The sequence below is a fragment of the Perissodus microlepis genome, chromosome 4 (genome assembly GCF_051167445.1).
Source record: "Perissodus microlepis isolate ML-2025 ecotype Zambia chromosome 4, ASM5116744v1, whole genome shotgun sequence".
Lineage (NCBI taxonomy): Eukaryota > Metazoa > Chordata > Actinopteri > Cichliformes > Cichlidae > Perissodus > Perissodus microlepis.
The window spans coordinates 24112196-24255884 of NC_140464.1; the positions used below are offsets into that span (position 1 = coordinate 24112196).

Genomic DNA, 143689 nt, shown 5'->3' on the forward strand with positions numbered 1-143689 from the left:
ACAATCTGTGATTAGGTATTGAAACAGCTGTTTACTCCCCAGATGTTTGTGTCCTAAAAGAAATTCCATTTTGATTTATGTGAATGTATTGTGCAGGTACTTTCTCTGCTTCGCCCTCATTGCTTGCTTTATCTGAGAACATAATCTGCCTTCTTTTAGCTTGGGGTAGGCCTCACTTTATGTTTTAAATTAAAACGCTTGAAGACAAAGTGAACTCTGGACAAGCGTGCGGCCTACCTGAAGCCCAGGTGGGCTTGTTGATAATCACATTTTCACACTCATCTCGGGGCACATCCCTGGTGTTCTGGTGCCAGCCTGTCCCCTCTGTTTTTGTGGGGGTTTTCCCCACATACAAAAATGGCCGCTTCTGCCTGGAGGGAGCTTTTTATTTTTGCTTTGCAGCTGCACAGGATCTGTATAGAAGTTTTAAACATTTCTATTTTAGGCAATTTTATAATATTTTAGACGACAGCACATAAAACACTGTTTGCTTGGATGTGTGTGTGTGTGTGTTTGTGTGTAAAAACTGAGATGTTCAGAGGTCTTGCTTCATGGCATTGAGCAGCCCACACAAAACAGGTTCTTTATGTTTTAATTTAAGTGCTGATGTAAACCACAATGTTCAGCAAACATCTATCAGGTCATTGGACTGTATTTTTTTAAAGCTTAAGTATGCGCACATGGGATGTATTAAAAAATGACAAGCCGTTTGAACACATGATGTGAAATCACTTAATTAACCTGCTGGATTTGCCAAAAGTTAAAATATTTATACTACTTTGGCACATTACTCTTAACTTCTTAAGTGGCTATTAGTGAGGGTCATGATAATCAATTCAATTGAGCAGAAGTGACATTCTTACTTCGATTCGTCCAAATTCATGTGAGTTTCAGTCTGTTCAGCCTGTTTCTGTGTATCACCATGCAGTAGACCTAAACCTGGATGTGCTTCTGGGTTCTGCCTCTAATGAAAACGGACGAGTGTAAAATGCAACCATTGTTTGTAGTTTGCTGCCACCTACTGAGTGAAAAAAGAACTGAAGCTGTAAAAAGCAAACAGACGTTACAACAAAGTCAGTATTCCTAATGATAGGCTTCGTTTTGTGGTCAGTTTCAGTTCACTATACAGCTCATCAGACTGTTTTGCCTTTACGTTTTGATATAATAGCTTTTTAGTACTACTGAGACACATATTGTTAATTAATTACTGCCTCTTTCTTCCGTTAGAGTAATATTTTCTTGAGCTGTGTAACTGGATTTGTTCAAACATAGAGGTAGTTTGGATTCACTGACACAGGAGCCATACGCCCTTTCTGCAGTTTCTATGCTTCCTTAGCTCGTTTATGTCGCCATTGTTAATCCTGTCCTGTGCAAACAAAAGCCCAAGCTACACTTGTCTGACTGACAGAAGGTTCAAGAGAAGGACATTTGCTCTCAACTCTTTCCCTGTTGAAATGTTATTCCAAGGAAGTGAGTTTCCTACAGGGTACGGAGGGTTAGCATGTGTTAATGATTTCAGTGTCATGCAGGGGAAAGTAGCATTCAGTGGAAGCTTCTCGGTGATTGTTTTAAATCCAAATATGACCCTTATTTGTGGCGCATGTTAACATACAGTCAGCTCAGGAGTTAGTATCAGTGATGTGGTTGTAAAATTAGTAAATACAACCTCAGATTATCACATATTGCACAACATCTAAGTTTATTTAGCAAAAGTTGAGTCACAATGCAGAGGCAGTATGTGAAAATCTATACTCTTACTGTTTCCATGGGAATTAAAAGGGTAAGAAGCAGACATTTGCTGCTAATAATTTAATGCAAATTTGCAAATGTTAATGCAAGATTTTTTTTAGGTTAATTAGAAAAATCTAAATTGCCCATAGGTGTGAGTGCGAATGGTTGTCTGTCTCTGTGTTAGCCCTGCAACAGACTGGCGACCTGTCCAGGGTGTACCCCTCGCCCTATGACAGCTGGGATAGGCTCCAGCACCCGCCGCGACCCTGAAAAGGATAAGCAGAAGTGAATGGATGAATACGATGTTGGGTGAGACTGGGTGGATTTCTGTTTGCTGTTTTGAGAATATGAGGCATAGTTTGAAGAAATGTGTTTAAGCAATCGAGACAAACTGTAAAACACTAAAATCTCATTTGTGTTATGATGAAAGTCTTTAATCAAACAGAATTCAAATATCAGAAACATTTCATATGTGGAGTTAAAAATGAACCATTGTTTCAACAATATATTTGTTTTCATAAACAGACAAGAAGACAACAACAATCTGCTCCTCGCATTCAACACATGTCAGTCCATATCCCAGCAAACTAAATCATCTCCATTTACACACATCAAATAGAAACATGAACCACTTGTAATGATTAGAAACTTGATGAATTTCAAATCTGGTTTGGGGAGTCATTCAGTGAGAAGCAGTGAAATGATTTTCAATGTGAAAAGGTGGAGAGCAGGAACAATGAGAACTAAAAAAGAAACAAAGGGCTTTGGAACCAAGAGGCAGCAGCAGGACAGCTGCAGTTTAACAGCTTCAACTCACTGACAGGAAACAACATGAGAAATATAATCATCCACTGACACCTTCAACGGCAACACCTTCACATCATCCCCAGTTTGGATAAATGGAAACATCCTGTGAGCGAAAGTGTGTGTGAAGGTGTGTATGTGTGTGTTAGTATTGGGCCCAGAGAACGACAGCTTTCCTCTGTTCCAGTCCAGATTCACTCTGATCCTCTGGAGCTTCTTCTGAACTGAGAGAGCAGTGAATCCAGCTGATGGTGAGCGTGTTGAGTATTTACCTAAACAGACCACTACTCCCCAAAGCCCAGACTCTATGTTTCCCTTCCTGTTGATAGACTCTTCTACCACACCAAGCATCCAGCTTGTACTGTCTCCAACCTCAACATCCCAGCTGTGAGTCCCTGAGTTAAAGCCCTCAGAGCTCATGACAGAATAGAACCAATCAAACCTCTCTGGATTATCAGGAAGCCGCTGCCTTGCTCCTTCTCTCACTGTTCAGATCTTCAGACAGGATGAGGTCTGGATGAGCAGTGTTTGGGTCCAGAATGAGAGGAGTGTAGGAGACCATGTCCTTCATGTTGTTCCAGATGTTGAAGGTCAGGTTGCCCAGGTGTTTGGCTCAGTCTATCAGAGCTCCTGAGGGCAGCTGTGGATCATCCAGCAGGGGGCAGCGCTGGACTTTTTCCACTGCAGCCTTGTAGTTGTGCAGAAATGAGCCGCCTTCAGCTCTCAGCTCCTCTTCTGTGGCTCTGTGTCTGAACGAGCTGCTATCTCTCTGCCCAGAGCCTCCATCTTCTCCTTCATCATCCCTCTCTTCTGCTCCTCTTCCTCCCTCAGTGCGGCCAGCCTGGCCTCCTCTTCCTCTGCTAGAAACTGGTGAAGCTTCTTAAACTGCTTCTTAATCTGCTTCTCTGTGTGCCGGGCCTGGACCTTAATGTGTTCTGCTGTTTGATCAAACTTCACTTGAACTTCTTCACAAACCTTTAACTTCTTCTTTAAGGCCTCCAGAGTTTCCTTAAATTCCTTCTTGTGTTGTTGTGCAGCTTCATCGATGGGTCTGAATCTGTGCTTGGTGTGTTTTTCTGAGTCTCTGCAGACGAGACACGCTGGCTGCTGATGGTCCAGACAGAACAGTTTGAGTTTCTCAGACTGCAGACAGCCTCTGAAGCTCTCTGATCTTTCTCCTGTAAGAACAACTCACACAGGTTTTCTTAAGGCCAGGTTTAAAGGTGGTTCATACACTGATATTTCCTTACAAACTGGACAGTAGTGTTGTTCTCTCTCTCTCCACCATCTCTTTAGACAGTCTTTACAGAAGCTGTGGCTACATGACAGAAGAACAGGATCTCTGAAGACCTCCTGACAGGCCGGACAGCAGAGATCCTCCTCTGATCTGGAAGCCATTGAGTCTGTAGTGAAGCTGAAAACAGCAGACAGGAAGTACAGTCAGTCCTGGCTCCCCTCCCTCCTCTGCTACCTTCACTGAGTCGTGTTTTTGCTCAAACTCACATTCAGTGTGTGGAGCCTCAGCAGCTTGAAGCAGCAGTGTTGGAGTTTTCCACTTTTCTCTCCTGTAGCTGACTCACAGGAAGAAGCTAGTTTGTTCTGAACTCAGTCTGATCGTCTGTGCGTCTGTCTTTGATAAAGAAGTGGAACAGCCTGATTCCTCGTTCTTCTCAGAAGTGTGACATGAGGGCGTGGAGCTTCATTCAACTTCCACTTATTTCACTCAAGTGCGCCCACATCCTCATTTTAGTTTTGACAGTATTTTTAGTAGACAGAGGTGAATGGCTTAGACATAAATTGAGTTGCGATTTGGGGAAAGCCTCGGAGAGGACTGGCGCCTGCTCCTGGGCCTGGCAGATCCCCATTTACTTATGAGAGGTGAAGAAGTGAAAAGACTGAAGGGGGGGCAGGAAAACGACAACAAACAGCTTGTAGAACTGAGGGATCATATACATAGATAAGAACTGGAAAGGGCATGTTTGGAGGCGTGCGCCTGCTCCTGAAATTAAAATATTTTATCTCCAAAAATGATTGGATCCTCATGTGATCAGGGGCTGCACTGACGCTGATGTTGCTACGCAGTGTTTTAATAATCATTGTTTGGAGATATTAAATCTGGTGGCACCTTTAAAAACTGTCATTGCTGCCCCAAAAAGAGCTCATCCGTGGATAAACAATGCTTGACATACAGATTTTTCTATTCCCGGCAGTGGCTGTTCTATCTTATAAGAATACTCTATTTATAGATATTCCAGCATTATTAGTATGTTTCGATCGAGGAGCAAGTAATCATTAATATTAATATTAATATTGCTACTATTGTTAATATTGGTTAAGATTGATGTCAATATTGATTAATGTTAAGACCTTGTTTTTTGAGGCTAGCAGATGTTAATGTTAATATTAAACTATAAGGACACGCACTACTATATTATTGTTTATTTCTTTTTTCTTTTTTTTCTTTGTTTGTCGGTTTTTTGTATGGTAAATGGTAAATGGACTGGTTCTTATATAGCGCTTTTCTACTCTTCTGAGCACTCAAAGCGCTTTACACAACTTGTGCATTCACCCATTCACACCCATTCGCACAAGTACATTGATCTAAGTGCTTTCTAAGTAACATTCACACATTCATACTCCGATGGATGCATCGGAGAGCAATTTGGGGTTAATATCTTGCCCAAGGATATTTGGCATACAGACTAGGGGAAGCCAGGAATCAAACCACCAACCTTCCGATCAGTAGAAGACCTGCTCCACCGCCTGAGCTACAGCCACCCCATATGGGTCAATTCATTTTCTTTGTAACATATTCATTTTTTACATTATTAAAAAAGAAGAGAGGAAAAAAAATAAAAACGAAAACATTTTCTATAAAAGTGTTTCACACTCCATTTATTTTTCCTACATAATGAATGTGAATAAAACCTACTCGACAAAGCATTATAGGCCTATCTCTAAGCTCCCATTACTGTCAAAAATTCTGGAAAAAGCAGTTGCAGATCAACTTACTGCTTTTATGAAAAAAGGGGAAATTTATGACAAATTTCAGTCTGGTTTCCGTAAGTGTCACTCAACAGAAACCACATTAATTAAGGTCTCTAGTGTTTGCAAGAGGGTCTGCAGAGGAGAAACACTGCATGGTGAAACAACCTTAACCTCTTAAGCCCCAAGCCTAACTGATCTCCTGCCTTTTGCCCCCGTATCAGGGGGCGTTGGGGCTTAAGTGGTTAAACTTCTTTCTTTGTCTCTATAAAATGCTAGTGTACAAGCATCTGATTGTGTATTAGAGAAACATTTGGCTCAAAGACACTCAGTAATCTCCCATTACAGCTACGCTAGGAAATCACACACTAACCGGCAGGTCCGGGTGATGGCGAGGGCAAACAGAAAAACTGGGACTGGGACAATCGCCCAACAACCGTGTGAGATTGAACCTCCACCTCTTCTGACTTCAAGGTTTGGGGATGAAGGAACGCAGCTGTTTGGACTGAGTGTGCTGAAACAAACAATAAATGATGTACAGACAGGGATGTCATACATGCATCTTACATGCAGTGTATAATGAATAACGCTATAATGAATAATGAAGTTACATGTAAAATTATTAGACTGATAGAAAAGTATTATACAAAGATTTTCCATGACTGAATTGTTTTGAAAAAAGAAACAAACAAAACAAATCATCATCCTTGATGATTTGTTTGAGAGGAAGATCATGCATCTAGGCCAGACAATGTGGTACACATGTACATATTTTAATAAATAACCATCAGATCCTAAAACATAAAAATATTTGCATATGTGAGAAAGAGATGCCAGAAAATCTTTTTTTTTTCCCATGCCATGACACTGACCGTGGATTCTGGCAAAGCTCTTAATGATGATGGCGCGTCCTTCCAGGTGTCGCGGCTCTTGGGCAGCGTGCTCTCTGCTGGATCCCTCTCCATAGTTCTCGTCACCAACTACCACCCAGCTCGCTCCGTTAGCCTGTAACGTAAAAGGAATATCTGAGGAACATTTTTAACTGCATCTGCTCTTAAAGCCCTGAGCCGAAAAATTTAATCAATCTTAACCTGACGCGGTCTCGCATCACATTTACCTTGTAGTAGCGAGCCACATCTGGCACCCCACCATACTCTCCCGTCAGCTGGTTCTTGATCTTGTTGACGGCGGCGTTCTCAATGTTGACCGCACCGATCAGCAGATTGTTGGAGATGTTGTTCAGGTGGCCGTGAAATTTCAGCTAGGGCCTGTCGGCACTGATGTGGTCAGTGGTGCAGTTTCCCTTCACCTACAGCATTTCAGCAGAAGAGAGAAAGAAGAGATGGAGGGGAAATTAGTGTGAGTCAATAAAAATATTTAACAGTTATAAAAACCCATTAACAATTCCCTTCTCCATTATTAATTCTTAAAACAACAGATGTGTTTTAAACTCATTTTCAATGTCTCTGCCCTCTTTCTTGGGCTCAAGTTCAAGTTCAGGATTTACATCTACCTGAACATTATCAAATAAGGGAGAGAAATAAAGGCTCTATGTATTTACAAAATATAGTGAGTCAAACAGGATTTGTCAAATCTTCGTAGACTGGGTTCTGTATCTGAAAAGAGCTGCTCTCAGCAGGGGGGTGCTGGTAGGTGTCCTGGTCTGGGTCAAAGTCTCTGGGGGAGCGCTAGTGGGGGGCTCCAGCTTGAACTTCTCCCCATTGGAGCAGTCAGGTAGTCATTTTCAGTGTTGAAGCTGAGGGTCCCGGCGAGGGCCAGGGCAGTGACTATCTACATAAAGTAACACAATGGGTCGACAGGTATAAGTGACATTTTTTAAGGTCACAAATATTCAGAGAAAGCCCGTGTGTGGTCCCTGTAACTTCTTTCCTCGGGAGAAGTGACAAAAGTATTAGTGGCTGGGTTAGCATCGTTCCTGGCAGTGAGGTTCCTGTTGAAAGTTAATACAGTATTTTGTTACATTTCATTCTACACTGACTGGCCACTTTGTAAGGTGCACTTGTCTAACTCTTATTATTATTATTTAATGATGTATTTGTCATGGTCCGGGGTCATTTTGAGCCAGCGTTTTGTGTTAATTCTGATTTTGTATTTGTTTTTAGGGTTGGTTTGGGTGTTTAGTGTTTTATCATCCCTACCTGTGTCTTTCCTCTGTGCTCTGTTCGTGTCCCCGGGTTTTGTGTTGTAAAACAGTCTGTGAGTTTCCTGTTTTACTTTGTAGGTCTGTGTCTCGTTATGACCTGAGCCTGGTTCTGTCGGAGGTTTCTTCCTGTTAAAAGGGAATTTTTCCTTCCCACTGTCATCAAAGTGCTTGCTCATAGGGGGTCATGTGATTGTTGGGTTTTTCTCTGTATGTATTATTGTAGGGTCTGCCTTACAATATAAAGTGCCTTGATTTGACACTGTATTAATAAAATTGAATTGAATTGAACTTTTACGTTTTTCTCAATCACTTTGGCACACTCCTCACAGCAGAAAAGTCAATCTCACCACACAGATTCACTTGTGCAAAAGACACAACAACAATCAAAGCCTTTTTCACATTTGGCAAAACATGAGTAGTCAGTCAATGATTCAATTCTGTGATGAATGAATAGAAACTTTTCAGCACCCTTTAAAGACTCATTGAGTCATCGAAATATTTAGTGTTTTTCTCAAAAACTTACTGACTTGGGAAAGAGTTCCTGAAAAAACGAAGACCTGATGTAGAGTAAAAAGTGTTCAGACACAAAAATGAAATGTAAAGTATCATTTTGGAAACAAAATACAAAACAAAATTACCTTAATGGAGAAAGCAAAATGATACCTGTGAAACTATACGTGTCAGAAAACAGACAAAGAAAATGCATACAGTCTGAGACCATAGCACCATCTACTGTATAGTTCGGTATAGTCACGCTGTACAGTCAGCACCTATTTTATTAGGCACAGCCTGTTCCACTGCTCGCTACAGTAATGCAAATATTAAATTAGCCAATCATGAGTCAGAAACTCAAAGCATTACAGGATGCAGACATTGTCAAAAATAATAAACCTCTGACAGCATGTTACTGTATTTACTCTTTTGTCCGTATTTGAAAAAAGTTTGAAGTAATTTGATTTAAAACACAAATGCAATGCTGGACACTATTCAGCAAGGTGGGTGGTTAAGAGTGAAAACAGAAGGTAGCACCCCCCAATATCTGAGGGTGCGGGCACAGCTGCTACTTCATACATCAGTTTTATGGTGTCAACAATCCAGAGAGGATGCTGTTGTTTGGAGAGCGTTTCCCTTGTTCTACCCAAGGAGCTGCTCTGTGCGCCTGAAGCTCTGTATTGCCGTTATGTGCAGCCGCAGTGATCCGACCGGCAAATGAGCCCTTTTGTCCCACTCTGATTGAAATGGATGCTCTATGGGCTCATTTCCTGACAAGGCCTTGGGAAAACAACTTTTGTCCGCATACGGCTGACAAAGACGATACACAGCTCATTCACCAGCTTATTATCCATAACTGCTAAAAGAAAAGCACTATGCTTGGACCTCTCTCTCTGGGGCATTCCTGTTCTGGTCTCAAAGGGTGACTTTTCTAAGGCTTGCTAAACCAATGGGAGGCCACATGTTGCAGCACGCCTCACCCTGAGCCTCATACAATCTGTGTCACCAAGAAATGTGCATTGACTAACTTGTCATCAGTTTGGTAATAATATACAAATACAGCTATCACATGAACCTTTAGTGTTGAAGTTGCTCGGCTGGCCTCAACAGGGTTCCCTCAAATGCCACAGTCTGTCATGCGAAGGGGAAGAGACTTTCCCTGTACCATGAAGAGAATCAAACTCAACACCTCTGATTCAGCATCCTTGCTCAAGTCCTTGCATTTTACAGGGTATTAAAATCAGTCAGTAACAGCTGTGATACTTTTCCAGCCAGCTAGTACAAAAAGTCCATTCTTCTCTGGGTCTCCATTCAGCAGACAGAGAAGAGTCGAAAACCAGATCACTGACTGCCACTTGGCAGTAAGAGGACCCTGTGATCTGACTGTCTTAGAGGGCCATTTGTTGTGGATTCTGAACTGAGAAAGTTTACATGGGCATACTGATCCCCGAACGTCGTGCAGCCCCCACAGAACTAGCTGCTACAGTGTGCGGCTCTCAGGTAGGTAAACAAAGGACAGGCTCAAGTCTAGAACCTCTGGGCTTCTCTAAAAGACCCGATTGACCTGGTCCTGGAGTTTAAAAAGGCTTGCTAAATGTGCTCAAACCAGCACAGAACATACCAGATGGCATCAAAGTGGTTCAGAAGAAGAGAACATGAAATGCTACACATATAAAGGCTAATTTACATCATGGAGACCTCCTCTCAAAAACTGGCACCGATGTAGCCACTGACATGTCATGTAGCCGGTTGGTTGTGGGTAATAGACTTACACTGTATGAAGTTCATTGTGTGGAGGAGTCCTCCACACAATGAACCACCTGTCTCAGACACGCTGTCCTCCACACAGTCTTTCATGTCCTCTTTAATGAAGCAGGTTGAGATTTCTTTAGACTAGGACAAATGTAACATATGCCAATCTTTATTACTGGATAACTGAGAACTGACACGGGAGGCATAAAGCAATAAAATCTGGAGTACACAATTGTCAAATATTTGGTATTATTTTTTGTATTTTGCTGTGTGCACAGAACGGAAGCCACACGTGTGCTGTGTGGGACTCCTCCCCCCACCCCACCCAAAAAACAAAAACAAAAAAACAAGAAAGAAGAAAGAAAGAAGAAAGATTATAACTGTAATAGACAAAAAAAAAGCTTAGATCCCTATTCTTCGTTTTTTTTAAATGTTTATGCAAAATTAGAACATTTTAAATGACGCAAACAGTCACGGTCTGTCTGCTGGTATGCGTAAATCACACTATCACTGTCTTTTTAACTCTCGTTTCTCCTTAAGTTTCCTTTTCTTTCTTCTTCTAAAAAAGATCCGTTGCTGCGCCTTCTCATGGGTCAAAGCATGTGTGACTCACGTGGTTTGCCCAATGAGAAGACCGAGCGAGGACGAAGAGGCGGAGCGTGACGCAGATCAAGGCTTGGAAAAGCACACGCAGCAGCGTTCAAGATTTAGTTGTTTCGTTTCCCACCTGGTGAGCTGACCGAGGGCCGCTGATCAGGCAGACAAACATCGATAAAGGTATTGATCCATTGGTTTGGGAGATGATTTCGCAGCGAACGTTTCTGCCACGCTGTAATCTATTTGAAATCAAAAAGACTACTAAACCTTTTAAACGCAATACTGGCTGCTTAATGCGCGATTAACGGATTAAATAGAGTGAAATAGTAGAAACTAACACAGCAGCACAGAAAACGTTTGTATTGTATTTTTAAATGCGCATAATCTGCCAGGCCTGCTCGGAGTGGTGAGGGAATTCTGCTTTTTGCACTTTACAGACTTTCACCGTGTGTTCAGTTCAACGATCCGCTGATCATCATCATCATGGCTCTTGATGGATGTGGCTTGCTCTGCAAATATATCCTCATCATTTTCAACATCATCTTCGCGGTAAGTCCGGCTCGATTTTAATACTGCGTGGTTAATTACGGGAGGGTAAAGGGAAAGGCCAAGCATGGCTTTCGTTTTCTTTCGCCTGTTTTGTGATCAATTCTTGAGATAAACGGGCAGAAAAAATGCGCTTTTTTTTTACATGAAGGATTAAAAGTTGTCATTTTGCGATGAAACTGGGGTGTTGTGCCAAAAAGTGGTTTCTGGTATTTGCCAAACAATTTGAACTTCTATTAATGAACTGTTGGACTCTAATCTGTAAAACATATTTCAAGTTGCAATAAATATAACAATAGTTCTCCAAAGATATTATTGGTGGTCTGGACTGGAATGGTTACAATGTGGGTACAATAAAAGAGTCTTACAGATACTTACAAAACAGGTCATTTATTTGATTTATAATACCATAAATCTCATTGGCTACAGTTAGTTTACCGATATAAGCAAAGACATATTACACGTACGCTGTTTTGCACACGATCACTTTTTGGAACAACACCAGGTTTCCTTGTGGTTTCGTTTCTTAGGATACCAAGAGAGGTTACTTTCATTTTCAGGAATCACCGTTACCATCAGTGTAAACTGTGTGCTTGGCACATCTATAAGCTGATAGGAACCCAACAGTATTTAATTTTTGAAATATATATGTGTGTGTGTGTGTGTGTGTGTGTGTGTGTGTGTGTATATATATATATAAATAGTCACAAAAATAACAAAATAGGAGTTGTATGGGATGGGATCAAATTAAGACCCACCAATTCATTTTTGTTCTTAGCTATTTAGTGGGATTTCAGAAATGTGAGGTTAAATTGTACAGACTCTTTAAAATAAGGCAGTATCTCCGATGAGTGGAAGAAGAATAAAATTGTCTGGAAAGAAGTGAGAACTTTCTTAAACAGCATGAACAAGGCTGCCACGGATAGATGATTACCCTTCACACCTCGGTGTTTTGTACAGCAGCTGAGAAACCAAATGCCACCACGTCAGAGTCTTAGCTTACACTATACTTCAAAGTCCATAATAGACTTTGAATCATGTAGTCCCCGCTAAGGCTCCTCAAAAGCTGGTATGTCCTCAATCTCAGCTTTCACCTGTTTCTTTCTGACCCTCCTCCACCTCATCTGACACCACTTCCTGTCAGCCTCATTTATCCATCACATCGTTCTGTGACTGAAACATGTTTCTATGAAACATGATACGTAAATTATATGTAATAAATGTAAATATTTAAAAATAAAATCTTTTGAGTGCCGGACAAAAAGACTGATACAACATGGTATCATTGCGACATTTTCAACTTCTTTAATTCTATAAACTCTGTCTTATTGCAACATTTGTAGCAGGTTTCAGTGCCAGTGTTGGTATGCTTGACAATCAAAAAAACAAAGTGAGAGAACTTTATGGTATTGGATAAAATACTAAATGGTTTAACTTTTCTATTCTAACTGTTCTTCTTGGTTCTGTATGACATCAACGAGAGCAAAATCCTTAATGTGGTCATCACAGCATCAGTCCCGCCCACTTCCTGTGTAAACGTTATGCTTGCGAGGGACAGCCAATCAGAAGAAAGCTGTCTTAAATGCCTGAAATGCCAATTTCTGTTGTTTGTCCCCTCTGCCAGCTGTTCTGCACAGTGTGAAAAACACTCATCTGTCACACGTGACACAGCATGGTTTATAAATATAGACCCTAAAAACCTATATTTCAGTAACCAGAGGATGTGAAAGTAACCAGGAATGTTGTTCGTTACACTTTTGTCCTGGTTTTATTTCCTCATGTGACAGGTGGTGGGGTTTGCCTTCCTTGGACTTGGATTGTGGTTGAGGTTCAGCGACAACACAAGAGCGATCTTCCATGTGGAGGAATTAAGCTCCAGCGCATTTGTTATGGGTCGGTGCATTTATTAGGTCGAAGAATCATGATGGAACATTTGGCTTCGATGTATATTTAACAGACAAACGGCCCCGTTTCCCGCTCCGTTTTATTAACAGGTGTGACTGTGCTGATCGCTCTCGGGGCAGTGATGCTGTTTGTGGTGATGTTTGGAGACTACGGTGCCTGCAGCGAGAAGAGATGCGCTCTGCAAGTGGTGAGTTGTTTTGATGGGTAATGCATGTTGGCTTACAGTCTCACTTTTCCGTAAAGATGGGTGTCAGACCAGTTGTTTCCTGTGCTGTGAACACAAAACCCTGTCTCGCACAGTGGTTACACCTTTTAACTCACTCAGTATTAAGGGAAAGTTTTAGGTTGCTTTTTAGTTTTAGTCAGAGAAACCAAAACAAAAATGTGTTAGTAACGTTTAGTATACCTCTAGTAATCCCATTTGGTGTCGTTTCTTAGGAGTCATTAAAAAAACAAACCGCCCTGAACAAGAAGTGCCCTGCAAGGACATGTTCAGAACAAGCTTAAATACCGCGCTGCTTCCTGGAGGACTCCTTTGTTCATTAACTTTATGGCAAATTTTAACGTTACTGTTCAGGCTTTTATCTGTGTTTAACAGGAAGACGGTGAAACATTTTAAAACCACCCCAGTGCCAGCATCAGAGGTTAAGGTGAATGCTGGAAATGGCGCTTAAATGTTAGAGCACATGGATCACCTACATGCTGGTGCAAATGGTAAAATCTGTGTAAAGTCGTTATTCAGATCAGATCCTTGATTCTAATGTGTACATCAAGTTCAACAAGTTGTTACAACATAATTTCTGTTGAACCACAGAGACAAGTCAACAGAGTGCCAGAGGAAAGTAATTAATAAGCTGCTCTCCGAGTACTCAGTCTTCTCCATTCATCGATGACACAATGAAACAGGAAGGAAGGAAGGACGGCTATTTACAGACCTTCTGCTCCCCCCCATGAGTCAAATAGTCTAAGATGATATGAGATACAAGGCAGGTTAATATCATGCGGCATACTAAGTGTTAAAATGTGACTTTGTTTAAAGTCAAACAAAAGCCGAGCGATGCATTGTGGTAAAAACCAAAAGTCAAGTTATTATGCCGCGTTAATGTTGCGTATCAGCATTGCAACATGAATAGACTGCATCTGTGTGTGTGTGTCACACCTGTGAGTACTTTGCATAGCACAGGCGATACCCGCAGGGAAAAACATTTTGCATGCGTATTGAATGTTTATTAGATTAGACATTAAAATCATGCACCGGAATTATTTGTGACCTGTTCAAACAATTATTTCCAATTTTATTGATGCTACTGCCATTATTGGTTCTGTTTATATAGTTGGTTCCCTATTGATTCCCCTTATTGCTGCCAGATCAGTAAGCCTACTAAGGTTTTTAGCATCAGTGCAAGTATTTTATCCCATCTGAGTCTAAACACAGTGTAGAAACGGAGTGCAGAAAGGTTGGCGTGTGTCTCTGGTCTGCAGGAGCTGCACGGCTACAAGTTTAGAGATTTGCAATGCAAAACTGTCCCAACCCCACCAATCAGACAAGGTCTTCACACAGCTGCATTGAATTGTGCAATTCCATCCACGGATCATGCACTAGAATATCATGACTTTAAATATTAAGAGGTTTATAATTGTTAGCCTCAATGACCAAAGTTAGGAACTTCAAGAAAGCTAGCTAATTGCTTTCTTTTAAAGACAGAAGGCCAACATATGGATACGAAATTTTGGCCAGCTGGATAAAAGAACAATCTGGTCGTTTATTTCTTTTAACCACCCAAAAGACCACACTGACTCACTGCTCCATATTTTGGTTTAGATTGGTATTACATCAAAAGTACAGCACAGCTCTAGCTCAACCTAAGTTGATGTCTCTTCAACACAACATGCAGATGTTTTGCACATAAAGTTGCAGAATTTGTTTCTTCACATCTTGCTGAAAGCTGTAGTTACTTTTGGGAGGTCTGAAACACAGAAACGCAGGACTGTGCAAGCACCTTTTGAGTATCTTATATGATGCAGAGGTTTTTGAACCACTTAAACATTTGGCTTTTTGATTCAGACCTTTATCCAGGTTCAGATACACAGAACATTTGATTGCATCGTGTGAAGTGTATTGCCCAGTTGGCCTTGACAGAGGATATTTTGTAACTTTGTGTAATCACGCTGACGAAACAGGCAACTGGCAATAATCACACAGTGACCTCTCAGTTTTCTTGGCTGTTTTTTTCCCCTTTGCTGTGCAAATGTACAGTGTCCTAACTGTAAATTACATCCTCGGGTCAAGCCCTCTTGGTTTTTAAGGATGTTAAAGTTAAAGGAAATTAATGGATGTCCAGTACCAGTTAAATGTTTTGCTCTGAAATCTTCAGGCTGTATCAAAACTGCAGGAAGAATCCCAGATGCAAGGAAGGGATGGGGAATTTGAACATTTAGTCAAGCTCGAAACAGGTCCTTGTTAGAATTTACTGCAATGTTAAGCCTCGTCTTCTCTTGATGCACCCACATAAAACTGGAAAAGCTGTTTCACTTCCTGTTCCTGTGTGTTTAAAAGTGTTTAAGTTAACAGAGTTCTTCCTGTCCCTTCAGTTCTCCGCCCTTCTGGCCATACTGGCTACACTGGTAGTTGTTGTTGGAGTGCTTGCCAACATTAAAAGGGATGAGGTGAGAGAAAATACTGATAAAAGGGATGAAAATCAATTAATGTATGTAATGTATGTCCTGACCATAAGACTGTGTTTTGATCTCTCATGTTAAAGGTTGGACTCAGGTTTGCCGAGTTCTATGCTAGCTTGTATGCTCTCTATGTGCACAATCAAGACCCAGGAATTGCTGTCACACTCACCTTCATCCACAACACTGTACGTATATAAGCTGCTGTTTTTCATTTTTACCTAATACTAAATTTTAACTCTTACTTCCTGTATACTCAAGTCTTTTCTGCTTTATGCATACAAGTTATATGGCTGATACACACAGAAGACGTCACTGTCAGCTGTTTCCATCAATTCCTGTGGAAGCAGTAAGGGTGTTTAGTTTCTCCACAGGGCTGCGCAGGGTAGTGTTTAAGACTTGTTTTTTGCCTCCCTTCACCTCTTCCTTCATCTGCCTGCTTTGCAGCTTCACTGCTGTGGAGCGACTGGTGTCTCCATACTAGAGCTCGTTAAGCAGACCTGCCCCGAACCAGATGGGTTTCTTGAAAGCTTAAAGATGGCTGTAAGTTGGTGCCAATAAATGAAGCAGTTTACAGTGGTCCTGCCACCACTGCAAACTGCACTGCTTTACCTCTTTCACTCAGCTGTACTGTACTAGATGCTCACAGTTTGTTCGGTCTTCCTGCAGAGCTGTCCTGGCGTCATTGCAGAGGTCTTTAACAGTAAAGCACCAATGATGATGGGCATCTTCGTTGGAACTGGAGTGCTCCTGGTAGGCAAATAATGCGTGTTTACTTTGCAACAAGTAAAGCTTCAAATGAGTTGGCAAATGCTACAAATAGTAGGGAAGATAGCACAGTCTGTTGTTCCTGTTACTATTAGTCTATACACAGTACTAAAGGTTCTATATTGTTGTTCATGTCAATGGCCATACATTAATCACTTTGCACTCCTCTCTCTTATATACTTCTTTCCCCTCCCTTTTTGAACTTTTTCTTCTCATTTTATTTCCCCAATCATTCCAAAGTTCATCGCTCTGATTTGCAGCATTACCCTCAGCAGAAAGATTGTTTCTGCCTCAACACCTCAGTACATTATCCTGACTCAGACCACTTCTACTCAGGCTAACTTTCAGCCAGCTCAGCATGAAGTAGTCACCAGCACACGTGCTGACCAGGAGCCGGTCTTTTTCACTCCTCTCAGCGCAGCCAACATCCCTGTGGCTTATGCTTAGTGCACTCTTCATTCTCACTGCGCTTTTCTCGCCATTTTGATTTTACTCCGCATTGCTTTAGTGTGAACTACACATACTCCATCTGCTGCTCTCAGCATTGTCTCAATTTTATCATTAGCAGTCGTTATAGGAGAAATCCAACCTAACACACACGACTCAGCTTACAGTTGACAGGTTTGACAGCAGATCACAGCATTTAGTAAATGAGTTTTCACATTTTTAAATCACCAAAGTTGCTTCATCTGCAGTAGGATTGACATTTGCTGGCAAAACAGTATAAGAAACCCTCTGGCGCTCTGAATATTCCCTCCACCACTAGTCAACTCTTCAATCTTTACTTTAGTGCCTTTAAACACACACGGCCAGTACATCAACAGGGTTGGATTTGTCCTGTTTGTTTCGACTTCTCTCTCACACTTTCTCAAACACTTCTGTAGCTGCGTGCTATCTGATTGCTGTGGCTGGAAGGTCTAGCCTCCTTCACACTCTTTCACCTGTTGCTGGTTCAGTTCTCGGGATGATGTAGTGGGTTGGTCATTGCATAGCTCTTTATCCCATCCCTGCTCTTTACTTGCCCTCCTCCTTTGTCTGCACAACAGATGACGGCCATGATCTGCGCCATAGTTCTCCTGAACCAGCTCAAGAATGCCCATCGGGAGAGGACAGTGTACTATTCAAATGTGTACTAAGAGGCGGATTAGGGTTTTACACCCTTAACCACCTCCTGTCAACAAAGGCCACTGCTTTACATACAAGCAGCACAGTGTTTACATATTTTCCTTTAGCTATGATTACATTACTTCAGAACCATATTTTGATTAAAAGGCATTTTTTTAGACATTTAGCTTAATAAATCCTGTAACATGTCGTGCACTAACCTGACAGGCCTCTAGATTATTGTGGCCAAACCCAGCCATGAGAACACATTAACAAATTCAGCTGGTAAAACATGAAAATTTTTTTTTTTTTTTTTAAACATTTTTTCTCCTAAAAAGTTATGCTGTTTATTTACGAATGAGTATTAGGGCCACGTTAAAGGGGGAAGAGAAACAACGTGGCCATGAGCATACAGACGCTGAAGGTGCAGAAAGATGCATCTGGTTAAAATGAAATAGCTGGAGATGGACCGATGCAAGGACATTTATGGTCACACTTATGCAGTACAGATGTTGTACCAAAAAACAAGTTTCATCAGCTTAACTCCATGAGGCAGTCTATAGAATAAAAATGACAAAATCTCCACATTTTCATTATTATTCATTTTGAGAATAGTTCCCCCTTCATGTGACCCTAATACTAATAGTTTGTCTGTTGCACACAGTAAAAGTTTAGTCACTGGATATGGTCAGTTATGACTGTTAAAAGGGAGTCAGTGTATCATCTTTGTTACAGTAGAGGTCCAATTACAGCAAGGTGTAGCATGTTGGGTGTCATCGCTCTAATGTGAGCTTCAATTTCACATTACTTTTAGTGGCTGTATAGTAGAGTATTGTTAAGAAGTGCATTCCTTTTAGATTTCTGGTAGAGGTTGCAGAAGGCCAAAGAGCAGGATAAAAAACAAAAAAGACAGCCAGGTACCCGAGAGAGGTTCAGTTTTAGGTCAAACTGTTTAAACATTCCAGACTTCAGAAGACTTGTTTCTGTAAAAGCTTAAAAGCTTTCATCCTGAGAAAAGGGAAAAAAAAATAAGCTCACATTTCATTCCTTTGTGTTTTGCTTGTTAACTTTTTTTTTTTTTTTTTATAATGACACAATGTTAACTGTCTTGCTGATTAAAAATAAATAAATACATTTCAAAGGCTAAATGCCTCCAGTTGTTTGTCACTTGTTTTCTTACCCTGTACTACTTATTTGTACTATTTAGTTATAGAAGCAAAACCTTCAGAGACACTCATTTCCACTAAGCGACAAAAATCAAGTTGGGCTTGTGTAATAATCTTTATTTCGTTGCTTACACACCAGTGTTTGGACCTGTGGAGAAAAAAAAAAAAAAAGTTAATGTAGTCATTTCACGTAATAAATGACAAACACTGAGCACTTTATTAGGAACACTGGGTAGCTGTGTGAAACCTGACCAGGTGGTTTCTGTGAATGGAAACTCCAGTAATACGAGCTCCAAGGATAATTGATGTAGCTACATTACTCATCACACCATGCTTTACAACTTTGAGGAAGTTTATCGCAGAATGACAGCGAAGCAGGAAATCATGCCACCCTCCACTTTTTGTATTTAACCTCTTTAAAAAAAAAAAAAAAAAAAAAAAAAAAAGAACTGGTAAGGCTTGTGGCTTTGGTGTAATGTCTCAGAATTGTTCTTTTGGCTCGTTTAACCACCAAATAACCAGCGCAACGACCCATCTGGGTATTGTTACTGCATGTGGTTTGCAACAACAGTGGCAGCAAGGTCACAAACCCCTCACGGATCAAACAGAAAACTTTGCAATGTGTTAGAACAGGAAGTACATAATGTGCAAGTCTGCATCATTGTGATTTCAGCAGACTAGAATCTGAAAGCATTTCCCATCCTTTTAGTTTTTTTGGATATTAACTAAGGGTTTGAGAAAAATATTACATTTAAAATGACAGATTTCTGCCATTTCCCCCCCACTTTGTTATGTTTTCACAGAGTGAAAAATGATTTGATACACAAACTTAGGCAACATCAGTAATCGGCTGTAAACCCTCTGGCGTCAACGACTGCTGAAGCTCAAGGAAACTGGCAAAAAAAACAAAACAAAAAAAAAAACAACAAACCAAAAAAAACTTAAGAATTTTTACATTTGGCTTCAGATGCTTTCAGGTCCTGTTTGTTTTTGAAACTTTCTGCCTCAGGTAGTGAAAAGTGTTGAGACCAACTTCCCCGTTTAGGCACATTCTTTTATTTACCGGGTTCACGTGTTTAGTTATCGCCCATCAGTACCCAGCGGTGCCTTGGCCTTTGTAGTTTAAGAAGTGCCGTTCAGGTTGAGCATTAGACTGAATCTCAATGGAACATAGAGTTCCTTTAGCGCCACATATACACAGTCATGCTACAACACGGCCTCCACCATACTGAACAAGTGATTCTTTAGAGCTCGTTCTTTGCTTCAAGTTCATCATTCTTTCCAAAGAAGGCGTTTATTTAGATGCGATGAGCTAAGTCTCACCTGGCACCTCTGTTTTTGACTATTACCACATTACGCAACGTAAATGTCAACTTGCGCCATCATGTTCTGAGGTTTTCCTGCACATCTGTTAGCAAATTTTCAACCACTGAATCCTTATTGCTTCATCGCCAGTCTACTTGGGTGACATATAGAATGAAAAGTTAGAAAACTTTGTTTATCTAGAAGTCTGCAGATATCAGATTTTATTAACGAGTGTTTAAATTAAAACAATTTTCAGTCAGGAATCAAAACTTTTCAAAATTGGAACAAGTATTTTTATACTTTTAAATGAACAAGCTGCCCAGTGTTTCATTTCTCTTTATGGTCTTACCTTCGAGGCATCTTAGGGTGCAGTCATCAGAGCACAATTCTGTCAGGCACAAGAAGTGGATCTGAGTGAGGAGGGAAAGACAAACCAAAAACAATAGCATTACTACCCGAGTTCACTTATCTGCACTGGGCCTGAACATGAATGTAACTTCTACACAAACAGCTGTTTACTTGTGTGCATCTTAGGTGGGAAATACCTCTGGGTCTTCTCGGAGGGAGCCCCCTTTAGTCATGTGCGGTGGAAGAGAGAGGAAGCTGTAAATTGCGATCTTCCGGACCTGCAAGTCCGAGGTCGGAAGCATCTGCAAAACCCCCAGGCTGCTGCAGCTGAACGACATAACAGTGACATGCCTTTACAACCAAAGACTGACCAACAACTGGCATTAAAGAAGCCCCCTTCTTTAATGTTGGAGATTTGTGGCTGCAAGGTTGCCTTCACACAGTGTCAGCAGTAATTTTGGCAAGACAACGCAAATCTTCATTAAAAAGATCATGACGGCTTTAAAATCAAAGCAGTACAAACATCCACACACTGTGTTACTAAGTAATGCCCACCTGACTGAGTTTGAATTGTGGAAAGTGGAATTTGTGAGACGAGTCTTTAGTAAAAATCCACCAATCATTTCCTCCAAGATGGTTTAGATTTTTGTTTTGTTTTTTCTTTGCACATTTTGCAGGTTTCACGCAGCTTTCAGGAACAGGTTTTAACCTCATACTCATCTACTTGCAGAGGCATGACTGGCATCTATTAGTGCACTAATTGATTAGCAAGCTTTGCAAAGTCAATGGCATTTCTTAAATTGCTGGCACAGCTATCAAATTTACAATTCAAATGGCTGTTTATACTGTTAAACACATGTCCTTTAACATGAACAACCACAGAGAAACTGTTTTGCAATTAACTAGAAAATTAGTACTTACTAATACAACTACAGTTTCATGCAGTGTGTCCATATCCCCGAGCACACTAAACCACTGATCATGTTAAATGGTCACTGGGGCAGCCAGCAATATGAACAACAACAAGACCATTTGTGAGGACGTCATTTTCCTCCTTGTATAAACATACCCATCATAAACAAGCATCCCACTGGGATATGGAGCGTCAGTGTAAGCCAGGCAGGAGTGAACCAGCAGCACAAGCGTGGACTCTGAGGGGTCCTTCAGGCTAACCTCCACATAAACTGTTCTGCCCTGCAAGAGGCTGAGAGGGAGGTGAGCCTCAGGGTGGTAGCTGGTGAAAGACTCATCTGCAGGGAAAAAGAAAAACACTTTAATAAAGTGTTTAAGAATACTCGGCCTACTGGCTCCACGCTATGATCTGGTCCTTGAACAGAACACAGATGTTAAAGAAAAATTACCTTCGGCAATTCTCAGTTGCACAGTGACAGCGGCTGGTGTTGGCTGTGAGAGGGGAAGAGGAAGCTGTTCATCCATCACATGAAACTTCACTTCACCTGGAGAATCTGCTGAGGAACTACATCCCACCATAAACCTGTGGAGGGAAGGAGACGGACACAATTTTTTTTTTTGAAACAATACATATTTGAAAAGCAGCTGTTGATCAAAGCACTGCTTAAAGAACAAAAACAAAATGAAAGAGAACATAATGGAAACAAGAACAAGCTGAGGATGAAGCCTTGATGGCGCACTTGTGAGATTAGAAAGCCTTTTACAAGATCCTGGTATCTTATTTACCTAAAGGCAGCTGGTTTGGTGCCAAACTGTGCTCCACACAAGAAGCAAGTGACTATGTAAATACAGAAGCTGTGGAAAAACATTTACCACCACAAAGAAAATACAGAATGGCCACTGCGCGGTGGGCCAGGCACATAATTCAGTTGTGAAGATCTAATATTTATGAGATTTTGATGAGTGTCATAACAGCTGGAGGAGGCATCTTTTCTGAGCAGCTGAGACTAAGTCATTTTCATCTTTCACTTCCTATTGAACCCATCGACAGCTGAGAGTTTTAAATAGGGATGAGAAATGATATAAAACGAGGTACTTCTCTTTCATGTTGCAGTTTGTCATTAAAGGAAATATAGTTAAAAAAAAAATATCAATGTGTTGGAATCAGCACCCTCCATCTGTCAGCTGAAAGTGAACAGTTTAAAGATTGGACGATGGTCATGGCATCAAAAATGGTGGACATGGATTAAAGCTGAAAACACTTTGCCTCCATGTTGGGAACCTGTGGACAAATAGCAAGTACTTTTTTTTTTTTTTTTTTTTTTTAAAATTGCCCCACAAAACACTGGTTGCGAAAGATTGAGCAGATTTGCTCAAACTGTTGACAAACCACAGAACAATGACTTCGACAGGAATCACTTTGCTTTTCCTCGTTTCCCGTTATAAATCATCACCAAAAAGTAAAAAATATTTCCCAAACAAAAAGGTAAACTTTCATACAAGTAGGATGACACATAAAATTCAGTGTCTCAAAACTTTTGGATTCATTTCAATAATTGTAGCTCATGAAAGTCAAAGTCCAGTTAGAATCCAGTATAGCATTATCAGGGTATTTCTTTCAAGTTCAAGTTACTATTCAAACAGTTTAAATACTGTATCCTTGTCCAAGCACACAAGCAGGGTCATGTTGAGGTCAAATCAGAAGTCTGACAACCTTCCGACAAACGGGAGTATAAACCACAGAAGGATTTTGCAGAAACGGCTGTTCATGAAGCGCAAGTGATTCATGTTGACTGGAAGGGAAACATTTAGTAAGAAAAGTTGCTGACATAAGACGACCTACTCACGCGAAGGAGAACCGTCAACGGTCCAAAGTTGCCTTTTAGAAAAAAAAAAATAGATTTTGGATTTAATTTGGACATCGAGGTCGGGACTCTGCAGTCTGATGATTTGTGGTGTCAAGTCAATGAAGGGATTTACCAGATTTTGGAGCACTTGATGACAACCTTGCTCATGACAACAAGCATGGAGAAGAATAACTGTGCATAACTCAGCACCTGCCCACATGGGGCAAAACCTACAAATATTTTGCCAAGCATGCATGGCCAGCTCTCTCGCCTGACCTGAACTGCACACAGAATCTGAGGTCTGAAGAGGAGAGACCAGACCCAAAAATAGAAACAAACTACATGCTCCCATCAAAGCAACCTGAGCTTCATCAGGAACATCTCAGCAGCATCATGAGCTGATAATTTGTGATAAAGGAGCCGCACGCTAGTTCTGCATTCAAAGTTTAAAAGACTTCTAAAACTAAAAATATGGATGTTTATGAAGACAAATGGAGGAGATATCGCAAGTGTGGTCATCTCAGACACGCACAGCCTCATCCACCTGCTGTGCAAGCCTCCTAGTTGAGACGGGCAGTTGGAGGAAAGAAAGACTGTTTCAGGATGAACTGAGTGGTAGCACGGATAATTAAGGATCAATTTGAAATTAGATTTGTGAATCATAAGAATCTACGCTTTAAGTCAAAAAATACAAATGTGGAGCTGGAAATGAGTATAACAGGTGGCTGTTATACTCGTCAGCCAAAACAAAGCAGATGGACAATGTTTTAAGAGAAAACAATCTTTCCTGCTACGGCTGAATGCTTAAAGCTAAGTACTACAAGGCTGCTGGCAATGGTTACAAAAGCAAGTTTCCTGTAAACAGCAGTGACATACCTGAAAGGAGAACTCTCATGTGCAGAATCGCCGTTTTGGTAAGGATGTAAACCTCGAACTTCCAAAAGATGAACCACCGTCTTGCCAAGCATCTATCAAATATATTTTTTAAAAAAAGCTTTAATTTATCCTGCCACAGTGGCGTGTGTTTGTCCATTTTTCCTTCTTTTTGGGGGTTGGGGGGGGGGGGGGGGGTCTACATGATGTGATAACATAGGAATGTGCCTTACATGTTTGTTTACTCCGCAGCCATCCAGAGGTACAATGTAGACGTCAAGATCAGGGGTCAACCTCTGCAGCGTGCAGGAAGCATTAATGTCCTCAGGGGAATGAGCCAGAGGAGCAACTGTGGGCTGTACTACAGAGTCAGGCACCGCAAAGATGCAGTACTGCCCCACTGTACAGCCTGCCGACACACATACAGAGTGGGAAATAATTATTGGATCCCATGCTAACTACAAGAAACATTGTGCCGGTGTGCTTGCAAACAAGGATCTCACCACCAAGCACCAAGTCATGTTTTGCTTGGGGATCAAATACTTATTTAAGGCTTCAAGCCTGAGAGTTGTTGCATTAGTCATTTGCTTTCCCCTTTTACAGTCGTCATCCTTTTAAACAAGTGTTTACAAGCTTTGTATTGTGCGAGACTCACCCTTCACAGTGTTTGAACAGCAGCCTAAAGAGTTACTGCAATCAGTATCTGACACAGGTCCAAGGCCGCAGGGTGAGGCGGAGGGCGTGTACGTGTGGGCCTCGAGGTAATCTGAGAGGAAAGCAAACAAAGCAAGAAGAACTTGTTATGGATGACTCAGCAGCATGAGATGGAAAATATGCAATACAGGTGTGTAATTACAGCCACAACATTAGGCTGAGGGTTTCCTGCCCCCTTGTGGTGGTGATCTGAAGTCAAAACACTGCATTTCTGATTAAGCACAACATTTCAGTGCAGTCAAACTAAAACTGTAAGACCAAACATTTAAACTGCAAGGCATTCAAGATTGATAAACCCTTAAATGTGATCATTTACCTCTCACTTTGTCTAGATTCTCTTTCGCATCTTCATCAGGTTTCTCAGATTGCTCATTATGGTGCTGCTGAGTAATATAATGTGAATATAAACTATGGAAAGGATTGTGCAGTGGCAGAGGGATGTTAAAATATCCTGCCATCATGCCATAGTCAAAGTCTGAGGGAAGCTGAGATTTAGCAGATTTGTTTTCAGAGTTTATGCTGCCTGTAGGATGGAGCTTGTCTTCGGGCACTTTAGATGGGTAGTATAGGTAATAGAAAGGACTATGCATCCAGTTATGAAAACCATACACTGATTGTGCAGGTGGAGTCAGATGTTGAGCTGGAGCAGAAGGTGCTTGAAGAAGATGGGGTGAAGCTGGAGAAACTTGGTTTCCAGGTCTGTAATACATCTGAGAGTAATGATAATAAGGGTGGTAGTAGTACTGGTAAGGATTCAGTTGATTGATGAATGATTGAGTGTGAGGAGGGTGTTGTTGAGGCTCAAGTCTATGATGGGGACCTTGTGGGACTGGAGGCAGCACTGCAGGAGACACAGATGCAGAGCGACTTGCATCATTGTGCTCCAAATGTACTTTAGCAGACAAATTAGGATGTTTGATCTGCTCTGTGCTATATTTTTCAAAGTTCTTGTGTGCTTTTATGTAGGCATTCACGTTGTGCTCATTTACTGGAAGAATTTGTGAAAGAGGACGTGGGGAGGAATTCGACAAGTTTGTTTCTCCAGGCATGTCGGGATGTGATGGAACCGGTCTTTCAGCCTCACCCCTTGAAATATGTGGAAAGTAATAGTAATAGTAGTAAAGATATGGGTTTAGAAGGTGAGGAGCATGAGTTTCAAGGGTTTTGTCAACCAATTTAGCATTTTCCGGTTGGGCGTAGGGATAAAAGGTAGTCTCTGACACAGGTGGAGGGAACTGGTCTGAGGTGACTTTCCTGATGCTCTTAGACTGTTGAACGTTGGGGGCCAAAGCTGAAAATTCATTACGCAAGTGAGCTGAAGAGATTTCGTGAGAAACATCCAGACCTGAATCAGTGTTTTGAGGTTTGCCAGAAAGGGGGATTTTGGGGTGATGGTAGTAGTGGTAGTATGGATTGAAATCATGTCTCAGAGGCTGGAAATGCGGCGCTTCGAGCTGAGCTGGAAAGCCTGTAGGTGTGACACTGTGCTTTTCAGAGAACGCCAAAAAAGGAGTTTCTTGATTTTTTCTTCGTTCTGGGTTTTCCCGACGTAAATCTTCCATTTCTTCAACGAGTGACGGAGGACTGTCATACGGCTCCCAGAAAGGCATCTGGTAGACGTAGTAGGGTTGATAATCTGGCTGGAAATCAACAGGAGGGTGAAGCTGAGAGCTAGAAGTCGGCTCAGGAGTCAAAGATGCTGGAGTAGGAGAATCATATGAAGCATGTACTTTAGGACTGGCATAATTATGGTGATATGTAGGGTGAGGATAGTACGGTGGAGCCAGGTAGAAAGGAGGGGCCCATGGAAAAGGCTCCTGAGCCCCTAACATAGGTTCTTCTGCCCCTCCGGCTAGATAAGCTGGGCTGTTGACCAGAGGCTGAGTGTTAATGGAGAGCTCTTCAGGAGAAGACATAGGGCAGGCAAGTGTGAAGATTTCCTTGCCTATCTGGAGAGGAAGTATATATTCTCCATCCTGGAGGAGGAAAAAAAACAAAACAACATTTAAAGGCCACAGGAAATGACAATGTGCACATGTAGTAACCATCAGATACGATGATTATGCTGGAGAACCAGATGGGCTAAAGAAATAAAAACAACTAGTCTGTCTTATGTATAGCATGCTCTGAAGTTCACCTTTTCTGTGATGCCACATGTAATAAACGGAGCAGCAATTACAGTATCTGCATCTTGCTTAGCCAAAGTGTAGCCACACTGCTCAGCCAACAGAGCTAGAGGGGTCCAATCTCCTCTCACTGCAGACAGAAGAGAAATAAAAGTTCATATTTGATTCAACATATGAGGGCAAAAGGCTAAACTATTATCTAAATTAAGTTTGATGCCAATAGAAAGAAAGGGGAGCCTACCATTTACTCTCTGCTTCTCCAAAGGAGTCGATTCGTGTACTTTGACAGTCATCCCATGTGAAGAGCAGCAGAGGGAGGATAGTCCCACAGTGTGAGGGCTGATCTGAGAGACTGGACAGGACATCTTGACCGGGATTCCCCTCCATAGCAGGGGCAGCACATAACTGTCATCCTGAATAAAAGCAGAGAGCATTTACACCACCCTCAGCTAAAAACACCCCACCTTAGACCATACATGCTCAGGATTTTAAAAGAAACGTTTGCCAGATTCAAAGATTATTTAGCGTGAATGTACAACTCCTCTGATCAGTCACAAAAGGAGGAAGGTTTTACAAAAACCTCAGTTTTTTTTCCTAAATAAGAACAATTAGCCCAGTTTTGGACATTTTTCATATAATCTGACACTTAAAACCGTATCAATGCAGCCAAAAACAAACACACTGTACTTTATTTTTTGTAGTTTTGGCTGTTTTGCCTCTCTGGCTTTAAAAGGGGAAAATGAAGAAAAAAACAACAACATGTGATTGAAGTGTAAACTTTACTGAAGAATTGCATTAACTCTTTAGGAATAACAGTCATTTTTATACACAGTCCAACATTTTTCAGAGGTTCCACATAAACTGCTTAGACTTGGGGACAGCAGAAACTTTACAAGTGGCCAAATCAATAATCTGGTGCAGTGTTAAAAAGAATTACTGCATTGACTGGCTCAGCTGCAGCAACGGGCCTGGAAGACCACAGAAGACAACTAAAGTGCATGATGACAGAATTATTTCCATGGTTAAGAAAACCAACTGCACAACATCTAAGAAACTCAAGGACACTGGAGGAAGCAGACGGGTCATTATCAAAGTCTAAAACAAAGAGAAAAGTTTATGACAAGACAAAACCTAGTAATACAAACACAACAACATGGCCACATTAGGCTTTGTCATAAGACATCTAAAGAGCCTGCACAGTTATGCAAAAAACAACCTTTAGACCCATCAAACCAAGAACTCGTACCAGAATGATGGGAAGAGGAAAAATGGCTTATGATCTGAAGCACACCACATCATCTGTCAAACACGGTGGAGATAATGTGGCACAAATTTTGTTCAGACAGAAAAAAGAACAAACAAAAAAACCCAACTACCAGGAAATATTTACAGCTTCTTTTGAGAAAAGCAAATATTAATTTAAATTTTTTTTTCAAATCTGGATGCGTGTACCACTGTGCATGCAGCAAAACTGTGGAAGAGTTTGAATGCAGAGTTGAAGCAATGCCAGAACAAAGAAGTTCAAAAAGGAGTTATAAAAATATGATTTTCATGAGAAACAGATGTTGTATTTAAGTGAATGTCTGTTTAGTACGTTTGTTAGTCGTACTTATTCCGATTTTCCTACCAACATTCCAAAACTGGAGGTATTTTGCTTAGATGCGTGAAAGTAAATTTATAGTTTCATAAAGAAAATGTAAACGATCATTTAAATTTCACATATTTTAATAACAGAATATGTACTCTATGTTTAAATCACTTTCTGTGTAATTTTTGAGTTATACTGCTAAACTGATTGGACAGCTCACAGCGCACAACACAGACATCACATCTAGATCGTGTAACTTAATTTACTGTGGTGGTGTCTGAAGGCAAAATTACAAAAACTGTTTCAAATTTTTTTTTAAAAAAATGTAAAAAATTAAAATCTAAGTGTAGCACACAGACACACGCACCTTTTGAATGACATGACAAGCGTAATATGGAGCCATCAAACGGAGGTCTCTCCATGTGGTCTGAAGAGTGTAACCACACTGTGGTGGTAGCTGGGACAGAGGCACCGATGATTCATTCGCTGGGACACAAAATCTTAATTTTACTAATATTAAGAAACTGTTTGGGTTTCCCAAGAGAAACCTTAAAAAAAAAAGAAGAAAAAAAAAGAGAAACACTGCAATATAGTGCAAGTATAAAATCCAGGCTATTGGAGCGCATAGACATGCAGAAGGTGTAGCATCACCTCGGTCCAGCAAGAGCTGTGCAGCTCGTCTCCTCCTGACAGTGAGGGTCATGCTGTCCTTCTCACACTCCACCACAGGCAGCAGCCTCTGCCAGCTCTCCACTGTGCTGCTGACCCGGTGACCCCTGAGCCTTGTCTGGCTTCCCAGAGACCGGACTGGTAAACAAAAACAAACCACCTCTGAGAATATGGTGTTAGTGTCAGGATTATACAGAATGTAAAGTGTGTGTGCGTGAGTGAAAGAGGGGGAAATTGGGAGTTTCATGTAGCAAACTAATGGATAAGGAAACTGGACACAAAATGCCTCTTATAGTGAAAAGATTAGTTTTAGTGGTAGAATAGTGTCTAATCATCATGAGGGATTAAAATGTACCAACTACTTTATAAAAATGACTAAAATTATCAAACTGGTTTCGTTAGGGGAGTATTAAAGTAGCAAAGTAAAACGCAAGCACAGTGAGGAGGAGCCTGGGGTCAGGTGAGTTCAGGACAGTAGCTTACCTGAAGCAGAGGAATCTGATTGGTAGTGGAGAGTTGGGACGTTTGGCTCCAGCTGGCCAGCGACGACAAACTTGCCGTAAACTACGTGCTTAATTTTCCCCTCTCTGCAGTCTCCATATGAATAAACCGGCTCCTCCTCGGCTTGCCTGGGGTTGTGGCGGTCACCGACACCTGTAGGACCCGAAGAAGACGCCATTCTGGGTCTTAGTCTCTTCTCAGGCTTTTCTTCGGGGCTGCTGCTGGGTTTCTCTTTCCTGCTGTGGAGGTCGTCAGAGTTTAGGAGGTCTTCTGCGCGCCTTGAGCCGAGGTCCAGCCGCTCTCCGACGTCAGGGCTGGAGGAATGACTGCTGCTGCTTTCCGTAGTTAAATGACCTTTGCTGTCATCAGGAGGAGAATTCGACTGGAAGGAGGACGCAGTAGGCTCGCACCGGCTTACTAGAGGCAAAGCGATTGTTGTGATGGTGTAAATAAGCACAACACCGAAGTATCCTTTATGTTTGAAATGCATTGCCAATACGCGTTATTGTCTTTGCACCAAAACACTGGGACGGAATGAAGGGCGGCAGTGTTTTTGTAGACTTTCTGTCAGCGCACCTGGTCACTTAATTAGCCTTAATTGGCAAAGAGGCACGCGCTCTTACCCGTTACTGTCCCAAGTGTTTATGTTGGCGCTGTTAGCATCCAGCTGCTAATCTAATCTTACCTTTTCCGTCTAGTCATATAGCGTATGGGATATTAACAACTTAGCATACTACTAGTTAGTCTTATTTATATACTTCACTAAACACACACAAGATATTTCGTGTTTGTTTTGAGGTTTTTTTTAGTCACACACTGTGTATAGACATGACTGAGTGATGTCTCGGAATAATCTGGGCCTTATTGCCAAAATTAAAATAGCATTGTGTCGCTTCAGCGATCCTAGTTTTGACTGTCACAAATCTTAAACATGTATTTACGTCTCTGTCCACTAGAGGGCAGCACTGCATTGCACAAAGTCACCGAAGATTTGAAGAGCATTATTTTATGAACCCTACTGAAATCATGTAGACTTACTAATCTGTAAGTCTGGCTAACTGTATATATTTCATCTTCTAATACAGTTGAGTAGCTGATTTTTTTTTATTAAAACATCTGGACATGCATTTGCTCAGCTACACATGTGGCTCTGTCTTTCTGATAGATGCCATTTAGTCCCTGAAATTCAGATCATTTGACCCCTACCCTCTTTTTTTGTAAGTCATTTATTTTTGTGATCAGCTGACAGAAAAATTAGTCAGAGGCTAAAAGTAACTCACACTGGAAGAATATTTCCCCACATAACTCCTGCTTTTACTTGCAATGACTCCACTTCCTTTCATTCATTTGCATTTTGCATTTTTTTTTTCCCAAACTGCGTTCATTTTTAATAACTTGCTGATAAACTCCCTTTGGAGAGACCTGCTCGTGGAAAAGACTGTTTAATGGCTTTGTCAGCAGAGAAAAACTGAACCGATCAACTGAGAAAGATGGTCAGCGATAGTTTGCCACCAACTCCATTCGACAGGCAGTGAGTGTGGAGCTGATATCAGTCATGCCATCAGATTGTGGTTCAGATCAACTGACGCCAGAGAGGGGCTGCGTCCTTACAGCATTATCATCAGTGCTGTGTTTCCGCAGCTACCATGAAGGTTAGAAGAGACTGCAGAGATAATGTTAACAGCTACGCTTCTTAAAGAGGACCCAGAGCTCTGTGTGTGTGTGTGTGTGTGTGTGTGTGTGTGTGTGTGTGTGTGTGTGTGTGTGTGGTGGCGGTGGGGGGGTGTTGATCAGTTGATGGGCGCGGCAGTGGGATGACTCATATTTGGAGTTGCCTAGCTACAGGCACGAGTTGTTTTCTTTAAAGTCAGAGCATGAGTACAGTGTGCATGTCTGGCTTTCATTGAGATCGCAGGGCTTTGTGTGGGAGGCATAAACGCAGGGGTGACACCGAGCAGGAAGCGGGAGGAGCAGACATCGTCCCAAAGAGAAGAAGAAACCACGCGGGGACAAACTGGAGTTAAATGTAGTAATAAGAGCAAAGGGAAAGAAGGGGGAGGGCTACGAAAGAGCGCCCTGGGTGAGGAAGTGAATCAAGAATGAAAACCCCTAGCCAGTAACCATGGAGACAGTTTGGCTCAGCTAAATATGAGGCATTATCTTTTTTTTCCTTCTTTTTTATTAAATGTAAACGGTGGCTAGGGCACCACAGTCGACACACAAAACGTTCACCGCACACAAAGTTGTTCTGCAGCCTTCAAAAGTGAAGTGGCTCACATCCACTGTAGAAAACCTCGGCTGTGTCGAGTTCATAATAGACTCCCGAAGCTGCTCCTGTCTCACTTTTCTATTCAAACCACTGGCAGGCAGCCAGCGGGGCACAAGCAAATGCTCAGAGATAAATTCTCTTAGCTGTGTGTTTAGCCGATTCTTTGATGTCTTAATTTGATTTTGATGGCCCTTCACACAGTGTTTACCTCTGTTCTCAGCTTCTCTTCTCCTGCTTCAATAGGTATTGCAGTGTTTGCTCAAATATACAGTGTATGTTGTAAATAAGACAGTAAATGAATAAATAAACAGAACAATATGTTGTAAAGCACCTACAAGTATATGTTTAAAAGGAAATTGTACAAATAAGCATTAGACGTCAGTTTAAAGTATTTAAAATTGTTCATATCAGCCACTAATAGTGCGTACAGCTGTATGTTCAAAACCACACAATTAAAAGTGAGATGAAATCATTGAAATTAGATTTTTTTTTTTGTAATGTGGAAATTTTGAAATAGATTCAACTGTTTGAATCAGAAACTAAAAACATGTGTGCTTCATGATGTAGTATTTAAAATGTAGTTAAAAATATGCATGAATGAATATGCAATGTAAATAATTAGCATCATCAGGCACCAACAATCTGAAATTATGTTTTCAGAATAAAGATTAGGTTGAACTCAGGATTGTTTTTAAAGAAATGAGGTTATTTTTCAGGTGTATCTTTTCAGCTGCTCGTTAATAGAAATAGCTAATCAGCTGATCTCATGGCAGCAGGTCACTGCATGTAGACATGGAGAAGTTCAAACTGAGCATCAGAATGAAGAATGAAGGTGATTTAAGTGAATGTGGCATGGTTGCTGGTACCAAATGGGCTGGTCTGAGTGAATCAGGAGCTGTTGATCTACTGGGAAAATGTCCAGAAAGCAGCAGTCCTCCGGGTAGAAATGTCAGTGTTCGGTCAGACGACTGGGCACACTCCTTTGACCTGTGGCATTCAGATAGTAGGGTCTGAATTTGGCGTGAACAACATGAAAGCATGGATCCATTCTGTCTTGTACCAGCGGTTTAGGCTGGTTGCGATATGTAACGATGTGAAGGATATTTTCATGCCACATTTCTGGCCCCTTAGGACCAACTGTGCATCATTTAAACACCACAGCCTGCTTGATTATTGCAGCCCACCATGTCCATCTCTTTATAACCACACCGTGCTTATCTTCTGCTGGATGCTTCCGACAGGACAACACACCGTAACGGTGGGTTCACTGTAGTCAAATGGCCTCCACAGTCACCAGGGCTCTCTGTGTGGTTTAACAGGAGATTCACATCATGGATGTGCAGCAGCTGTGTGACGCTGTCATGTCAACATGGATCAAAATCTCTGAGGAACGTTTCCAGCACTTCATTGAATCTATGCCACGAAGAATTAAAGCAGGTATGAAGGCAAACGTGGGGTCCAACCTGGTACTAGTAAGGTAGCAAGCTAAGGTTTGGTATGATTTGTATATAAAAAAGAAATAGTTTGTATTAAAAATCCTGAAACTTTTTGAGCTGTTTATGTCAGTAGATGCTAACACTGTGTACAGCTGTGTGTATGAAGACTAACACCATATCATAGTGTAACTTTGCTTAAATGGTAACATGTATTTTAAAATAAAAAACTGGGGCCAGTTTTGTAAAACGATGGTTATTTTTGTCCATATTTATCAGGTCTTAGAGAAAAAGAACACCTGATTAAAAAGTAGTGTCGTAAATAATATGAATTAACCCACTTTTTTACATCACGGGTGTTACCCTGCTACTCATTTTGGTTCCTAAATGAACGGTATCTTAAATGTCTTTGTCTAAAGAAAGACTAAAAAAAAAAAGTTTTACTGGAAACTGAAACTGATGACCATCTCGCCCCAGAGCAGCAGAGAAAAGGAGGGTGGGAATGGAAACTCTGTGTGTTGGTGTGTTTCTCTGTCTGTGCTGGGTAACTCCCTTAGAAGTTGATTAATTTGGAGTACAGTTTATTCATATTTGCTTTTCTCAAGATGATCTGCTCACATATCCCTGTGCTTATAAACGCTGTGACTGAGCGAGCGGCTCACGCCTTGGCTGACATGCCTGTTCCGTGGCTTTTCATCAGAACCAGTCTGGTGACACCGGGAGCAGAGATAAGGGTGATGGTCTACTTTTGAAATTACACAATTGCCCCTTGGCAAATCAAGAGTTTCAACATCGACTTTTTTGGGCCCCTTCGTTCACTCTGGCTTCTTCCAAGGAGTCCCAGTCACTGTTTTTATAGGAGAGGTTTAGAAATCTCAGAGCAGGGTGTGACATATTGTGAGATGGAACAGGAATGAGGCGAGTGAGACGCTAACCACAGACTGAGAACATTACTATTGTGTAAATACGCCAGCGACTTGGCTGTGGTCAGGCTCACTGTGTTGGCATGTAGGCACCGATGGGATGGCTTTGTTTCACACGGCCGTGTCGAAATCCTCCCTCACTCCTCACTCCTAACAACCACCTTTATTAAAGGATTTTGACGTTGCCCAACCAAAACGTAGAGATCTGCTCTTTTGTACGCCTTGTTCATGTATCCGCATCACGTGGCTGGGCTCTATCTGAGGCTCGTCTCCAAACATTTTAACATGTGTCAAAGTGATAAATGATTAGCAATACCAGTGCCGCAAACAGCCACTAAATCAAAAATGCAGGGCTTAGCTCAAGGCTTCAAGGTGAGACAGGTAATCCATGATTGAGAAGCCCTTGTCTTGGCAGGTCTCATGGCTCATTTGCAGTAATGTGTGTTCCTGCGATTGTTGCAGAGCACATTGAGTTCTGCTTTTCAGCTCTTTAATGAACCCAACAGTGTGCAATAAACTGAAATTGGACCGCCATGAATGAGCATACGCTGAGGAGGAATCAGTATTAGTACAACACTCTGTCGATCACACAGTATGACGACTGTTTTGAGTGATCCAGCACGACAAAGGGCTGTGTGTTGAGCAAGCCACCTGATTGGTTCTCCTTTAACAGTTATGGAGGCACGTGATTTGTCGACTTGTGTTTGGATCTGAGACATCTGCCGTGGCTACGCTCCGACCCCCCTCCCCACCCCTCCTGCTGCATGCACAACTGCGGTGTGCAAAACACCCGCTAAGTTTTTCACTCTGAAAAAAAATGATAGCTGACTGATGCATGACTCATAGCAATTTCCTCTCCCAAAATTACACCGAGAACTTAAAAAAAGGGGGGGCTGGCATGATTCTTGCATAACTAATGTGGCAAAAAAACAAAGAAGTCAGTTTTCCTGTCCAGGCATTCATTTTGTTTTGTTTTGGGGGTTTTTTCCTCAGAAACTCCCAACACTTTTCTAATGTTATGGCGAGATGAACAGGCTGAAGGGAGTGGCCTGTCGCGCTGAATAGAACATTGCAAACCTGAGCTTAACTTCGCTGCAAGGTGGGGTCGACACGCCCAGAACAGGAGCAGGCCCAACCGCATTCTCCTCTCACAGCTTTGTCTTCTCCTTTCTCCTCCTGTTTTCTTCAGCCAATATCACTTTTTTTTGATTGTATATTTTAAGCAGTTGCAGTTTTTTATCTGAAGTCACATTGCACAAATTACAGGACTTGATCACATGCACCGATCTCCCAGCTTTCCCACAGATGATGTTTGGCGTACATTGCTGGATGATGTATGCAACTGCATTCCAAAACCTGAAGTGCGCAATTTCAACGGACTAGGATGCTTTCCCATAGGGCGGGACGTGGAACGTTAGGTCACGTGACTGAGGCGCGGCATCAGAAATAGAGTGTTGAAAGAGTGAGTGAATGAATGAAAGACCACTCATTCATCTGAGGGCTTCTGTAGTCTTGATTCTGCTCTTGTCATACTAAAGAACAATGTGAGACAACAGTGTTTTGTATGGAAGCATGCTTGTGTGCGCGCTTTCATGTTATGAGCCACACAGTTAGCCCTGCTGTGACCTCGAGCAGCCTCTGCTCTGGTCTGCACTAGAAGCTATTTTTTGAAGTGTGCTATTATCCTGCTGGCTCATACCTGAGGCCGAGGTAGCCTAATACGATGCCAACTCACCGCCAAGCTTTTGACTCAGAAATGTTGTTGGCCATACTTTAATTCTCAGCAGAAGCAAACAAGTGATCTCAGCCTCCCAGTCCACACACAGATTATTTTTGGATGCTTCATCTACGTTGTGTTTGACTTTCCTACCTACTTGCATCTGTTGTTATTTTTATCATCAAATTATAGTTTTTTTCAGGAAGTGCCACCTTCCACTTCCTTCTGCTGCAAACCTCGTTTAAAGATCAAAACGTCCAAATGGTCAGAGATATAATCAGTAGACTAAATGATCACGTGCAGAATACTCTATCAGTTTTGCTGCTCATCAGCTCGTCTTTAACCTCGCCATATGCCCTTACACTTGCTGCAGTTGTCTAGTAACCGAATTCAAACTTTGAACTAGTCTCCGCCCCTCGTGCTTCCGAGCGGTTGACATCATCGTGCTTTACTGTAAGTTCACCTGTCATAGGGATTTACAATGCAAGTGGCATTTCAAGTTCTAACTGTGTGGGAACAATTTACACAAATTTAAAATGAGCTAAAATTAAAATATGATGACATTTCATACTCAAAAAGTCGAACGGCACTCGTTGCTGTGATGTCAGCAACTCTTTTAAAAAGAGGAACTTGTGGCTACAATTCATATTTGTTTTTCTGAGTTAGTCACACTAGACTTGGTGGCTCACATGGAAACAGCATGACTGTTGTATAGTGTAGTCGTCCGGTGCTCCATGAAGCTTCTACTCTTAATGTGCAGCTTCTTGCAGCAGCATCTATATTTGTAGCTTTGTCTACTGTTGTGTGTAAGCCTTTGTTATTCACACATTAGCGCTATTGCCCATTGAACTTGCACACTCATACACTACACACAGAGCAAAACAGTTACAACAGAGCTTAACAAATCCAGGTCAAATTAGGTTTTTGTTGTTTTTTTTTTGTAGATGTCAGAAATCACAGAGTATTATCCTCATACTCTGTGAAGCAGACAGCATCTATTCTCACACCACCAACTTGGACAACTAACTAACATGTTTCAACTTGACTGGTTAGTAGAGGCATACAACCATGATGTGGAAATTCTACTTTTTCTAATTCAGTCTTCGCCTCTTACTGTGTCCATTACTGTGAGGGAAAACAGGATGTACAGTGTAACTGCTGTTAGATGTAGTTATGAGGCTCTGACACCAGCACGCTGCATTGTTAATGTTTGATTTGCTGTGGGTTGTGTAACACATTTTAGGCCGTAACTAAATAGTTTATGATGATATGGACTGATAAAGCCTTTGAAAGGAAACCTGTCATGCTCAAGTTCAGCTTCAAATTCTTATTCTTTGACTCAAACTAGGGTGGCTTCTGCGTGAGTCACAGGTAGAACGGTTTCCCCTCGCAAACAGAAGGTGGGTCGGGCTACGGTTGTCACAACTGAGATGATGTGTACCTGAGATAAGAAATCTACTTATTATGATTATCTATGAAATCCTGTGATTTCATAGTGTTAAACTTTAATTTAACTACAGTGAAACTCTTGACAACCGCTTCGCCCTATCATGATTTCAAGCATGGGGAGAACATGCAAACTCCACACATGACCTATATCTGGGGTTGAACCCAGGGCCAGCGCTAACCACTGAACCGCCATGCTGCTAGGCTCATTCGAAGGCTCTTCTAGCTCACAAGGACGCTTACACATACCCTGATCCCATACGTCCACTATTCTTACAGTACACACAGCCTGCATGGCACTGAAAATGAGGACAAGCCTAATAGATTCCCTCTGTAAGGTTCTTCCTGTGAGTAATCTGTGCGATCTGCTAAAGAAGCAGATGACTTTGACTCACTGGAGTCATTGGCAGAACCTCAATCATCAGCAGGAACAGACGAGTAATAATAAGTAATAACTAATGAACTTCGAGCGGCGTGAAATACCTCACTGCCACCCTACTTTCTGCAAAGAACCTCCTCCCCCTTTTCTGCTCCATCTTTTTCACTTAAGCAACGAGCTGCACTCGTTTGGGCCTCCAGCTATTTTTCCCTCGATGGCAAGCACCAACATTCCTTTATCCTGAAACCTCTTCCTCTGTAACAAAAGCTGGAAAAGGCGCATGGCAGTGATTAGGGAGAAACAATAAATTCACAGTTATGTGTGTTTGTGTGCATCCGTGCACCTAAGTTATGATTGTTGGTACATAACATACGCACACTAGTAACAATGTGATTGTGTTTTGGGTGGTTACAGTCTGCTGCCATGGCAACATGCGTAAAATCACTGTCCAAGGCTTTAACCACCCCCCACCCCCCCGCTGCTTTTCCCACATAATGTCAGTGAATCATCACGTGTGTCCTCCCAGAGAAAATCACCACCATCAGCTGAGTGACAAAGGCAAAACACACCAAACACAGAGAAACTAAGTGTCCGTTTGAGCGTTGGTATGTGTACACATAGAGAGAGAGGGAGGGTGGGACGACGAGTGAAGAGTCGAGGAGGAGGAGGTGGAGACGGGACAGAAAGAAAAAGGGGCAGAGATTATGTGATCAAGTCAGCAAGAGGCTTGTCCTGGGTGTGGACTTAAAAAGAGGGCAGGGTAAAATAGTGGGCAGATTGAGTAGAACTTGTGTTTATACATTTGGACACAGTCTGAAATCGGTGTCTTTGAGAGCAGGAGGAATTAGACTTGAAGAGACAAACAGCCACCTAACAGTAAGTCAAAGATTCTTCTTCTTCTTTTGCTGCTTTTCTACAGGTGTTTCATCAAGCTTGAGTGGTGTTTGAATAGAAGCTTGTTTTGTAGTTTTGCATTAATGTTTTGGGGTTTTTTTCATTGGAAGATAAGAAAAGCTAATGATAAAAAAGGCTAAAGTGTGGTGACGTGTGTGTCTGTGCATCTGTGAAGTAGAGCCTGTTTACCTTTCTTTGCTCTACCGTTAAAGCAACTTGTTCCTCACCAGGTTTTGCTCCAGTCTCAGTTCCTGCACCAGGACTTGTGGTTTTGCTACATTCTCAGATCTTGCCCCAAACAAATGTGGTCTATTTTGTGTATGAAAAATATGCTAGAGTCAGATTTAGTCGGGGGAAAAGCCCACAGGAGCAGTCAACATGTCTTCTTTGATTAAAGTGCTCAGTGTGCGTGTTTTAAATGAAAGCATCAGCTTTAACTTTGTTGTTATTGTTGTTGTTTTTCTGCTCACAGCTTTTTTTCATTAAAGTTTGGTCCTTCTTTCTCTATTTGCGTTCTCTGCCTTCAGGCTGAGCCGCAGAGCCAATATTTGCCTTCGCTGTCACTAGATTGGAAGTGGGCAAAACGTGGGAAATTACTTTGCGGGGATGTGCCAGTATGTGCGATCACATGTGCGCGAGCCCCCCTCCCCTTTTCTTTTTGTATACGTGCGTGGTTGCGTGTGAAAGTAAGGGAACTGGCGGGCGTGTGAAGCGTGTATGAGGACCCATCCCATGAACACTCCTTTACCAGCCGAGAGAACCAGCGCATTCCAGATGTGCCTCTTTCTCTGTTCACACCCAGAGCAGCCTTATCGTTAGATACAGCCAAACATAGCTCTTGTATACATTAGATTAACAAATTCTAAACTAACTGATATCTCATGGGCGGGGCCATCTTTTTTGACTAATCAGTCAGCGGGAACAGTTTTTAAAGCTAGGCTTAAGTTTCTTTTTTAAGTCGGGAGATAGCGAGCAGTCCGATTCAGACTAAGGGGATCAGGTGTGGAGCATCAAGGTGCAGAGAACAGAGTGTAGTCTCTACAGTTATTTTAGGGAGTGGCAAGTTCCTCCACTGTAATCACCATGCCCCGAGACAAGCCCAAACTCAACTGCCTGTCATGAACTTTCCTCCACAGTTGTCTCTATACCAGAGGTATCTGCTTTCCCAGGGATACACTGATTTTGTTTGAAACACAATTGCCCATCAGCGCTTCTGATTCTTTTACTGGGAGTCGTAAACCAGGGTAATTAGACGTTAAGAAGCCACGCCCTGAGCGGGTGCCAGGTTTGGGCCTAGCTTTGGTGCACTGAATGCGTGCGTTCATGAGGATGTGTGCGCGCACACACACTTGGGACTCGCACGAAAGGCTTCCTTTACTAAAGAAAAACCAAACAACACAATGAGTTAGCTGTAGGCCATGCTTGACTGTTCCTTCCTAGTCTGCTTGGTTTATTTTACTCGCCCTGTTACATGTTAAAGTTGTGCCTTCCTCTCTGCAGCACAGTCATCATGCTGATTCTCCTCGCCGCCATCTTTGTTCTCCACATCGCCTGCATCATCATCCTCCTGACGGCCACTATTGACAATGTAAGTGCAATTCTTGTTATCCGTGTATAGACTTCTTCCATGCTCAAGCCATAATTGCCCCAGCATTGCTGCTAGCCTCCTCCCTTAGCTTCAGGCCTTGTGCATCTCTGACATGATGGATGGGCAAAGAGTTGAGACTGATTCATCTGTTGAGGAATTCATTCCTTCTCGGCGTGCGGCCAGCTGTTCTTCTGGATGGCCACATGTTTGACATTTCTGTGCGATATATGGTGACGAGCTCTGTGTCATCACCCCATACCGCTGAGCGTCTTACCCAGATACGTCACACAAGTGCGCATACCTATATGCGAGTCTCACCTGCGTTGCAGCCACTGTTGCATACCTGAGTGAGATTTGTCTCAGTTAAAGGAACGTGTGAATTCCTTCTTCATATTGTCACAATTCCCCCCTGCAAATGCACACCATAACTGCTGCTGCAGTATCTACCTGTTTAAATTCCACTCATACTGATTCACCGCTTTTACTTTAGCACACAAGAATTCTGTTAATATTTTTGCAAATATTGTCTTTGTCTTCCCCGTCAGGCCTGGTGGGTCATCACAGCCGGAAACATGCCCACTGATATATGGGCCCGCTGGATTTTCGTGAATAACTCATGGCATTCTGTTGATCTTCCACACTACCCAGAGAGTAAGAGAACATGTTTCCATGCTTGCACCTCTCAGTGTTACGTGTTCGTATGTGTAGAATCAAAGTAAGAGATTAGTAATAGTTTGATGCTATGACATGTAGCTGGTCAGTTGAGTTAAGCAGAGCTGCACAGGCGCAGTTAGATGCACAAACACACTGTGACTGCATTGTGATTTTAAACAGTGATGCTCCATTAATAAGGGAAGATAACTAAGATTTAAATATATATACGGTGCATTCTCTTAAGAGTACTATCTGATTCAATACTTTAGGACCTGGAGCTCACATATTAAATATAACACCTATTTTAATCATTGAGAGTTGAATCCAGGAACATGCTTTTTATCTGCATCATTTGGTGGGACACACAATGAGTTTACACTCACCCAAACTCTGTATTATTTGCATTGCAAATGAAGACTGTTTCCTAATCCTTTTGTATGCAGTTATTGCCTTGAGTCAAACATACAAGACTGTTTTAGCTGTTTGTGATCAGCGTCTTTTTACCATAAAGCATTTGGCGTGTTTGAACGTAATGTTCCTGCCTGTCAGCATTGCAACTGTGTCTGAGATTTTCAAAGGTTCAATGTGACTGCAGTGCTGCCGTTTCCAGGGAGTGTCCTTAAGCTATTACACCCCCCACACCCTTTCACACACTCTGTATCTTCATTGCGTTTGCTCTCTCTGGCTCCCCCTGCAGGTTACCTCCAAGCAGTGCAGGCCAGCTCGGTGCTAGCTTGTATATTCTCCATCATTGGAATCTTCGTGTTTGTGGCTCAGCTCTTCACCCTCCCCAAAGGACAGAGGTTCCTCGTCTCTGGTGTCTTTCAGTTCCTTGCCTGTGAGTATTTCTTTTTTCTCTTATATTTTATTCCTTTCACTGAGGGTGTTTCTCTCTCTGTATGACGTCCGCTGATGTGCATCTTCACTCGTCTCCATGTTTCCTTCACTTCAGGCCTGTGCATCATGATCGCAGCCTCCATCTACACAGACGGCTTCCATACTACTGAACAAAATCTGGGTAGTTACGGCCATTGCTTCATTTTGGCGTGGATCGCCTTCGCTCTCACATTCCTCTCCTCCATCATTTACTTCGTGCTACGCAAGAAGACTGCGGAGTAGCTCCAGAATTCAAACCTGGAACCCTTAACTGAATCTGCTCTTCCAGCTAAAATCTGGCTTTAATTACAGTGTGTGGTCTGTGTTTACATGTATCTGTTTTAGACATCAGATTTGAGCTGCTAGTGTATATTCAGCGATAGATATAGTAGATCTGCTGATCCTCCTCAAATACATACTGGTGTTTAACTGAGCCTGCTTTCAGATAATCGGAGTTTCGGGCTTATTTCTTCAGGCTCAGTCGATCACAGCTGTATTTGAGTGTATTTCCAGCCCAGAGTGGGGCTGGATTTATTGAGGGCATCTAATGATAAACAATCTTTTATTTTTTTTAATTACATAAAAAAAGGCCTTAATGTTTATAAGATGCTATCATAGACTAAGACCTATTAATATCCCTCTATTATAAAAAAAAAAAAAGCAGTTTGTAATGTACATTTATAATATGGAAATGGGTGAGTTTTATTGTTTAGAATTTTTTTTGTTAGTTTATTAATTTTTAATTTGCCCTTGTATTACTTCATACAGTGTGCCACTGAATAAACAGAGTGAAAACATAATGCAATCAACCCGTAGCTAATCTGTTTGAAGTCTTACATAATATATAAAAATATAATAAGACTATACAAAGATATACGGTGGAAAGCCGATATTATGATGCTGCTGAGGTTGTGCTGTAATTGTTTGTAATTGGGAAGACACCAAATCAAGCGAAACCCTGGAGATACAGTTTAATACTAAATGTAAAGGCAAAATGAATTTACTTTGCTTCAGCGTGAATGCAGAAAACACATAAAAGCCTTTTGGTTACGTTCTCATGGAGTGTTTGAAAGTTGTCATTTTACATAACTCAAAGACTCAGCTGTCTTTTCTGGTTGTAAATGTAGTCATATTAGTTTCTAAAAGCATAAATTCGATCACCCAGATTAAACCTGCTTCCACACTGAAAGGCAACTAGCTTTACTCTTGGTGTATGAGATGTAGTCTGTAAATATAATTTGTTTCCCATGACGCTCTGTATGCTCTTGTTTATTTTTGCTACCTTTGTACGTCATGATGAATGACACTGACAGTGATTTTTACTATATTAAAACGTGATTTTCAATCAGTTATTGGAGGTGTTTTTTCTTTCTTCTCCAGTTGTCACGACATGGATTTCTTAATTAACTACACTGGCTCACAAAGTGAAGGTTGATATACATTTTATACATAATGAGGAGCTTCTGTATTATGCTCAGTCCTTATCCACATGTTCTTCATTTAAATAACAGACATTGCAGATTGTAAATAACAAATGAATACACTGGTTTATGAATCACTAAAATGTTATTTTCTAACAAAAGCAGTCCAAAGGAAACACATCAAATGTTAAAATTTTATTATTTTCTAAAAAAAAATGTTTATTTTACAAATATTCAAATATTCTGAATAAATAAATTAATAAATACAAAAAAGTTGTGTAATCTTATAATAATAATAATGGATTGCATTTATATAGCGCTTTTCTAGGCACCCAAAGCGCTTTACAATTCCACTATTCATTCACTCTCACATTCACACACTTATGAAGAAACACGGCAACATCTCACAACAGATGACGTCCATTAGTAACATGAATGGGTTTAGAAGGAAGTAAAGAGAGAGGAAAAACTAAGTATATCTTTAACTGCCTCTGTGTATTAACACAAAATTATCCCCATGTGCTCACAGACGTTATAAAGAAGTGGGCCAAAATTCCTCCACAACAAACAGGAGAATGCAAAACTGTGTTTGCATTTATTTACAACAAGCAGAAAAAGTTAATATTACATGTTAAGTACAGAACTTGTGTTTTCTAACATTGTGTAAATGTGATTATTACCTACCTATGGGTGCAGGACCTCAAACTGATAAATGGAGGGATTTTGGGACCATGTTCTATAAAGTTTAATATTCCCAGCACACAGCATTTCTAAGAGAGGTGTAGGTCCTCAGAGGGGGCTGTAGTCCTCTTCTGGCTCGTAATGATTCTCCTGGTGTCTTGGGAGGGTCGTGTGGTAAGAGACGGGTGGTGTAGGTGAGGGAGATGGTGAGGGCAGGGACAGACGGTGAAAAGGTGATCCAGGTGCAGGGTGAGAGGGGGGAGGAGGGAAGGAGTTAGAAATTGAGATAGGAAGTGAATGGGAGTGCGTGAGCCTTGGAGTGGGGGCGGAGGGCGGCAGTGTTTCCGAAGGGGGGGCATAGTAGGGAGACAAGTGGGAGATCCGAGGAGGAGACAGGGGACAGGTGAGGTTGGAGGCAGGATTTGGTGGTGTGTAGTAAGGAGCAGGTGGCAGGAGTCCCATAAAGTTAAAGCTGCAGGGGTTGAGGTCGGAGGCACGCCTGGGACCCACCATCAGGACCTTTTTGGTATAGTTGTTCAGGGTGGAGACACCTGCAGCCATGCAGATGGTGAAGCCAAGCCAGGCCACACTGTTGGAGGCAGAGGAGGAGAAACAGAAACGGCATCACAAACGTTTCACAACGTTTTTTTTTTCACAAGTAGTAATATTATTCCGAGTAGCTTTTTGGTTCCCTACTACCATCTTGGATTGTTAACTTCAACTTGGAAGTTGGACTTAAAGGGAAAACTCAGAAACTCTGACTTTTATACTATTTATACTGGACAAGTGGAAAAGAAGAATTGGCAGGCCTAAAGCAGATAAACAGTATCTGAAAGTCATGTCCTTAAAAAATGACACAGGAGTTTGCCATATTGTATTTCTACATAGAATATACACATATTGTATCCTATGTATGTTGGAATGTGTTGCAATAAATTGATGCACCTATTTCCTAAAAAATATATATAAAGAAATGAGGGATGACTCAAGACTTTTGCACAGCACTGTGCCTCTAAAACGCATCAAGCAACTGTGTGTTTGCAGAAGAACTTATTTCCAGAAGCTGAGAGTTGTAAAACTGTCATTTTAAGTGGGCTAATGATTTGAGGGCACTTCAGTAGCGTGACGAGCTGGAGGGACTTGATCCCCAGCTGATTGAGAGGTCCCACAAAGAATCCCACACAAACAGCTCAAGGAATTTGGTGTGGAAAAAATTGGTCTGATTCACATAAGAGCCAGGAAAAGAATGTTTATTCTCCTGTTTTCATCCCCAAAACAAGAATTTTAGTCAGTCAGACAAGCACTTAGCAATAGACATGAGGAATAGATTATCATCATACCAGTATGGTCTGAGTCAGAGAGGGAACAACTAATTGGGCTGAACCACTGTGATTTTCTACATTTCATACGTAATATAAATGGTTAAAGAACTCACTAGAATGCCCAGGAGTACCCGTAACTATGTGGCTTGAAGTCTTCTGGTCCCATCGAGGCAGTGGTCTGAAACACCTGCATGAACATCATGTGACCGACCATCCCGAGCAGACCTGAGAGGACAAAACGAGGAAATGTGCCAACCTGGTCACTCTGTCGGTGTTTCTACGGTGTTAACAGAAGTCACTCTGATTTGACTATGCATCTAAATATTGTACCTCCCAGGACTGTGAAGACAGCTGCAAAAGCATTGAGCAGCTGGCCCCAGTGCTGCGTAGAGGGAAACCAGGCCCTGATACACAGCTGCACGGACAGCAGTATGCAGCTGATTAACAGCAGACCGATATTCACGAGCTCCATTGACAGCGACAGCCAAAGCATTGCTGTAAAGGAGGAGGAGAAGGAGGAGGAGAGGCTGAGAGAGCAGAGACAGATGAGGGAACGGATTTCAAACGACACTGCGGGAGAAACCGCAAAACTTTACCTTTTTCAGATCCTGGGGGGAGTGTGTAAAAGCCTCGACACTTTTCCTCTAGAAATCAGAAGAAAACATGAGAAGAGTTTGCTCTGGAAATGTTTTATGTAAGACCCATTGCAGCATTGTCTCTCCCCAAAATCCGCCAGCCCCTGCGTAATTACTCTCAGTGTAAATAAACACTGCAATCGAATTACTGTGTGAGAAACCAGATTTAAGATGACCGTTTGCATGAGTGCTGTAGTGGCCCGAGTTAACCTGGTGATAGGAGATTAAACGATTAGCTCAGATCTCGAAAGATTGTGGCTACAGGGTCACACATTGAGACTGTTGTGTTTTCCATTTTTATAACATTAGATTAGATTAGATTAGATTAGATTAGATTCATTTCAATATTGCCGCATTTTGTTTCCACCAATCAAACGGGCCGTGCGTTAAAAACAGTAGCAACGTGTGCCAGTAGTGGGTTAAGCCTCTTTGTAGCCTGTTTATCTAATTGTTTACATGGCAGCTGAAATAATTAGAGTACCATATGGCTCTACACCGAGGTGGCCCTGAAAGTACAGCATACGGAGACTTAAGAAAAACAGATGCAAATAAAGGGGGAGAAATGAGGAACAGATTTTCACTAACTTGAACACGCATGTGCAACGTGCATTAAGAAAAACACAGTAATGAACACACACAGCCGCGTGCTCGTGGCCTTCATCACTCTGCGCTCCCCTCTGTGTTGTTATAGGTTTTCTTCATTTGCTTTGTTTGATTTTTATCTTTGGATTGGTGCTCAGAGCTCCCAAGGACACCGCGCCGCACTTGCTTTGAATTATTTTTGAATTTCAGTCGTGTAAAAAAGAAAGTGCAAACTCTTTCTATTCTACACAGCAAAATCTCCAGTGTTAAATTAACACTAGAGAGTGTCTATATGGGTCCACACCTCTGAGTGTTAAATACAACACTGTTGAGTGTTAAATTAACACTTTTGACAGTGTTATATGTTTAAAAGTAACCTAGTCAGTTTTGAAGATTAACAATGGCTAACACTGAGCAGTGCTGATTTTCTAACACTGGAATATTTCTAACATTTTGAGTTATTTTCCAGTGTTAGAAAATCAGCACTGCTCAGTGTTAGCCATTGTTAATCTTCAAAACTGACTAGGTTACTTTTAAACATATAACACTGTCAAAAGTGTTAATTTAACACTCAACAGTGTTGTATTTAACACTCAGAGGTGTGGACCCATATAGACACTCTCTAGTGTTAATTTAACACTGGAGATTTTGCTGTGTACGGTGTTATGTGTCAGGACATAATTATAAGAAAACAGCATCCTCACATCCGTAGGAGGTTGTAAAAACACGTGACTTATTACACTGATATTATTTATTAAACCAAAACTAAGGCTAAAGCCTTCCTTACTGATTTCATTGGAATTAAGAGAGTAGAGAATGGTAATCAAACGCACTTGATTAACCGATCATCAGTGAGTGTGAGCACCTCTGTAAAAGCAGTTTTGGAGGACTGCTGGTCTGGAGCAGTCAGGTGTGTTAATACAATGATGAGGAGGAAAGACATCAATGATCTTAGAGAAGTTACTGCCCATCAATCTGGGTTATAAGGTCATTTCTAAACAATCTGAAGACAGAAGGGACCCAAGAGTCTATCCCAGCTACCACAGGGTCACAGGGCTAACACAGACAGTAAACCATTCAACGTCAACACAGACACTGGGAGAACATGCTCCACACAGAAAAGGCCTGGGCGAGATTGTGGATTTGAGCCCTGCTGTGAGGTGACAGCCCTAACTGCAACCCCTTTTTAAACTAAGCGCTGTCTGTCTAATATTCACACACACACACACACACACACACACGTTAATACTAATAGGAGCAACTCAGAGTTCATTATCTTGCCCACACATACTTTGGTATGCAGACTGAAGGAGTCAGGAATCGAACCACAAATTAGTAGATGACTAATCTAATGAGGCGATCGTGGCTCAAGAGTTGGGAGTTCGCTTTGTAATCGGAAGGTTGGTGGTTCGAGCCCCGGCTTGGACAGTCTCGGTCGTTGTGTCCTTGGGCAAGACACTTCACCCGTTGCCTACTGGTGGTGGTCAGAGGGTCCGGTGGCGCCAGTGTCCGGCAGCCTCGCCTCTGTCAGTGCACCCCAGGGTGGCTGTGGCTACAATGTAGCTTACCATCACCAGTGTGTGAATGGGTGTGTGACTGGATGTGTAAAGCGCTTTGGGGTCCTTAGGGACTAGTAAAGCGCTATATAAATACAGGCCATTTACCATTAATATGAAGGTTGCACCTTCATATTGACCTGATCTACCTCCTGAGCCACACGCCTCTCCAAGGAGTGGGCTCAGATCATCCAACGCTCAAAGAAATTGAAAACCCCCCAAAGTGCTCTATCTCAGACTCTACAGGCCCCAGTTAGCATGATTAGAAAATAACTGAACAAGTACGGCTTGTTTGGATGGGCTGCTAGGAGAAAGCCTTTTCTCTCTCAACACTTAGCTGGAGATTAGGGTGCATGCACAGCTCGTGTATTGTAATGTGGAGTTTTACTTAATTAACCATATATGTCAGTTGAATTTTTGAAGGGGCTTAACGTAAATATTGATAATCATCCTTCAAATCTGCTGCAGATCAGCTGCAAATGAGACGGTGAATACCCGGTCGATGTTTGTGAATCCTATCAATCTTTCTCTCTCTGGGTTTTAATCCATAATTGAGTCATGCTGTTGAAGTCTAAATCTCGGCTAGCAGAACATAAACACCGATGATAATCCTCTTTGTGCTGAGCGCCCACCCAAATACAGTCACAATCGCACACGTACAAACACACCTGAGTCCTCACTTCACATTACCACCTTGCATTTCCTCTCTTCCTGTGACCCATTTCGGTGTCTAATGCTGGACTAAGGATTCCTTTCGCTTCCTGTTTCTGGGCAGATGTTTGGCTAACCTTGGGAGTATCCTCTACTCACCACGCAGTTTAATCATCAAGTATGATCAGGGCGTGCTTATAAAAAACCTTCCGGTGATACTGATTGAATGTTACAAGCATCACCAGATAAATTAGAGAGGAGCATCGGTGCTTATTTTTAGCTTCTTTGTCCAAATCCAGTGCTCTCTCATTCATTAGTGCCTATTCCTGTTAATCCCCTTCACGGTCAGCAGTGCCACGTCTGGGCTTTTGTAAGAAACTGAGCAACTTTGTCCTTTGACTCTCCATTGTGGTCAGTAAGGACTTCTGTTTGACTTTTGTTTTTACTTTACACAACAGAAATCAATCACAATATTCTAGGCTTGTCACATTTCTACCCACTCCCCTCTTTTCTCTCACCCCACTCATCTATGTAGATGTTCTCCTCACAGATGATGAACAGTCCGGTGTGAAAGTTGGGGAAGACAAAGCGGTCGTCGCCGGTCTCCCAGAAGAACTGAATCCTGGAGGAGTTGGAGACGCCGGGAATGGGGATGCATTTGGTCTGCTTGGTGGGCGAACACAGCGGTTTGGGCACCTTCTGCTTACCCACGCACCAGTAGGAGGACATGAGGGCCGTGGTGCTCAGGAGGAGAGACAAAAATGTCTGGACAAAGGAGAGGCAAGGGGAGCGCATCCGCTGCACGAATGCCATCATGCGAGGGTTTAAATGAGGGCTTGGGCTGATGGAGGAGAAACAGGGAATGAGACACGATACTGAGACGTGTTTGACTCGATTTAAACAGCAAGTTTAAAAAAAACCCTTGCAATGTAAATGAAATGCTTCATAAGGGAATCTGTTAATTTGCTTGACGTCAGGTATAACTCCTGTATGCCACTAAAAATACCAGCAGCCTGTTATTAGTTTCCAAGGAGAAGCAGCTCTACCCAACTGCCTCAGATTAGTGAGGCATTTAAAAGAGAGAGTGAAGGGGGCCTGATTGGTTTTACATTACTAATCACATTTAAAGAATAAAAAGACTGTGACAGAAAATCACACACTGCTGGTAATTGGTGGGAAGACAGACAGCCAAATCAGAGGAGGAAAACGGGTGAAAATAGCTGTCGCTATGGAAGCTCTCCGGGAGACAGATGCTCAAACTAATACGTCTGAGCACTTTGTGTCAAGCGGTGAATTAAAGCGCACTCACCTGCTTCAGCCTCCCTCACTTTGTCCTCAGTCGCATCATCGAGTGAGTGTGGAAGGTGAAAGAGAAACCTGGCTCCCCTCACAGCTCTGCTCTCCCTCTCACTCCTCATGAGATATTGAGAGTGATGGAGGATTTTGGCCGTCACACTGACCTCTGCGAGCAGTGTGTCTGTCAGTCTTTATGATCCGACCCCGGCAGTCAGACACAACTGTGAGCATCACACACACAAGCACACACTCCTCCTCTTTAATCCATCCTTATAAATCCAAAACAGACAACTCTGTTCCATCTGTTTTTATTTTGGTTCCTAGACTCATTTTGATCTATTTCATTCATCTCTCTTGCCTCTCATCTTCACCCTCCTTCAACACTTTCCAGCCTGTAAGTGCAAGCAGCGCTCTGTTCATGTAGAAATCAAAAATGACCTTGAAAACAGTGGAGAAAAATTGACAGGGGCTATAGTGCTACCCAGTACTATATGTGTGCACCATAACTCTCTGATTGTAAGACGTGGCTACTCCACTGTGATTGGCTATAGTGGGTCCACTACACCCCTGAAGGTGTGCAAAGGTTTAATAGCAGAACACTGCTGAAAACATCACACTGCCTCTTCAGGCTTGCATTCTTCCCATATTGCATCCTGGTGCCAGGTTGCAATATGGGAGGAAACACTCACGTGCCCAGACATCCACATGATGGAAAAGAAAAACACATTTTACAGCAGTAACACTAGCGAAGCCATTACAAATATCATCACTGACACTGACTTCTAGATTAATAACACCACAGTAACCTCTTAAATCTTTTATTTATTCCTCATACAGAAAACTAAACAGCAGAGGAAACTAAAATATACTAAATTGATTTATTCAGAACCCAGAACGGCCTGAGGGAGATGGAGGTCAAGGCCCAGCACTTGGCAGGAAGCAGCTCCTGGACATGTGAATGAGAAAAGCCTTTTTTTATTTTTTTTAATATAGGTCTGGTGTACATTCACATGAACTACTCTAGTATGTGTGTGTGGCAACCTCAGCTCGTTTAGAGAGCTCAGCAGAGTCAAACAAGATACGCAGGAGAATCAATAGGTTGGAGACCGAAAGGATTTATGAGCTTTGCCATAAGATCACTTTGCAATCATCATGCTGCTGAAGTCAGTGGATGTAAATTAGAAGAATTGTCACCTCATGTTTGTTATATCAGACTAAGGCAGAGGATTGGTGAGCAGATCCAGAAGCAGCTGGAGGAGAAGCTGTTGCAGGATGAGGTGAAAGATCGAGATAAACTACAGATAAGAGAGATGCATGAAAGAATGCACCCAGAATACCTTAAAGTGCAGACACAAGAGGGAGGTGCAGCCCACCCACAGACACCCACCTTTATTGCATGCTCAGACATGCAGCATGTGCAGTACACGTATATGGGATGGGAGTCAGTTTGTTTCTCTGACCGTCTCCTTCCAGGCCAAGGAGGAGGAGGGGGGAGGAGTAGTTGGGTGATACTGGCAGCATCATGGATGAGGCCTTACGACAACAGATGAAGGAGCAAGAGCGCAAAGATCTGCGAGGAGGCCGACCGGCTGATGAGGAAACTCTCTAGAACATATTTAGAAGTAAATAAATAAATAGTTACACATCTAGTTTCCTGCTCTGCTGTTAATGTGGTGTTTTCCCATCCACGTGCCGAGCAACAGCCATCCCTGAAAAATACTGCAATGACATGAAAGCTGTCAATTAACACCTCCATAGCTCAAATTACTAATGTCACTCTTTATATTACAGAATGTGACAACAACGCTGCCAAAGACGGCTCTTTTGTGCCCTTGGAGCTAGACTGGGAAAACTCTGGCTTCACTTTCTCAGTCGATAACCACGTTCATGTTGAGGTGAGTGAAACCAGATAACAGAAAGATAACCTGGGCTTGATGACAGTACAAGGCCCACACTTATCCTCAAGTATCACCATTTTTGTTTAAGCTAACTGCTGCATTTCTTTTAGCCTTTAGTCAGTTAATTCTATTTATTTGCTAAATTGTCACTTTTAGTATTAAAGCACTTCAGTTATCAATTATTTTTAATGCTTAATATTTCAATTGCTAGCCTTTAGCTAATGTGAGATATCTTACCCATTGTTTTTAGGTAATATTAACTATTTCAGCTATTTTTTTTAACCATTTTATATCAAATCTGAACCACTTATCCTTTAGCTATTGTACGCTATTTTATTCATTATGTTGTAATGTATGCTTAACTACGTTGACCATTTATCCTTTAGCTGCTGTTAGGTATGTTAGCCATTATTGTTAGATCATGCTATTTCACCATGTTGTACTTGAATTACTTTAGCTTATGTAATTATAACTAAAGCATAGCTAAAGCTAGCTCCAGTCCACTGTGTTGCATGTCTGTGCTTTTTCAGCTTAATTCACAGAGGTATTTGGGCTTTGATGTTTTTTGTGTAAAATAACCATTGTTATTATCACCACTTTTAGCAAATGTGTCCCATTTATCTAGCAACCCAGTATTACCCACTTCACTCAATATTTCCATCTCATATAAACCATTTTAACCTTCAACTCTTTCCCCAGTGTTAGGTATTTTAACTATTTTAGTCGCATAAGAAAAACCTAAATGACGAATGCATACGATTCAACACTGGTGCACTTCATACAAAGCAGGTAACTGACATGCCACGCAGTGTGGTTGGACAGTCAGTTTGCTTAAGAAGGTTCTACATGAGCTGAGTGACCTGCAAGTATCTGTGGCAACCATAAAACAGCCGGTGGAGTTCTCTACATACTAAGGTAAGGTGCTTTCCTTTAATACCTCCTTTAACAGAGGATACACTAGACTAACCTTTATGAAAGAAGGAAAACCTTAACTCTCAGGTATCTATGAAGCGCCTTGAGGCGACTTTTGTTGTGATTTGGCGCTATATAAATAAAATTGAATTGAATTGAATTGAAATTGAAAATAATACCAGCCAAAAATTCATAGCAATACTTCAATACTCTTGAAAAACATTTTTAAAAAAAAACCACCCTTTGATTAGCATACTTAGAACTGTCATGAATACTCCACCCCTACACTGAGGGCACCTGGTAATTTTGTAATGTTATAGCAAGGGTTTTTTTTTCTTGCTTTATTTGAACATTTCCATCTTGATGGGAGTGGTGTCCCTGAGTGAAAGCGCTCTTATCTACAGGGTATGAGGTGGGGAATAGCTTAATTACTATGAAAAAACATGCATTAGAAGAATGGACTTCGACCCAGAGTTCAGGAGAGTCGTATTAAAGCACACAATGGTTCACATGTTTTCCCCCTTTTTGACCAGTCTCCATGTCCAGCAACTGCTGGTGTTAGAAATTAGTCCCAAACCATTTGAGACATCTTCTAAAACCTGTCTGATTACATCAGTATGGCGCTAAACTTCACAGTCAACCAAAGTCAAGAAGAAACAAGAAAGGAAGTGTGCATGTGTACAGAAATGACTACAACTAATGTGGTTATTTTCCAAGAACTCACTGAGAACATAAAAGAGATAGAACGGCTGATTTGTAATAAAAGCAGAGAGAAAAACCGGGGGATAACCATGTTAGACGAACTTGAAACAGGCGGGTTTCCCAGAGGAACAGATGCGAAAACAAATATTTCAGGCATAAGAAGAGGAACATACGTGAAGCATTTTTAAGTGTATTCATAATTCATATACATATTGACAGGTTTCTAATACAGCATGGTTTTGATAGTGTAACTGTCTTTCAGCTTGACCTTTTTTTTTTTTTTTTTTTTACAAGAATAACAATAAAAAATGATAAAGACAACACCATGTACGACTCACTTTTAAATTTTTATGGCAATGCTTCTTTTGAATGGATTTTGCATCTCCCGATTAGAATGCTGCCGTGTCACAGAAGTTTGAAACCATTCAAAAGTACTTGGTTAGGCTCGCCCTCGTTCATATGACACCCTCTCCAAAGTTCGCTTCCAAAAATGTCTGACGTCTGTCAGTCGAACGTAACTTTGCACGAACGTCTTACAAACGCGTGCATCCAGTACGCAGTTCCACACCGATAAAACCTCTTCAGTGTCCCGTCCTTCACCTTTTCCCAGCCGGCGTGGTTAAAGATGGCAGACACGCTTTAGTCCATAGTGTTATCTGCTCCTCTTACGAGCGTCTGTCCTTCTCTTTGCACATTATGAACTTTTTGTACTTGAAAAATAAGACTGTGTCCATCATTTTTCGTGAATACTATCTGTACCGTAAAAACCCCGGTGATGAAAAATAAGAACACTTTTCAAAAGGACCAAAAAATGGAATCAAAGACCCAGAAGTCAGCATTTTTTCTTTTTTTCAGTTTTTCCACACGCACTCAATTGCTCACTCATACACGACTTTAGAAAGGCAACAGATGTCCGTTCTCCAAGGCAATAATGTCTTTGTGGCAAACATGACCCTGACATTACAGACAACATCACTCTGGCTCCCCCCTCTCCAGGAATGAGGAAAAAAAATCCAATTAATGCGTAGACTGAATATAAAATGAGATACATCCATTTCATTTCCATGAGTAAATACTGATGAGGTTACAAAATAATGAGGACTAAAATAATAACTGATCATCCTAATATCATAAAAGGTAAAATACTAATTGTGAGAGGATACAAAGTTCTCTCCTTTCTTGGGTTTATCACCCAATTTGCTCCCAATATGTCAAAGCAAACAAAAGAAAAACATGAGAAAATACAGATGATGATGATAAGCATGAGTTAAACACTTTAAGGGTGTCACTGGAAAATTAAAGTAAGCCTAGAGAGGAAGGTTGTTTCTTTTGTTCTTTATAGCAGAGTTCCTTTAGTTCCTCTGTCAGTCTTGATGTTTTATCTCATTCCACTTCCATCTTTGTAGTCCTTTTCTTGTAGCTCCATGCCCCTGTGTTGCATGTCCATGGGGTTTTTTTTTGTTGTTGTTTTTTTTATTTTTTCCGGCTTTTAAGTAAAGAGCAACAATTCTCCTAAAAAAATGATTTTTCTCCCTCCATTGTCTTAAATGTAAATAATGCTGAATCTTGGTGAGAAATTGTACATTCCCTTTTGTTGTCCTCAGCCGCTGATGACAGGCCAGTCTTTTTCACATTGCTCGGTCTTCTATCCCAAACTAACCTAGGAGAGAAAAAAAAGGCATAATGAAGCAAAGAGGATACGTTGCAGTTTCGAAAAACCTTAGCATGCCAGCAGCGTTGTACAAAACAGAGACGAGAGGCATCAGTTTCCATGAGGACAGGCTGGATTGGAAGTGAGGGGGAGGCAGCGACAGGCACAAGTACAGCCACTAAGGTGAGGTGAGGAGGAGGAGTGCGAGAGCTACATGATTTTTTTCCCCTCAATGCTACTCGAAGAAACCTGCCAACAAAGAGTGGCTGCTGTGTTGCTTTTTGGAATTTAAATGAACAGAGAAGGTATAAACGAGCCAGAGGCAACAAATCCATCCATTAATGAGACAAAAGTGTCTCCACATCTTTTAATAATTAAACAAAAATAAAATGCAGCATGTGTTTGAACGTTTCTATGTGGTAACTGAAGCCCTTTGTTGAGGCAGGCTTTCACACTGGAGCTGGTTGCGAGACAACGTAACATTATACACCAACACCCACTTCTACATGATTACATATAGATGACTGCTCCTAGCACACAAGCTCACAATGTGACAACTACGAGGTTTGACCCTTTAAGATCTAGCATAGAATCAAGAGCCAGAGCTTATCTTTATATTCTTACATGCTGTAGTGCCATTTCTGGCAGCATTTCAAGTTGCTATACATCAATACAACCATTATAGCCCTAACTTTAATAATATGTCTGCATTAAGCGCATAGTAACTACACAAATTGCAAAAAAGTGCAATAAACTACAAAAAAAATTGAAAATCGTTTTTGTTTTTACATATATTTCTAGTTAGAGAAATTTAAGAGGCTTATCCCTCAAAAATGTAAATACAAAAAAGTTGCACAAAATAGTTTCCAACAACAGGAAATTCATTTTGAGCGTCTTAATAGTTTTATTTTTGAGATACACCAATTTTTATATACTGCAGGAAAAACGAAAATAAATATTATAATGCAAATTTGCAAAAAAAAAACAAAAAAAACCCAGCATGTGCATCAAAATAAACTATTTAAAGCAGTGCAATTTGATTTCTAAGCATCCCAGAAACTATACAGAAAAGCATAAAGTCAAACATGACTTTTAAAAACACCAGCATAGGCTTATAAGGCCCTGGAGGTTAAAAAAAGAAACCTACATTTTTCGCAAAAATGGCGTCACGTCCGGTTTCGGGCAGGTAATGGCGGACATGCAATAGTTCGCGCTGACGTCCTTTTCCAACGCAGGAAGTATTACAAACAGCTGATCAGATCGGCAAAGCGTGTTTCTAGAATATTATGTTTTTGCTGCTGCAAGTGCTTTTTATGCAATTTTTGCAAAGACCGGTCTTAAAGGGTTAAAGGGTATTTTTAAAGAAATAAGTAAACATGTAAATGGTTTTGGATGAGATCTGACAACGTTTGAAAGGATGAAAATCATTTTAAGAAAAGTAAACAGTATCGCTGTATTTTCTTTGAATTTTGCGTTTAAGGAGACAGACTAATTTTTTAAAGTGTTCTTGAGCATTGGCTGGTTTTATTTACTCATATTCAGTGCAGTTCTTGTGCCTGATTACTCAGACAAATTTTTTTTTGTGTGTGTTTAAGGCACTTAACACTGACCTATGAACCATTCAGACATTCAGGCAATTTTTAAAATGTATCTTTGGGCACTCCGTTACTAGCAGCCTGTTGCTAAAAAGTGGAATCTGTGCAAAAGTATTTCGAAACATCAACAAGGTGATGAGGTATTAGTCATAAACTCAGGGTGGTGTGCAGTTTGTCCTTTAGGAAATGGAACAAAGAAAGAAGGAAATAAATCAAAAGAACAGAGAAAAGGCGACCATCGTCCAAAGAAAAGCTTTGAATAGAAGAAGAATAAAAGTGGTCGGACTGTATTGCATTGCATCCATTTATCATTTTACCATAGCTCAAGACTTTTGCACACTACTGTATCTTACATATACAACTGTAAACTTACAGCTCCCAGACTCCTGCGTCTCTTCCTCCTCCCTGTTTCTCTCAGCCTCTCTCTGACTGCTCCAGGTACACTGACTTGGCAGGCCGGATGCTCTGGGTAAACTGAAAGAAGGGAAGAGGGGGGAAAAAAACAAAAAACAAAAAACAAAAAAACAGGACGAGACAAAAGTGTGAATTAAAGAAGACTGAAGATCCTGAAAGAAACGAAGGGTTCAGGCACCGATTTGGACGTGAAAAGTAAGATATCGCACTGAATTACAAAAAGAAAACGAACCTTTCCTTCTTTACCTTGTGCTTCGGACACCGCAGCGAGAAGTTATCTTCATTCAGAGAGCAATCTGGCAAACAGACAGAGAATTTCAAGACTCTAAGGACACTGCCATAGACTTTTTTCTTTTTTTTTAAATCCAACAACAGACTTTCACATCATTTTACTATTTCCAGTGCACTTGTGTAGTAATGCAGACACTCACCTGCTTCAATAGCACATAAGTAGTGGTAGCGAAGTGTACAGCCTTTACTGTAGCAGCCCAGGGTTGAGCCAACCATCTCACAGTATGAGCAGGACTGAGAAAAGATGATATAAATACATAAAAACCATCAGATACAGAAAGACAGATACAATCTGAAAAAACTGATGAGCAAGCACACTTGATATACTGTATAGTACATGACCCACTGCAGTACTGGGTGTCTTATCAACATGCACGTATACGTGTGCTTTTATTAAGCAGTGAAACCTACATAAATTTAAATAAAAAGCATAAATTTGTAATTCCCCCCTCCACCCCACCCCAAAAATACATGTACAACTCACTGTTTCTCTGGCGCCATCTAGTGCTTCCTGCAGGCCATACAGTCTCCCATTGACAAGGTACACTCCACTGGTCCACACTATACATCCTTCATGGACCCACAGCTCCTCTGGATCCATGGGCATCTGAGGCAGCTGTGCCAGCTGTGCCAAGGGTCCCAGGGAATCCAAGGCCGGTGGAGGGGGCTGGAACGGCAGGGAGGCCTTACTGTTGGCTGGCACCATTCTGGGGGAATCCTCACTCGACTTGTGTCTCCTTTTAAAACGGGGATGCGAGGTCAGCTTTCTGTGCTGAGGTCGCTGCTGAGCTTCATCTGCAGGCTGCTGTTTCGGCGGCTGCTGCTGGTCGGTTTCAAGGTCTGGCTCTCTCTTAAGCTCAGGGATAGGTCTGATATCCAGATTCATATCCCAGGTTAGAGATGTTTTAATGGCAGCGGACGAGGAGGAGGAGGAGGAAGAGGAAGAAGAAGAGGCAGCATTACTGTGCTTGTCAGCCACATGCGTCATCATTTCCTCCCTCCCAGCTGGAGAAGCAGTTCTGACTGTAGTGTTAAGAGAAGCAGGGTTTGAATCCAGATTGAAGGCATAGTCGCTCTCAGATGAGGGCTTGGTAAACTGAGCATCTTGTGTTTGTGTGTCTTGGATTGTAGTCAAAGGGTTTGAGCTCACGTCTGAATTTGGTCCTGTTTTGTTTGTGCCTGTGGTTGCCTGACATTGCCTGACCTGGGGCTGATTCTTGGGGAGCTTTGCAGCATATTCAGCTGGGTAGAAAGGCCCGTAGAGATCTCCGAGGTGTTTGTAATTTGCCCATTTCTGACACAGGCAACACAGCAGGCGGCCGGAGTGATTGGTCTCCATAATCACAGGGCCTGAAACAACATAGCCAGATGAAGGAAGTGCTTTTCCTGACTGAAGTGTAGTTTCCACCTCGTCCGTCTCCCGTTTCTCTGATTCTCTGTCTCTCCTAGATAACTGGGAGGAAAGAGCCGAGGTCAGGAGGCATTCAATTCCACTCCCACCAGCTTTCCCTCCAACTGCGCTGCGCTCTCCTTTCATCTTGTCCTCCTCAGCGTTCACAATGGTGCACACCGCCCCAATCTCTGGTACTTTTTTCTCCACGTGTATGTGGGGAACAAACAAGCCCTTTCTGTTAGGATCCGCAAAAGCTCTATTTGCGCCTAAAGGTGTATCTGGATCGTCTTTGGCCACTGAGGGCGTTGCCGCTACCGCTCCTCGTCGCCTCCTCCTCTGCCGCCCTCTTGCTTCCAGGGGCTCGTCTTCATCTTTGACGCCTCTGCGTCTTCGCCGCACAGGTTTGACCTCGATCTCCGGCTGGGTGTCCTCGCTCTCGACGTCCACCTTCACTACCTGGGTTAACACAGGTGGGGCCAGTGGAGGAGTGGTTTTACTGTCTGGCAGAGGGGGCGCTGGCGGGGCTGTTGTGGTTGTTGTTGTTGTTGTTGTTGTGCTGCTGCTGTTGGTAGTCTGCATTGTTGGTGGAGTTGTGGGAGCAGCTGTAGCTGGAATGGGCGGTGCTGGAGGAGCGCTCAAAGTTGCATTCTGTGTTTGGACTTGAGACTGAGCGCTGGCTTGTGTTTGGACTTGGTTTTGGGCCCGTTTTTGTTTATTCACACTCCCAACAGGCCTGCCTTTTTTCTTGCCAGATGGGAAATAGCCTTTAGGCACAACACTCTCTAGCGGCTTTGAATCTTGTGGTGACAGACTGGACCTACCGGAGGACATCTGATGCTGCCTGTTGAGCATGTGCCCTTGAGCCTGGCCGTGATGGGGTGGAGTGGTGCCATAGTAGTCGCTGCCAGGATAATCATCAAATCCCATGCCAGATTCTTGAAGTTTCTGTCGAAGAAGGTTAGCGGCAGACTGCTCTCCCCTCCTCGTCTCAAGCTGCTGGTACGTGTTGGTGAAATGCTGAATGTCTGACAGGGCAGACGAAGATGGAGGTGGGGAACCCTGAACCGGGCGAGGAAGAGGTGGAGGAGGAGGCAGTGGTCCAAGCAAAGCGAAATCCTCCTTGTCGCCAGATGCCGATGCCACAGCAGCACCTAATCCAAAGTCAAAGTCCTGTTGTTTGAGGGGCTGAGACGTCTGGTGGGGATCGCATGGGTAAGCTGACGGAGGTAGAGGCCCAGTTTCGTCGACCCCTCTAAAGGGAATCATGTCGTTTAATGAGTGACTTTCATCCATGTAACTATCGTCCCCTCCTGGAACCCTGGGGAAATGTGGCAAGTCTTGGTCCTGTGAGTCATTAAATGTTGGTATTTCGGAGTGAGAGAAGCCTGGGTAATGATTTGACTCATCGTCAGCATGGCCTGCTGGCTTTTTAATATTTGGTGTGATTTTCTGCACTATTGCCTCCAGTTTCAAACCGCGTCCTTTTCTGGGAGGCAAAACCTTAGTGTTGCCACTGGATGGAGACAGAGGTTGGGAATAGGTGCTCTCTCTTGGCAGAGGGGATGAGAGCCTGGGACATGGAATATCTGAACTGGATGAGTCATCTTCGTTGTGATGGCCAGGCTCAGACTGGGCCCCAGGAGAGTGATGTGAATTTGTGGCGGCCCTCTGTTGAGACACATCCTGGAGTTGCCTTTTGGCGGGAATGGGAGAGATAAAAGAGCGAACTCTCCTCCGTAATATTAGCGGATTTGTGTCTCCGGAGCCCCCGGCTTTGGTCTGATGCTGCACCTGTGGCTGGGTGGAATTCACGTCAGCAGGAGACTTGGTGGAGCTGGGTGGAGGAGGTGGGCAGGGATGTTTGGCTTCTTCTGTGGTTACTCTGGAGACCTCAGGTTCGGCGGCATTTTGGCCGTGAGGCATCTGCGGCAGAACGGGGCCATGTGAAACAGGAGTTGGAGGAAGGAGAGGGGGAGGTGGTGGGGGAGGAGGAGGAGGAGGCTGCGCTCTGAAGTAGTCCCCCTCCATCATTCGAACACCTTCTCTTCCGGAGTGTGTCGACTCCCACATTTTCATGTCATAGTAGGCGCTTTGATGATGGAGGGAAGGTTTGCCAGCGTGCGTTTCACTTGGCATGTCAGTTTGAGAGATCATCCTCTGTCTCTGCTCTGACTGGCTGACTTTATGTCTTCCAGGGGACAAGCTGGGCTGCATCATCATCTCCTTGGTGGGCCTGCTCATCGCTTTTACCCAGTCACTCATTTCATGGTGATGAGGAGGGCCGTGAGGGTGAGGATACATTTGAAGCTTAGATGCAGCTTGAGCTGAAGGGGACAGACTGTGGTATGGATGATGGGAGGGAAAATGAGGATTGCTGCGTGACATCATATTGCCCTCTCTTGAATCTCCATATCGATATCCAGGAAATGTGCTGCTGCTGCCAGCTGACAGATCAACGCCGTGAAGGTACGGCTGATGCCTTGACGGCGAAGTTAAAGGATTAGTGTTCATAGGATGAGAAGGCAAGGGGGGGATATCAACATTACTTCGCCTATAGGGGTCAGCATTCATTACAACTGATGAATGGATCGACTTGGAATGATACTCCGTGTCTGCCTCATTAGCCCCACCACTGCCTTGCTGCTCAGTTTGCAAATTTGGAGCTTCCACCCCAGTCTCTTTTGATGCAGTTTCCATTTTCATTACTTGTTTCTCTCCCGTATCCTTTTTAGTTAGATCACTGGCTGCTGCTGCTGGAGAGGAAAATGGCTGTTGAATCACAGAAGCTCCACTCTGACTTTTCTCCCGCTCTCTCTCTCTGTCGCTCTCTCTGTCCCTCTCTGGTGTGCTGCGTCGGTTTGGCGACACATCACAGATGACAGAGCGTCGCTCTGATGGGGCTAATATGCAGCCTGATGATTTCTGAGGCTCAGTTTGACCACCGCTGCCGGTTAGTGGCTCTGGCTCTTGCAAAAGGAGCTCCTGCACAGCAGAGGATGGAGTGGAGACATTAGATAAGGCTTTTCTCGGTGGTAGAGAGTAGTCTGCTAAGTTTATGTGTTTTGTTGCTGCTTGCTGAGACTCGGCCTGTGGTAAATGGCCCTGGGACACACCCACCTCTGTTTTCTCAGCATTTTGCATAATCTTAGCGTTTGACATTTCTGACTTCACTGAGGACTGAGGCTCTGTGGTAAAATCAGGCTCGCTTCCATGCCGCTGGCTTTGGGGTTTTCCAGTGCTACCCATTTGAGCTGAACCCTCAGTTGCTCCACTCTGCATTCTCATACCTTCAGCCATGCCATATGATGGGTGTCTGGACTGAAATTGCTGATGAACTTGAAGATGTGAAGAAAATGCCTGTTCTGGTCTCCCATAGCGACGATCTAAATTGTAACCTTGAAGGACCTCTTGCAAAAGGCTTGGGAATTGCTGAAGCTGTGCATTCTCATCGAGACCTTTAGCCCCTGATCCCTGGCCTCGCTTCACCAAGGCCTCTGCTACAGAACCACCATCTTTCTGATGCACAGGTCCGAAACTAGGTTGTGACTGTTGGTATCCTAAATATCTTGGATTTGAATCCATCACACCCACTGGGCCAGGCCTCCCTTTGTTCTTCATGGATAAATCTGAGCCATATGTTGATTCAGGGTAGCCATACTTATGCGGGCCAGACTGGGAAGGATTATGAGGCCGTCCGAAGTTTGATTTCTGGTAATGGGATGAATACAGACTGAGGTCTACGCCTTCATCGCCATTATGACTGCTCGACTCTCTTAAATAAGAGTGTGAGTGTTTCTCTTCTATACAGTTGTCCGGGGGATTCTTGCTTTTTTCTGTGAGACTTCCCTCAGACCGAGCGGAAACAATCACTCCAACACTACTGGCGTTCTGCTGCTCCTCAGACGTGTGCTTTTCTTCCCTCTCGTTACTGTGTAATCTGGATGTGGAGTGCACCCTATTCTCTTTGTCCTGTCCATTTTGTGTATCGACTTCCCCATCCCGCTGCATTTGGCTGCTGCCTTTCACGGTTTTATCAGCTACACCTTCGCTTTCGTTTTTAATGACTTCATTTTTAATTTCTAGTGTCTTCTTATTGCCACCTCTGCGGTCATTGTATGCTGCCCCAGACTCTGGGACACAGTTTGGCTGAGGGGGAATACTGGAGGAAGTGGATGAGGGGGATGAGGAAACTGGAGGCATTGGATGTGAGCTTGGGCCAGTCTCTGATGACTGATACACAAAGGATGGAGATGACGATGAAGCAGGAATATGAGCTTCATTTGCCTTCGCTTCAGAGGCAACTGGATCCTTTGATGAATCAGAGGTGACTACTTTGACATTTGATGTTTGTCCAGTCTGCGGTTGGCTTTGGCTCTGTGACTGAGGGTGAGAGCCAGCTGGTTCAGATCCACTGCTTGCACCGCTCATCTGCCTCACTCTCCCATGTTCCCCCTCAGAAAACTGCTCCTCTCGCTCCACCTTGGTCCCTGAGGAGCCTTCGACTGACAACAATGAGGAGTCTTCATCCACCCCGACATCTATGCTGGCTCCATCTCCGGCCCCTGCTGCACTTCCATCTTTGACCGTGCTGGTGCTTGAGGCTGCGCTTGCATTGCGACTCCTCGGCTGCGATGGGAGCACGCTATACATCGCCTGTTGCATCTGCCCGCTTTCTTTCTTCTTAGGTGAAAGCACTGTGTCAGTAAGGACCATGTGCTGAACTGTGTTTGGTAAATTGGCTACTTGTGAGCTCAAGGCATTAAGACTATTCAAGCCGGTATCCTGCATTTTGTCAACTGAAGAGGATGAATAAACAGAAGAACCTTCGTCTCGGGATCCAATTCCCGTGCCTAGCCCCATTTTACTGCGGCCTGTTGGAGGGAGATTGCTCCCTCCGGCTGCACTCATGCTGTGAGGTTTATGACTGCCACTGCTACCACAACTACTGATGCTGCTATTAGAGTTGGGTGTGGGACTTAACTGAGGCATAGTCTGCAGTAATCTACCATGACCGTGGCTGCTACGAGGGTTTGATGTAGGAGGATGTGAAGGACCATGACCTGAGGGGGTTCCATGTGCCTCTGAGACACCCATCAAAGGGGAAGGAGAGGAGCTACAGCTGGGGGAGTGCACTGCCGATGCAGCTGGAGAGGGATTGGAAATTGGGCTAAAGTTTTGGTTAATTTGAGTTTGTTGCGCATTAGGATGCATTGGAGATTTGGTTATTTCTTGGGATGCTGGCTGAGGTATACTGGGATTGGAGGCCTGATGATGTTTAGCATATACAGAGCCTGGAGACTGGCCCTGCATCTTGAGAGGTGTGTCATAACCTATCCCTAAATTGTGCTGCGAGTTGCGGTGCTGTAGTGTGGCTTGCTTGTGAAGTGAATGTGTCTGTGGGGAATATCCAGGATAATTTGAAGCATGGTAACTTTGTTGAACATTCTCCATTGGCCCCACATTGTTAGCAGCAACTGAACTGGAGACTGAGTTTGAACTGGAGTTGACACTGGGAGAACTGTTGACTTTTGGATCAAACCCAGTGCTGGCAGCCCCGTCGAGATATCTCTGTGGAGGGGGGCTGTACATTCCTGATGACCCCGTGGATGCGCCACCCTGGGGAGAGTAGTGCGGGTACTGATGGGTCATTCTATGTCCAGAGTGTGGATAGCTCCTATGCTGCTGTCCATGATGGATAGCTGGGAAGGTTTGCCCATGCTGGCGGTGCTGCATCTGAGAACCTGGCACTGGCTGCATTGCAGGGTTCTGACTCATATTATACTGATGAGAGGGAGAGAACGCTCCAGTACCTCCTCCTGAACCAGCACTAGAGGCATAGTCTACTGGATATGGCGACATCAGGCCAGATGACGGTGCAGAGCTAGATCCGGGATGCCGGTACTGGTGAGGTATATGTCCATCAATATTGGGGTACCCAAAACCTGCCCCGTAGCCCATACCTCCCCTTCTGTGCCTGTCCTTTCCACCCACTGGAAAATAGTAATCCATGGTCTCTTTCCTGTAAGGGTTATTACTGCTGCCACTGTGAATGTTACCCTGTGTTGGTGTTGGCTCCACAGCTCCTCTGTTTCTAGCACTGTAAACAAGCATGTGGCTGGCTTGACTTGGGTGGTGATGGCCTCTGTGCAGGCTCTGCTGTTGCATCCCTGCATAATCATCTGTCATCCTCGGGGATATCTGGGGCTCTGCTGGCTGTGGGGGATAGGGAGGTACGCCTCCACCCCTCCCACTGAACCCAGGGGGGAGAGAGGGGGGAACTGGACTGTTAGGAAAATTCTGCATTGTTCAGAAAACTAAAATATCTGTTAGTGTTTATATCAGGGAATGATTCCGATCAGAAACTGGAAGGCTTATGACAGTATGAATAAATGACAAAGAGAGAGTCTATGGCCTGTCAGGAAAAGAAAGAAATGCTTTTGAAATCCGCCAAAGAGTAAAGCAATACATACACACATACATATATGTATATATTGCAGCTGTAATAATCACTTTTGTAGTGCCAGCAGTGGATCGGGAGGATAAACTTAGGATGATATCTCCAGTTTTGGAAAAAGGTCAAACTGCAAAAACTGTACTTTTTAAATGTGAACGTGTACTTTCCAATGGGGGAAAAATGTTCACTTAACAGCTGGGTCTTAGAAAACAGATTCTTCTTTAAGATTTATGTCGTGAAGCAGCTTTCTACTTCAAAAAAAATAAGAAGATTAAAAATGAGCAGTCATTCCCATGAAGCTGAAGCAGTTTGGCACCGAACAGGCAAAAGATATGGATGATTGCCACATCACCATGTGAATTTTTCAACCTTAAATGTCTTTACGCATATGAACTCCACACTAATAACAGCTCAAGCAGGCAGAGTTATTTCTGGGTTTAAACGGTGTTACGATCCAACACGGTCTTGCAAAATGGAAAAAAACAAAAAAACAAAAAAATATCTCATTAAAACCATCGAGATTGTGCTCCGTCGCGGCAATCCTTCAGTTCGTCAAAGCGTGTAAGACTGCTGGGACTTGACTCACACCTGTGTGAGACAAAAACTCCAGTAATGGAATCAAGTGGTCTGAATCAAGACCCTCACTCAACATCATCCCAGAGGCGAACGCTCCATGGATATTCACATCGGCTCTTGGATACAGAGTCCAACGCTTTTTCAGGCGTTCGTTTTCTCGGTCTCTCCTTTTTGGATGCCGTTTTCCTTTTTTAGTTTTTTGCAACTGCATGCAATCATGTGGACTGTAGAAGTATTTGATCCCTATATAGTGACCGTTCTCTCCTTGCCTCCGCACATCTTGATGCTTTCCTGTGTCTTCAGCACTTAGCCATCTTACCTTTGTTTTTTTCTGTCAACCATCATTTAATTCTACCTAGTTCCATGGCAACAGTTTTCCAAAAGGAGGGTAATCCATTTATTCCACTTCAGGTTGAGTCAATTCATGCTCCTGTTTTCTGTTTCTCTTCAGTATTTCCATGCAGATGTGTTCATTTCCCATGAACTGCTGACCAGAAAAAAACCTGTTGTCGAAAAAAAAGAAAAGATAAATCAAATGCGTGCAGACGTAATGCGCCAACATTTATTAAATATACCTCCTGCTAAAGCTCTGTTGTCATAGTTAAATATTTATAACTAGCAGTGCACTGACTGTGCTCACAGGGCAATAACAAAATGCATTTTGGGCTAATTGACAGTTTTATACTTATATATTGCATATATTACTTTATTAATTAATTAACTGCAACGACTCAGTGGTAAATACAACATATACGTAACACTAACAAAAAAACCCCTCATACTTTATTTTCAAATGATTGATCTGGGGTCACATATTATCTCAGCATTTCTCATAAGTGCACTTTATTTTCCAGTCAGCCGCATAAATATTACGCTGCACTATTGCAAATGCATTTGCAAAAAAGGGCAATAATCTAAACCTGACTTAATGTTGCACAAGCAATCTCATTCAACTTCTGTCTTCTCTACTTAAAAGGCTTTCTGGTCTCGTATCATCGCTTCTCTTTTATCATTCTCTGCGAGTACAGCTTTTACTTTGGTCCACACTTTAACAATGCATGCTTAAGGCGTCTCTTGTGACTGATAAACAGGCTTGGTGGCTGAAAGGAGGGTAATCAACAGTCTCTGAGTGAGGCAACAAAATACTCATCCTCACAGGTAAACAACCAACCCTGTGGAGTCAAGACAGAAGCAGTCCATCTGTCCTCTTTTTAAAATGAGAAAAGGAGACCATTAACCTTAATGTGCTTAACTTGTTTTTAAAGGATTTAATTTGTTATGGGTGATAATTAAAGGGATGATGCCACCTTTATGGGGTTAGTGCCTTTAATTGTCATGTGTGACATAAGCCTCAATTGTATGTCTCTAATACACTGTAAAATTGTTAATGGCCCTAAAACAACTTTGGGTGGCTTCTCCCATTGTAGAGACTTTAACTGAGCAACATTATTGGGCATCACTAGAAGCTGCAAGCAAAACATGACAATGAGCAGGGACCATGTGAGGTTGCAAAACAAACCGATCACACCGTGTCAATCGGACTCAGTCAAACCACACAGCACCATCAAACAGGTCTGATCAAATGCTCCGAGGGTCACAGTTAAGGTACACCGGCGATGCAGAGCAACAGCTAAAGTTAGGTGGAGACACTTGGTTTCCATCCTTCTGTGAGCTCACGGTTAGGTTATGGACAGATTATTAATTAATCAAAGCAGCTCGCCGAGCACGACCAGGCGGCAGCATTCATAACACAGAGAGCAGTGCAGCAGCAGCAATAATAAAAACTGGCTCAGTGCAGTCTGTCAGCAAGTCAATCAGCTGCATGGCTGCCTAATTGATACGCAGACGCAATGTTTTTGCAGATAATTAACAAACGCTAGCTCCGTTTTATCTGGACAATTTGTCGTCTCAGACTGCCATCAACAAAACACAGGCGTTTGCACCACAACCTTAGTGGCTATATTAGCCAGTAGCAAGGTATACGCATTACAATTAGCCTTGTAGTGCTGCCTCTTTTTTTCTTTTTAGCTCCTTTAGGTTAGCGTTAGCAACAATACCTCAAATGCTGCATATTAAAATTGTAAGCTAGCCGCATATGTTGAGAGCTAGCTAAGCTAGAACCTCTAGTTAGCATTGTAGCAAGGCAGCTAATTTGCGTTTCTTGCATTTAAGACCCTGCACAAAAGAGTAGTTACAGCAGGCTAAAGGAACAGGGGCAGCCAAGCAGCGTTTAGCCACAAAAAGAGAAGTGATTAGGTGCAGATGTTCCCCCCTCACATTATTCAGTGGGGCTGTGAGTAAATGGGTTAGCTAGCATAAATAAGAGACCTGGTGTGGGCACTGCATCAGAAAAAATTGCCGTCACGCAGCCAGATATTTTTCTTGAATAAACAGAGCTAACGTTTGCCAGGGAGAGGCAAGTCACTCAGAGACAGGCTAGCTAACACATTGTAGATACCTGAAAACGTAGCAATACAAGGCCCCTCGAAGAGTGAAAGGCTGTTTTGTGACAATCCCGCTGCTGTGGCAGGAAACCCCAGTCTAGAGTCGACTCCTCCGCCGCTTTTCCCTCAGCGCTTTTGAGTCCAGACAACCCCGACCAGCGGCGGCGAAGTCGGGGGCCCCGTCACGACACTTAGATCCCGGGCCTTTCTTCCGATCCCCCCTTTTTTCTTTTGTCCTCACCTCCAAAAAATGATGAGAGCGGAGCACAATCGGGGTGCCTGTGGGTCCCGTAACCAGCGAGGTCCATACACCCCCGCCCCCTCCCCTCTTGTTCCCTCGCCTCTCGCTCTCTCTCTCTCCCCCTCTTTCACACACCGCTTAGGTGATTCCACCTATCTCGAAGTAAAATTAAACACATTGCCCTCGCACGAGCCTCCATCAGCACGCGAAGCTTTCAGACGTCAGTTTCCGTCACTAAATTGCATTTGCATGCCTTCATCAGTAGCTCGACTCATTCGTTTTCCTGTTGGACTACTGTTTTTTTTCCCCTTCTTCTTGCAACAGAAAGACCGCCTTAAAAATGCATACACACTCATATTCCTGCACCCCCTCCCTCATCTCTCTCCATCACATCCCTCCCTCCCTGCCTCCCTCTCTCAAGCTTTTGCTATTTCATTGATTTTTACCTATGTCTACAATCAAATCCAAGACTATCCTAATATAGCAAAAGACAAATTTTGCATGTGTGTCTGAGTATGTTGCCTCTGCCCCTTTGTTCTTATTTCATCTCAAGTGAAAGTGAATTAGCCTGATGAAGGCACCATGGCTACAAAGGCAACATGAAGAGGAGACGGGGCTGGATGGAATGGTAGGTTAATGAAGAAGGCAACAAATGAAAGGCAATTTGTGAGCAAAGAGGTGCACCTGTATTAGAGGAAGATTGCAGTGCAGTGGACGAAGTTCACAGTGGTCTCTTAATGCTCAAACAGATCTATTACACACACAGTGCAGCTGTATTTCCCCTGTTTTGGCACAAAGAAAAGCCACTTAAGTCATTATGATAATAATATGTAACCATTGGTTAATGTTTGACAGGACAGACTCAGAATATCATCATGGCCGGGACAACAATGTAGGTGCTACAAACAATCCTTTTCCCATTAAATTTATTGTGTTGTCTGTGCCTCAGCTTTTCTGCTCTCACACAGGGCCACTGAGTGCAGTACAGACCCACTCACACTCTCCTGCCATCATAATTACGTGCCCTATGCCCTCCATCCATGGTGCTGCACTTTTAATATACTGCAGTGTGTCATACATGCAAACACGCATTCTGCCTGTGCGTGCGTGTGTGTGTGTGTGTGTGTGCAGCTCTCTTTATTCTCTCTCTTCCTTTCACCACATGCATCGAAACACACACACGCACATACTGGCAAAACACAACACAATCCCAAAACTCCAGTCTGAAACTCACAAGCACACCGTTTGCACACAAGCGTGCACATCCGCATGCAGCCACTCATTTAACCTGCCAATCACCACGGTAAAACCTCTCTTTTTCTAACCAGCAGTTCAATACATTTCATTCCCTTGCAGATACACGTCTATTTCTATCATAGTTGCCATAGCAACTGCATCACAGAGCCTTAACTGTGGATAATTTTTAAGGCTACGTATCTACATTTCTGTGTGTGTGTGTGTGTGTGTGTGTGTGTTTTCCCTTCTATGAACGATTTCATGCAGACACTGTTGTTTGCTGGTAAAAGAAAAATGTTCAAGCACGAATCGCTCGCGAACAGTTGTGTAGTTGTATCGCCACCAAGTCGAACTGAAAGAGCTGAGAGGCGACATAAAGGGCTCATACTCTGGGCTGGCAAGTCAGCCTAGCCAGGCCTATCCAATCAACACGAGCGCCTGCTGGGATGCACACAGACTCTTTCCATCATGTACAAGGTCACTAAATCTCGTACAGACGAGTGTCAAAGGCACAGCTGTAAAGAAAGCAACCGGTACTGAATACACTTATATGAATAAGCCAAACCCCCTAGCATTAAAATGTTATACCCACATAACCTGTATTAACTTATGAAACTTTCTTTAGATATCCAATTTAAATCATCGCATATTTAATAATGATAATTATACTTAAACATATGATATGTATGGGGGGGGGGGGGGGGGGGGTATTCTGATTACATGTAATTGGGATAATCAACCTGTATAACCTGTGAGGAGACATGTTATCCAATTATAGCTACATTGTCACAGATTGCTTCATTATATGATGATTAATTCTTAGAACTGTGACATTTATTACATCTTTCTTTATGACAACCAGCGCTTTTAACTCATGAACAGTGCATCTAAACTACAGTAGTGTGCAAAAGTCTTGAACCACCCATTCACTCGCTGAGCCGCTCGTTTATTTAATTTTTGCTTGGACAATGGGAAACAGGTGCAGTGACTTATTGGATCTTGCACACATAAATGAAAACCCTGTATATAAGGAAAAATCTCTACAATTCTAGCAGTCTTTGAAAGTTAATATTTGGTATGACCACAAGCTTTTCTGTAACACAGTCTGATCTCTCTTCCTTAAGAAGTCTTCAGGAATAGTTCTCCAGGCTTCTTCAAGGACATTCAAAGCACTTCTTTGGATGTTGGCTGCCTTTTGTTCTGTCCTCTGTCAAGATGACCCCACACTGCTTCAGTAATGTTGAGGCCAGTCCATCAGTGACGGTGCTCCATTGTGTGTTTTTGTTTTGCTATCCAGGTATGCTTTCACTGCACTGGCTGTGTGTTTGGGATCATTGTCATGCTAGCAAATGAAGCAGTAGCCAATCAGACAATTTCCAGATGGTACTCTATGGTGGATCGAAATCTGATGGTACTTTTCCATGTTTGTAATTCCTTCAGTTCTGACAAGATCCCCATCGTTGCTGGCTGAAATGCAGAGCCAAAGCATAACAGAGCCTCCACCATGGCTGTAGACACTCAGTGTTGTCCCTCTCTACTGAACTCCTCAGTATAGATCGATGACAATTTGAACCAAAAATATCAAATTTGGTTTAATCACTCCATCAGAATTGTTAATGCTGATTTTCAATCCAGTTCTTGTGTGATTTTGTATACCTCAGCCTTTTCCTCCTGTTTCTAAACACTGTCTTTTTAACTGAGACCATTTATGATAAGGGTTCAGTGAACAGTAGACGGATTAGTTGAAGGCCCAGATGCACCTCTCACATCTTGTTTCAAGTCTGCAGGATTTTTCCTGTATTTCTTATAGATATGAATTTCAGATACTGTTCAGCTACTTTTCTTTGGCCTGCCACTTCTTTTTCTTCCAGATTGAGATTTTACAGATCCCGGAATGAATCTGAGAACTGAGCCATAAGCCGACTACATCACTGCAGCCTGACAGAAGCAAAACAGGCACGTTTTGACACCATCTACAGAAATTTGAGCCAGTATTTCCACTAAAGGCATTTCCCTTGAAACGTCAAAACTAAGTATATCAAAGCATACAGAAGGTCTACAGCTCAGATATGTGGACAAGATAATGCCATTACGGCAAGCAAATGGATAATTAAAGCTCAGCTGGAACTTAGCTTTATAACAATGGCACATGCAGAGAATAGATGGTTGCACTGTGCTCTCACCGCTCGCTCTGAATACAATCCATTCTCAAGTGTCACCTTTATCTAGAAGCACGAGACTCATTAGAAAGTTCCTATTGCCTACTGACTATTTTATAACATTTCTTAGAGTCAGTGGTTTCCAGAACAGAGCAGCCAATTCTGAGAGGACAAATGTACTGTGTATGACACTTTGGTTACTATTGCTTGAAATATGTAAGCTAATATTTATTTGTTTGCATTGAGGATTGTACATTAAAAATAAATCACTCTTAATTTGAAGGTTCTGCTAGTAAAAGTAATTGGCTTTAATCTTGCAAAACCGTGAATAACAATTGGTTTTGAAAATCGAAAATATTTGGCAGCTCATACGTGAAGGTTTACTGAAAACATGGCACAGTCCCAGGCTACATTAGCATCCATGTGGTTCACACATCAGCATCTAGTGATCTGCCCCAAGGTAGCAATAATTTGCAGTTTCCTTGATGACCACATGGAGTCAGAGTCATACAACAAACATTCAGCTGTTCTCTAATGCTCAAGAGCTGGCCTTGCATTTCAGCAGTGGACTGAAAAAGATATATATATCTATATATATAGATATAGATATATATATATAAATCAGTGTCCATCTATCCCTTTGAAGTGCATGCTTCTAAAGTTAAGCTCTAGTACAATTTCACAGTCTTTGATCCTTCTCCGTCCCAAGTGTCTTACAATATCACAATTAGTGTCCCACGGACATTAAGTGTTATATCAGTACAGTGGGGCTGCTTTGATAATGTATGGCTGAGAACATATTTCTGAGGACAGAGAGAAATGAGATCTTGATTGCTCCTAGGTGTGGTGACCCTCTCACAATCTCAGTGAAACTCCTTCAGATCAAAGAGTATGATGCAGCCCAGTTGAAATGCAGCAGCAATTCTCTGAATCTGTGACCTTAACAGTCTGGTCTGATGATGCAAAGAAGAATTCCCCTGAAAGGGACATGCTCAGTACTCCCTTTGTCCACCAACATTAAGGTGATTTCCCCCCATCGAACCAGTGATTTTCAGCACAAGCAGTGTAAAAGCACACACTCTAAATTTGCTCGTTCTCGTGCAAACAAAGAGATACGTCTGCACTCACCTGTTTCTGATCCTTTTGCTTGTTCACCAAAATGAGAGGTAGTTTAAGGCACTGAACGGATCCACAGCACTATCAGTGGTGAGCAGTGGTAAGCAGTGGACAGCAGGGAGCGCTCTCTCCTAACATCCCTCGGCGCTCTAGCACGACTCGCTCTCACACTGAGGCCTGCTGCCACACTCTCCCCGTCTCCTAGCAACCTCCGAACCCTGCCTCCAATCACTACGGATACCGAGAGGGAAGGAGGGAGGGTGGGATAGTGAGGAAGAGGGAGAGGGGGGAGAGGAAGAAGAGGTGGTGAGTCTGGCCTGGCATCAGCATCCAAGCTAGCAAAACTGAAAGTGTGCAGAGCTTGAGGTAGCAAGTTAAAGCAATGGTTTTCTAGAGTGGGTGGGGTAGGGTGTGTGTGTGTGTCAGTAGGGGGGAGATGAGCAAGGAAAGGTAAATCATGAAGCTGAGGTTCTCAGGGACAGATTGAGATCATAATTCAAATCAGCCATATTACAGATTGTGAAGTGGAGGAGAGTGATTGCCTCAATTAAGCCAGTTTGTCTTGAGGGTCCTCTTTGCTTAGTCTGCACACCTCACAGTCCCTCCTCTTTCAGCATCTCCTCCCGACTCCTCTTCTTCTACTCTCACCCACCTTCTCCCGTAGCCCATTAAATTTGATGGTGCCATCATCATCTGTGTTCTGTCCTTGTGAGTCACGACTGGCCCCTGTGCTTTATGACTCCGCTCTTCTTCCTTGGGGGGTCCGTGCCCTATCTGTCTGTGTAATCTATGTTTCTCGGTGACCGCGCGCATGTGCACTGAGATAAAAAATGTGCACATACATGGATAACATGCAGTCCCGCACGACATCACGCACATGTCGCGTGTACACGTGCAGCTGTCCGCACCGCCACGTCACGTAGCATCATTCTGCGGATATGTCATCCACACCGAACACAGAGCGGGCACACCTCGCACGCAGGCCCACACACAGTACTCGTCACTCACAGTAACAAAACACGAGCTTTCACACGCTCCTTGTGCGAGGCTACAGTGACCTTAGACACTGCCCTCCCCCTTCCCAACCCCTGTGGCAGCTGTCATGTGGGGATGTGGCACACAGATACACGCATGACAGAGTTTAGTCAGGAAGACGGAGCCATGATCCGTGTCAGGTTGATGCACAGCAGGAGTCACCCGGGTGAAGGCTGACAGGTTGTGTGCGGCTTGCAGCAAATGCAAACAAATACGATGCTTGAAGAGAAGGTGCAACATTTTGCCTGCAGGAAATGGAGAATACACAGACAAAATTATGAATGTTTTATTAAAGAAATACAGATGAGTGGGGGTGTTGAGAGGGGGTGTTGTGGCACTGGAGATAAACGTTGCTAATACAATCCAACCTATACGATTATTATGGTTGCTGTATTATTTACTGTACCTACCCTGTAATTCATTCTCAACAGGACAGCATCGGGTCAGCAATAATATATATGGAGAAATAATTCCCATGAAGATATGAGAATAATGATCATAATCTTTGAACTATTAGTAATATTATTAAGGTTGTCTGACTACAGCAACTGTTTTTTCTATTTGTGATAGCTTAGTCGAGTTATGTGGATGAAATATGTGGACACATGGATTCACAAAGCATTCAGAGAGCACAGAGAACAGGTTTACTTTATGGATATGCAGAGCTAAAGAACAATATCAAGAAAACTTAACTTACATATAGCTTTTTCAAACCATACCTGTACATATACCAGTCAGCCTCTGATGTGTTGTAGTGTGATGCATTATGAGATATGATATGATAATATACAATATAGCTCATCTTTGATATGCAAACTAATGTGATGTGATATAATAGGAGATTTTAAAATATACAATATACTGGCCCTTAATAAACATGAAGCAGTACCTTTGACTAAAATGCAACTGAAATATACCAAATTAAAGGTTTATTTATTCAAATAATTATTTATTAGGGGAAATATGCTTGCTATTACCTAAATGTATACTAATCAAGTAAAGTTCATTGTTTTTTACATTGTACCTAAGTAACAAAATTACATTGAAAATTACATGTAATCAAATTACTTAAAGTCAACATTTCAGTCATAGACAGTTTTTTGAGTGTACATGATATCTTTGTATATAGTACACACAGTGGGATATGATGTGATACAAAATATGATGCAACACAAAATATGATGCAACATACAATATGGTGCAATACGACACAATATAGTATGATACAGTGTGTTAAAATACAATACAATACAATACCATGCAATATGGCATGAGATGAAACAATGTAATGCGAATTGATACAATGTAAGCCAAAACAATGCAATGCCATGAAGCATGAGATGAGCCAAACAAACTGAAACAATGTGATGCAAGGATACAAAACTACAACTGTTACCCTCATTAGTAATTATTAAACTCTTCCTCATTCTCTTGCTTATTACTCCCAGCCAGTCATGGTAGATGGTTGCCTCTCCATGCTATAGGTTTCTTCCTGTTTAAAGGGAGTTTTTCCTTCCCACTGTTGGTAACTGCTTGCTCACAGGGGGTCATGTAATTTTCAGGAATCTTTCTAATATTGTAATATAAAGTGCCCCGAGGCAACTTGAGGTTGTTGTCGATTGGTGCTATTTAAATAAAATGTAACCAAATCAAATCAAAAATTCAACAGAACCACTGAATTAAAAGTGTATCCTGTACTTCCCAGCATTGCCACAACATCAGAAAAACAGCCCACCCTCTGGAAAAATCCAGGAAGATATACTGTGTGCCTGAAAAACTTCACGCGAAAAGGAGAGAACATGTGTATGTATCTGTATGCGTGTATTGTGTCTGCATATGCGTGTGAGACATTGATGAAGAGCGAAAATGTTGGCTGCTGTTGCCGAGGCAACCATCTCTCTCCCCTCTCTTCTTTAACCCTTTCTCCACAGCACTTCCTTTTCACCTTCTGTCTTTGTATCATAGTGATCTCTCACTTGTTGATGTTCTATCACCCCATCTGTCCCTCTCTGTGTCTCCAGGCATCTCTCTGCTCTCCAGCTCTCTCTCTCTCTACTCGCAGGTCTACTTGTCCCTGTAATGCAAAATCCTGAACCGTGAGCTACTCTGTATCCTCTTCATCTTGATTATTCATCCTCGTCATGTTGGCCCACCTGTCATGTCTGCACACATGTGCTTTGTTGACTGTGAGTCATTTCGTGCCGTATCAGGAACTAAATATTTCAAGTCAGGTTTCAGTGATCACTTGAAAACTTCAACACGCAGTGCAAGAAAGTCACTGCTGGCACGTGGGAAGGTGACTGTCTAGCCTGAAACAGTAAAAAGTGCAGATCTTGAAGTATGTGAATTAGTGTACACAATTAGTGTACACAAAATATTAGAAGTACGCCACCTTGTTGTGAGTACCACGTTACTTAGACTGTGATATTACATGTAAGTCTTACAGTGAAGGGACTACTAAGAAAACACCCGACATTCAAATATGTTATGACAGGAATGGTTTGGGATTACATTTATTTGACCCTTCTTTTTGCCTCATTTATGTCCTCAGTAAACACTTGTGTTAAGGTCTTCTTTAACACTTTGTATATGTAATCAGTTTAAGACTCTATCAAAGTCAAAAGGGAGGCTAAAGCACTGCATGCTTAAGGCCTCTGCTATCTGGACTGACATGTCACAATGTCACAAATATGTCACAATTGGATCTTCCCTTTTTCGTCTTCATTAATTTAAATGGCGAAACGAAAAAACAATTTAAAAAAATAAGACGATCGCTAAATTTCTGATCTCAAGGTTTCAGAATGAGTCCCTTCAAACCAATGCGCAACATCACACTGGCTAGGATCGTACCATTTTCCACCTTTAGGACCTTTTAGTTATCTGCCAACCAATCCCAGCCAGTGAACAGACCTGAGCTATAGATCTGACATGTTCAAACTTTTTGAACATGTTAAATAATCTGAGCCTGGCTAGATTTCCTGCTTCTGTTTTTAAAATTTTCTATCATTCCTTTATCTTGACTGTATTTTGATCTAATTCTGAATTGCAAGAACTTCAGGCCAAATCAAATCAAACTGAAATTTGCAAGTAAAATAAAAACTCGCTCCTCTATTTGCTGTGATGGACGTCTGCCAAATGGAAAGCTGGACATTTAGAAGTCATAAAAAAACAGTGCCAGCAACCACACTGACTGCTGCTGACTTCCAGTATTTACTATTCAGGTCTGCAAATCACAGGATCATGAAATATCCCGTCATTCATTAAGCCACAGTCTTTGCCACATCGTCTTGCTTCGCTGCCCGCACCATGAATGCTGGTGTGTGCACTGTCCACCTGCGGCGTGAAATTAGCACCTGATGTTCTTCCAAAAGGATCTCGATGCACGGTAACACAGACGATCGCAGCGGTTCACAGTGTGCAGTGTGTGTGTCTGTGTAACAGGCACGTGTCAAACACAATGCATCTGTCTTCCATTAGATCAAAAGCAGGAATTAGGTTGAGTTAAACAATTCAGCTGCTCTGATTCAGTCTTTTATTGATTCTGTCTTACATTTACTGCCCAGTGAGGCCAAAAATGCATTATTGGCATGTCATTATTGGCTGTGAATAGCCTCCTGCACTCACTTTTTGACATAATACAGTATATCCTGTTGCTAGGTAACTGTTAATTGTTAATATGCAGGCACTTCATGAGAAGTAGAAATCGAAGGGACAGGCAGCGATAGAGGAAAGTAAGAGAGAAAGCCGAGCAACATTATGCAAGCAAATTGCTCCTCTAAGGACGCGCGGTTAAAGGATGAAGTGACTTGTATCACTCAGATGGAGGCTTGCTTTATTGGACTACAGTGCTGCAGCACCTATACTATTTTAATCTGCCCCCTTTTACCTCTATTTTCCCGCCATCCAGCTCGCCCATTCATTCTCCATAATCCAGTGAACTCTCATCCATAACTCACTGGCCCCTCTTTCTTTTATTACCACGATGGCCCCTCCACCTCTCTCACCATCCTAATAATTCAGGCTGACACACAATATAAGGGGGTCTCGGAGAGAGAGTGAGTAAGAGTGGGATAAAGAGAGTATAGGGTGATGGATTAGGTGATAGGCAGATAAATAGGAAGGAGCGACAGAGCGCAGCAATGTTGAGAGGCAGGCAGAGAGCAAGGTTTTGGCTCTGAGTGGCTCTCGAGTTGTGGAAGCTTCAACGAGGCAAAAATACAAAACTGTGACATATTTCATATTTAAGGTGCGCTACCTCACATGACTTTTACTCGTGAATCTTACTAATAAATTTCTCTTTTTTTCCCTTCCCCTTCACACCTTACTCCCATCATCAATAATTAAATAAGTCTTGCTTGCCAGTGTGACTGAAAAATTAATGGGAGCTAGAATTGGTGGTTGGGTGGGTGGAGGTTCGAGGGATGATGGATGGGGAAGTGGGTGTCATCATAGCCAGGGCAGGTGACAGGAGGCCTGCCGTGTGGAGCAATATGCAAAAGGCTCACAGACAGAGAAGAGAGGAGGCATTTCAGGTTGATGCCAGAGTAGTTAGTCGCAGCCACATGCAGTTGAAGCACCATCACCACTAGCGTGTTTGAAGCACCTGACTGCGTTTGCCAAGGTTGCTCTTGTCAGCAGGTTTGCTTTTGTCTTTGGCAGATTCCTGTTTTCATCCTTACTATTTTGGAAGGTAGTAGAATTGATGGTCTCGAGTCTTACATGCATCTCACTTTTCCTTCATGACTTACACTCTCTCCCCCCACCCACAACTTTTCTTCTGTAAACCGTTCATTCCACCACCTTCTTTCTAAGTGTACTTTTTTGGTTATGGTTGCTATGCCGCTTTGGTCAAAGCTAAAATTTCTTAAAAACTATGACAAACCTTTTCTTTAAACCAACATCCATCCCCAGAGAACCAATCACAGTGACTTTTCCTTGAGGGCGACTTTTGTCGTGTCCAAATTCATGGGCTGCATCTTCCTGAGGACCCGGCCTTTGTGGTCTACGTGGGCCGGGTCCTCAGAAGGTCGGGTAGGCCGTAAAATTGGACAGTCTAGCCTTCAGATATGCGTCACCGCAGTCTCGGTAGAGTTTAATAAACTCGGCCGTCTGCTCCTTGCTATCTAAAATACAACAGGACACTGGTGTAAATTCTCGACCATCTCACACTTCTGTCTATTCAGCTGTGTGAAAACCAAGGAGGAACCCACCCGGGGGATTAATAAAGTTTTATTTTATCTAATCTAATAACTTTAATCTCAGCCAAACCAATTTACTCACGAAATAAATAAAACACTGAAAAAAGCCAAATAATAACATTTTTAGGTTGTCTAAGTGACTTATATATTATGTTTAACCTGAGTAGCGAAAGACCGCGGTGATCTGAAAATGATGTGCCGGGAGTTGTGCTGTTCTTGGCGGCTCTAGTGACCCTCGAGCTCCCTGCTAGCTATCGAGCTGGTGGGTAGCAGACGTCTCCGAAAACTTCTGAGCACTTTTGCAAATATGTGATATCTTGATAAACCGAGCAGATATTTGAAGTTTAGACACCCACATTCTCGCCTGAAAATATGTTAAAAGTTTATTTTGTGACCCAGAAAGAGTAATAAGAGTAATATTAAAAACTCTGGGAATTCTGGGATATGGTGGGCCATGAAGGATACACCTGACCCATCCTTCAAATTCGGGGAAAAGGAGGACGCATTTATCGGCTGCATTCAGAGGAGTCTATGAATTTGGACAGCCTTTGTCGCGTTGCTGTGATGTAATCAGCCTACAAATGCGTCCTCAGGAGGATGCAGCCCATGAATTTGGACACCCCCTTTGATTAAACTGAGCCACTGTTTCTAAGTTCCCATATTATGTAATGTAATGTTTTAGTTTATTTTAAAATAGTGCAAATCATGTTTAAATCACATTCAATTTTTAATTCATCTAATTTTTTTACTACCCCTCCACCAAAAAAAAAAAAAAATAAAATTAGGTGAATAAAAAAATAAACAAAAAAAAAAAACCAAAGCAAAACAAATGTATAATTCTGATGTTAGGGTAAAATTAAATAAGCTAAGATAGTGACGGAAAGTGCTTTCTATATAGTAGCATTATCATTATGGCCTGTGTGGAAATCACGCTTTGCCTCTAAATTGATATGTATGCAGAAGTTGCAGTACCACCAGGGGGAGGCAGAAAGTCACTACTAACTAAAGAAGGTATGACGTACAGGCTCCTTCTATCCCAGGTAAGATTAAGCTAGATGACTAATAAGTATTTATGTGTAAATGTGTTAGTAATGCGTCTTTAAACGTTTGTTACCTTGTAAATAAAGCAGCAGCTCACTCAAAATTCTGCATGCGTGTCTTTTACATTCTTTGCTGTGATACTGGGTTGCATTATGTCAGAATTCCCACACTGTGTCTTTTGTCCTGTCTCCCTCCTTTCACGCACCAACTGGTCACAGCAGATGGCTGCCGCTCTCTGAGCCTGGTTCTGCTGGAGGTTTCTTCCTGTTAAAAGGGAGTTTTTCCTTCCCACTGTCACCAAGTGGTTGCTCATAGGGGGACATCGGCTTTTGTTTTTTTTTTCTGTTTTTGAAAAGTGAAACCAGATGTACTTTAAACTGACTTTTTTTTTTATAATAGCCAAGGGTCAAGCGCTATCGCTGGAAAAAGTCTTTGGTTGCTATAGGAATCCATGGGAAAACAGCCTTCACCCTAAAAACAGTAACAACCATTTTCTGATGTTTGGAGTCACACTGAGTAGTAAGTCTGTTTTATAAGGTCATTCTACGTTTCATAAACGAAGACTAACCAAGAAATGCTTATTGGGCCCTGCTCCGATTGGTGCATGGATACACTGCCCTGACATGACTGGTCCCAGCTGGAGGACCCGCCCATTAAAAGGAGGATGGAGTGCCATGGCGGGAGAGGTTCTCCCGTTTCTCCTCACGACCCAGCAGTGTACCTGTGGCAGCCGCTGGCTGCAGTGCGGCTTGAAAGTTGTGGAAGTGGAGTAGGTAGGCGTGAGCTGCCGTTTCTTTTGATCACCCATTTTTTCCTATTTTGAATTAGTTAAGGAGGTCAGACTCTGTCTTTATTTTTGACTTTGTTTTGGTAAGGTCAGGGGTGCGGGATTTGTGTTGACACTCCCGTTTTTGTTGTTCCTCTTTTTCACTTTATAATTAAATGGCATTTAAAGAACGAAAAAAGAAAAAAGAAAAAAGAAAAAAGAAAAAAAGAAAAAAAACAAATGCTTATTGACTAACTACTTCTCATGTGTAATGCTACCGTTGCCATGTCCATCTTTTACAGACAGTCTATGGACAGAACATAGAGTAGATATCGACAGAAGTTCATTTTGAAAAGAATCGTTAAAAACGAGAAAGAAGTCTGACCAGAAAGGCCACACACAGGTTAACTCGACATGATATAGACCTGATGTTGAAAATGTGAGCAGTCGGGAGTTAGTGTGCACTGGAGAGGGAAGGCGTGTGCTGTAAGTCTCAGTACTGTACCTTGTGAAGCAATCTTTGAGTCACTGCTACTGACAAACAACCCTATCAAACCTCTGCAGATATATTGCACTCATTCTGTACTATGGAGCAGTAAAAATCCTAATGCATCTTTAAGTCACTCTGGATAAGACGCGCTTGATAAAATGCCAAAATGGGAAGTTTACAGCCCAGCTCGTAACAAGAGTGAAAAACAAAAACTTTTTTCTTTTGGATTGACGTCAATTTTGAAACAAAAAGGTAAAAAAAAAAAAAAAACTGTGTAGTGACGAGAACAGTTAATGGCTAAATGAATTCAAATTTGACTAACCTTGTAGTTGCATGCAAATGCTCTACAAGACATGAATCCTGCATCAAATGGAGTTTATATATCTCCAGACATCAGTAGCCTAGCTAAATGCAACTTTTTTTCTGCTTTGATTTCCTCCGGGAGGTTTTGTCTGTATCCGGCTTTACAGAATGTCCTGTTTATTATTCATACATTTAAATAAATTTGCACAAGGGACCTGCTCAGTACAAGCACAATATAACACTTCTGGAGACTGCTGAAAGATAAATGCCCTTCTCAATGTCAGTTTGATGGCAACTGTTGAGACAGGGGAGCGTTTTGTTCATTTACTTTCATCATCCAGATTTTGCAACCTGTCCTGCTATTTTGACCCGAAGGAACACTCTAATTTTCCTACTATCCTATATATACTATTATAGTGGTAGATACTCATATTAAACATAAAGTTAAAAAATAATACAGTCATCCTACTTTACAAAGAACCTGCATTAACAACAAGCTCAGGCTTGAGACTGCAGATAATTGTACTTTTCACACAGATATCAGTAAGAATGCATATTTCTAATATTGCCACTGGATCATATTAGTATCTATCTATCTATCTATCTATCTATCTATCTATGGCAATGATTAGAAATTACAAGGTGAAAACGAGAGGACTCTATCTAGGCACAGTATTAGATAAATAAGGATATTTTGAACAAGTAATTATGTAAAACTGGGTGCACATATTAAAATATGGAGCCATAAATGAGCATAACAGGCGCCTTTTATGTCTTCTAAAAGACACTGTGGGTACATTGTGTTAAAACACTTCATTAGAGGTGAATTAATGAGCGCCAGTGTAGTTTGGACCTCTTATATTTGAGAGCAACAGCTGTGCTTAAGGACAGGGGTCTCTCACTTTGACAAAGTCCTGTGAGGGTCCATCAGAGCAGAGTTAGTGATGGGGTAGAGGAGAGAGCAGCCTGAGAGAGCAGCCTGAGAGAACCCCGAGGGGGCTGGACGGGATCAGACGAGGCTGTGCGGCCTGCCAGCAGCAGTGTGGGTTGTAGAGAGGGCAGACCCAGACCCAGGCACTCCACCATACCGTCACCATATGGCCCTGGTTTCTCATGCAGCCCTCTCCATCGCTCTTCCCCTCTCCCAGGAATTCCTGCCATTTCTGCCAGATATGAGAGATAGAGAGCCAACTTGTGTGTGACAGAGAGATGATGCATTTGCAAGCACCATGACGAATGTGTCTATGAACGAGAGCGGGAAGAGAAGAAATACCCACATGAAGGGTTTTAAATTAGGCTGGTATGCTCAAACAAGGGGGGGGGGATAAAGGAAGCGTATAGAACTAAACCGACCTCTTCCAGCCCAGTGGAAAAACCAACTATGAGAAAGCCTGGGGACATGAAAGCCATACGCAAGAGATGCTTCTCTTGCATAAAACTAAAGTAATGAGTGTAAAGTAAAAACTCAAATTACTTCTTCATAGCAGCATAAAAAAGGGTTCGTCTCAAATAAACAATCTGTTACTGGGTGAAACTAAGCACCTGTCAGCTGTTAAGGGGCTCTAATTCATATTTAGTAAAGCACCTACAGTATATGCTGAGTGCCATCTCACATCCCTGGTGGTGAGGCACATTGAAGGGGAGATGCCAGCCCTTCAGCTCTGAAACCATGGTGGCTGGCATTCAGCCAAAGCTGGTAATCTTGTGGTTAGTGATGTAGTGGAGGGCACGCTGCAAATATCAACTTGCTATGCAAAGGTAAAGTTATCACACTCAAAGATACAATAGGCTAAACACCCTGTGGACTATAACCAACATGAGCAAGCTAATTATGGTAATGTACTCTAATGAGTTAGGTAACCCTGTAACAGATTCATCTTCAGTGACATCTTAGTAAGTCGGTTTTGAATGCAGCCTTATCCAAACTTGCATATAGGGAGTGCAGAATTATTAGGCAAATGAGTATTTTGTCCACATCAACCTCTTCATGCATGTTGTCTTACTCCAAGCTGTATAGGCTCGAAAGCCTACTACCAATTAAGCATATTAGGTGATGTGCATCTCTGTAATGAGAAGGGGTGTGGTCTAATGACATCAACACCCTATATCAGGTGTGCATAATTATTAGGCAACATCCTTTCCTTTGGCAAAATGGGTCAAAAGAAGGACTTGACAGGCTCAGAAAAGTCAAAAATAGTGAGATATCTTGCAGAGGGATGCAGCAGTCTCAAAATTGCAAAGCTTCTGAAGCGTGATCATCGAACAATCAAGCGTTTCATTCAAAATAGTCAACAGGGTCGCAAGAAGCGTGTGGAAAAACCAAGGCGCAAAATAACTGCCCATGAACTGAGAAAAGTCAAGCGTGCAGCTGCCAAGATGCCACTTGCCACCAGTTTGGCCATATTTCAGAGCTGCAACATCACTGAAGTGCCCAAAAGCACAAGGTGTGCAATACTCAGAGACATGGCCAAGGTAAGAAAGGCTGAAAGACGACCACCACTGAACAAGACACACAAGCTGAAACGTCAAGACTGGGCCAAGAAATATCTCAAGACTGATTTTTCTAAGGTTTTATGGACTGATGAAATGAGAGTGAGTCTTGATGGGCCAGATGGATGGGCCCGTGGCTGGATTGGTAAAGGGCAGAGAGCTCCAGTCCGACTCAGACGCCAGCAAGGTGGAGGTGGAGTACTGGTTTGGGCTGGTATCATCAAAGATGAGCTTGTGGGGCCTTTTCGGGTTGAGGATGGAGTCAAGCTCAACTCCCAGTCCTACTGCCAGTTTCTGGAAGACACCTTCTTCAAGCAGTGGTACAGGAAGAAGTCTGCATCCTTCAAGAAAAACATGATTTTCATGCAGGACAATGCTCCATCACACGCGTCCAAGTACTCCACAGTGTGGCTGGCAAGAAAGGGTATAAAAGAAGAAAAACTAATGACATGGCCTCCTTGTTCACCTGATCTGAACCCCATTGAGAACCTGTGGTCCATCATCAAATGTGAGATTTACAAGGAGGGAAAACAGTACACCTCTCTGAACAGTGTCTGGGAGGCTGTGGTTGCTGCTGCACGCAATGTTGATGGTGAACAGATCAAAACACTGACAGAATCCATGGATGGCAGGCTTTTGAGTGTCCTTGCAAAGAAAGGTGGCTATATTGGTCGCCGATTTGTTTTTGCTTTGTTTTTGAATGTCAGAAATGTATATTTGTGAATGTGGAGATGTTATATTGGTTTCACTGGTAAAAATAAATCATTGAAATGGGTATATATTTGTTTTTTGTTAAGTTGCCTAATAATTATGCACAGTAATAGTCACCTGCACACACAGATATCCCCCTAAAATAGCTAAAACTAAAAACAAACTAAAAACTACTTCCAAAAACATTCAGCTTTGATATTAATGAGTTTTTTGGGTTCATTGAGAACATGGTTGTTGTTCAATAATAAAATTATTCCTCAAAAATACAACTTGCCTAATAATTCTGCACTCCCTGTAGATACATATTGAGTTGAAGGGGTCCAGAAGTGTGTTCATGTATGGTTCAGTGCCACAGACTGTATATAAAAGATGGACATAGCTTGGAAAGTGAAATCAACATTCAAGTGCTGTAACTCTTTACCGTTTGGAAGCCTAATAGGAGTAACTCTTGAAGCTCTTTTCTAAACTGCGCAGTTTCTATGACATTTCAGGCCAGCTTATAGAACAAAATGACTGGCTGTGACATCAGAAGTTAGCAAGGGTGATCCCTGTCTATGCAGCTACTCTTGAAAATGGTCATCAAACCACATTTTTATTGATATATACCAGGGGTGGGCAACTCCAGGCCTCGAGGGCCAGTGTCCTGCAGGTTTTAGATCTCACCCTGGGTCAACACACCTGAATCAAATGATTAGTTCATTACCAGGCCTCTGGAGAACTTCAAGACATGTTGAGGAGGTAATTTAGCCATTTGAATCAGCTGTGTTGGATCAAGGACGCATCTAGAACCTGCAGCACACCGGCCCTCGAGTTGCCCATCCCTGATATATACTGAGGTGTTGTTAAGGGTACAAAGAAGAGACTGTGGGAAAAGAGCCCTGTGGTTCACTGTTCTGACCTCAGTAAACACCTTCTTGGTGACTTTATGATTATGGTCCCCATTAGTGTCCATAAAGACCATAAAACAGGGTTTGCTGCACCTAATGATCGCCAAGTCACTAGCATGTAGGCACACTCTATCCCTCCTTAGTCAAGCCCTCTCTTTATCACATGCTTAAATACCAAGATGATAATGGGCAAAAGGCTCAGAATGAGACTTCCCAATGATGTCATAGTGGCCATGTCCATCATTTATCTACAGGCTATTGAAATTCAGATAAACACCAAAAAGCTTAAGAAGAGACCACATACGCGTGAAACTTATAGTTTTTTATTATTAATACTCAACACTTCATTTTGTTCATCATGTACAAAGAGAAAGAATAGTCTTATGTCAGCACTTATAATTGTAGATATCAGTATGATCCTTATTAGAAGTACCTTAATGATGTTTTTTTGCAACTTTGTCATGATGTGGTTAATTTTGTTATTGAGATTACTTTGTTTCCATAAAAAAAAAAGAAAATGAAGGTAAATATTTTCCGCAGTATTCAGTATATACACAACCTGTACAATTATTTGTTTTTGTGTGGTTTTTCTGTTTGTATGGTGTAAAAATTTTGGCATTGTTTCAAAGTAAAGGGCCACAAAAAGAGAAAAGAATGGCCAAGAATAATATTATGTATACAAGTGATATTATTTCTATGTTACATTTTTTTTGTCACCCACAGTTAATTCAATCAGGCTATGTTTGTGATTTCATAAACCTGTTAACCTTGTGAAATACATTTGGTAGCAACCCCTTATGTCATCGGCAATTTTCACCCAGTTAGCGCGACCGATTCTCAATCTGTGAATGATGATGGTGGAAAATAGCAATATTAAAAACAAAACAAACTGTACACAGTTTTATAGAAAGTTTTGTGTGTGTCAGTAAAAAGCGAGATCTGTAACACACATAAAGAGAGGCTTAAAATATTTTCTGTCATGAATAAGAATGAACAAATCACACGGACCTTCAGAATAAATCAGCTATATAACATCACAGTATAGTTCCTTCTGTCTGCACCGGGTGAAATCACACTTATTTATTACAAAATTAGCAGTTCAGAGTCAATTATGAAAGCTGGAAATATGAGAAACTTCTCAAATACCCTTTATCCAAAACATACACATAGAAAAAAAGAAGGGGAAAAAAAGCATTTTCAACAAGTCAGATTAACCATTACATTGCTCCCTGCAGATGACTGTCAGGCTGGTATTTGGTCCCGTGTGTCATTAATACTGACAAAAAAACCACACACACACACACATCATCTGGGGTGATATTTACATCCTCCACTCTCAGGATGTTCCAGCCTGCTAATTTGACCCCCAAAAAAGACAAGACAAGAAAAGGAAAAAAAGGGGGGAAAGTGCCAGTGTTTTGCCCTACGTGAACCATCTGAACAAATGTGTGCAGAGAGAAGGGAAGCTGGGAACAATTTGGCCTTAAGGGAAATAAAGGCTTCCAAATGAGCCCTGCTTACTCTGCAGCACTGCCCGATCTGAAGCTGGAGGTGCTAAAGGTCTGATGATAGCATGCTCACCGCAGCGTCAGGTACACCTCCCAACCAGTGGTAGCAAACTAGTTACCCTCCAAATCCTGACAAAATGAAATGAAATAAAATAAAATGTGGCATACAGTAAGAAGATTTTCTGTTTGGTCACGCTGTTTATTGCAAATGAGGAGAATAAGAAAAAAAATCTGCAAACCTAACAGAGTCTATGTGCACACCGATACTTTTTTCACTTTTCAATCAAGCCCTCTAGAGATAAAAAAAAAAAGGGGGGGGCAAAACAGAAGAGAGATGAATTTCTCCTCTTGGGGCTGATGAGAAGATTATAGAGACTTATTGGCATCAGTACCATACAGAATAAGAGCGAGGAAATCGCTTCTGACTGTGTGAAAACAAAAAAAAAAAAACCTGCATATGTACACAACAGATTACAAACGATACTTCCTTTCTCAAACAGACAAATACAAGGTGGCGCACAAAACAAATCAGGATCCAAAGCATTTGAGTTGTTTCCAGCTGTCAAGTAACACAGTTGAGTAACAAGCGAGTGAAAACGGTGCAACGGCAGTTTATTCACCCATAGCAAAGAGAAAAGAACAAAGAAACCGCTGCACAGAGACATGACGGGAGAGATGTTTCACCTTTTAATAAGGGGTTGTACAAATGCATTTCAGCTTCACATAACTGAGATGAAACTGCACTCGTTCACGGTTTTCTCCACAAGATTGTGCCTAAATCCTCAGCAATATCACAATATCAACACTGGGGCAAGTCCAGTGTGCATTTGTGTGTGTGTGTGCATGTGTGTGCATGTGTGTGCATGTGTGTATCTTCCTTATTTACCACAGTGATGTCTATCCCAAACATAGAGATATAACAGGATAGGCCGGACTGACAATGGCTCTAAATTCTGTGTGCAATCACCGTTAGAGCCCACATCGAAAAAGAAACGGGCAACAAAAAAACAAAACAAAACAAAAAAAATCCACAAATGTTTTTTTAGGGTTTTTTTTTTAAGTTTTTTTTTTTTTTTTTTTAACAAGGATCGCTGCTTAAAAATGAAGGATCACAATATACTGCCTCTATATGCAAATATCATCTCTGTATACATGTAATATTGTATTACATAAATGTGTAGATAATTGAACTGCGCTCGAAAAGCATGAAGAATAGCTTACCTTAAAAAGAGAGAATCTAACACAATCCAAGGGAAACTTAGCGAAGACTCCTAAAACTAAACTTTTCCCCCTTGTTTTTTTTTTCTGTTTTTTCTTTTTTTTTTTTTTCAAATCACCAAACGTCTACACCTACAGTAAAATTATCCTCTGACACTTTGAGTGAAAATAAGAGAAAGAAAAGGGGGAAAAAAAGCATAATTCTTAACATAATCAGTATACTGATTGGTAAACTATTATAATTAAGTAAACATGAGATCGAAAGAAAAAAAGAGCTTCAATTATATCACTTATGATTAGTAATATCTGTGTCTTAACTATATTTTGCATATTTTTGTTTGTGTGATTTTTTTTCAGTTTTTACGAGTTTTTATGTTTGTTTTCTTTATTTCTTAAATTGCTGTAAAACATATTGAAAGTTACATCCTGTCTGTCTGTTTACTGTACAAAGTGAAAAGATTTTTAAATATATTATTATTTACAAGGTAAAGATTTAACATACTAATGCTGACGCTGATTGATACCCACTGCAAAGTCTCCTTCTTCTTCTTATTTCCTTGTCGAATCCTCCCCCAACCCCCCCGTTGGCCGTTCTCCTTCCTATACCAGCTTGCTTTTAATGGTTGACCTGAACTTTCAAAATGTGTGCATATAAAAATTCCAGAGATCCCAATCTGTTTATTAGGAGGGTGTGTGTGGGGGGCGGATGAGTCGGATTTAAGGCTAGCTCGATAAGTCTCGCTTTGACAGTGTGATCTGTGGAGCGAGGGATGAGGAAGAGGAGGAGGACAAGTTTTTGAATTTATGAATAGTTGTCAGCAGAGTTAGTGTTTAAAAAAAGAACAGCTGTTATCACTCGATCCTGATTCGCTTCCCTCCACGCGTGTGCGCGTGCATATCCTCCCCAGTCTGTTCCACTGGTGCCTTAAGATATAGTGGTCGACAATGATAAAGATCACACTCCTCGGACTGGCGCTCCCCGCGCAATCTCCAGCAGCCCTTGAACTTTTTGACACCAACTAATCGAAGATCAGACCTTTAAAGAACTACCAGGGCTCCCTCTGTTCTGTACAGTAATGCGATGAGTCATCATCAGACAGCTCAGGGTGGGGGCGAGGGCAATGGGATGATAAGGCATGTCTACTGAGTGCCTGAACCTACACTGAGTAAAAAGTCCTGTCCAAGAAATTAGGCCTCTTCAGCTAAAAAGACTATGTACATCAGTCAAAGTAAAAAGCAATCAGCCAGTCTCTCAAATAGACATCCTCCTCTCTGCTCAAACTTCCATCAGCATTGTTGTCGTGGGACGACAACACTCCTCCTACACATTTCTCTTTTCTTTTTGCAGCGTTTCGCCTACGTAAACGACAGCGCAAATATTAATCACACGTGATGTCCAAACAAAAGCTTACTGTGCGAGCCCCTCGGCCCGCTCAGCGAAAAGTAACGCCTTCGACAGGATACCGGTGAAGAGGCCGAGAAAAAGTTAAGTGCCTGATGACTGTCATTGTGTAACCTGAATAAAAACAAGTGTTCTAAAGGCTGCCAATGTTGTGAACTGAGACTCATCGGTCTATCCGTGACAATGGGACATCCTGAATACAGGTGGCTCATAAAACGCTGCCCACACTTGACATATGAAATACACTGTTTTACAAAGTTATAAAAGATCTTAAACGGTATCTTGTATCTAAACCACCAGCAGCAGCAGCAGCAGCAGTGCCTCAAAGCCCGCTGTAAATCTTTGATTTTGTTTTACTGCAGTTTTGGCTCATAAATGTGACCCCAAGAACGCCGAGTGGCCTTTATGAAGCCTGCCGGTCCGTCCTGGTGGTGGCTGCTGCTGCGCGAGGGCCGCTTGTGAACTTGGAGGACACTTCCACCGGAGACCGTTAAGGCACGTCCTTCCTCCCAAGCATCCTCAGCTCCTGTCGGCACGTCATCGTTCAAAAGAACACAAGTTCAGACGGACAGAAACCAAACGTGTGTGCGCGCGTGTCTGTGCACTTGTGATGCCTTGAAATGTTAAGTGTCGTGTTTCTGCCGACTCCAAATACATCTTCAAGATCTTGTTTTTCTACAAGGAGCAAATAAATGCATGAACATGTAGAAAGAGCATTCTACAGAAAACCAAAAACAAATATTTCTTTTTTCAAATAAAAAAAAAAAATCAGTTTTTCTGGCTTGTTGGTTGAGCTGAGAACAACTTTCCTGCTGCCACTAGGGGCAGACAGACTGCAACTACAGATGCTAAAAACAGCAGTGAAAGATTTTACGGCGAGAACACAAAACAAGTAAAAACTTAGTGATATTATAAGCAGTGTTATTATAATCAGCACTAAACATCTCTGTTATTCACAACTGTATCAGTATTACTGTTGTTCTTATACCCTGTTATTTTTTTCTATAAGAATATCTTATTATCATTCATTGATTGTATTTCTCACAGCAAACAAGATCAGCTCTTTTGGCGTCGAGGATAAGGAGGAGAAGGAAAAGCATGGGGGGGTGTGGGGCGGAGAGAAAGAGGAGATATTGAGAACTGAAGTGCATTGCGAAGAGAGATGGACAGACGGGGCTGTCTCCATCCTGACTGAGCGTGAGAAAGACGGGGAAGCAGCAGTCATCGTCCCGTGTCGCCGCTCCAGCAAACGTAACCCTATCTACTTTTTCCGCTGTGACACTGGGGCAGATGGGCAGTTCAATCCCGTCTCTGCTCTCGCTGTCCTTCCTCGTGAGCGCTCAGCAGGGAGCCTTTCAGACAGCCATGGAATCGCAGCAGGCTCGACACGTCCCATAGCAGGCTATGAAGAGGTGTCGGCCTCGTCGCAACGCCGACCGAGTATACTGACTTCTGCCACACTGGTGGATGGAAAATGGTAGACTTGAGTTAAGGGGAGGATGTTTATTGACCGTGTTTGGACATAAAAGTAGAGTAGCTTTGGCCATTTCTGAGTGAAGGGGGCGATATCCCACACTTCCTCAGGGTGTCCTGATTTGTTTCCCATTATTTCTTGCAAAAATCAAAACTTCTACGCATTATTTTATATTTCAGTCTCCACCTTTCAGTCTTTTCCTCCTTTAATCCCTTACCTCCCCTCCTCCCAATCCTAACATCTCAATATGGGCTAGGGTTAAAGTGTGTCTACAGCGTCTTTAAAGTCATCCCTGATCTCCTAGAACTAGATGCGCCTCTATTGCTCTCCTCACTCCCCCCTCCTTCGCCTCTGCTCCTCCTCCCACATTTGTCTTTCACACGTCAGACTCAATGCTGGAGAGTTTCTCATACACATGGCCATTGCTTCCGTTGAAGGGACGTGGGGGTCCGACCCCCAGCATGGAACCGTGGTGGTTCATTCCACCGAGGCTGAGCTCTTTCGGGAACCGGGGCGTCGCGCTGGACATCACCCCGGCCGCCGTGGCAGATGTTGGCAGATACGAAGTTGCACTCATCTGGCTCCTGAAGTCACTTCGGCTGTTTTTGGCAACTTGTTGCTGCTGCTGTTGCTTTTTCATGTAATATTGTTTGGCGCCGTGCATCAGACACTGGTCATCGCCAAAAGTGGGTATAAAGGGGTTTTGGTTTACTCGGTCGGGGTAAAGTGATTTGGATAAAGAGAACCCTGCCCCACCCCCTCCTTCCATCAAAGACCTGTCCCTATCTCTCATGTCTCTTTCCCCTATTGAGCGGCGGTGGACACCTTCTCCGCCTCTGAAGAGGCCCGACCGGCTCTCACCTCCATAAAACAATGGGTCCCTGTCTCTTTCCCTTTCCCTCTCGGAGCCCCCGTGGCGTTCAAACATGTGCGCAAAGGGGCTGCTGCCCTCCATGTAGCGTTCTTTTTCCTTCAAGCTAACACTTCTGGGTGGGGGCAGCATTCCACCCATGCCTGCACCGCTCATGCCCCCACCTCCTCCTAAGCCTCCCATCAAACTGCCCATCCCACCCAATTCGTCTTTCTGCAGGTCGACAAATGCGTCATACGAGTGCTGCCGCCGAAGTGGCTTACCGAAACCGCCGCTCTTCCGCCTCTGCTGTGCCTGAGATTGAGACTGAGGGCCTGCGCCCATGCCACCCCCTCCTCCCCCACCCGCCCCGCCCCCCATCTGTTCCAAGAGGTGGTTGTTGTCCTCGCTGATATCGTAGAGGTTTCCTGTCTTTTTACAGCCTTCACAACGCATGCAGGTTGCGGAGCTGGGACGACTGCCTCCCCCTCCCGAGGACCCACAACTCATGCCGCCACCATAGCCACCTCCATGCAATGACATCTGCTTGCTCCCCAGTCCCCCACTAGCCCGACAGTTCCTGCACTCCCACTCTCCCCCTGCCAATCCAGAACCTCCCCCGCTCTTTGAATCAGACTTCTTGGGTTTGCTCTGAAGAAAGTCATCCACTGGTACCAGGGAGGTGCAGGTACTTACTCCTCCGTCTCTGTTTCCGGGACCCTCCGTCAAGTCCACGTGTTCCCACTGAGGGACACCATCTTTGGGCCGAAACTGGTCCAAATAAAAATCTCTAACGCTCTCCTTTTCTCTGAAAAGATAAGAGTTCCCATCATTGTTCCCTCCTCCACCTCCCCCGCTTCCTCCGCCACCCCTCTTGCGTTCAGAGGGCAGCAGCGGTGGGGAACCAGAGCGGTGCCCGTGATAGTGGTGGTGACTGATGTGGTAAGGTTTCCTCCTGTAGCCCAGCTCAATCTCGTCTAGCTCCCGTCTGGACTTGGCAGAGGCCGGCCTCTTCTTCAGGCTGTCACGGTACTGTTTGCGCTTTTTGGCGTTACCCTCCAGGTTTCCGTACGTTACCGTGTGCGTGGAAATGTCGGACACATCTGAGCGTATATTCCCATCATCATCTCCTCTCCCTGGACAATAACTATGTCCAGGGATGTAAGTGGAACTCGAGGCACCTCCTTTGAAGGAGAATTTCCCATATAGGTCGGGCAGGCCTCCCTTGAAGCTCTGGCCCGAGGGAGGAGTCTGTCCGGACAGCAGGTCAAACTTGCTCATGTTCCTGTGGGTCAGTGCTGAACAGGGCTGAGTGGTAAAAATAGGGGTCACCCCTCCACCCAGGCTGTCACAGTCAAACATGCCGCCCTCCAAAGAACTAGCACTACCCAAACTATGGGGTCTGTTGGGAGGAGGTCCGCTGAGCCCTAAAGTTGAACCATGGTGGTGTAGATAATGGTCCTGATACAAATTGCTGTCCTTAAGATGCAGGTTGCTAAACGTCCTCTCCACCTCACTGATGTAGTCGCTAAACATGTTGTCTTCTGGCATGTAGGGTGGCTTGCAGTCAGAGTGGCCCGCCAAGCTGCGCCGATGTTCGGAGATGTCGTAAACAGAAGATTCACGACGGATGAAGTCCAGAGCGCTGTGCGGTGAGCCGTTCACCCCTGACAGGGATGCCATGTTCTTGGCTGTCCGTAGGAGCCGCATGATGTTCGAATGGGTGTTGTTCATGGTGGCTGATGGCGAGTTCAATGCAGAGCTGCTTTTCTCCTCGATCTGCACCCCATGGATACAGCTGTAAATGCCCTGTGTGGGAGAAAGACAGGTGGCATTAAAGGGTGCACATTTCAAACATTTGTTATTTGACACTGCAAAATCCTTCTCCTCACATATAAGGTCTTAAATAATCAGGCCTTATCTTATCTTAAAGACCTAATAGTACTGCATCACCCCAGTAGAGCACTTCGCTCTTTTACTGCAGGCTTACTTGTGGTTCCCAGAGTATTTAAAGGTTGAATGGAAGCTTTCAGCTTTAAGGCCTGTCTTCTGTGCAACCAGCTTCCAGTCTGGATTCAGGAGACAGACACTATCTCTACTTTTAAGATTAAACTTAAAACTTTTCTTTTTGATGAAGCGTATATTTAGGGCTGGATCAGGTGACCCTAAATCTTCCCTTAGTTAGGCTGCAATAGGCCTAGGCTGCGGGGGGGCTTCCCATAATGCACTTCTTCACTCATTTCTTTTCACTCACACTGTTTATATGCCAGTCTGCAGTTAATCATTCATTATTATTAATCTTTGGCTCTTTTCAACAGTGCGTTTTTTATCCTGTCTCCCTCCCCTTGCCCCCAACGTTGGAGGGTTCTTCCTGTCAAAAGGGAGTTTTTCTTTCCCATTGTCACCAAGTGCTTGCTCGTCTGATTGTTGGTCTTTACCTTACAGCATAAAGCACCTTGAGGTGACTGTTGTTCTGATTGGGTGCTATGTAAATAAAATTGAACTGGACTGAACTGAACTGAATTGTAACACAAGCCAACAGAGGTGTTTTGGCCACAGTGTCCACCCATCCATCCCACATATCTGACAGAAGCGATAAAGTTTTACATCAGTCAATCCAGGTTGTCTACATAGACCAGGTGACCAAGGGCACTAGATTTATGATTTATTTTAAAGATGGGGGGTGAAGCTACCTGGAGAGGACAGGATAGGCCTCATGACTGAAAAACACACAAACCCACCAGCAATCAGTCAATCTTATTTTTGTCGTATTTTATGTCATCTCTTCACAGTGGGTACAAAACTGGAAATGCACTGATATGATTCAAAATTTATGTTTCGTGGTAGTTAATGGCACAGAAACACAACCAACAGCCAATGACATCAGATGTGTCGTCTCATAAAAAAGATGAAGGGGAAAAAAAAGAGTCGGTGTGTTTAATGAAAAACTTTGAGACGGCAAAGCAAGCAAATGTAAAAAAACGCTACAGCTTTCGGTATCGATTCTGTCAACACCTCGCTGTATACGGTAAGGGAAATAGATGTCCTTTATATACAGAAATGTGGCATATTCACTGATGTGAAATAAAGTGGGGCAGTGCGAGTGAGCAAACAGTGTGAAGATTCAGAGAGGATAGTGCACCTTGATGGGTGATGATTGATAAAGGCCAAGTGGCTGGAAGAACTCCTCGGACCCCGCCAATCAATACTTTTAATCAATGTGATTAGAATTCAGCTGAACAATATCCTTCGGCAGTTATTAGGGATGAAGAGAAAGGCCAAGCCAAGGAGACATTAGCTGAGCATCATAGTGACAGAAAGACAAACTGCTCCATTTGCATTCAGTGATCTACGATACAATATTCAGATAAAAATGGATGTACAGCAGAGCGCAAACCAGGCATGACAGATGGGGACTGTAAAGTATCGGATCAATTCCCAACAATGATTTTACTCATTTTTTTCCCTGCAGATGACGACGGGAACCACTGTTAGAGATCAAAGATCATCCCATTGCAGAGGTCAAGGTCCCGTCATGAGGCGAAGTCTGTCTTGGATGTCAGATCTTCTTCTCCTCCTCCTTCTTTTACCCAATAATATCATCACCTGAGCCTGACTTTTCCTTTCCCAAGCCACTTGTTTCTAGTAATTAATTAGTTACATGGACAGTGGCTGCATTGCAGCAGAAAGGCTTCATCCCTCATTCTTCTTTTTAAATAATGTTATTACTTCTTTTAATTTCACAGTCGGTTAACAGCCAAGTACGCAAAGCTTGACAGTGGCTAAAACTAAGAGGTTAATATAAATACAAAATGACTCAACAGTATTCAGGAAAGAGCACACGCCTACCTTTGTGAAATTCCTCTTTTCTTTTCCCCCAACTCAGAACCATCTTTTAATGTTTATCCGGTCCTTCTCCGTGTCATCTGTGTTTCCTTTTTTCCATCTGGCTGTTTGTATAATTACTCATCCCTTCATTTCTTTTGTTTTTCTTATTTTATTGTTCTGATTACACCCCACCTGCTGCTGAATCTGTCACATCCTCCCTCCCGTGACATCTATGACATAATCAACTTTTGGGAAGATTTTTTTTCTGCGACATTCAGCTTAATTTGCCGGCAAGCTTCCCTCATTAGCACTTAACCTGATAGCGGAGGGTAAAATTAACATTGTAACGATTTACAGGGCGAGATCGAGATAAATATTTGCACTTTTTTTTTTTTTTTTTACATTTCTTTTATGCATGAATAAGCAGTAGCAACCAGTCAAAGAATGAGAAGCATTGAATCTTGGACATATAACAAGGAGACTGCATGCTTAATCTTCACCAGCAGATTTTGTCTACTCTGCAGGCCCACATAAAGTAACAGTTGGCAGGGCTGGTTCCACAGTAGCTGATTGTTTGGTCAGGATGTGTAAAAGAAGTAACGGCGGCCAGAGAACTCCTCAGAATCCAAGGTATCACATCAAAATCTATAAGAGCTCCTGATTGCAAATAGAACAGCGTCTGAACAGGTAGCGGCGTATAATTTAATACAGCCTGAGCGTGCTGTAAGCATGTGTTCCTTAATGCAAACGAACTTAGCCATGACGCGATCTGAGGCCTGTGAAAAGTGGAGCGATTAAACCTCTAATACATTTACAGTTCTTAAGTCATTAGAGGCTTTTAAATCAATATAATTAATTTGTTTCAGTGATGCAGGTGGGACCTGGAGGAGCAGGTAGCCGGGGGGAGAACTGCTCACAGATCTGCCGAGGGGGGGAGCGCTAACCGACCGTGAAGCCATGACCGGAGCCACGTGACTCACACCAGCCGTGGCAGATGTCTCATTTTTTACACCGCCGAGCTTAAATGTTAATTGCTGCAATAACAATAAGGTTTATTGGATTATGCTGTGAAATTAAAAAAGCGGAATCAATCGGAGTGGCAGAGTAAGAGAGAAAAAGAGGGAAGAGAAAGCACACGGCTGGAGAGAAAACACTCAAGTAAATGAGAAGGAGACAATGCGACGTCTTGGCCAAAAGATAATAAACAGCAGCTTCCACTGTTCCACTATTGCCGTGATCTGTGCTACACATGCAAATCGACGCTCCCAATGAATATTTCCCCTGAATATTTTAACATGCTGAATCATCTGGCTGTATTTGCGGACACACGGCGTTCATTTATTTTGTCACATCGCAGCAAAGACGCCGGTAATTTCTGTAAATGAGAGCAATCGCTGAATGTTACACAAAGCCTAATTGGTCTCTGATCCGGTTCCCATACAAATTGTAATGATGCAATAATGAAAAACAACAACCAGCCTGTCTATGGAAAGGAGAAATCGGCTGACATTTTAGCAACAAGTATGCCATGCTCGTTCTACAAAAAAACAGACACGGACAGGCGTAAACGACACTACAGCACAGGCGCAAAATTAACACCACACAAAATAATCAAAGTTGAGCACTGGAGCGGAATATGAGAGCAAGGAGGGGTACTTTTTTCTCCTTTTTTTTAAAATACAAAGCCTTGTTTTCTTGGCACAAGCCGACCCAGCACCACAACAGCATATCAAATGGAGGCAGAAAGCAGCAGTGTGTGGCTTCTCTGCTGTAAATTAGCCACGTGGTTTAGCATGCAGTGTTTCACCTTCACAGGCGCACAGTGAATTACACCGGAGCCATGTCAAAACAATTGGAATGCAAATCAAATACCTTGGGGGTGACTTTGGTCTCCTGGGACCCAGTAATCTACCCTCTCCGGTTCCGTGGCTGATTTTTTTGTTGAGTGAGGTATTGATTTCAGCTCAGCATTTTGTAAATATTTACCTCATGGGCATCAGAAAGGCCAGGGCATCAAAAGTAAAGGAGAAAGCTCTCTCTATATGTGTGTGTGTACTTTGGCAGCGGTAGTTTGATTTGGGTAAGTGGAATGCATCTTTGAATTTTTAGAATCTCTTAGGCCTTAAAGAGTAAAGCACCTTCATTTGTGAGCCATTAGACACAGTAATGAAGTAATGAGTAATGATGGTGACTTCACAGACGAGGACGATTCAGTTACGCAGAGGTTAATTTGAATTATAGCCAGCTGGATGTCTTGTACCACCTACTTTAGAGCAGCCTTTCCACTACCAAATAACTGTACTGTTTTGGCTGCTGTCATTCATACCTGTGAGCTGACAATAATAATTATTACAATGAAGAAAATTGTGGAAACTGTTATCACTAGTCGCTAAGCCTTCAGAGGTACTAGTCATTTAATCTAATTGTTTACATTTTAATTGATGCACAATACCAGTAAATTGTTGTGTCCAATATATTATGCAGCCATCGGCCACCAGATGGAGCTGCACCCCGACATCGTTGTAAAAAACTTAAAACTCTGTTAATTGAGGCCTTATATTGTAAGTTAAGCATATTGTTGTATTATTGCCTTGTTGCCAATACAAGCTAAGGGCTCAGTTACATGGGCCTAGAGACTGGTTGGCAACCATCTAGCAACCACAGGTTGCTAGGGAAAAAATGTATATTTCCCAACTTTTAGGCAACTGCTTGCTGGCTGTTGTTGGGTGAAATAAGTGGCAAAAAGGGCGCTGCAATTAGAAATATCCTGTCTCATATTGATGCTCAGAAGCTAGTTCATATATTTATTACTTCTAGGGTGAATGTTGCGATTTCTTATTATCGGGAAATCCTAAAAACTCCCTGAAAAGCTGTCAGTTGATCCAAAATGCTGCACCTTGAGTACTGACAGGAACTAGAAAGACAGAGCATGTTTCTCCCACATTGGCTTCTCTTCACTGGCTTCCTTTTAAATCTAGAATTAGTTTAAAATCCTTCTCCTCACTTAAAAAGTTTTTATCAGACTCTATATTATCTTTAGGACGTCAAAGTATTTTGTCACCCCAATAAAGCACTTCCCTCTTCCCAGGCTTACTTGTGGTTTCTAGAGTATTTAAAAGTAGAATGGGAGGCAGAGGGTTCAGTTTTCGGGCCCCTCTTATTTATTTATTTATTTATTTCACACTTGGTCAACAGTTTCCACAGTTAGTTCTTTCAGACAAACCAACCACTCTTTCTATCAGTAAAGCACTGCAACCATGTGTGAAAAGGAGCAGGAAGAAGAAAATATTCTTATTAAACCCTGCCCCCTATCTACAATCCAACTTATATTGCAAGTGGGCACCAAAAATCAAGGAACAAACTAACATTAACATTTATCTCCGGTCCTAACTCAAACCAAACAACAAATTTACAATCAGAATATACCACTCCACATAGTAACAAGGAGAAAAGATAAGTACGGTAAATAAAATAAATGAGGCAAAAAAATAATGGATCCTTATTCAATTAACTCCAATTTCATTGACATTCTTCATACTGAGTTATCGTTTTAGACATGTAACACTTTTTAAAACAATGTAAATTTATACAATTCTTTAAATTACAATGAAGAGAGTTCCACAGTCGTATACCCCTAACCGTTGGACTCATTAATATTTGTGTTGTCCTAGCTAGCTGATGCTTAAAATAAAATTTCCTTCTGCTGTCTTCTCCCCCCGAACACGTTAAAAATACTCTTTGTAACTTAAAACGCAAAATATTATTTTTAGCCTTAAACATAATTAATAGTGTCCGTAGTTTCACTAAATCTCCTAATTTTAATAATTTTGATTTTATAAATAATTTATTTGTATATTCTCTATATTTAACGTTATGAATCATTCGTATCACTTTCTTCTGTAATGAGTTTAGAGGTTTTATAGTATTCTCATATGTATTCCCCCAAACTTCGACACAATAACTACAGGGAGTGCAGAATTATTAGGCAAGTTGTATTTTTGAGGAATAATTTTATTATTGAACAACAACCATGTTCTCAATGAACCCAAAAAACTCATTAATATCAAAGCTGAATGTTTTTGGAAGTAGTTTTTAGTTTGTTTTTAGTTTTAGCTATTTTAGGGGGATATCTGTGTGTGCAGGTGACTATTACTGTGCATAATTATTAGGCAACTTAACAAAAAACAAATATATACCCATTTCAATGATTTATTTTTACCAGTGAAACCAATATAACATCTCCACATTCACAAATATACATTTCTGACATTCAAAAACAAAACAAAAACAAATCAGCGACCAATATAGCCACCTTTCTTTGCAAGGACACTCAAAAGCCTGCCATCCATGGATTCTGTCAGTGTTTTGATCTGTTCACCATCAACATTGCGTGCAGCAGCAACCACAGCCTCCCAGACACTGTTCAGAGAGGTGTACTGTTTTCCCTCCTTGTAAATCTCACATTTGATGATGGACCACAGGTTCTCAATGGGGTTCAGATCAGGTGAACAAGGAGGCCATGTCATTAGTTTTTCTTCTTTTATACCCTTTCTTGCCAGCCACGCTGTGGAGTACTTGGACGCGTGTGATGGAGCATTGTCCTGCATGAAAATCATGTTTTTCTTGAAGGATGCAGACTTCTTCCTGTACCACTGCTTGAAGAAGGTGTCTTCCAGAAACTGGCAGTAGGACTGGGAGTTGAGCTTGACTCCATCCTCAACCCGAAAAAGGCCCCACAAGCTCATCTTTGATGATACCAGCCCAAACCAGTACTCCACCTCCACCTTGCTGGCGTCTGAGTCGGACTGGAGCTCTCTGCCCTTTACCAATCCAGCCACGAGCCCATCCATCTGGCCCATCAAGACTCACTCTCATTTCATCAGTCCATAAAACCTTAGAAAAACCAGTCTTGAGATATTTCTTGGCCCAGTCTTGACGTTTCAGCTTGTGTGTCTTGTTCAGTGGTGGTCGTCTTTCAGCCTTTCTTACCTTGGCCATGTCTCTGAGTATTGCACACCTTGTGCTTTTGGGCACTCCAGTGATGTTGCAGCTCTGAAATATGGCCAAACTGGTGGCAAGTGGCATCTTGGCAGCTGCACGCTTGACTTTTCTCAGTTCATGGGCAGTTATTTTGCGCCTTGGTTTTTCCACACGCTTCTTGCGACCCTGTTGACTATTTTGAATGAAACGCTTGATTGTTCGATGATCACGCTTCAGAAGCTTTGCAATTTTGAGATTGCTGCATCCCTCTGGAAGATATCTCACTATTTTTGACTTTTCTGAGCCTGTCAAGTCCTTCTTTTGACCCATTTTGCCAAAGGAAAGGAAGTTGCCTAATAATTATGCACACCTGATATAGGGTGTTGATGTCATTAGACCACACCCCTTCTCATTACAGAGATGCACATCACCTAATATGCTTAATTGGTAGTAGGCTTTCGAGCCTATACAGCTTGGAGTAAGACAACATGCATGAAGAGAATGATGTGGACAAAATACTCATTTGCCTAATAACTCTGCACTCCCTGTAAAGTATGAGAAAAACAATGAAAAATATAAAATGCGCATTGTTTTGTAGTCTGATAAATCTCTTACATTTCCCAAAATATAAATGTTTTTAACCATCTTCTTTCTAATATACTCAATATGTGATTTCCACGTCAAATTTTCATCTACTATTACACCCAAAAAGCGAAATTCAGTAACTCTTTCAATCAATTCTCCATTAATGGACATAATGACTTCATCCTCCTTTACACGATTGCCAAATATCATGAATTTCGTTTTTGTCAGATTCAAAGATAATTTATTTACATCAAACCATTTTTTTAATCTTAACATCTCAGAAATCATAATTTCAACCAAATCTTTCAAATTCTCTCCAGAGCAATAAAAATTTGTGTCATCTGCAAATAAAATAAAATTTAACCTTTTTGATACGTCACAGATATCATTAATATATCAATTTAAAAGTTTAGGTCCCAAAATAGAACCTTGAGGAACGCCACATACAATCTTCAATCTTTCAGAGGTATTGCCGAGATACTGTACATATTGCAACCTATTTTCTAAATAACTCCTTAATCAATTCCACCATAATTATACAATTTAGAAATCAAAATAGATTGTTGTAACGTGTCAAAAGCTTTTTTTAAATCAACGAATACCCCAACTGTGTATTTATTATTATGGGTTGCAGATGAAATATCGTCAATGAAAGTCAACAATGCTAATGCCGTTGATCTATTTTTACGAAATCCAAATTGATTTTCATTTATTAGTTGATTTTTTTCAATAAAACTATCAAGTCTTTGCGCAAAAATTTTTTCAAGCACTTTTGAAAACTGTGACAAAGAGACACTGGCCTATAGTTGTTAAAACTATGCTTATCTCCTGATTTATATAAGGGTATCACTTTTGACACTTTCATTCGATCAGGAAATACTCCTGATTGTAACAAGAGATTAAAAATATAGCAAAGAGTAGACTTATACAGTCTAAAGTCTTCTTAATTATAACCATGTCTATACCATCACAGTCAGTAGATTTTTTATTTTTAAAGTTTTCTACAATTGCTACTATTTCTTTTATGGTAATATCAGCTAAGAATATAGAATTAACCACTCTACTTTCTCCTTTCCAGACTTCCTCATATTCTGGGTCGTCATTTTTTCTAATTAAATTTGCTAAAGTTTACAAAATATGTACATACAATACATTTACAAAAAAGGAACTGAATTCGTTTGCTACTTCAGTCTTGTCATCGACAACTTGATTATTCTTAATCAAATAAATAGGCCGATCTGAGGGTGTGTTCTTGTTACCCAATACTTCTTTAAAAATATTCCAAATGCCCTTAATATTATTCTTGTTTTCCTGAAAAAGTTTATTATAATAGTCTTTCTTGGCTAGTTCCTCAATATCTTCTGTGGAACTAGCTCCCAGTTTGGATTTGGGAAACAGACACCCTCTCTGCTTTTAAAATTAGGCTTAAAACTTTCCACTATGGGTGACCACGGCAGTTTTGTAGCAATCAAAGCAATTGTAAATGGGTTTTTGATGCAACACTGTATACTGTGACTAATTCTACCTAGCGACAGAAAGCAATATCCCACAACTGCTGGCCAGTCGGTTAGGGAATACACATTTTTTCCCAGTGACCAGTGGTTACCAGGGGCTTTAGGTCAGCATTCCCCAAACCCCGGGCAACGGACCCGTACCGGTCTGTGAGCCGTTTGGTACCGTGCCGCGAGATTTGAGGCTCGGGAGTGAAATTTATGGTTTTGAGGGTTTTTATCGTTAACTTGGTTTCCCTGGGTCTTTTCCCATGTCGTAGTTGTGTGTCTTATTTTGAAAGAAATATTTACGCGTTACCATAGCGACCAGAGAGCATTAAGGGGCAGAGAGGAGGATGTTACTCTCAATGTTGCTGGCGCATTTCAGGAGGACGCTGCTAATAAAGTTACACAATTACACGGTGAATTCACGTTTATTATTATATTTACAACATATCACAGTTTTTGTCTTGGTTATATCATTTTATTTTGTTGTATTTATCCTCCGACACCTTAAAGGCCGTTCTGTGAAAATATTGTCTGACATTAAACTGGTCCGTGGCGCAAAAGAGGTCAGGGACTGCTGCTTTAGATGACTTAGCTTTAGCAATAGATTTTACTTTTAATGGCTTTCTTTTTGATATAAACAGTGAAGACTGATAAGAAAGTGGAAGACATGCGGCCGCAGCCCTTTGCTATGCAGCATATGGTCGCCTGCTCATTCCAGTGAGCTAAACCAGCACCCCAACTCACAATGTTTACTACACAAGTAAATATGTAGCAATGATACGAAGGGTACAATATGAAATACACTTACTGAAGTATCTGAATTGAAAAATTGTGTGTTTGATGGTACTCCAACATGCAGCTATTATCTTATTTGGATAGCTAGGGTCAAAGTATTAACAAAGAGCCTTTTTCTTGCTATAACAGCCCACTTTTCCCCACCCTTTCTCACCCTGCTGATTGTGAAGACGAAGCCGGGCTGGCCGGAGCAGACGCCCATGAAGCAGAAGCGCAGCTGCCAGTAGAACCAGTGTTCACAGATGAAGGTAATGAGTGAAAGAGCCATGGCAGCACCTAACATGTAGAAAACGCCAGCCATGTTGTCCACATCCAGCTGGCTGGACATCACCTCATTCTTCTCATGGTGGCAGATCCCTGTCAGCCAGAGGGACTCCAGCTCCTCCATCTCACCTGGATAGAGGTATTGGCATGAGGTTTGGGGAAGAAGACGAAGGGAGGGAGAAAGTGACAGGACGAAGGAAGAAACAGATGGTGAGAAGAGATGGACGAGGAGCAGGCCAACAAGAAGGGGATTGGATGGAGGTGAGACAGGAAGGGCGTACGTGGACGGACAAGAGAAGAAGAAGGAGGGCACAGTGAGGATATGTGGGGGAAGTGTTTTTATGTTTGAGATGTGGAATTGAAGTAAAGAAAGGAGTGTGAAAAAGAGGGAATGGAAGTATTATATAAAGTAGAGAAGAGGGACATGATGTAATAACAAGATGGGTATTGGAGGACATGAGGGATGGAGAAAATGATGCAACAGAAGAAGAGAAGACGGAAGATGGCGGGCAGAAGAGAAAAGGGGGGTCAGGGTGGTTAGAAGTGAAATACAGATCTTAAATTTTGCAGCAGCTTCACAGCAGACAGAGGAAGAGTAACACACACATGCCACCAGTCATATGTTAATCACATTAGTCTTATTTGTATTGTTTTCTCCAAATAATTGCATCTATAGGTATCTGGTATGCATCTGACGCTAGTCCCCGAGCTTGTGCTTGCTTTTGTGGGTCACCTTCTGTTTCATCACGAGCTGTTCTCTATCAAAGCCGACTGTGGCAGGACAGGCGTCGGTTAATTAATCATACATTCAGCCGCTGTCGCTCCACGTCAGCGCAACTCCACTAACACACAGCCCAGGCCTCTGAGCATCAACAAGCGTCTCCGCAGCATGTAAACGTAAAAAAAGAGGCACTGCACGCAAAGGCATAAATACAGATACATCACCCAGCTGCCTCTACTTAGATCTACTGATAAACAGTAACTGGAACCCTTGTGCAGCTATTCTGACAGTGGCATCTCTAGTTAGGGCTGTCTCCTGGGAGTCAGTATGCCACTTTGTCATTAGTTTTCATTTAGCGCTGATTTTAGTGGGAAAACCTGCTCATCTTTTTGTTGTTCAATGGACATCAGAGAATACAGAGTGAGAGGAGACAATAACTGTAGTTGACTGGCTTAAAATCCAGGACACGGTTACAGTGTTTCACACTCTCATACAGAAACTGTCCTCCTTTCACACTGATAAGACTGAGACTAAGACACTATTTAATAGATCTTTTACTGAGTCTGTTTTATCTTTTCCTTGGTGTCATGGTACGGTAACCTATCTCTGAAGGACAGAAACAAACTGATGCAAATTGTGAACTGGTCAGGGAAGCTGCAAGGTACATCACAGCTCAACTTAGAGTCTCTGTATACCAGACAGCTGCAGAAAAGGACCAGCTCCATCTTAAATAATGACTCCCACCCCTTTTGTTGGGATATTCAGCTTCTTCCCTTTGGACAGAGGTTTGTAGTCCTTAAATGCAGGAGAAAGCATTAGGGAAACGACTTTGTCTTAGTTGCTATTCTTTATTAAGCGATAGCAAATTTGCTTACATGCCTTTTTTTTTACTATTTTTACTGGAACACTCTCACTTTTTTCCTTTTTATTTTTCTTATTGTGTCTATGTGACAATTGTCCAGTATTGGCGTTTGATGTCTGGTAGAAGGGTTGCCTGCACTTTGAACTGCAAAACAAATTTACCTATGGGTATCAATAACCTGAGCCTAAGTGTTCAGGACTTGTAAGGAGTGTTAATAAAGGTTAATGTAACTGACCCTTTCCTCCAGTCCTCCAAACCCCTCCCTACAAACCCTCTAAACATTCAACTCAAGATTCACTAACACCTCTAGGAGCCTTTAGCAGTGCTGAGCGATACTGCAAATTTTGGTATTGATCCAATATCAAGTGAATTAATGGCAGTATTGCCGATGCCAATACCGATACTTTTAACCTATAAAATGTGCCTGTCTTTAAAGGCCTTTGTGTCAGCTTCAGTTGTTTAAAGGTGCTATAGGCTATAAAGAATTGACGTAACAGTGAACAGAAAAAAGTTCAGACATTTTTCATAGTGCATGTTTGGGGTATATTTTTTTTATTAAAAAAAATGATAATAAAAATCTATTCAACACAATTCATACTGAACTATGAGGATAGAAACAAAGTATCGATCCAGTTGCATTAGTATCGATCTAATACCGATACCAGTGTTGGTATTGATACTATCAAAATTTGGATCGATCAGCCCACCTCTAGCCTTTACATGAATCTCATGACTCATGTCACCTGCTCCTGACTCAGATGAAAATGATAGCTATCTCTGCTTAATGATCAAGTTCATGACATGAGACTGCAAAATCAAGTGAGTGGAATTTCAGTTATCTAGGTCTATTCAAGTGGATTTTTGCTGTTTGGTTTAGTTATTTAATGACTCAGTCACACTAAAATAAAAATTGGACAATTTTTTTTTCCTAGCCTTACAACTAAGAAAAAAAAATTGGTGGTTGCCTGGTGACGGAAATGCTTTATTTATTTATTTGCATTTTGCATTTGGCAATTGAAGATGTTGCAGCAGCCAACTATTTCCTACTGGTTGATGATGTTGCACACTCAACCTCTGGGGAACCAGAGGTCTCTTTCCAATGGGGGACTCAACTCCTCAACTCAGCTGGTTGCTATATTTTGGTTATAGTATTATAAAAAAAAAAAAAAAGCAAGGTTGCCGCTACATAATCGAATTAAATCATCAACCTCCAGCAACTATCTCAAAATTTGAGGTTACGAGGTTCTTGCTAGACTTAGGTAGTTAATCTGAATTTTTATTTCAGAATTTCTATCTATGTATATGGCAACGATTTGTGATTTTTACTGATTTATTACAGTTTATTGCCATATTGTCATAAACAGATTGCATGCAACTAAGAGACCAACTAGGTCTTATTTATGTCTCGAAGCAGCAAAGTTACTTAGAAGTTGGCAACTGACTGCGAGTGGTTGCAAACCAGGTCCCCATCTTCGAAAGCAAAAAGCAAATTTCAAAAAGCAATGAGATCACAGTTAATTGCACATGTTCTAATAACTTCGGTCATGCCGCGGTCTCCCAACAACTGCTTTCCCTAGTGTGACCGTAGCATAACCAATCTTCTGTAACTCTGAGGGAATGCTCGACTTCTACACTTTAAAACAGCATTACAACATTTTTTGAAACATGCTTTTTTTTTGTGGGAGCAGAGAGTTACACATCAAAGTCAGTCGTTTCTTTGATTTTTGTATGATATAAGCTAAGCTAATAGCTTAGCTAGTAGCTTAGCATAATCTGTTTGTTTAATCTCCAGAAAACATTAAGTTGCTATTTTATGCCACGTAATGAGCCAATACTGTAAATGATTAAAATGCAGACTAAATACCTGAGTTGGCTCTATCGTCTCATCTAAGCCAGAAACTACATCTTTAACTTCTATGGAGCTTTGCTATGTGATAAACAAAATACAGACATCTTTCCTATTCTTAATTTTAGTCACTGTCTAAAATCTAATAACCTTGTTACAAAATGTCATATAAAATCTTAAAGAAGTATATTTTATGACTGAAAAAGAAGTAACTATTACATCACCGATGCCCAGTATCTCTGTAATGATGCAACAGGTCTTTCACTGATTTCAAGGGCAAAAAGTTCATCAGAAGCAAACGAATGATTCCGTTTAAAAGTGAAACGGGAAATTTTGCAGTTTAACTTTCAGGACAGCTGTGATATATTTTTTGCTCGGGCCTGCGTCAAACTACCCCGACTCTCTTCCAGCCTGCATATCAGGCCACTGCGCTCGCCGCGTGAGTCTGATCACTTTCTAGGCCACCAGGAGGGGAGTGGATGGCGAGGCGTGGCAAAGTGACATTGAAATCCTGAGAGGGGCCAGACAGGGCCGCTCAGTTTCTGTATTAATGCTTTTGCAGTGGCATACGGGGATGTTACAGCGAGCCGACCCACATTCACATTTGCAAGCAGACACATAAATTACTCTCAACTAAGTTCGACGGGTTATTAAGTTAATTCTACAACTAACCTAACTGATCATCAATAAGCAACAAGCACACAAAAGACTCTTCCTGAATCGCATGTAGGTTGATAAAAATAAACCTGTGTCATAAATAATCAGAATCTCTACACTGCTTTTACTTTATAGCCCATTGCACACACACACACACACACACACACACACACACACACACACACACACACACACAGGCAGGCACTCATTTTTGGAGGGCTGACCCATATTTACATGTGCACGCAAATACACACACACACACAAACCCGCACACTAATGCACACACGGTTTAGAAATACACCAGGAGCTATGTTGGCACCTCTAACTGGGACACACTATAGCAGGCCCCTGAGGGCCCTTGGCTCAGGATGCTCACAACACTCTGGACCGTGCCCAAATAAACTAGCTACACCACACGCACTTGAACCTACACACACACAGACACACACAAAACTTCCATTACACTTCCCATACTGAATTGAGCTGTATATCAAAACCAGGCTGTTAAAGTGGTTAAACTTCACAACTAGCCATTGTTGGTGACGTTTTAATTTGTGCGTGACGAAGAGCTCTGAAATGGACATTTGGAACGCATTTTATTTCCTGCTCATTCACAGACTCATTAATGCTGCAGCTACAGCTGGGACGAAGTGTGTCTCTAAAGAACAAACCCCGGAGAGCTTTGCACAGTCTCCCATAAACGGCAAACATGATCATAAACCACCAGCTTCCCACAGTGGGAGCTAAATTTCAACTTGTATTCCTAACGTTTTACTTTTTCACTATGCATTTGAGATACAATATGTGGGAGTGGACTTACAGTACATTTGACTCGCAGAGCCAAGCAGACGCGCAAGAAAAAGTATGATTTTTATCCTAGCTCTCTCCAAAATCCTTTCCTGAACAGATGGGAGTGGGTGAGATCAACAATTTTACAGTCTGAGAAAGATTTTTTTTCTTGCATGAGTGAAGGGAAGGGATTTCAAACATTCATGAAAATACTGTATTTCACGCTAATACAGTCCAGACTGTAAGTATATAGACAGTTACACATTTCTTAGTCTTCAGGCTCTGTGCCTCACTAGTGATACAGAAAGAACTGTGTGGGAGATATAGCTCTTCTATCACACAGTGCCAGAATTGTAGCAGTTTTAAAACGAAATTGGCTTTTCTTTTTTTTTTGGGTGTGGAAGAGTTCACATGAGGCTCGTAGCTAATTCAGTTACCATTTAGTTTGAGTGGGAGCACCCTGGCAATATGCAGAGCAAAGAGTCGGCCGAGCAGGTGAAGAAGATAAGAAATTATTAGAGCCGTATAAAAGCTAGTTGGTTTGCCAAAATCAACAGTTCAACAGTTGGGTTCATACTCAAAAGCAAAAGCAAAAAAAAAAAAAGAACGCCTGGTAGACGGAAAGGAGCACATGGCAAGAAAAATCTCAGTATAACAGCACAGCAAGTCAAGAATGCTGTTGAGGATTGAAAGTCTATTAGTTTAACCTCAGTGGATTCACCGCCGCCAAACTCATAAGAGAAAAATCAAGAGAGGAAAAAAGGCAGTTTGTAAAAAATTGTGAAATGACCCTTAAAACTAGCCAGTGACAAACGTACGGTGTTAAAAAGGTATAGCCAGTGACCCTGACCCTCCTCCTCTGTCAAATGTTGGTGGAGATTCTGTTTAAGAGTGCACGGCTGTCAAGGAAACAGTCAATCAAACAGCAGTTTGCACGATCGGATTCAGCAAAATTCACCAGAAGAAACTTTGTGGTTTTTTGGACAAGACAGCCTTAAACATACTTCTAAGTCAGGGGTCGGACACCTTTCTGATGATGAGTACCATCTAAAATTTCCTCAGAAGTTAATGTGCCATATCAACCATCGCATTAGCAATACATTTAATAACGCTCTATATGAACAGTTACACACTATATAGAACAACTTTATAGAACTATATTTGTTTGCAGATGTTGGCATAGTGCAGTATTGTATTTGTGTGTATTTCCGTGGTGCTGATGCTGCGCTGAGCGGACAGCTCCTGAAGCATTTGAAGTAGCAGAATGTGGAAATTTCAACATCGCTTGAAAAAACTGCCAGCTAGCAACGTCCCTCTCACCGGTAGGCTAAGTGATTTTTAACTAATTATAAGTTGAATCTGATAGTTGGGGTTGTTAGCTAAGATACCGTTATTAAGAAGCGGCACAACTAATGTCTCTATGTGAGCTAATTTGCGATGTGCACCGGTGGCACGGCCATTTATTTTTTTAATGCACCTTCGCAGATTTACTCACTGCGTGTCGTGCCATCAGTTAACCCTTCGCGTGCCAGCTGTGGCACGAGTGCCCAGGGTTGCCGACCCCTGTCCTAAGTAATCTAAAGGCTTTTCAGGCAGAGGAGCATCCTAAACTTCCTGCTTCAGTCACATGATCTCACTTAAAGCGAGCTCTGTTTCACATGCCAACAAAAAAGCAGGGGAGGAATTAAGTCTGAGGGGACTTTAGAAAGCTGCTGAATTTACCTGCTTTTGTCTGAGATCTCCAATTGGTGGTCAGTAAGTATAAACAGAGAATCATTGCTCGTCCAGTTTCTTTTTTTTTTTTTAAATCAAAAATGCAGAACCTGAAGAATAAGAAAGTCTACACTGGACAATATTCATAAGAACAAGCCTACAGCAAAGCCTCAAGCTGTTCATATTGATGGAGCTTTAGTTTTCTTCCCCCCATTATAGCTCTTACCTAAATCGCATTTTCATATGTTTAGTTCTTTTTCCTGCTGGCAATGATGTATGAAAACTGTAGACATGAAGTCATTAGCTAAGATTAGAAAAGTAAAATGGTGCAAAAACACATGAGGCACTCAGTCATTCAAATAAACTCACAGGTCAGCCACGTTTGTCAGATCCGAACTCTCAGCTGCTTGTCTGGGACTTTATCTGCTCGTTCATATGTGACAGGGGTGGGGAACTCCAGGCCTCGAGAGCCGATGTCCTGTAGGTTTTAGATCTCACCCTGGGTCAACACACCTGAATCAAATGATCAGTTCATTACCAGGCTTCTGGAGAACTTCAAGACATGTTGAAGAGGTAATTTAGCCATTTAAATCAGCTGTGTTGGAACAAGGACACATCTAAAACCTGCAGGACGCCGGCTCTCGAGGCCTGGAGTTCCCTACCCCTTATATGTGAGATGCCCTCAGTACTACACAGCCGTACACACAAATGGTTTTCGTGTCTAACAAGGGATCGTAAGGTTTTTCAGGTGCATTGAATTTCAAATTTGCCTGATAATAACCTGGGTTAGCTCATCTGATAATTGTTTTTCAGCTTGTCCTGCTGTCATAACACAGTTTAAACAGTTTGGTGAACACAATGTTATCCCAAAATAATAAGTCAACAGAATAAGTTGGGCACACCTATCCTTTAATATTTGCTTCAAGGTCACGGAGAAGTTTTCGATCTGTTAACGTCTGTGTTAAGCTGGTCTTATCTCTGCGTCTATCCGATCCGTTTATGTGTAATTATACAACTCATCGCATCAGCACAGCTGCGCGCGTGACATCATTAAACGGTGGAGTGTCAGCTCGCTCGCTCACCGTCTCCAAAGAGCTGCAGGATGGCCAGGTCCACATGTCTCTTCCAGAGCGACTCCTTCTGGATGGCGATGCCGTACCCCGTGGTGGCAAAGATGTAGCCGCTGCCAATGGTCACCAGCTTGCAGCCCTCGTCCCTGCCAGCCATGTAGTTCAGCACGGCCGCATCGTAAATGAAAGCGTCTAGTTTGCTGGAGAAGAAGAGAGCGAGGGACAAAGAGGAGGAGCGATAGGTTACAATTAATTAGCACTTGGGAGTCAGACATCACAGCTACAACATTCCAATTAACCTGCTAAATAGCTCTAAGCTGCTGATAAGTCTAATAGACTTCCACTTGGTTTGCCAAAGGCTGGGGCTGGCACACAAACTGGCGAAAAAGCGCACTTGATGAAACTGAAGAGGGGGAGTGATAGTATTATTGGACGTATTCAGCTGAGATATATTTACATGAAGCAAGACAAACAAGAGAATTTCGCAGTGATTACTTTTTAAGTCATCGTAGCCTGAATTTTACACTTCTATTGAAACAGACATTCTGATCATCGTAGTGAGTCCAATAGTGCTTCTGGGAACTTTAAAACATGATTAGGACCATTCCAAAAAGCATTCAATCAATTGAAATGAACAAAAAGCAGATTTCACCATAATAAATAATACTGTGCCCAAAACAAAGAAATGCACACTCAGTTTAATTCAGTTTTTTTCATATAATGCCAAATCACAACAACAGTTGCCTCAAAGTGCTTTATATTGTAAGGTAGACCGTACAATAAGACAGAGAAAACCCCAACAATCGGACAGCCCACTAAGCCCTAGCACTTTGCAACAGTGGGAAGAAAAACTCCCTTTTAGGGCAGTCATCTGTACAACCAGTCAGGGGTGACACTGACCGAAATACTCTTTTCAGTATCTCAAGTAATATATTCTAACACAATTTGCCAGTAATAGATTTGTGAAGTTTAAACATAAATGTGGTCATTTTCATTTTGACATTTTTCTTTTTTAACTGAAAATAAATGAATCACTTTGTTGCGAACATGCTTACCCAGACTTGAGACTCTGCAGAGCTTCATTGACATTTCTCTGATGAAACTTTGTCATGTAGGAGTGCATTTCTGGGTAGTTGTTTCTAATGTTTCTCTCTGTACTTCCATTGGGGACGGTGCCAAAACGAAACGGAGGTGAAAAGTCGTTGGGACTCTGGAACTGAACATAAAAAACAGAGAACGGAGAGGCGTGTAAAACTCTGATAAGTCTTCACACAACATTGGGTAAGGACGAGCGAGTGGCACAGCATCAAACAGAAACCTTTCACCTTACCTTTTTGTCTGACAGACCGGATACCTGGTCCACGTACTCCTCCTGGATCATGAAAGCAGCCAGGTTGGCAGTGTAGGAGGCCAGAAAGATGACAGCAAAGAAGGCCCACACTGATACCATGATCTTACTGGTGGTGCCTTTGGGATTCTGCACTGGCACAGAGTTGTTGAAGACCAGACCCCACAGCAGCCAGATGGCCTTGCCGATGGTAAAGGATGGACCATGGGGCTCTAAATTAAATAGAGTTATTGGTTAAAGACAATAGATCACTTCTGGAGCAGTTGAACAATTCTCCAGGACATCAGTGATCTATTTAGAAGAACAAAACCAAAAATTTGAATTAATTTGCTACATATATTTATTTTAGGATTTCAGTATGATCAAGGAGTTTCATTTTTTTCCCCTTCTATGTTTCTGATAAAGAAATTTATCCAGGACTTCATGACAAACAACTAGCTTTGGTTTAGTGCTAATTAGCAAGCGCTTGCTCGCTAACATGCTAGACCTGAGTAGCCACTTGGGTCTGGCTTCAAAATAGAGTTTGTAACACACTCAGCTTTAAACTGTAACTTTACAATATGTTATTTGTATCTTACTGAGCATTGTGTCAGTGCTTCGCAGCCATACAGTATACGAACTCACTGTATTAACCAAGAAGCTAGATTTAGCTGATAGCATGACACTCCACCTTCTTGTCCAAATACATTCCTGAAACGTGTCCTTCACAAACCAGCCACCGTATTATACAGTCATGTGAAAAATAAGGTTTTCACAGGACTCTATGAAAACTTAGCATGCTCTATAATTTACTAGTTTGTAGAATCTCCTTTAGCATCAGTAACATGAAGTAATGGTTTTCTTTATGATGTTATCTCACAACACTATGGAGGAATTTTGGCCTACTCTTCTTTGCATAGTTTATTCTGTCCATTTAAGTTTGCAGCCATTTGTGTATGCACAGCTCTGTTAAGGTCCTATCGCAGCATTTGATACAGGTTGAGGTCTAAACTTTGACTAGGCCGTTGGACCAACTTGATTCTTTTCTTTGTCATACATTCTGTTTAGATTTGTTTCACTTGCTCGTTTGATTAGATTTGTTGCTGTTGGACAGTATTTTGTATACAACAGAGTTCATGGTAGACTCAACAACTGCAAGGTGGCCAGGTCCTGTGGCTGCAAACCAAGCCCAAATAATCACCCTCCACCGCCATGCTTGATAGTTGGTATGAGGTGTTTGTCCTGTTATGCTATGTTTGGCTGTCACTGTGGATTATGGACAAACCTGTCCAAACGGAACTGTTCCAGATGTTTTGTGGTTTATTCAGAGGCAACTTTACAAACCTTTTTGGAGAGAAGAGATTCTCTCCTGCAAACCCCTCAAAAACAAGTGACACTTGTTCAGTCTTTTTCTAATTTTACAGTCATCAACTTTCGCATTAATATTTGCTAAATGAGGTCTGCAGAGTCTGAGATGTAGCTCTTGGTTTTTTTAAAATATTTTTTTCCGTATTCCACGGTCTGACCTAGGAGTGACTTTGCCAGGATGTGAATACAGATTGTGGCATTGTGTTAACACACCTGAATATTCCAGAAAAGCCAACTGCCATAATGATTGCTGTTATAGAGGCTCTCACACTGTCTGATGATCAAGTTGATTATTAACCTGGCTGCTACGTTCCCTGTTACTTTTTATGGAAGTAACAAAAGTGTATTTTTCACATGGTTGTACGTAGTAATATGTTACTTTGTTTTATTCTTGGTATTTTTATGATATAATACAGCTTTACATGATGACAAGCAAGACCTGCTGTTTCATGTCATCTATATAATCTTATATGTGACTGCAGTAAGTAGATTTTCTTTGTTTTATGTCATTTGTTGGAGCGTTGTTGGTTCCATTCGTCTATGAGTTGACAGACTGGTGCATTACAGCCATTATGCTGTGATTAGCAGTTGGTTCATAATTTGTGTGGGTATGTGTGATTGTGTGAGAGAGAATGAGAGGGTGTTTGTGTGCAACCATGTGGGTGTGTATTGTTGTGTGGACCGTTTGTTCATGGACAAACTCTCCTTATCGTGCCAAAAATCTCCTTTGTGAAGTTTGCAAGAAAGTTACTTCAATGAATTGGGGCAGAGATTTTACAAATCTGCAGCCGAGTCATTGATATGTTATTACATCAGATCTTCTGACTCCAAACTTCGATCTGCACTCTTCATGATACCAAACTCCCACAGCGCTACAAGCAGATAAAACAAGGAGGCACATAGAAAGAAAACAGCGCTTCAGGGAGGAGTACATCTTCTCCAGAAGCTGATGAAGGATGAGAGGAATGAAAAAAAGATAACTATTGTCTATATATAGCCACATTAGAGATAGAGAGTTGAGGGAGACATTGATTTTTTTTTCCCTTGTTTCTCATCTTTTCAGCTGAGGAGATCTAAGACGAATGCTGTCAGAGTTGACGTGTGAAATATGAAAATGAATGCAAATGACTTGTCCGGTGTGAGCAGCGCTGGAGGATTTGCTGAAACCTGTGCACTGCAGACACAACTGTAAATGATAAAAAGAGAGGCCGGTGAAGGAGGACGAGGAGAATGAAGTCAATGGGTCAGTGAGGACAGCTGGTCTACGCTATATGTGGAGGTGGCCTGCAATGTGTTTCTGTGTCTCATTCATTTTTTGTGAACAACGAAAAACATTTTGTACAACACGGGCTAACTCTTGTATTGTTACAGAAAGGAAGCATCTGTACCTGCACTTGTTTCTTTGGCGAAAATAGCTACTCGGACTACAAATCTCACTGAACACTCCTTCTCTGAAGAACCAAATTACTGGCCACCATTCTCGTTCATAAACCTCGCCAGCTAAGACAAGTAACCTGTGAACTGATACTGATCCACAACATTTATTTCTGTGGATCTTATTAGGTGTTTAGTGTCATATCCACAATTTCCAACTTGGCTGTCAGTTCAGATGCTTTCAAAAAAAATCTGAAACAAAAAGTGTCTGAAAATAAAGCCGACAACAGACAAGTAAATGCTGGGTAGTGCTGGTAAACATGCAAGTGTGTATTGCGTATATCAAAGTGTTTATCAGCTATTCCTGTACCTAGTATGTGCGTTCAATACGTGTGATGTTTGGACCCAAGGTCACTAAAATATCATCTCACCTTATCAAAGAAATCTGAATAGACCTGCTGCCTGGGCTACGTGCACAGGCAACATGTGTACATGTGTTTTCTGAAAATCTTCTAGGTCACAGAGAGCAGCTGCAGCACACAAAACAAAGTTTTCAACCAGGATGTCTTTTTGTTGTGGTAATTTTGAGACTGAAAACGTGACATTTTCACCCGTGAACTAAGTGCTTTGACACACTTATAATCAATATAAATGCTGAAATGCAGAAATATAAATAGTGCTGGTTTATTTATTGGTGGATATTAAACACAGATAAACAGATGAAGAAGGCAACCCAGCTATAAGACTGTTTACATCTATATCACTGAATGGTTTAGTCACCGACAGGTACTGTGTGTGTGTGTGTGTGTGTGTGTGTGTGTGTGTGTGTGTGTGCGTGTGTGCGTGTGTGTGTGTGCATGTTGCGCTGAAGCCTCTCACCTCTGCCGTCAGCCAGACACCGGTTGTAGCCCACAGGGCTGAAGTACTCGAATATAAACACAGCCACTGCTGACACCAGCAACAGCATCACGAACATCATCACCCACACATCCGCACTGAAGGGCTCTGGAGGGCGAGAGAGCGAGAGAGGGAAGAGGAGAGAAAGATGAAGGGAGAAGGGGGGGGAGCATGGACAGAGAGAGATAAGTAAACGGGTGGGGCGGCGGTGGGATGTGTAAGGAGGCAGAAGACGGGGAATAGACAAGGGACATTAGCAGAGAGCAAGGGAGAGGGAAAAAGAGCGAGGGAGGTGGAGAGAAAGAGAAAATGAAGCAAGAGAGAGGAGAGGGCAAGAGAAATATGCAAATGTGGTGCGCCAGATTGAGAAGAGGAAGGAAGCATCAGAGAAATGGAGTGGGAGTGGGAAATATAAGAGGGCAAAGAGACAGGGAGCAAAACAGTTAGCCGTATTATCATGCACTCCAGTGTTCGCTGTGCAAATGTGCTGAAACTTGGCTCCTATCATTTGGTGTGGCCACTAAATCTCTTTCTGTTCAACTTTTAAAGGGGAAAAAAATCAAACAGCGTAATAAAAAGTCATCACTGTCCGTTTGTCAGGAAGGCTAACGAAAAGACATTTGTTCAAAAATTGCTTTTAAACTTAACTCCTAAGAATTCTTGAAGTCTTTAAGTCGAATCATTTAAGTGAAACTGAAAAAGTCTGTACAGTTCAAAAGGATGCAGCTTTACTGTACGTGTAAATATAAAGATATTAAAATGCAATTTGTCCTCCAGTACAAACTGCATACACTATATGAGTCTGTACTATAGAGGGGATTTTGTTCTCTTTAAAGGGGCTTTGGTGGAGCTGACTAGGGACAAAAGCACCATTGGTCTACATACAGTTATATGAAGGAGCCTGTCTATGCTAGCTTAACAAACATACATGCTTTTTACTCTTATTTTTTGCCATTTGATAAAGAATAATGCATTTTAAGCATGACTAAATTAAACTCCACTTCCTGAACACAGAATGTCTTTAAAATCCTGATTTTCATCTGTGTGAAGGCCAAAACCTTTCTGATGGATGCCAGATTTTATGCAAGAAGAGCCCTACAGAAGGGCTGTTTGTGCACTGGCCATTAGGCCATCCTACATTCAAAATGCTGATTTTAAAAAAATAACTTTCCAAAACCTGCCAGATCAGAGCACAAATGAAGATCAATCCTTTAAGAATAGTGCTTAAATGCCTGGTGGCTTATCCATTATTGTGTTTTTGTTTAGTTTTTTTCAATAAACTGCACAAAAGAAGACATTCCTACAAGTTTGACCGGTCTCTCCTGGATCAGTGCTCACACAGGTCAAAACACAGCCTTTGGTCTCTTCCCCTGATCCATCTCTGCCGCCCTCCCCCAACCTTTTACAGCTCGCCTTCCTCACCTAAGAAAGCCGAGGGCGAAACGGTGCCATTGCTGCGAGAGACCATGACGCTGATGCCTGTCTCAATAAAGGGGACGGAAAAGTCAATGACCTCTGACCTCTCCTCGTTGATGGTCAAGGAGCCGACGGCCATGTGAGCGTTTTTTAACACCACCTAGGCAAGATGCAAAAAAAAAAAAAAGCAGAAAGAGAGAAAGTGTCTGTTATCTGTGTTTCTCAACACATCCGTCAGGCAGCTATCAATAACAGAGGCAGAGTAAGGCAATGAATGGAGTCTTGTGTACTGTGGCAACAAACACATTCAAAAAAATTATTTCAATGGAGATCGTTAAGAATAGCTTATGGTCATAAAACAGCATAAAAATAGCATATCACAGCCATCGGTTCATTTGAAGGTGACTGTGCAGTCTTTCTAAATGTGAATCAATCCTGTTTGGCGATGTAACACAGACAAAGGTGGACATCCTTATAGTTTAAGATCATTAATGTGGAAAGCAAATACTGTTTATACCGTCTATTCAGTTTCCCCTCTGCTTCAGGATGAATGAAAAATGAGCCTCTTAGCAGAGAAGTTCTGGATTATCTAACATGTCAATGGTAACGAGCAGGTTTCACGATAGGACATGTTTTTGTACTGACTTTAAGATCAATGTTATATCACATGATCACATGGTCAGAATTCATAAGCATATGGCGGCATCCTATGTCACAGGTTGTTATGTAGATCATAAACAAGGCCGGTGTAATCACAGAGTTAATTAGTTAACAAGAGCAAGTGTGTTGTACAGATGTCTCTATGCCCTTTTATGTGATGCATTACTCAATATGTGACTTTTTTTAAGGTCAACTTTGACCTCTGGCACTAATAATAAAGGTCGAGGTCAAATGCTTAGCCAACTTGTGAGTAAAGGTTTTACTGATTTTCACTTTTGGTGTGCAATTGACCTGATTTTCACCAATCAGCTCGAGCTGTTATTGGTATCTAGCATCACACATAATTTGAAAATGATATCTCTGAAACTGTGGATGCTAGACTGCTAACAAACAGACAAACAAACAAACAGACCTGATTATGTACTGCCTCCCTAGCTCCAGATATCTAAAGGTCATAGAAAGCATGAGTTAGACCTATGCTTTGTTTATGGAAGACATATTAAAGGGATTATTGGGACCAAAATTAAATTTAGGTTTTTTTTTTCTCTGTCCTGTATTTATCCCCTAGTGTTTTTTGTCAGTTTCACAGTTTTAAAGATATCAGCTGAAGGGATGTCGGCCTTCTCTTGAATATAAAGGAAATAAATGGGACTTGATTTGGCACATTCACCTAACAAACAAAAGATCCCCAGTTTGATCCCAGGAATGGACACAAACTCCTTCACGGTTGTGTCAGGAAGGGCAAATCTGGCAAATCAAATATGTGGCACCACCTGCTCTGGCGACTCTTTTTTAATAAGGGAGCAGCTGAAAGCAGTTTTCTTTCATGAGGGAAAAAGTTCCAAAAAACACATTTGAAAAATTTAGCAGTAACGTCTCGCTGTTGTACCCACGAGCCTCTCCTGAAGGGAGGATGGATGCTTTCTTCGGCTGACTGATACAATTGCTGGGTGTAGTTTGATAGAAGGAAATTGGTTCCTATATTAAACTGCTCACAACATTGATTGTGGATTTTTTAAAGTGATTTTTTATTCAAGAGAATATTCAAGAGAAAGCAGACATTTCCACAGCAGATATATTTTAAAATGCACATTAAAAGAATCTCAATGACAGACGGCACTGCAGGCTGGAGGAAAAAGCATGTCGATTAGATTTTTGGTTGGTGAACACTTTAAACTTTAGAGTGGACGTTATTTTCGGTCTTATTGTCAAGCTGCTCACTTCCTTCCATTAACATCTGTCCCAGAATACATACAACACTTTACCCTCGTCTTCAGTAACCACATGGAGCAAAAGAGGCTGAAACACCAACCTCTCCAAAGAACAAAACCACAGCTCAGTTCCTCAAGTTAAACTTTGTTCTGAGAAAGGGAGAAAAGTTGTAGTTCCTTTGTAGTTCCCTTCTCCTTGTCCATTAACATGTATAAAACATGATGCAGACAGGGCACTCTCTATCTGCTAGCTGTCCAAAAGAGTTTTCCGGCATACGAGGGAGATTAAATTTGATATGAGGTTAGGAAAGAAAGGATACAAAAGTGTGCAAAGAAACATGAGGCTAAGAAAATGGAGGCAATGGAGACAAAGATGGAGCGCGGTAGATCGAGACAGCACACTTTCCACACATATAGCACTCGGACTGGACACTCGTGACGCTCGCCAGGGGACGGAGAGGGGGAGAAAGACACAAAGAGGGAGGGAGTAAGTGGGTTACCACAGTGGGTCAGGGCTGCTTGAAATAGCCGCCCCAATGCCTTCCTCTACCTGCATTCCTCCCCTTCCATACCTCTGCACAGGTAGTATATTTAGCCCCAAATTTCTACAGCCCTACAGCACAAGTGGGACAGGACTGTCTCTCTGAGTTAATAAGGCGTGTGTGACTAGTGTGAGTCAAAGCTCCGCTGTGTGCTTCAGTGTTAGAGTGAGTGCGCGCACACAACGGTGAGTCATAAAAGGGAAAAAGACAAAGAGAAGCGAGTGAACCTTTGTTCACTACCTGTGAAGTGGACCTTTACAGGCAGGGAGAATATTACACATCTGCTCTGCACATTATCTGCAATGCTTTTTTTTTTGTCAAGTGTTTATGTGTGTGCAGCATGTGTGCAGCATGTGTGCATTTGTAACTTTCCGATCTTGCTTATTCTGCCAGCATATGAGTATGGATGTGCGTGATTGCCTTTGTGTGTGCGTGCCTTAATGTGCGAACATCTCCCTGGGGAAGACAGCGAGTCCAACCAGCAGCGTACTCACTTCTTCTCTCCCCGTTCGCTCTCTCCATCTCCCTCCTACGACTTGTTCTCTCCGTGTTATGAAAGTGACCCATGTGGGTGTTATTGAGAATGAGTGAGCGAGGTTCTGCGTTTGCGTGTGTTTATGTGTCTTGGCTGGTGCGTGCGTGCGTGTGTGTGCACGCGTGCCAGTCTTTATGTGTCTCTGCTAGCGAGGCTAAAATTCATGTAATCAAGCGTATTGCCTCTAATATTTTAGATTAGGTGCACTGGGGGCTGCGCAAGTCAGCGCAGCCCATGAAATGTGACACTAACTGCTAGAATTGAGTTAGGACAAAATGTAGGACTTCTCATCACATTCATTGATTTTCTTTTTTCTTTTTTTAAATTTGATCTTTTGTCTTTGTGAGCTGTGGCAAATTGTGAAAACGCCCTCGATGATCTCTGTGAGATATCCGGGAGCGCGCACAGACATGTTTCGTGCAAGCGTGCGTCGCCGTCGGTCCAGATCTCGGTCCGCCGTCAACGTGAGATATGCTGCAGTTTTGGCTGTTCTCCAAGCGGAGAAGGACGCAGGTCGGATTTAGTTAGATCCAGCAGTTATGGCGGAGCTTTGCTGAAGTGTGAGAGTGTAAATCTGACCTTACAAGTGCAACATAAAGAAACGGTCTCACCAAATAGGGTTTCTTTGTGTCTACATGTCTGCTTTGGTTCATGTTTTTCTGTGCTTACTCAGACATTAGAGTCTGTTGTCTGCATGTGTAAGAGAGGTGGATAAATGCCCCCCTCCCCCCGTCTATTCTCCTAATGACCATTCATCTGTGGAGGTGAGAAGGAGATGGTACATTACGACGCTTTTAGTCAGGGCGATAGAGTTTATTACAGGTGGCCACACTTACAGCTCGGTGCCCACTAAAGAGAGGTTGACTGTAATGGCTTTATGTAAGAGATTAAATGTGTCAGTAAACTGAATAGCAAAAGTGTCCACGCAGGAAAAAGCAGACACGTAAACTCATCTCGTCTCTGTCTTCTGTGACTTCCGAAGGCTGCTCAAACTTTATTATCCACGCAAAGTTGGGCAAAGCCAAAGTCCTTCAGTAGCAACTGTCACAAAACATGTTCTCAACCCGTGACCTTTGGGGTCCTATTGATCTGTTTGCCTTCATTAACAAATGGCCAACGTCAGACAGCACAAGTGCAGTTCGCTCTTATAGGTTGAAGTATGAGAACTGACAACGACCTTAGCTTGGGAGCAATGTCGATTAGGAAATGTTTCAAGCCCGCAGTGAATTGTTGCAGCTGACTGAGCTGAACCTGGGGTGAGGTGCTTAACCCATCTGACATAAGAATTAGGCCCGTGTGGCACAAGCTTGACCCGGAAAGGGAAGCTTATAATTCAAGGTATGAAAACGCGCTTCAAAGAGGAAATGAACCCTTCAGGTAGCCCCTGTGTGAGTTAAATATAGCTCAGGACATTGAAAGCAAACAGTAACTTTGTTTCCCCTTTGATCTTTTATTCACCTTCACCTCCAACTTGGCAGTAACTCCAAGCATCCTAATGCGGTCCGCTCATCTCAGCAGAACAAGAGAAAAAAGAATCACACTGGCTGCATGGTAAAAACAACAAGCAGCTGATATAACGATGCAGTAAGAGGCAAAGGGTACACAGCTTTGACTTTATATTTCTGCTGTCCAATTTATGTAATTCATTTTGTAGCGCCAATAGTTTTGAAATGGCACCTTTTATTGTTACTTCAAACCAAGCTCAGGCTGTTCTCTGAGCAGATCAGTGGATATGAGGAAACCTCAGTGCCAGTCCACACCAGCTGATGGCTAAGCTAATATACTTCATACTCATTCAGCTGGGTTTATAGAGTTGCTTTAGCCTGCCTAAAGTTGATCTTGCATCTCCAAGCCACTTTGCAACCCACCTCCACCCCCAGCTACTTTTTTCACACTGTTTTTTTCTTATTTTGTGGTATTTTGGTTATGTTTGTGCCCTCCAGAGAGGAGTTTTTAACCTAAGGAAACATACTTGCGTCCGATCCTCCAAAAACACAATGCTGACTGACTGGAAAAGTGGGTCAGAACAGGGAAGGGAGCAACAGCGGCCATTACCACAAATGGGCACGAGAAATACAGCAGAGAAGCCTGGCTGGTGGCTGTAGTGGACATTTTTCATTGTTTTTAACATTCGGGTTCAATTCAGCTCTATGTATCATATACCTTTGTTCTTGTCCATAGCTGGTTAATGGACCAATAACAACACAAGCAAGAGTCCACAGACTGTTTGTCACACTGCCCCCTGGTGACTGTGAAAAACTACAACATGTTGACAATGGTCTGCTAGGCCATGATGTATGTATGATGTGTCTAAACTGATTGTGATTGATTTCTGGTAGTTCGTGACCTCCCTGGCAGAATATGCCAGTGCATATTCTGTTATTGGTTGGTGGGTAGTTTCTGATTTGCATTGCGCTTTTTACTCAGAGTAAATCACAAGGAATTTTTAGTGCTAGCATCAGACAGCAAACTCCACCAATCACTCGCAACTGGTCAGGAACATCCATTTTTATCTTTCCGTCACAACTGGTGGTTGACAGTTGGTTGGCCTCCGGGTCTGTATGACTAAGCCCTTATTTAATCAATGCTGTCTCTGCTGTCATTGATGTCTGCTCTGTTTTGTATGGGGGGTCTTGCAAGAAATGACTGCAGATGGGAATAATTTTATTTTGACAGTAGCAGTCCTGATGGAAATAAGTGCAACTGTCATATAATTTGCACATGCATGACAATGAGAAGTTTTTTTTAAATTCCGTTTCCCCAGAACATTATTAGTGGATATCCTTTTTGATGATATCGTCTCCATTACATGCAGAACTGTCACTTCTGCGAGTCAAGGTGTGCAAAATTAAAAAATAAGACACAAACAGACGTATTACATCCTTACCTCTCCCACCATGCCGTTCCAAGTTCCATTGACTTTCTTGCCATGTTTTCCATTGGTGACCAGGTAAAGGTCATAGGTAAATTTGACTGACTTGGCAATCTTCTTCAGGATGTCGATGCAGAAACCCTTACAGCAACGCTTGATGTAGATCCCTGACTCTTTTGTCTGATTGCTGCATAAAAGGACAGATGGACAATTATTTAATTAAAAATGTACATCTGTGTGAATGGCCATGAATCATTAATTGTAAAAGTGATTTGGTGTTTCTGGCACTGTCACTGTCACACCGATGAAGTGTGAAATGATTCCACCTCGGGCTCCGCAAAGCTGCCGTGGGAAATTAACATCATTCACAAGCAAATTTTAGGCAGTTGCCAGGCTTTTCATTTCTGCTTCGGTCAGTTCTGCAGTAGGTGGATCTGTGAGCTACTGTGGCAGATGGCAGAAAAAATATGTGTAAAAACTCACACTAATCTAACCCTTTACTCGGTGGAAACTAGTTTTTGTCTTGTAACGCATTCTTACGTTTGATTCTCAGGCATTTCAGCATTAATCTGACACAGATTTTATACACGTGAAATTTGAGCCTCACACTGCTTTGATCTGTTTCCGGCAGGGTACAGTGTTCCTCATGCACGTCCCACTAAGCGGATCCACGTCTTCCACAATGACGAACGGAGCCTCCTCCAATGTCACGATGGACAGGTGGTCATCCTCTCTGTTTGCTGGTCCCCCGTATAGTTCATAGCGAGGCCACACATGGTACTTCATGGACAGGGAACCGTTCTCCCATTTACCCACCTGGAGAAACATCGAGAAAACAAAAGAGAGTAAATCTGCCTTTAAAATCACACACCAAGTAAGACTTTATTCCTTTATGTAGTTACTTAATAGCAATCACGGAGAGACTTGCAGTCTTTTTATTTTCGTCTTTTGTGATTGAGCCTTGAAGTGCCGAAAATAACACTGAAACACATCAACTGGCAGAAATCAAAATAAAAACAAGAATTAAATTTCACACTGCAGTAACTCAAGACCATAAAAAAATAACTGCAGCTCTGCAACTGCAAACAGCTCTGAAATATATCACCAGGATCCTGCATGGTGTTCAAGCAAAAATATCTCAATATAATTTTAGAGCTTCTTTTTCTACTTTCTGTATTTTTGTGATTTTGAGATGAGAGGTGACTTTTACCTTTGACAGATTCTTTATCGGTTAAACTTTTCATTAAAAACAAGAAAATTCAAATGAAAGTTTAATATATGTACAATTGCTCCACCCACCCAAGGAGAAACCCACTAAAATAGATGGCATATCCTTTGATTTTCATACTAAAAAATTCATAAATGTAACATTTAGAGATCCTGTCCCATTCATTAGGTTACTTTTCATGAGCCCATGCTTACATTAGTGTATTAGATGTTCATTAAACAAACCTTCCTACACTGCAGAAAGCTTATCTCCTAAAATTACCCATGAGCCAGTGCTGGAGCAAAGAAAAAAGGTTAGCTAGTATGGGACAGACAAGCCACAGGTGTTTCAATGTTTTCTAAGCCTAACAGAAAGAAAACAGTGACTTCCTGCTCTTGGATCACATGTCTGTTTCTAGCCACACCATTCTCTGGTGAACACACCACTGGAGATCCACACGGCATTTCTCTATGGGAGGTTTGTTCAAGGATCTCCAACTACCCCTAAGAGACGACCGAGTGTTTTAACCGATGCATGAAACGATACATTTTTAGACATAAGTTGTAACAGCCGCCGTTTTCTTTGTGAGCATTTATTACACGGCGTGCTGCGGGGAAAAGCCTGTTCTAACGTTTGAGTCTAAGGTTTATTTTTTAGCACCTGGCGGCTCTTTTTTAATTCTCATCCGTAAATAATCTGCTCTTTAACCGGATTCAGTTTATTTTGAAAAGTCTCAACAGGATCTTGAGCTTTATTGTGAAAGGTTTATGTGGAACATAAACAAGCGGACACGCGATGCTGTTGCCGTTGTTGTTGCTAACCACAACGCATAAAAATAGGCGCTTGTCCGTTGTAGTGTGGTTATATAAAATATAAGAGAAAGAGAGAACTTTAAGAAATTAATATAGCCACTACAGTGACCATTAAAACGATGAAAAAATATTGCCGTAAACAGTTTATTTTGCGACACCACAAAACAAACGATAGCGTAAAATGAAACATAGACGGTTTTATATCATCATCCGATATATATCGTTATATCGAACAGCCCTAAGCCACGGCGTACAAAGCTTTCTTCAACACCAGTTAAGTAGTTCAAGTTTAAAAAAGATAATGGCGATCCTTCTTCATCCTGCTTCCCCACTGTAGCACAAATGAATAATGATGGAAAATCAAGCACCAAGATCCACCTGTTGTCTGGAAAATGAGTCCCTACTTTCTCTCTAAAGATACCAGGATGGCTTTTTAGAGAGGCAATAGGGACTTCTAGAGACTTCTTCTCGTAGCTTTTCCAGAAGTCATAGAGATCTTACCCCAGTTTCCTGAGTTTTAATTAAATCACATTTTTAGAAGAACCCCACCTAAAGCCACTTCCTGCTATCCCAAGTCGTGTTTTCACTATCAAACTAATAATTCTACCCTGTAACAACCTGATTTCCTTTTCTAACTCCTGAAAACAGTTTTGTCCAATAGCTATTGTGTCACCGTGTATTTTTGGTGAGAAGAATTCCAACAAAACTAACCTGTGTTTTTCTTAGATCTCCCCATTGAGACAGATTGTCAACATCTTTTTGTTTTCAAGTCTCCAGTGACTCCAGAAGTCAGAGAAAGCCTGCCAGAACTCTCTGTTATGGGTCAGTCGCACATTAAAGTGACAATATGGTAACAGCATGCCAGCAAAGAGATGCCTAGAAATCACTAAATGGTGATCAAAGAAACCAACAGGTGGTATTGCTGCTTTAACCAGCGTATTACTGTAAAATTGATTAACCTAAATTCTATCAAGCCTGGCTGCCCTCCAGCTGCCTTCAGAGATTCCACATATGTGTATTTTCTGACTGATGGAGGAAGCTTCCTCCAGATGTCTCTAAGACCATTTTTAATAATGACGGTGGACAGAAGGGAAGCTGAAGGTGTATAAGGTTCCCCTGTAATTCTACCAGCTGAAGGATGGGTGGTACGTTTACAATCCCACTACTACTGAGCCATTATTTAACTGTTTTGTTTTATCATTTAATTTTTCAGTTCATGTCAATTTTATTTATATAGCACCAAATCCCATCAGCAGTTGTCTCAGTGTGCCTCAGAAAACCTCAACAACCTGATGACCCACAATGAGCAATCACTTGGCGACAGTGGGAAGGAAAATCTCCCTTTTAACAGGAAGAAATCTTGGGGAGAACCAAGCTGAGGGAGGGGCAGCCACCTGAGCTTGCCCCTTCCTGAGCAAGCTTTGTTTCTCTATCCCTGCCCCCACTGATATTTAAAGTTCCAATCCTCAAATCTTCCATACAGAGCAGAGAGGGAAAAGAAGAAAGACGGGACAGTGAAACCCTTCCAAGAGCAAACTATCTTCTGTTTTTCATACTTTTTATTGTCATAGGAGCTTTTCCCCGTTTTTCCTTCCTGAGTTTAGTCAGTATCTTCTTTACACAAAACCCTTTTTGTTTACTTAGCTGTTCGTGACCAACCGCTCTCCTCATCTTTAAAACAGAAAAGTCTGGGGAATAGTCTGACTCCCACAGATGGTCTTCCAAGGGTTTTATCAAAAAAGTAACAGGAGTACGACTGTTGGCGCTCGTCTCGTGATACGATATCTGAGGATTGCTACAAAGACTCACCCTCAAGCATTTATTGCTCTTTATTTTCAGGATTTATGGCATTCAAACAACCTGTAGTTATACTCTGATTTTCAGCTTCAGCTGCCTTTATTCTCGTCTGTCCACTACCTTCACTGTCCTCCACTTCTGTCATCCTGACCAGAGCTTCTACCTTTTGCTTCGTCAGTCTCGTGCATGACTCCTTCCACTCTAGCCTCGTGTCTAACAGGAGAGCAGAACACTCACAGAGAGAGATGCCATAACTTTTTTGTTTTGTTTGTTCCCCTGAAGTGAAATAAGTGAGTGAAATTACTATTTCAAGAGAGTGTGTAAAAAAGAGAGGAGAGGAGAGGAGAGGACTGGGACACAGAGTAGAGAATGAGAACAAGGTTATTCTGAAGGGCGAGACTGAAACAGAGGGAAAGTGCAGAATTCAGATAGAGCGTAGAGGACGGGTAGAGAAATACAGAAGTGGATGGAGAGATTAATTGAAGAAAAAAAGAGATGAGCAGCAGCTAATTTTGCAGAGAGAAAGGGAGAGTTTAAAGGAAGAGAAAGAGCCAAGTGAGTGTCTGGATGACAGAGAAAGAAAGCCAGAGATGGAGCTCATTCAAATGCAAAATACAGGCTCTTCTGTAGAGGAGTGTCCAGCTGTAGGTCTGGAGGACCCTCTAGCCCTTGTGGCTCTACTCCACTGAATAAGCGTCATCAATTAGTCAATTTCCCCCGGATGGCTCTCACATAAAACCATACCTGGAAACTATGCCTGTGCCCTTTCCTCCGGTTGTGCCAAGTAGGCCATTTTTATGAGCGGAAAGACGTGGGTGGAAGTGGGAATGGATCATCAGCTAATTGGACTCGGTATAATGCAAGGCAGGGGAGGACAGGGAGCTGTGGTGTGAGTATGTAAAGTTAGGTTTGCACTCTCATTAAATATGTAAATGTGCTCAAGCACATTGGACTCTGGGGAGCACAAACTTGGCAAGGCTGCCTGGAGTGGACAAACTAAGGCTGTGTATCTCTGGGGCACAATGCAGCCTTTTTCCTGTTGGGACAAAAAAAGGGGGGGGAGTGAGCTGGAGCAAGTGATGGAGACAGACAGAGATGGAGGTGGGGGACTAAGAAATGAGTCGGGTGTATTGGAGGATAAGGGTTAAAATCAACCAGCCAGGGCAAAAAGCATGACTGGGTACTACAGTATACCTGCTACTTCAAAGGTGCAGTGGAAGGATGATTGTAGCTGGAACTCATTAGGATCCAAGAAAAGTGGTTCAGCTGGAAGTCAAGCTAAGAATTAAACATGAGCGAGGGAATAGGAGGAGGAGGAGGAGGAAAAGGGATGGGGTGGTTCAGGCTGCAAGGGGAGAACGGGATAGAAAGGAGAGAGAGAGGAGGGGAGAGTTTCACCTTGTTCTCCGATCAGAGGACAGAATATAGATTAGAGAGGCAGAAGAAAGAGAGAAATACAGAGAATAAAGAATAGGGAGAGTCAAAGGAGTCAGACTGCAGGACACAGAAACAATAGAGGGTAAGCATCAGGAAACACAGATGCATGCCGGTGACTTGGCAGGTGGTGATGCGTCAGGTTCATTTAAGGTTGTGGACATGGGATTATTGTTGCCATATGTTCACTACCATCTTCTTTTCCACCTGTGCTTGGAGACTTTTTTCCCAGTCTGTACAATGAAAAATCTGCACCTTCATTCACTGAACGGAAGTTTTACATTTAAAGTTTGACTGACATTTAGTTGTTATTCATTAAGTCGTACGTTTCGATACGCGAGTCAGCAACTCTCTCGCAGCTGAACTTTCAACCTCTCAGCTTTAAAGGCCTGTGGCACAGTGCAGTGTGTTCTGTGCATCAGACTCAATCTCATCTCTCCATTCTTTAGCTATAACTGCTTATGTGTGACGGTTATAAGGAGGCGGAAACCAATCCCAGTTTGCATTATGCAAGAGGAAGGATACAAACTGGGCAGGCTGGCAGTCAATCACAGAGCTGACACATAAACGGACAGCCATTCACCTCTGTGTTCACGGGCAATTTTACCACACAGTTACTCAAACCTGCATGCCTTTGTTCTGTGGGAGCGTGGAAGCGTTAGCAGAACATGCTAACAAAAAAAGCCACTGGAAGTTGGGAGTCTACTTTTGTCCACAGCAAGTAACAGTTAGAATATTATCAGTGTCTGAGCAACTTGTTCTACACACATTGTGTTAAATAATGTCATCATAATCACGGCTCAACTCAACGTTGTGTCAGTTAATGCTGCTAAAGGCAGCAAGTCCAGATCGCACCCTTAAGGCGTTCTTTGTTTCAACAGGACCAAAATTACATTATTTTATGAATCCATAGTTTTCAGTCATGTGATCGTCATGTGACCGTCTCAACACCCTGGCAGGCAAAACAGTACTCCAACATGACCGCAAATAGTGGACGCAGAACAGAAGTGTTGTTTTTTTCACCTGTCTTGAGTCAAAACTACTTGGATCATCTATCCATGGAGGAAAAACAAAGGCGTTTTTAGTGACTTGTGTTCCATATTCTGCCACTGCAGAGCTCAGTGAGAATCTTAAAAAAATCCCTCACCTTACACTGCTGCCAGGATGAAAGCTTTCTGGTTTTTGTTGTTTTTTTTTAAGGTGAAGAACGATAAATTGTCATGTAAATCTTGTGTTTTGTTGGGCATTTACAAAGTAGGGCCAGTAAAGTTTCAACAGCATTAATTTGTCAAATTATTGTTGCATCATAACAGTAAAGCTGACTGTGTATTTTTCTGTTGTCAGTAAATCCTTCCTACAGTTTAAATGAGCCGTCACTGACAGTCGGGGTCACTGTGGAGAAGAAGGGACTAGTGGCCTGTAAGGCAGGGTTAGCAGAGGTGTGTTTACATGTTGGTGCCATGTCTGCACAGTTCTAGCAGCTGTAAAGCTGTACATTCAAAGACATTCAAAGGATGAGTGGAAGGCAAAGGACAGCAGTACTGTTTTTGCCCACAGGGTGGGCGTGTCCCAGTAGCTCTGACATCATGTGAAAACTATGGATTCATTGATTTTTTTACATTTTTTTGTCCAGAACATTCTTTGCCTTTGCTGCCTCTAAAACTTTTTTTTTTAAAATTAATAAGAAACTTTTTTTTTTTAATTGTTATTTGTTTTTAACGTTGTTACCCTCCAGTTTTTAAAAATGCCCATCCTCTGTCAGTTCTAAGTTTTAAATATCTAGTCTCCACGAGGTTTAGGTAAACAGAATGAACCAGAATAGATGATTCATTACACCGTGTCATTATTTATTTAACAAAAATCAACCCAAAATGCACGGTGAGAAACTACGTAGACCACATGATTCACTAGCTTGTAGAACCACATTTAGCAGCATAACTTGTAGTAATTGTTTTCTGTATGACTTTCTCTCATGTCAATATGGAGGAATTTTGTCCCAGTCTTTTTTGCAATGTTGCTTCAGTTCATTGAGATTTGCAGGTGTTCATTCATGCACAGCTAACTTAAGATTCCACTGCATTTTAATCAGGTTGTATGTGACTGGGCAATACTTTTCTTTTCTTTTTCAGCCACTCTGTTGTATATTTGCTGTGCTTGGGATCGTCGTCCTGTTCCACGGCCCAATTTTAAGCCAAGCATTAGCTGTCAGACACATGGACTCGTATTTGACTCGAGAATGGTTTGGTATGCAGAGGACTCATGGTTGACTCAATAGCTGTAAGGTCACTGAATTGACTTTACAGCCACCTCCACCACTGTGCTTCACAGTTGGTATGAGGTGTTTATGCTGATATGCTGCATTTGAATTTCTTCAAATGTGGGTTGGGCATTATGGCCAGACATCTCCACTCATGTCCCATCTGTCGAAAGGACATTGTTCCAGATGTCTTGTGGTTTGTTCGGATGCACCTTTGCAAACCTGAGCAGTGCTGCTGCTGTTTTTAGTGAAGAGGCTTTCTCCTGAAAACCCTTTGAAAAAACATATTTTTTCATTCTTTTTCTAATTGTACTGTCATGAACTTTAACATTTAACATGCTAACTGAGGTCTGAAGAGTCTGAGATATAGCACTTCTGTTGTTTGTAGCAATTTCTCTGAGCATTAAACGATCTGACCTTGGGGTGAATTTACTGGGACCTCCACTTCTGGTAAGTTTGGTGTAGGTCTTGAGAGTTTTCCACTTGTAAATAACAGAATGAACAATCTCAGATTGTGTGGAAATGACCTTATAACCCTTGCCAGATTGATGCGGAGCAACAATTGCTTCTCTAAGATCATTGATGTCTTTCTAGCCTTATACTTTTTTATTATCAGGATGTCTGTAAATGTATGAATGGATATCTGTATGCAAATGACAAATTTTACTCAGAGAATACAGTTTCACTCCATATATTTACCTTGATCTCCTTGTCCCACCCAGTCTTTACAATAACTTGCTGCCTGTTAGTTCTTAAGGGTGTCTTGACATCTTTTTAGTGAAACAAACAGATTTTTTTGGAGACAGCGCATAACCGGGATTTTGTAACAAAAAAAAAAAGCCGCATAACAAATAGGCAACTGTTAACCAAGTTTTGAAATTAAATCAGCTGTGGAGCAGCATTCAAATAACACATCACCACTCTGGAGTCTCTGCTGCAGTGCATTGCTCAAAGGCACCTTCACTGAGCTGATAATATCTAATCAGAGTTGCGTCTATAAGGCTTAAGGCTTAAAATGCTTGAAAAGTGAAAATCAGACGATAAGAGATCCAGATAAAAACACACAGATACTCGCGGACTTCATAGGGAACAGCTAACTCATTGCTTCTATTCATTTTAACAGTTTACAAAATGTTTTACTGTTAACAACAGAGGACAATTAGGTTAGTCAGGACTTATAATTTTATGCACATCGGCTGTTTTTTTTTCATATGAGTGTCTTATCCTCCCCCCCGACACACACACAGACCGTCAGTGTCTCCCTCTGTCTCACCCTGTCCCACTGTCTCTCCTTGTTGAGCAGAATGATGACCAGCTTGGGATGCATCTGGTATCCGTCCTCACTGAACGACAGATTTCGTCCCTCAAACGTCACATTCATCAGGTACCTGCAGAAGAAAACATTGAGGAAAGAAACAGACTGACGCATATATCACTTGCTGGAAAATATCCTTGTCACTGGCATTTCACAAATGTCTTATTTGTTCTATATATCTACATCCATTCAGGTTCCATTACTCAGTTCTCCAATCATTAAAGTTTTATTGCACATTGACTTATTTTTTAAGCATCTTTTCTGACAAACCCAGTGATATTGCATAAATTCGTCATCTGCCAAGAAACAGCTATCAACTAATGTCGAACCAGCTCTTCCATAAATAGATATACATTAGTCATCACTTGGATAAACATTTCAACAGAACAGCAGATGATGTCTTTAAGACGGGACTAAAGAAAATGAATTTCAGCAAATTATGTCATCCCTAAATGTCAAATATTACATTTCAATCACTGCCAATGAGTTCACCTGATATTTCCCCATCACGAGCTGGATGAAAAAGTTGATATCAAACCTCTATCTGTTAAATAAAAGCTACAGTCAGCAGGTAGGTAGCTTAGCACAAAGACTGGATACACAGGGAAACATTAGTCACTCAGTACTTCATCCTTCAAACGTAACAAACACGGAAATTCACACGTTGTACAAGGTGTGAGAAAAAAATTCGACATCTCCAGCATTAAAAACAATTAACAACCATATCAATCAGACTTTGAAGGCTGACCCTTATCATTCAGTCTTATACATGTACCCATCTACAGATTGTTTTGATAGTAGCTGCTATTTTCTTTTCAGATCAGTCTCTCCGTTTGAGTCTGCGATTTCACCACTTATACATCATTTAAGAACATCTGTGTCCAACTGAGTCAGCTACCATGTCTCTGATCATCGCTGGTAATGACAGCTGGTTCTGCAACTACAATATTAGAAGCAAACATGAGTTTTTACATGGATGAATCTGCAGTGCCTGAAGGTGACGGTTAAGGTCAGCGTGGACAAGGAATATGCTTGTTTTGTGACATTTACCAGTGCACACACTGTGAATTCATCTCACAGGATCAGTCTGTCAAAGCAGAGCGAGCGCAACGAAAATGATCAGAGTGGCTTAAGTTTGCAGAGAGATTCCCAACACATTGCGATCAATCTGAGTATGTCTGCAACCAGTCTCTTTTCAATTGGAGACTCAGCTAGTTGTGTCCTGGTTTCATTCTTAAATTAAAAAGAAAGGCTGCCAAGCTCGTTAATCATTTTACAGTTAAATCACAATCCTGCCACAACGATTTCTCTATTTGTGGAGGAATGTCTCAATTCTCATGTTCTGTCTCTGTTCTGAATGTAATTAGTTTCTGTGAATTTCTAATTAATGCAAAATTCTGTAAGCTAATTTATCACACTGCATAAGACTGCATGTAACTGCCAATTCGACCACGATCAATCAAACTGATAGCAGACTGACTTCGTCTTATTGCCATTTTATCATCATCTTAATGTGCCAAAGTCGCTTTGGAGACGACAACTGCGAGTGATTACAAGTTCTTTGTTTACGGCCTTAACTGCGGTTCTGCTACAGTCTCTATCTACTGTTCTTCCTATGGTGACTGTAGCACAAGAGACAACCTTGAGAAGAAAAGACAGAAACTGTTGTGACTGTCGCCGAGGGGCAGCACACACCATTGGCAGGATTTTCCTTCTGTGGTTAATGTTGCTTCTCTGTCCTCTTTGTCACAGACCCAAATCGTAATCAAGTCGAAGGGTTGCTGTCTAACACAGTCGAGGACCAAATCCAGTGCACATTACATATGAACACGTGCAACGAGCGCATGAACAAGTGATTTGAAAATAGCAGTCATTCTGGGCTGAAATCTTTTGCCATGCAACCAGCAGAGATTCCATGAAGTTACTGTTTCTGACCAAGAAACAGCAGTCAGACCACACTCTGAAAACGTATGCTTCAAAAAAGGAGCTCATTAGCGAGCTTTAGAGGTTCTGGCAGGTGGATTTTTTTTACCTTTATTCACACAGTCGGGGTAGTTGCTTCACTCTGTTTTAAGACTTTAAGCTAATTTATGTTCTCTGTCGTCCTGTCTGGGGGGAGATTTCTGCATGAACGGCTGCCAAACACAGCCATGAGAACTATGATTAAAAAACATTATTAAAATCCAGCTTATCCATTGTCCTCATCATAACATAATTACAAAGAGATGAAAAAAAAATCTACAACCAAACAGCTTAAATATTCACTAAATATACAATTTGAAATAACTGCTCGGACATAATTTAAAATCTATGAGCGATTTGAAATTAATTTTTCCTGGAGCTGAAGGGACACGCATATGAGCAATGCAGTTTCTATCGGGTGTCAGAAGTGTGTGTCAGGTGGAATAATTTCACTTCCCTGCAACTAAAACAACACACACACACACACAGCACTCAGCAGTGCCATACCCTCATGCAGAGGGTATGGTTATTGTGCGTGGGAGTGTGTAAGTGCATGTACATGAGGACAGCAATGTTTATGTCAGATGAACTCGAATTCACTTCACTGTCATCCCACACACACACAGACACACACTCTCTCTCTTAACTATTTCACTCCCTCACCCCTAGCCTTCCCGCTCTGTGACTGTTTCCATGGAAACACTCTACCTCAAAAGCATGCACGCTATATATATATGGAGATGAATAAATACATGGCAAAAGATACTGCATCTGGAAGTGTGTGCATGTAGAGGATTGTATGTTGATGGTATCTATCTATCTATCTATCTATCTATCTATCTATCTATCTATCTATCTATCTATCTATCTATCTATCTATCTATCTATCTATCTATCTGTGATTAAATGACTTATGTAATCCAGCAATTACTCTAATGCCAGCTTTCTTATTCTTTCCTCTCTATCAAAAATTTATATTTTCAATGGGCTGTGATGATCACACTCATCCACCATCACACCGCCTCATGCAGCCCCATGTGTCCGGCTTACAGCCGCTCCTGTAGAGCCTTGGCACTGATACAAAGTGCATAGAATCTGCTGCATAAATCATAAGCCATTTACAAAATGACTCGACGCTGCGGTCCCTTTAATCTTTACTGAGCAAGCTATTGTTACATGCTGCAATTCAGAGCCTGTGTGTGTGTGTGTGTGTGTGTGTGTGTGTGTGTGTGTGTGTGTCTATGAGTGTGCACGTGAGCATCCTACACACTGACAGCAAGGAAACACAAGCATATGTGTGTTGCCATAGCAGCCACAACCACTGTTACTATGGTAACGGTAATCTCGCAGAGGGTGGGAAAGAGACACAGAGAGAGTGAGAGGGGTGGGATTCAAAGAAGAAGAGGAAGGGGATGGGTCATAGTACAGGCAGATTTCAACACACGTCTCTCTTCCCCTCATCATCCTGCAACTTCTGTGTTTACAGGAAAGCAATCTGTGTTCACTCTTCATTCAAGCGCATTCTCTGAACTTCCTGTAAATATAATAAAACTGGACCTACACGTATCTCCAGACACAGTGATAACAGCTTAGTAAGCAGCAGTCTCTGGGAGTGATAAATGAAACCAAAGCAGAACAGCAGCTCCTTCAAAGACCACTTGAGACTTAAAAAGAAAGAGAGTCAATCCCCATAGGGTCCCTTGTTAAAAGTTCAAAAAAAGTATGTTTCTTGCTTGGTACAAAAAATATTTTTGGTTTCCGTAGCCAATTTCTCCATTTATAACAACTGTACCAGACAATTTTTTTCCTATTACTCAGCCTTTTCAGGTTTTGAAGGCTCAAAATTTAGGGCGTGGCTGCTTTGACTGTATACCTACAAAGGTGACTAGCCACAAGCGGTGTAGTAGGCATCACCTCAGCACATTCTGGTCACTGAACTGAGCTTTGGGTCATGTTTTTGGTGCCCTCTGGAGCATTTTAATGCAACTATGACATTTAAAATGGCTTTCTTTTCAGGTGTTTGTATGGTGTAGCTTTGCCAAATAAATGTGTAGTATTTTAAATGTATGTAACTTAGCACTAAATTAACAGTTGTCTGCGTCTGTGTGTTGTACCTATATATTAATCAGGTATAATATTATGAACACCTTGCTAATGTTGTGTTGGAATTGAAATGAAATCTGGAGAATTTGGGGGTCAACTCAACATCTCAAACTCATTGTTGTGCTCCCAAACCATTCCTGAACTATTTTTGTTTTGTGGCAGGGTTCATTATCCTGCTGACAGAGGTTACAGCCATCAGGGAATACAATTTCCACGAAAGAGCGTACGTGGTCTGCAACAATGCTTAGGTAGTTGTTACTTGTCAAAGTAACATCCACATGGATGGTAGGACCCAAGGTTTCCCAGCAGAACATTGTCCAAAGCAACAGACTGCCTCTGTCAGTTTTATTTCTTCCCTTAGTGCATCCTGGTGCCAGGTGTTCTCCAGGTAAGCAATGCACACACGCATCTACATGATGGGAAAAATGCCCAATTTTCCTGCGTCTAACACATCAACTTTGAGGACAAAATGCTCACATGCTCCCTAATATATCCCATCCACTGGTGAAGAGATAATCAGTGTTATTCGCTTCACCTGTCAGAGGCCTGATTGGTGTAAAGTCCACAGATGCAGCTTGTTAGCATTAGCTAACTACCAACACATTCTCACTCCCAAACCGTAATATTTTATGCTAGGTGACAAATCGTCAACATATTACGCTTCCGGGCACCAAACACGTCCCTAAATGACGAGATTGGAAACATGAGAACCGTTTGGACTCAATCTACACATGTTCATCATTTTACTTAAATTGCTTTGGAAAACACTATTTGATGTCATTAAAGTGCTGGTTAAGGTTTGGGATAAGGTTATGGTTTGGGTTAGGGCTGGAATACATGGCTGGAACGTGTATTACTGCGGGACCGTCATTCTACTGGATTTCACCCATAACCCAGCGCTTAGCATAAGATTGCGGAAGGTCACCTTCTGCGTTCCTCAGGAACGCTGCGGGACGTGACAAATCGTCAGGATGTTAGGCCTTGGGAGTGAGAACCGGCTGTGACTACTAAGGTATTTGCCCTCTCCTCCAAAAATGGTCACTTCTGTCTCTAAAGAACCAAGATGAAAAAGCCCAAAATGGCTCAAATGTAGGATTGAAAACAGATCTCTAAAAGACAGTGAATAATTCACGGTGGCTATCTCCATCTTTTATTTACAGTCCATGCAGTTTACTATGCAGCAAAACTCACAGAGGCATATGCAAGCATGCGGTGACTGTTATTCCAAAGCTGAGTGACAGGATGATTGCATGTCACCATCGCTGCCTTCATGTAATGTGAACACAAACCGATCCCTGCTTTTCCATAAGTTACTGTAGGTGTCATGAGATGGTATAAAGTTATGTGGATGGTAGGAATCTGAATACGCAGGTGTGACTAGCATAATAAGACAGAATCGCATCCACCTTCCCCGCTAAAATGCATGTTTTGATATCCTGTTGAACCTGTCAGTTTCCTGCATGAGCCGGAGGAGAGTATCTCAGCTGTGCTGTACACGAGGTGAATTAAAATTCAAACAGCAGCAGCTGTCGTCACCTGGCGAACAAGAGCTAGTAACACTGACCGGAGTCCGACATGTACTACTCCAATCAAATCTATAGAAAACGATTTCTACATTCAGCAAACGCCTCATATTTTTTGCAGCATGAACCACAATGCAGCGAATCCATTTGCATGCATAGGTTTATCTAAAGACAAACCAGAACAACGCTGTGCCACAACAACACGGCACGCAGCGGCACACTTCCCATGCTAACTCCATGGCCTGACACAGATAGGTTTTAGCGCATGTTCTGGTGTGAATAATGGAGGAGTTGTGTAAAATATTGATAAGTCAGTTTTAATAAATTAACCCTGACATGAATTAATTATGAATTACACTCCTTAGCAATTACTGTGGTACAGTGTAATCACTGGATCTGAAGAGGAGGGATCTATACTGAGAGTGATAACAAGCCATGTAGGGCTCCGTGCGGCTGAGGTAGAAAAACATACTGAGGCTTTGTTGCGTGCACACTTGGGGTATAATGTGTGAATGCGAGGGGAGGTGACTATATGCATTCAGCGGCATCCATATACGACGAGTGAATGTGTAAACAAAGCTGAGCATAGGAGCAGAGGGAAGAAGCGTGGACATCAATATGTGGCTTTGACACATGATTGACAGCACTTAATTAAAACTAATTACAGTGAAATTTCTTTAAAGCGCTAGCCCTCGAGCAGACTGCATTGTCTACATTGCAGAGATAATGGATACCTGAGGCAATATTCTCCTCCTCTTGATTTTCTAATTTCAGAGCATTTTGGAATAAAACTTCAAAAACCTTAAAAGACAAACCTATGTACTGTACTGCTGTACAAATTGAAAATTATAATAGCCTGCAGCAAAAAGGAGGTAGGTGAAGATGGGATGCAGCAGAGGGGAGGGGAAAAGAGCGAGAAGGATGTAATAAAAAATACTGGGGAAAGGAAAAGATTATGTGAGATAAAATAAGAAACACAGAAAAGCAGAGGACTGGATAAACCTGGCAGACAAAAAGAGATTTAGTGACAGGACAGATGAAAAGATTTAGGAGGAGCAAGGCAATAAAGATGGAGAGACGGGAGATGGAAGAAAGAGGAGAGAGGATTCCTGACCTACTTCCAATCAAGCCCCATCAAAAACAGGTACCTATCTGCCACCTCCCACTGCCTGCCCCATAAACACACACATCCAGCTGGGCTCCACAGACTCACATGCACATGCACACAAAGACACGCGCAAACACCAAGTCGGACACGGACACACCGGTCCCATTGAGTTGGCATTTCTCAGTGCAACAGGGTCAAAATGCAACTGCAGATTGTTCTGTATCCAGAGCATGCGTGCAAGCACACACCAACACACTGACGCACAAACGTGTATGTGCTTAAATATATATATATATATATACCCCATATTGAAAGCCTTACTGAGGCCACAGAAGTTCAAAAATGCCCACGGAGCTTAAAAGCACTTGACACCTTTCCAAGACCAACCTCATCTGGAACCTGTCCACGCCTGGCAAGGTCAGGGCCAGTGTTGTCAAACTCATGATTCTCACACTGTTGTGTATTGGTCGCTGCTGGCCTCTACTGCCACCTCTCCCTCGCTCTGTCCCTCCCTCTCCTCTGTGCTTTGCACTCTTCTTCTTCCCCTTCCTGCTATCTTCATTTGTCAGGCTCATGCTGTAGAATTAGCTGGAATGTCACAGCGCTGGCTACAATGGACTTAATTTACTTAGTGGAGTGACGCGTCCTTCTCTTGTGGTATTCTATGAGGCACTGAGGGCCTAACAAGAAAATGCTAATGTATGGCTTATAAATTCGAGTAGATGACCGTGACCTTAGAGCCAGTCTTCCTCGTTCACCAGCAGATTGAAATGTAAACTAGATTCAATTTACATATTCCCATGCATCTCTTACTGACCTAGCTCGTGTATAATCCACAAGCTGGACCAACTTGTGTTGGAGCTACAATACAAATTCTTCACTCGTACTTTGGGACATATGTATTTCCATATAATCATCGGTTTTTAAGAAGGTTTAAAAATGGATAACTGCCACCGTCCTTCCTTGATTTCTTCACCATCTGCTTCAGATTCTTAACCACGCACTTCAAAGACATCCTAAAAAAATGTTGTGGAATATATCTAAAGCAAGAAAAAGGTACAGGTACTTCTCGCTACTCGCTACTACTCTTTAAACCTGAGATCCCCAACTGGAGAACTTCTACCCTGTAGGCTATCTGCAGTGGCCGTGGTTTATAATGTACCAGAAACTAAGAAATGCAAAGGATCACATGGAGAAAAGAAGCTGAGGATTCATCTGTGTTGTCATATAATACTGTAGATACATGTTTGCTGTTAGCATGTTTGCTTACTGTTAGCTTCACTTCTGCAGCTGGTCCGACACATTCTTGTGTCCCTAAAAACACTTCTGTTGTGTTTTGTGAGATTGTTTTTGGTTTTTGTGAGTGTTTGCTGTGTATTTTTCTATTTCCGTTGTGGTTCGTGTGTTTTGCGGCACTTTTCTATTTGCTGCTGTTTTCATAAGTACGCTTGACCTCTCAGGGCCACCGTAGATCACAGTAAAAATATGGGTTTACAAGTAAAATCTGTAGCGTGTGTGTGTAAACATTAAAGCACCCAATTTTATAGCACTAATAGTTAGTTTATTTACCTAAATGTTTCAGATTGGCACATGTGGATTGTGACTTAGCAGTGGGGCAAGCTCGGGACCTATATTGATCAGTGAATCAGTTTCTGATTGGTCCATTTTCCATGGATGTTTTTCCAGCTTAATATGTTGAGATGAAAGCTTCATTTTCAGGTTTAGCTGCTAAATGCCATTTTCGACAGCTTAGAATTAATTGTGCCCCTGCTTGATTTATTAATGATTTACTTTAAAGGTCTGCTTGAAATTTTTACAAATGGAGTTTGTATTCACTGGAGAGAACACAGAATGTAAGGCTTCCCAGGCGCAGGAAAGAGCTTTTTGATTGAGCTGCCGTCCATCCATCTTTCATTCGTTGACTCACTTAATAGTGAATGAATCGGGCGGGTGGACATCGGTCCATGCAGCCAAGCAGCCACGCAAGCCGGGCAACTAGGCGTTCATTCACTTTCTAATATATAGACTCTAGGTCAAATGCTAATCTCTTGATTGAACACTTGAAGACAAAGGTTATCACCAAACAAATTTAGTTAAAGCAGAAAAGGGGCAAAGGATCTTAGCAGTGTTTGCAACTGATCTAATCAACAACACAGCTAAGTTGATTATAAAACTGCAGGTCTGCAGTGCAGGCACCAACTAGGGAGGAGCAGAACGGTAGAGATGAGAGGAAAAATCACTAGAGAAGAGAGGAGAGGAGACAAGAGGAGAGGCGAGGAGGTGTGAGAAGATAAAATGGTAGAGCAGCCCTCCACAGAACAGAATAAAAGTAGAACAAAGCAGAGCAGATGTAGGGAAAAAAAAAAGCAGAGCAGGGCAGAACAAAAACAGAAGACTACGGGGCGCAAGAGGACAGCCGAGCAGAGCAGAGAGAACGCGGCAGAGAGACCACAGCAGAGTTGAGAAGAACAAAGCAGTGCGCAGCAGACCACAGCGAGGCAAACACATGAACAGAAGAGAGAGGAGGGGGTTGTATTCTGGGGCAAGAGCAGCTGCCATAAACACCAATGTTATGTCAAAGCAGTAAGCAGTGGTGAAACAAATGTAAAAGGTTCAGAAAGGAGAGAACAACAGGCAGGGGCTGAAATGACATCCAAAGAGTTGACTGGAACAGACAACAAAGTTTTGTTGCCTTTGTGCAGGATGCAGTTAAGCTTGACCATGAGCAAAAAAATTACGCACATCCCAAAAGAAGAGCCCGAGTTTCCACAGTAGGCTCCACGTTTCTCTGGCGTCTTATGAGCGTGAGAAGAGTATTTCGGGATGTATGCGTGCTTGCATTCAGCAGAAAAATTGCAGGAGAAGGCAGAAAAAGACTATTTGTGCATCTATACATCTGTCTGAATCAGCCAAAAGGGGTCAGTGCATTTCGTTTTCTGTGCAAGTGTCTGTGATCTGCCATCGGTGTCCTGAAGCAATACTGACAGTCTCTTTAGCAAGCATACACACATATGCTGCCCTGTACGACACCTGTGCACACATGCACACGTGGCTTTCCTTGACAGTTTGTCTCTCTTTAGGGCAATAAAAACACACATACCCACGCACATCTATCTCCAGCAGACGCGCAGAGTGGCGGAGGGGTGAAACCGCCACAGAATATAATGCTGCGCTGAGCTCTGGAGCGCAGCACGACAGGGGATAGTGTTCGCCGACTGAAACGCCATTGGGACCAATTAGGCGGCGCGCAGAGCAAAGCGCAGCCCAATGCTAGGCTTCACATCCAGTTCAAAAGGCCTGCTGCTGGGACGGACAGCTGAAGGGGTGGGGTCGGTTTTCCTGAAGATGGCAGCATGTGAAGGGGTGTTTGTGCATAGGGTATTATTACGTGGGGGGAGGATGATCACAGCGTGCAGGGGATGGAGATGCTAACACGTGCGTGCTGCAACATCTGCTGCACCAATGATGATGGTGCCATGGTGATCGTGGGGATGTTAGACCACCAGAACGTTGCAATTTTAAAGCAACATCCACAAATGACTCCCACATCAACTCAGACACATTAGCGTGAATAAACAGCTTTAAACAAACACGACCAGTGCTTTGTGGCATCTCTTCTATATTGTACAGAAGTGTATGGTTTGCACCACAGAGCTGGTTTTCGTGAGATATGTGCCGACTTGCTGCAGGGCAGAAAGCAAAGGAAAAGGATCGTGGTTCCTAGAGAACACCGAGACTACTGCAGAATGACATATTCAAGCAGCGCGCAAGTGGCAACATCCAGCAGAGAGCTGAACGTTTTATGGGAAAGCAGGCTTACTGATAAAGAACGCAAACCACACCACCAGAAGCTCTGTGATTAATAAAAGTAAGATCCAAGATGTCACTTAATACTACTTAATCTTTTTGTTTTCCCTGCTTAAAAGTTTTTTTGCGGTTTCAGAACTGAATGAAGATGTGCCAGATCATAGTTCAATCTCAGACTTCTGTTAACTAACAGGTATTTGTC

General features: G+C 42.1%; 6 protein-coding genes across 13 annotated transcripts in view; 2 read left to right on the forward strand and 4 right to left on the reverse strand.

Moving 5' to 3' along the window:
* Nucleotides 1-10580: 10580 nt before the first annotated feature.
* On the forward strand, nucleotides 10581-17836 carry cd9r (CD9 molecule related). Of its 2 annotated transcripts, none has more exons than XM_084926635.1 (9): nucleotides 10581-10705; nucleotides 10963-11074; nucleotides 12859-12964; nucleotides 13066-13163; nucleotides 15569-15643; nucleotides 15739-15840; nucleotides 16100-16195; nucleotides 16322-16405; nucleotides 16661-17836. In XM_084926635.1, exons 2-9 carry the CDS (start codon nucleotides 11009-11011, stop codon nucleotides 16865-16867), a joined length of 834 nt encoding a protein of 277 aa, XP_084782761.1. In that variant the 5' UTR covers nucleotides 10581-10705; nucleotides 10963-11008; the 3' UTR covers nucleotides 16868-17836. The 2 variants fall into 2 exon arrangements, with proteins under 2 accessions (XP_084782761.1, XP_084782762.1); XM_084926636.1 differs by having other exon boundaries at nucleotides 10582-10705; nucleotides 17467-17836.
* On the reverse strand, nucleotides 17787-30376 carry LOC146389009 (uncharacterized). The gene is made up of 14 exons (XM_084926633.1): nucleotides 29556-30376; nucleotides 29055-29210; nucleotides 28771-28889; nucleotides 27057-27228; nucleotides 26827-26945; nucleotides 25006-26665; nucleotides 24631-24741; nucleotides 24209-24384; nucleotides 23979-24070; nucleotides 21705-21838; nucleotides 21413-21593; nucleotides 20541-20670; nucleotides 20345-20405; nucleotides 17787-18838 (listed from the first exon to the last, which is right to left on the reverse strand). The coding sequence occupies exons 1-14, from the start codon at nucleotides 30061-30063 to the stop codon at nucleotides 18819-18821; spliced, it is 3639 nt and encodes a 1212-aa protein (XP_084782759.1). The 5' UTR covers nucleotides 30064-30376; the 3' UTR covers nucleotides 17787-18818.
* Nucleotides 30377-32453: 2077 nt separating this feature from the next.
* On the forward strand, nucleotides 32454-43104 carry emp1b (epithelial membrane protein 1b). Of its 2 annotated transcripts, none has more exons than XM_084926638.1 (5): nucleotides 32454-33279; nucleotides 40135-40222; nucleotides 40768-40873; nucleotides 41574-41714; nucleotides 41829-43104. In XM_084926638.1, exons 2-5 carry the CDS (start codon nucleotides 40145-40147, stop codon nucleotides 41993-41995), a joined length of 492 nt encoding a protein of 163 aa, XP_084782764.1. In that variant the 5' UTR covers nucleotides 32454-33279; nucleotides 40135-40144; the 3' UTR covers nucleotides 41996-43104. The 2 variants fall into 2 exon arrangements, with proteins under 2 accessions (XP_084782764.1, XP_084782763.1); XM_084926637.1 differs by lacking the exon at nucleotides 32454-33279 and adding an exon at nucleotides 38434-38616.
* A 325-nt stretch (nucleotides 43105-43429) lies between these two features.
* On the reverse strand, nucleotides 43430-49431 carry gsg1 (germ cell associated 1). The gene is made up of 5 exons (XM_084926634.1): nucleotides 49119-49431; nucleotides 45773-45820; nucleotides 45507-45671; nucleotides 45290-45401; nucleotides 43430-44443 (listed from the first exon to the last, which is right to left on the reverse strand). Exons 1-5 carry the CDS (start codon nucleotides 49414-49416, stop codon nucleotides 43963-43965), a joined length of 1104 nt encoding a protein of 367 aa, XP_084782760.1. The 5' UTR covers nucleotides 49417-49431; the 3' UTR covers nucleotides 43430-43962.
* Nucleotides 49432-53582: 4151 nt separating this feature from the next.
* Nucleotides 53583-68818, reverse strand: tcf20 (transcription factor 20). Of its 2 annotated transcripts, none has more exons than XM_084926630.1 (6): nucleotides 68241-68818; nucleotides 57844-66285; nucleotides 57500-57593; nucleotides 57315-57364; nucleotides 57028-57128; nucleotides 53583-55068 (listed from the first exon to the last, which is right to left on the reverse strand). In XM_084926630.1, exons 2-5 carry the CDS (start codon nucleotides 65053-65055, stop codon nucleotides 57069-57071), a joined length of 7416 nt encoding a protein of 2471 aa, XP_084782756.1. In that variant the 5' UTR covers nucleotides 65056-66285; nucleotides 68241-68818; the 3' UTR covers nucleotides 53583-55068; nucleotides 57028-57068. The 2 variants fall into 2 exon arrangements, with proteins under 2 accessions (XP_084782756.1, XP_084782755.1); XM_084926629.1 differs by having other exon boundaries at nucleotides 57301-57364; nucleotides 68241-68817.
* A 17388-nt stretch (nucleotides 68819-86206) lies between these two features.
* The window catches only part of grin2ba (glutamate receptor, ionotropic, N-methyl D-aspartate 2B, genome duplicate a), a 141668-nt gene continuing 84185 nt past the window's right edge, over nucleotides 86207-143689 (reverse strand). For all 5 annotated transcript variants that reach the window (XM_084926642.1, XM_084926640.1, XM_084926639.1 and 2 more), the window contains exons 8-17: nucleotides 132943-133057; nucleotides 124770-124978; nucleotides 124178-124349; nucleotides 118349-118502; nucleotides 116909-117034; nucleotides 113291-113520; nucleotides 113016-113176; nucleotides 111973-112160; nucleotides 104193-104431; nucleotides 86207-94160 (exon numbers count right to left, since the gene is read on the reverse strand). In XM_084926642.1, the coding sequence (XP_084782768.1) occupies nucleotides 91878-94160; nucleotides 104193-104431; nucleotides 111973-112160; nucleotides 113016-113176; nucleotides 113291-113520; nucleotides 116909-117034; nucleotides 118349-118502; nucleotides 124178-124349; nucleotides 124770-124978; nucleotides 132943-133057 (3877 nt within the window). In that variant the 3' untranslated portion in view covers nucleotides 86207-91877. The remainder of the gene's footprint in view (nucleotides 94161-104192; nucleotides 104432-111972; nucleotides 112161-113015; nucleotides 113177-113290; nucleotides 113521-116908; nucleotides 117035-118348; nucleotides 118503-124177; nucleotides 124350-124769; nucleotides 124979-132942; nucleotides 133058-143689) is intronic.

Bases quoted from the DNA above. Each gene is read 5' to 3' on its own strand.
- cd9r (XM_084926635.1), top strand. From the start codon at position 11,009: ATGGCTCTTGATGGATGTGGCTTGCTCTGCAAATATATCCTCATCATT. The intron at 11,075-12,858 runs GTAAGTCCGGCT...CTCATGTGACAG, and splicing joins TTTTCAACATCATCTTCGCG to GTGGTGGGGTTTGCCTTCCT. The intron at 15,841-16,099 runs GTACGTATATAA...CCTGCTTTGCAG, and splicing joins TCACCTTCATCCACAACACT to CTTCACTGCTGTGGAGCGAC.
- LOC146389009 (XM_084926633.1), bottom strand. From the start codon at position 30,063: ATGCATTTCAAACATAAAGGATACTTCGGTGTTGTGCTTATTTACACC. The intron at 29,211-29,555 runs GTAAGCTACTGT...TTTGTTTACCAG, and splicing joins ATCAGATTCCTCTGCTTCAG to TCCGGTCTCTGGGAAGCCAG. The intron at 24,071-24,208 runs GTAAGGCACATT...TATATTTGATAG, and splicing joins GCTGCGGAGTAAACAAACAT to ATGCTTGGCAAGACGGTGGT.
- emp1b (XM_084926638.1), top strand. From the start codon at position 40,145: ATGCTGATTCTCCTCGCCGCCATCTTTGTTCTCCACATCGCCTGCATC. The intron at 40,223-40,767 runs GTAAGTGCAATT...CTTCCCCGTCAG, and splicing joins TGACGGCCACTATTGACAAT to GCCTGGTGGGTCATCACAGC. The intron at 41,715-41,828 runs GTGAGTATTTCT...CCTTCACTTCAG, and splicing joins TGTCTTTCAGTTCCTTGCCT to GCCTGTGCATCATGATCGCA.
- gsg1 (XM_084926634.1), bottom strand. From the start codon at position 49,416: ATGATGGCATTCGTGCAGCGGATGCGCTCCCCTTGCCTCTCCTTTGTC. The intron at 45,821-49,118 runs GTGAGAGAAAAG...TCTGATTTCTAG, and splicing joins CATCTACATAGATGAGTGGG to AGGAAAAGTGTCGAGGCTTT. The intron at 45,672-45,772 runs GTAAAGTTTTGC...CCTCCTTTACAG, and splicing joins CCCCCCAGGATCTGAAAAAG to CAATGCTTTGGCTGTCGCTG.
- tcf20 (XM_084926629.1), bottom strand. From the start codon at position 65,055: ATGCAGAATTTTCCTAACAGTCCAGTTCCCCCCTCTCTCCCCCCTGGG. The intron at 57,365-57,499 runs GTGAGTGTCTGC...TCTGTTTGCCAG, and splicing joins CTTATGTGCTATTGAAGCAG to ATTGCTCTCTGAATGAAGAT. The intron at 57,129-57,300 runs GTTCGTTTTCTT...CCCTTCTTTCAG, and splicing joins CACAAGGTAAAGAAGGAAAG to TTTACCCAGAGCATCCGGCC.